This window comes from Pinus tabuliformis, chromosome 5_2 (assembly GCF_031772625.1).
Source record: "Pinus tabuliformis cultivar Carrire ecotype Pingquan chromosome 5_2, CPIR1, whole genome shotgun sequence".
Classification (NCBI taxonomy): Eukaryota; Viridiplantae; Streptophyta; class Pinopsida; order Pinales; family Pinaceae; genus Pinus; species Pinus tabuliformis.
This window is the reverse complement of record NC_142306.1, coordinates 705,028,298-705,172,476: the sequence shown is the minus strand read 5'-3', so window position 1 is coordinate 705,172,476 and position 144,179 is coordinate 705,028,298. Positions and strand designations below refer to the sequence as shown.

The 144,179-nt window shown below is 37.6% G+C and overlaps 1 protein-coding gene across 1 annotated transcript; it reads left to right on the top strand.

Annotated features, from left to right (window-relative positions):
* Positions 1–55,503: 55,503 nt before the first annotated feature.
* Positions 55,504–120,597, top strand: LOC149161104 (putative phytol kinase 3, chloroplastic). Its single transcript, XM_089436876.1, has 6 exons — positions 55,504–56,125; positions 119,113–119,180; positions 119,423–119,554; positions 119,767–119,882; positions 119,982–120,096; positions 120,191–120,597. The coding sequence occupies exons 1-6, from the start codon at positions 55,895–55,897 to the stop codon at positions 120,366–120,368; spliced, it is 840 nt and encodes a 279-aa protein (XP_089293002.1). The 5' UTR covers positions 55,504–55,894; the 3' UTR covers positions 120,369–120,597.
* The last annotated feature ends 23,582 nt before the right edge of the window (positions 120,598–144,179 follow it).

The window sequence follows — 144,179 nt, the reverse complement described above, 5'->3', positions numbered from 1 at the left end:
TCCGGGATTGACCATTCATGCGCAGAATACACAGAGACATAGAGAATTTTCAAATTTTACAATCAAATCCTCCTTAGCCAAATCTAGCCAAATCCCCTTACAATAATTCAAAACTTACATAAATACCAGTACATACAAACAATCAGATCCTCAATCAATGGATCGAATCTGTCTAATCCTAGATAATACCTACTCTGCATGATATTCTCCTCGAGAATCTCAACTAAGTCTAAACTACTTGAATTAATTACAAAATCATTCAAATCCCTGAATTCTAGCTCTAATCCTATCTAGAAAGCTTTGTAAATTGACAGCTAAAGGATCCCACTCCTTTGCTTGTAAACCTTTTTTTTGGATTTTTGGAATAAAATCGAAGCCTTTTGTCTTCAAGCCTCATGCTCCTGCAACACTTTGCTTAAATCATTTAACATATTTGAGAATAATGCATAATCAAGTTAAGTCACCATTCTGGAACAATGAAGTAGTGCATAAAATTGAAATTAAAATAGAACACAATGGAAGAAAATAAAAGAAGTGAATTATAATATCATTAATAAAATCTCCATGTCACAGTGAAGGAGACCATTTGCATCATGTACAATATGGTTGTAATAGTTAAAGGCTTCTTCCTCAAAGCTACCATCATCCAACCTACCAAAAAGTTTTGCCCAAAAAGTCATATTCCCCCAAAAATCCCCTCGAACAATCTTCTACATCTTCTTTTAAATGTCTGGAAGGTCGTTTCATTAAGTAAAATTACATTAATAAATATTATTGTAACTAAATGAAATACAAATTCCATCATCTATATAAATCCTTGTTCAAATCTTCTATGTTAAAAATCCTTTGAATAATATTCCTGCATTAAAAGAAAAGATATAAATTGATTCTCAAGTATAAAACATTATAATAAATGAAATTAAAATATAACTCACCCTTTCATAATGTTCTCATCATAATATTATCTCACGTATATTATTAATAAAATTTAATTTTTTTACCTTAGGTGAGATCCAATGAAAAAATTCTCACTATATAAAACATTAAGTTATAAATGATGTATTTAATATGAACGTATTTTCCAGAAACGAATCCAAAATATTAAATTTAATAAATTTAATGTGATTTTCTCTTTTAAATGCTTGCATTTCTACAAAATCTATCACGAAATTTCAATGCTCCTCCCATGCTAGATTGAAACCTGTGCAATTTCCTCACCAAACCATTAGAATAAAAAAATTGAGTTTAAATAAATGAATCTAAAATATATATATATATATATATATATATATATATATATATATATATATACAAATTTTAATTATAAGTTTCAGATTTTCAATTTGATATAGATTTCAAATAATTTTCTAAGCAACGTAGACCATATAATCTTATATAAAATCTCAATAATATATAAAATTGAGTTTTAATTAAAATTATACATATAATTATAATTTTTAATAAATAAATAAATACATATATATTTTAATTTTATATATATATATACATATATATAGATATTAATTATTCAAAATCTTTCTTAATCATATTTAATAAGACCTTAGCTGGGTCTGTGGGGGAGAGAGGAAGTTGAGAGCCATTCGGGCCTGATGCTATTAGCAGTTGGGAGAACATATATCATCATGGGTAAAAGTTTTCTGGAGGTTAAACGTTCTGTTTGACTCGATGGCACACATCAAATTATTACATAAGATATTCATTTAGGCTTCACGTGGGGGTGTTATACTTGATAGTTAAGAAATTGGATTGGCAGGCAAGTAATAACACTTTAAGCAAGCAGTGTATTAACTTCATGAAGGGACAATAATTTTGAAAGGGAATAAAAAATTAGCTTTGTAGTTGGGCTTTAGCATATGTATTAAACCTTGACCTTTAATTCATGAGCTAATGTATTACTTAGTTTCAAACTAAGTTAATGTGTTACATGAGGTGGATATGAGGTAAGGTAGTTTAGGTGAGTTATTTTATTTTATTTATAATTTTGTTATTTATTGTATAATGTATTTTGTATTTTAGTTTAATTATTTTATTTAATATATAACATTGCTTAGCATTTGTTTTATTATGTTTGGTTTATTCTTCAATTTGTTTAAAAAAAATTATTTAATTAAAATTTGTATTTTGATTATTAGATTTTGATTTTATTTAATTTTTCTAATAATTATTATTATTATAATGAAATTTATAATTTAGAATGAAAATTATAATTTAGAGTTGGAGTAATTTTTATGAAAAAAAAATTAAGATGAAAATTTTATCATGTAATAATTTCTATAAATTATAATGATTACTATAACAATCAATTTAACGCAGGGCAAACAAGACAATTCAAGGAAGTGATTTTTTATCATGAGAATATGAGAGGAAGCACAAGTAAAAACTGACAGAAGAAGCCAAGATTTAATTGGGTCAAATTAGTGACAACATTTGGCTCCAACTTGGGATGATGCTCCCCTGTGGAGGATCGACAATGTAGTCCAAATGCCTTCACATTGTGCATCTTAAAGGCCCATTCAATCGATAGCAAGAACGAAACAGGAATAAATGTGAGGTCCCAGCACATATAGGTTAACAAGTTCAATGATTATTTACATACATAAGATGTTTGTTTGTATACTAAGTGTATTGAGGTAGCTATGATAATGATTAAGGGTAGATGATCATAAATGATCAATGTCTCAGTTCATAAGAGCATTCAAAACCATAACAAGTCATACCTACTTACATTTAATGATTAAGAAACTACATAAATAATGAAGCTAATTAAGATACATAAGAGTGACTTCCATTTTTTAGTTTATTGAAACTAAGGAGGTTAGCCGTCAAGGATTTTGGTCCCCTTTTTGGTCCATAACGTGGGTTTCCATAATCAGATGTTGCTCTGCTGCCATCAAGCGTCCATAGCCCCGATGGATTCATCCACTATCTTGAGATGAGAAAATTTCTAGATTCTTGTTTTCTCTTCATGTTAAAGGCCCTTCTTTCAATTTATTTAGTAAATATAGCATTCACAGGATGAGAGGATTATGCATTGGACTTAGTCCAATACCACTGACCTTGCTCCACTACCAGTGAGTATTCATAGCCCCGGTGGAGATGTCAGCATACCCCATCAGAAGTTACCTCAATAAAAGGAGTGGGAGTATTACACATTAGATTTTAATCTAATACCATTAGACTTGCTCCGCTGCTAGCGAGCATCTATAGATTCAGCAAAGATACCAGTATGCCCCACCCAAGGAAACATCGGTTCCTATCACTAAGGTAGTATGTTTATTAGGAAGGTCTCGTGTATGATTGTGATATGACTACCTAGTTCCACCAAAGTTTCAACTAAATTTTATAAAAGCTCAATCTTATAGTTATAAGTCTAGCCCTTATGACCTAATGTGATCCCTTAGTATTTATGTGTAAGTAGAATGGAAGAGTAATGTGGTGAGGAATATTCAATATGAAGGTGACATTACTAAGAGATTAAGATTTGAGCCCTTTAAAGATTGTTAACATGATTTACAAACCAAGTCTTTAAATATGTGTTTAAAAATCTCGTTAATATGGTTCATACTACAGACTCATAAATATGTATTCCATTCTACTATGATTGCATTAAAACTCTTCAAGATGCAAAAAACCTTCATCTTTGTTCATTCTAAACCTAGGAAGCATAAAATGTTTATTTATGTACATGATTTATATATGATGTGTCTCAATAACAATTTTTATCAAAGAAGTCAAAAATCCAATGTAACCAGACACAAATATTATCAATGGCGAACTTCTTGACTTTAGGCCTCAATTCGATTAATAATAATAATATATTTGACTTTTGCAAGAAGCAGGGGAGAAATCGTTTTACCAGGACATCGAGAAATATATTCACGTTTGATTGAAAACAAGAGGAAACCTTTCTGAAGTATGTGCTCATCCATGTTTCAATGAAGTCCTATAGGCTTGTATGAACATCTAATGAAGAAAATATTGAAATATTAGTAACTTGTTCTACCATATGGTTATCATAAACAAGTTATTCATCATGTAGTGATGTTAAATCGATTAAATCGTTATGTTCAACGTATTCATTCCTATCAATAGAATTGAAATTACAACACGATTGTAAATTTATCCTTGTAAGTTGATTGTTATTTAATTCAAGATTATGAGAATAAATTGAAAGTTGTCTTCATATGTGTCGCATATGGGTGGTTTTGAAAAATCGACATAACTCTGACATACAATAGAATCAAAATTTCTAAAGATATCACTATTTGTCATTTCGTTAGATCAAGAAATATCTTCCATTACTAATGATTTAACTACATAATCATAAATGTATGGTGGTGATACGGTTATAGGTATAATTTCTTCTTTAACATCATTACCCTTAGAAGAATCAAAAGAAAAGAAATCAGATTTATCATTGGTGGTTAAACTATTAGATTCTTCAAGGTTTTCTTGACATTCAACACTAGATGTTACACTTAGTCCATCTAAACATTCATTTGGTAAACCAATAGAGGGTAAGAATTTTTCGTTAGAATCACCATCTTGCCAACTCACTATTTCATCATTAATATAAGATTCATCTTCCTGAAATGTTGAATGAGAATCATCACAATGTTCATCTAGTAAACAACAAAAAATTCCAACAAGTGAATTAGAGCGATACATAGTTAGATAACGTTCATAGAAAATTGTATGTAAATCCTTTAAAAATAAAATACCTATGGGAGGGAGTTTCCTATACCACTATCGAACTCTACCTTCCAATGACATCATGAATAACTTCATTTGTATGTCCTCATGTTCGACCCCCATCCTAGGAAGGGAATAATGAAATAGGAATAGATGTTCAATCAAATCGTCATCTTCATCTTCATGAAAATGGGGTAGGTATGTATCGCATATGTCTATATTTGGTAACTCACTTGGAAACCCTGCAATCTGAGAAAAATCCAAAGGAGAAAAACATGATGCAATCCAAGAAACCGCCATTGAAACAAAATCTACAATAAACTAAACTAAGGAGTCACCAAGTGAACAAATAAATAAGAAATATTTACCTTAAACACTATAAGGCGCATACAACTGTGACCCTGTCCACCAACGGATCATAGATTTAACCAATAACTCAATTACCAAAGGAAATGAAAATTATACCTTCATTCCCCGAAAACAGAGCCAAAAGATGTTGGTGCTCAAATTGTCCTAGTAACTGAGGACAGCCTGAGACCGCACCACTAAGGATCCTAGATCCTCCCGCTCTAGGTTACAAGTGTTAACCTCCCTTTCACCACAAGGGGTAATCCCTAGTGATAATCAAAGTTGAATAGTTGTTGTAAAATAGTGTAAATTAAATAGATTTTCTAATTAAACAAATAAATATGCCAAATTATTGAATAAAGAGTGTTTTAAACAAAATAATGATTTATGGGAAAAAGCAATGGTAGGCACATAACTTAAGAAAATTTATTAAATTAAAACTTCATTAATGAAAAATGAGGTAAATTAATATATATCATAATTCACAATGGTTAGTGAGAAATAAAATTAAAATTAAAGCAAAAAAAGGAAATTAAAGCACACTAGTGTTCAATATATCTAATTGAGCTGTGTGGTTTAAATAACATAACATCAAGTATTATTATTATTCAACCTACATAACGATCAGAATAATTTAATTATATAATTTCTAATAATAAATATTTGAGAAACATTAAATTAAATGTAATGTGTGAAAAAATAGATAATGTGAACAAGTTAAGTAATGGATAATAATTTCACGTTTTCTTGTGAGGGGAAATAGTGAAAACAAGAATAAAATTAAAAAGAAATAAAATTTAAAGAACTGTTTTTTATCGATTTTGAATTTACAGTGCGCATAACCCTAAATAACATGTATCCATGGGATTAAACCTACAACTAATCAATTCAAAATATGATTTCAGAACACTAGATATCAAGTATTCCAAGGTATTTAAAATTATTTAATATATTCGATAATAATGCATAATCAAGTTAAGCCACCATTCTGGAACAATGAAGCAATGCATAAAATTGAAATTAAAACAGAACACAATGGAACAAAATTAAAAGAAGTGAATTATAATATCATTAATAAAACCTCCATGTCACAGTGAAGGAGGTCATTTGCAGCATGTACAAGAAAGTTGTAATAGTTAAAGTCTTCTTCATCAAAGCTACCATCCTCCAACCAGCCAAAAAAAATTTCTTGGAAAGTCACCTGCCCCAAAAATCCCCTAGAACAATCTTCTACATCTTCTTTTAAACGTCTGGAAGTTCGTTTCATTTTTAGTTCTCAGAATTTCCAAGTAAAATTATATTAATAATTATTATTGTAACTAAATGAAATACAAATTCCATTATCTAAATAAATCCCCAATCAAATCCTCCATGTCAAAAATCTTTTGAATAATATGCTTGCATTAAAATAAAAGATATAAATTAATTCTCAAGTATAAAACATTATAATAAATGAAATTAAAAATACAACTCACCATTTCATAATGTTCTCCTCATAATATTATGTCACGTACTTTATTAATGAAATTTAATTTTTTACCTTAGGTGAGATCTAGTAAAAAATTGTCCCACTATATAAAACATTAAGTTATAAAGATGTATTTAATGTGAACATGTTTTCTAGAAACACAAGATAGAATCTAGACTATTAAATTTAATAAATTTAATGTGATCTTCCCATTTAAATGCTTGCATTTATGTTGACACCTAATCATGGGGATTGGGTGAACACTTGTAAATAATGTAAATAATAAATAATGGAAAAGGAGAGTCATCGGGAGGTGAAACCCAAGAGTCACTCCCTCATGTATATAACCATAAACAATCTTAATGAACAAATACAGTTGATTTGAGGAGTTACCTCCTGGCCTGACATGGTATCCGAGCTAGTTCTAATTTTAGCTTTCCTACCTTTGTAACTCCCTCATGTTCTAGCTATTTTTACAAAATTGTCACCTTCTTTGCATCCTGTACACCTACACTGGTGATTTCTCTGTATTATCCCTACAATATTTCGTGCATTATTGAATTCACTAGTCTAGATGCAGTGGGAGTGATGAAGGGTCGATTTATTGCATTAACACATTGCTTTTCCTCCTGTGAAGACTAGAGCGCGTTGCTACGTTGAATGGTCATGTGATGCCCGGGAGTGATGCAACTTTGTGCTGGAAGGGTGGCACAACTAGAAGCGTGGTGTCATGGTTGACACTGTGATTGCAACTGCATTTGAGGTTTTGTTATATGTCGATTTATTCTTATAAGTGTCATAATATACCACCTCACCTTTTATAACTGTGTGGTCGAAGCTCTGCATTAATGATATGTACACTCTTATGCTGGTTCAATTAGCATTGACAATTGAAAGGTCGTGAAGAATTTTACATTGAGTTTTTTTTTTAAAGACCATGCATGAGTATGTATGGTGTTGAAAGTTCTTATGGTATTAATACAATCCACTAATTAGACTCCCGGTTATAATACCATCGCCTCTCCTCCTTCGGTTGTTGTGTCCCGCATACCATAACATATAATTGAATGGTTTACATGGTATATACATCTCTGCCATATATAAATGTGTTTTTTTACCTCCGCCATATGCGCCCTCCCGACTCCTAGTCATATCATCACACAGTTACGTTGTTGAATGGTCATTCCCATTTCTCGTCGAACTGAACCATTTTTGCGAAAGGAGTTATCATCCTTTCCAAATTCTATCGCATATGTTATTGTTCCTCAGCTCGACTCCCATAGCTTTCATTGTCACAGCGTCGAAGACTGCTGGGGTATTTCCAAACTGGTTGCAAATTCACTGTTATAGTTCCGCAGACACAAGTTCGAAGTATGGTGAATGTATATGGTGTGAAGTGCATTCAACTCCTTTGAAAATGGTGGTAGTATTAAAGTTTGTTGATATTTTTTCGAATACATATTATATGGTTTATATGTTGAAACCATCATATAATATATTTTTGAGTGGAGGAATATATGCTACATTAAAAGTATTAATATAGTGAATTTTTTTCTACCTAAACAAAAGATATCAAAAAAGATTGTGTTTGTTTTGGAAATCAAAAGCAGATTTTTTTTTGGGAACGCATTCACTAATATCTATAGTTGGAGTAATTCTCTCTGGGAAAAAGAACTATCCAGAATGGTTAAGGAAAATCAAACACACTCTCATTTTCAATGAGTTGTGGAAAGGAGTTTGTTTAGGAGAAGGAGACAATGAACCAACAAAGCCTACCTTAGACAAGGAATTCGCCATTTCGGAAAACAAGAATAGAAAGGCCTATGCCTTTATTGCAACATCTGTAAATGAAGAGCTGAGTCACCATATTTCACCGTTTTCAAATGCTTTTGAAGCCTCAAAAAAATTGAAGGAACTCTATGACTCACACTCTGCGCTTGAAGTTGTCCAACTGATGATTAAATTATTCAGTCTTGAATTGCAAAATGATGATCCTCTTGCTCTTACATCAGAAGTAAAATCTATTATGCATGATATCAAAGTCATTAATGTTGAACTAGACATTCCTCTGATATCTTTTTTCAAGGAACATTACCTCACTTATTAAAATTACCTTCAGTCATTGCAAGCAAATGGAAACCTCAAAGAGATTACCTTTGACTCCCTTGTGAATAAATTTGCTGAAAGAGAGAAAGCTTTTGGGAAGAAGACAACTCCTCAGTCTTCTAAAGAAGTTGTATGTCTTGCACATAGAGAGAAGAATCATGCTCAAGATTCTTCCACAGGAATAGGTGGTCGAAGAGGAAGAGGAAGAAGAAATTTTAGAGGCAGGGGGGGCAGACACTCTCAAGGAGAAAAGTCTGATCTTCATTGCATACGTTGCAATAGAGATGGATCACATTATGCATCCACATGCAAGTTACGTTGGGACATAATTGAGCAGGAAAGAAATCAACCCAAAGGTAAAACCAATGATAAAGAGAAAGGTAAATCACCTTAATCCGCTCACTATGTTGTGGCACATTGTAATATTGGAGTAAATGAAGAATTGTTTAATGCTTCACTTGCCTCTTGGAAAAATGATTGGTTGCTTGATTCAGGAGAAACTTGCCACATGAATTTTAGAAAATACTTTTTTGAAGAATTTACTGACAGCGTTGATGGAGCAGTATACTTTGCATACAAATCAAAACTCAAGCCATCAGGGCTTGGCACAATCAGGCTCAAATTTCCTGGTCTTCCAGAATTTCTTCTGCATGATGTTTATATCTCCCACGACTGAGGAGAAACTTGTTGTCCTTAGTCCACATCTGCCAGCAAGGACACTCCATTCATATGTTTGATGGTAAGGTTAAGATGAGAAAAACATCAGATCACTCACTTGTCATGACGGGGATAGAAGAAGAAAGACTTCTCAAGCTGCAAGGTACCTCTGCTTGTGCACAAAATTTCTCATATAGTTCTCATTATGATGAAGGTACATTTCCATCAATTCTATTATGGCATGCTAGATTTGGACACTTGACTATGACAACCTTCGCTTGTTGAAGAAAAATGGTGTTACTGGTTTGCCTACAATTCCTAAGAAACTTAAGCAATGTGATGCTTGCATTCTAGGAAAGCATAGCAAACAGTCTTTTCATGATTCACATTCCAAAGCACATAGAAAACTTGAACTCATTCATTCAGATTTATGTCGTCCAATGCATGTTCCTTCTGCAAATGGAAATAAATATATGATGACATTTATTGATAACTACACTAGAATGTGTTGGGTTTATTTATTGAAGAATAAATCTGATGCTTTTCAAACATTCAAGAACTTTCATACATGGATAGAAAATGATGCACAATCTCATATTGGCTCTATTCACACTAATAATGGAAAAGAATACACTTCAAATGAATTTGAAAACTATATTCTCCAACATGGGATCAAACATCAAACAAATGTGTCTTATAATCCCCAACAGAACGGAGTAGCTGAAAGAATGAAGGACAATCTTAAATATGGTACGTTCCGTGATGTTTTTCAAGAATGTAAAATTGATGTTTTGGGATGATGCAATTCTATGTGTTGTATATGTAAAGAATATATGTCCATATAATGCTATTAGAAACAAGACTCCTTATGAAATGTTGTATGGACACATTCCTTCGGTAAAGCATCTCAGGGTCTTTGGTTCCATCTGCTATGCCTTGATACCAATAGTACATAGAAACAAACTTGGTGCAAGGATTCATAAGTGTATCTTCTTGGGGTATTCAAACACCTCCAAAGCATATCATCTCTATGATGAAGTTAATAAAAAATTTGTTGTATCTAGATATGTAATCTTTCTTGAATCTTCTAAAGCTGACAATGTTGTTGAGTAGCAACTTGATCGCTTGGATAGATTCGGAAATGAAAAATCATTTCAAGGATTTGATAATAAAATTCCACATCTTGAAGGGTGGATTCCTATACTAGATCAATTTGTGGAATCTTCTTCTGAAGCACTCTCTCCTCCACATGAAACTCCAACTACTGATGATACTTTGAGTGATGTGATTGACAGAATTGGGAGACTCAATCTTGATTCAGTACCAACTCAATCAACTAAGTAACCTGGACCAAAGTGGCTGACAAAGACACTTGAAAGAGTTCATCCTAATGAGTTTGAAAAGACAGGAACAAGAAATTCAACTAGGCAAAATGGAGGTGATGTAGATGATTCTGATTCACCTATTGATATGGATGTTTCTTATGATTATGAACTGAATTTGTCTACAGATTTTGAACCAACTTCCTTCAAAGAAGCCGCTTCTCATGATTAATGGAAAGAAGTGATGTGAAAGGAGTATGATGCCTTGATAAAGAATGGCACTTGGAAGTTGGTTGATCCTCCATTGGGAACCAAACCAATTGGTTGCAAGTGGGTCTATAAGAACAAGTATAAATCTGATGGCTCACTTGACAAGCACAAAGTCAAGCTTCTGTCAAAAGGTTTTGCATAGAAGGAAGGGTCGATTATGAGGAGACTTTTTCCCCCACAGCAAAATGGGCTACCATCCAGACACTCTTTGCCCTAGCAGCTCATAGCGGTTGGAAAGTCCATCAAATAGATGTAAAAACCGCTTTCTTGAATGGAGATCTGAAAGAGAATGTTTTTATGTCCCAGCCTGAAGGATTTGTTGTGAAGGGACATGAATATAAGGTATGCAAACTTGTGAAATCCATGTATGGCCTCAAGTAAGCCCCACGAGCTTCGTATGAAAAGTTAATTGAGCATCTTCTGAAACTCACCTTCAAACATTATGATCTTGATGATGCAACTTTCTTTGTCAAGAAAGTTGGCAACATAGTTGTATATCTTGTGGTATATGTAGATGATATTTTGATGACAGGGAACAATGAGAGCTACATTGCATCCATAAAGAAAGAATTGAGGAAAGGTTTTTAAATCACTGACTTGGGCTATGTTCACTACTATCTTGGTATTGAAGTAACTCAACATCCAAAGTCTATATTCCTCTCTCAAAAGAAGTACATTGGAGATTTGTTGAACATATTTGGCATGGTTGAGTGCAATCCTCTGACGACTCCAATGGAACAAAACTTAAAGCTCACATCCATTGAAGGAAAAGAATTTGAGGATGCAACAAAGTATAGACAGCTTGTAGGAAGTCTGAACTACCTGACTACTACCAGACCAGACATTTCATTTGTTGTTGGAATCGTCTCTAGGTTTATGCAAAAGCCTTGTGAGGGACATTGGTCTATTGCAAAAAGAGTTCTAAAGTACTTGAAGGGAACTCAAGACTTTGGACTCAAGTATATACAGGTGGGCGACTTTAGCTTGATTGGATACTTTGATTCAGACTTCGATGGAGACAAAGAAACTGGGGTATCTAATTCTGGTTATGCTATGAGTCTTAGATCAAGAGTTGTCTCCTGGAGATCACGCAAACAATCAGTTCCAGCAGATTTCACAACAGAGACAGAATATGTGGCAGCAGCTGAGGCAACAAAATAAATTGTGTGGCTTAGGAAAATTTTGGAAGATTTGCAGGTAAAAAAAGTACATTCAACTCCACTCATGATTGACAACACCTCTGCAATAAAGTTGGCCAAGAACCCAAAGTTTCATGATCGAATGAAGCACATCAATACAAAATACCATCTGATTCGACATCATGTTAAGGGCAAGGCAATCCATCTACATCATTGTTCCACTAATAAGCAGATTGCAAACATCTTCACCAAAGTGTTTGGAAGAGAAAAGCTTGAAATATTCAAAACGATGCTTGGACTCACCAACATCCCTTCAGATTAAGGGGGGAATGTTGACACCTAATCATAGGGATTGGGTGAACACTTGTAAATAATGTAAATAATAAATAATGGAAAAGGAAGAGTCACCAGGAGGTGAAATCCAAGAGTCACTCCCTCATGTCTATAACCATGAACAATCTTAATGAATAGACACAATTGATTTGAGGAGTTACCTCCTGGCCTGGCAATTTCTACAAAATCTGTCATGAAATTTCAATGCTCCTTCCATGGTAGATTGAAACCTACACAATTTCTTCATCCAACCATTAAAAATAAAAAATTTGAGTTTAAATAAATGAAATCTGAAATTTATATATATATATATATATAGATATATATTCAGTTTCAAATTTAAAATAAAATTTTAACTGTAAGTTCCAGATTTCCATTTTGATATAGATTTCAAATAATTTTCTAAATAACTTAGACGATATAATCATGTATAAAATTGTATAAATTTTCGTTTCAAATAACCGTTATGTTTGGATCAATGACCCACATCAAATTGTTACATAAGATATTCATTTAGGCTTCAGGTGAGGGTGTTATACTTTATAGTTAAGAAATTGGATTGGCAACAAGTAATAATACTTTATGCAAGCAGTGTATTAATTTCATGAGGCGACAATAATTTAGAAAGGGCATAAAAAATAGCTTTGGAGTTGGGCTTTAACATATGTGCATATGTATTAAGCCTTCACCTTTAATTCATGAGCTAATGTATTTGTTAGTTTCAAATTACTTTAATGTGTTGCATGAGGAAAAGTAGTTTTTTTTTTTTTTTTCCGAAGGTGGTAAAACCTATCAACTCAGGTGTCAAACCAACAGTGAGGACAGCCATCTCTGGCTGCTATCCGCGAATGCTGGGTTTGACTCATCACTGTTAAATAGGAAAACCACGCCACCTGGCATAACCCTGCTGGTGGTCCGTAATCGGGAGCAGGCTCTCACTCCTGCCAGATGCCTCTGGGTCTTGGGCCGTTAACCTGTTTCCTTACGTCCGAGGAAGACGAGCTCTTAGCCAAGCAGAAGCAGTTTTACGGCATACTCCAGGCCGTGAAGTAGTTTTGAGTTATATTATTGTATTTATAATTTTTTATTTATTATTTAATGTTTTTGTATTTTAATTAATTATTAATTTAATATATAGCATTGCTTAGCATTTGTTTTATCATATTTGGGTTATTCTTTAATTTGTTTAAAAAAATTATTTAATTAAAGTTTTGTATTTTGATTATTGGTTTATTTTATTTATTTATTTTAATTATAATTTAGGGTTATAGTCTTTTTTTTTTTAAATTAATTTAAGATTAGAATTTTATAATTTAATATAATAATTTATATTATTATAACAATCAATTTAATGTAAGGTAAACAAGATAATTTAAAGAAGCGATTTTTTTTCACGAGAATATGAGAGGAAGTATACGGAAAAATTAATAGAAGGAGTCAAAATTTAATTGGGGTCAAGTTGGCAGCAACATTTGGCTCCAACTTGGGGATGACGTTGCCCTGCAGAGGATCGAGAACGTAGACCAAATGTCTTCACATTGGGAATGGAGTTAAAAAATGAAACTGAAGAGACAAAAAGTAATAAAAGGAAAATATTTTGCATCTTAAAGGCTCAATCAATCGATAGCAAGAACGAAACAAGAATAAATGTGATGTCCTAGTACATCTAGATTAACAAGTTCAATGATTATTTACATATGTAAGATGTTTGTTTGTATACTATGTGTATTGGGATAGCTATGATAATGATTAAGGGCAAATGATCATAAATGATAAATGTCTCAATTCAAAAGAGTATTCAACACCATAACAAGTCATACCTACTTACAGTTAATGATTAAGAAATTACATAAACCATGGAGCTAATTAAGATACATAAGAGTGACTTCCATTTTTTAGTTTATTGAAACTAAGGAGGTTAGCCGTCAAGGATTTTGGTTCCCTTTTTGGTCCATAACATGAGTTTCTAGAATCGGATGTCGCTCTACTGCTAGCGAACGTCCATAGCCCTAACAGAGTCATCCACTATCCTGAGATGAGGAAATTTCTGGATTCTTGTTTTCTCTTCATGTTAGAGGCCATTCTTTCAATTTATTTAGAAAATATAACATTCACAAGATGGGAGGATTACGCATTGGACTTAGTCCAATACCACTGACCTTGCTCTACTGCCAATGAGCATTCATAGCCTCAGTGGAGATGTCAGCATGCCCCATCAGAAGTTACCTCAACAAAAGGAGTGGGAGGATTACACACTAGATTTTAACCTAATTCCACTGGTCTTGCTCCGCTACCAGCGAGCATCTATAGCCCTGGTGGAGATACCAACATGCCCCACCCAAGAAAACATTGGTTCCTATCCCTAGGATAGTATGTTGATTAGGAAGGTCTCATGTATGGTTGTGATGTGACTAACTAGTTCCACCAAAGTTTCAATTGAATTTTATGAAAGCTCAATCTTATAGTTATAGGTCTAGCCCTTATGACTTAATGTGATCCCTTAGTATTTATGTGTAAGTAGAATGGAAGAGGAATGTCATGAAGAATATTCAATATGAAGGTGACATTACTAAGAGATTAAGATCTGAGCCCTTTAAATATTGTTACCCCTTAAACATGATTTACAAACTAGCCTTTAAATCTGTGTTTAAAAATCTTGTTAATATGCTTCATACTAGGGACTCATATATATGTATTTCATTCTATTATGATCGCATAAAGACTCTTAAAAATGCAGAAAACCATCATCTTTCTTCATTCTAAACCTAGGAATAATAAATGGTTTATTTATGTACTATATTACAATGTGTCTCAGTAAAAAAATTTATCAAAGAAGTCGAAAATCCAATGTAACCAAACAAATATTTTCAATGGTGAACTTCTTGACTTTAAGCCTCAATTTGATCAATAATAATAATATATTTGACTGTTGCAAGAAGAAGGGGATAAATCATTTTACCAGGACATCGAGAAATATATTCACGTTGGATTGAAAACAAGAGGAAACCTTTTTGAAGTATGCGCTCATCCACGTTTCAACGAAGTCCTACAAGCCTATATGAACATCTAATGAAGAAAATATTGAAATTTTAGTAACATGTTGTACCATATGGTTATCATAAACAGGTTATTCATTATGTAGTGATGTTAAATCAGTTAAATCATTATGTTCAACATATTCATTCGTATCAACAGAATTGAAATAACAACATGAATGTAAATTTATCCTTGTAAGTTGATTGTTATTTAATTAAGATTATGAGAGTAAATTGGTAAGTTGTCTTCATATGTGTCGCATGTGGGTAGTTTTGAAAAATCGACATAACTCTCAAATACAATAGAATCAAAATCTCTAAAGATATCACTACCTGTCATTTCATTAGATAAAACAAGATATTCCATTACCAACAATTCATCTACATAATCATAAATGTGTGATGGTGATATGGTTATAAGTATAATTTCTTCTTTAACATAATTAACCTTAAAAGAATCAAAATAAAAGAAATCAGATTTATAATTGGTGGTTAAACTATTAGATTCTTCAAGGTTTTCTTGACATTCAACACTAGATATTACACCTAGTCCATCTAAACATTCATTTGGTAAACCAAGAGAGGGTAAGCATTTTTTTTAGAATCACCATCTTGCCAACTCACTATTTCATCATTAATATAAGATTCATCTTCCTGGAATGTTGAATGAAAATAATCACATGTTCATCTAGTAAATAACAAAAATTTCCAACAAGTGAATTAGAGAGATACATAGTTGCATAATGTTCATAGAAAATTATATGGAAATCCTTTAAAGATAAAATATTTGCGAGAGGGAGTTTCCTATACCACTATCGAGCTCTACCTTCCAACAACATCATGAATAATTTCATCTGTACATCCTCATGTTCCACCCCCATACTAGGAAGGGAATCATGAAATAGGAATAGATGTTCAATCAGATCGTCGTCTTCATCTTCATGAAAACGAGGTAGGTATGCATCCCATATGTCTATATATGGAAACCCATTTGGAAACCCTACAATCTGAGAAAAATCAAAACGTGATGCAATCTAAGAAACCACCATTGAAATAAAATCTACAATAAACTAAACTAAGGAGTCGTCAAGTGAACAAATAAATCAAAAATATTTACCTTAAACATTATAAGGCAAATACAACTGTGACCCTGTCCACCAACGGATCACATATTTAACCAATAACTCAGTTATCAAAGGAAACGAAAACTATACCTTCATTCCTTGACAACGGTGCCAAAAGATGTTGGTGCTCAAATTGTCCCGGTTACTGAAGACATCCTCAGACCACTCCACTGAGGATCCTAGATCCTCCCGCTCTATGTGATAAGGGTTGGCCTCCCTTCACCACAGGGGGTGATCCCTAGTGATAATCAAAGTTGAATAGTCATTGTAAAATAGTGTAAATTAAATAGATTTTCTAATTAAACAAATAATTAGGCCAAACTATTGAATAAAGAGTATTTTAAACAAAATAATGTCTTTTGGGAAAAAGAAATGGTAGGTGCATAAGTCAAGAAAACTTATTATATTAAAATGTCATTAATGAAAAATGAGGTAAAATTAATATATATCATAATTCACAACAGTTATTGAGAAATAAAATTAAAATTAAAGCAAAAAAAGGAAATTAAAGCACATTGGTGTTAAATACATCTAATTTAACTATGTGGTTTAAATAACATAATATCAAGTATTATTATTATTCAACCTGTCTAACAATTAGAATAATTTAATTTAATAATTTCCAATAATAAATATTAGAGAAACATTAAATTAAATATGATGTGTAAAACATTAGACAATCTAAACAAGTAAAATAATGGCTAATAATTTTACGTTTTCCAGTGAGGGAAAATAGTGAAAACAGGAATAAAATTAAAAATACATAAAACTTAAAGAATTGGTTTTTATGGCTTTTGAATTTACAGTGCACATAACCCTAAATATCATGTATTCATGGAATTAAACCTGCAACTAATAAATTCAAAATATGATTTCAAAACACTGGATATCAAATATTCCAAAGTATTTAAAATCATTTAATATATTCGAGAATAATGCATAATCAAGTTAAGCCACCATTATGGAACAATGAAGCAGTGCATAAAATTGAAATTAAAACATAACACAATGGAAGAAAATAAAAGAAGTGAATTATAATATCATTAATAAAACTTCCATGTCACAGTGAAGAAGACCATTTGCAGCATGTACAATATGGTTGTAATAGTTAAAGTCTTCTTCCTCAAAGCTACCATCCTCCAACCTGCCAAAAATCTCTGCCCAAAAAGTCATATGCCCCCAAAAAGCCCTTGGAACAATCTTCTACGTCTTCTTTTAAATGTGTGGAAGTTCATTTCATTTTTAGTTCTCGGAATTTCCGAGTAAAATTACATTAATAATTATTATTGTAACTAAACAAAATACAAATTCCATCATCTAAATAAATCCCCGCTCAAATCCTCCATGTTAAAAATCCTTTGAATAATATTCCTGCATTAAAAGAAAAGATATATATTAATTCTCAAGTATAAAACATTATAATAAATGAAATTAAAATATAACTGACCCTTTCATAATGTTATCTTCGTAATATTATCTCACGTACATTATTAATGAATTTTAATTGTTTACCTTAAGTAACATCCAGTAAAAATTTCCCATAATATAAAACATTAAGTTATAAATAATGTATTTAATGTAAACTTATTTTCTAGAAACACAATATAAAATCAAAAATATTAAATTTAATAAATACAATGTAATTTTTTTTTAATATTTACATTTCTACAAAATCTACCATAAAATTTCAATGCTCCTCCATACACATATTAAATTGTTACATAATATTTTCGTTTAGACTTCACGTGGGGGGTGTTTATACTTTATAGTTAAGAAGTTGGATTGGCATGAAAGTAATAACACTTTATGCAACTGGTCACCTAATTTCATGAGGGGACAATAATTTTAAAGGGGATATGAGGTAAAGTAGTTTAGGTTTAAAGGGGATATGAGGTAAAGTAGTTTAGGTGAGTTATTTTATTTTATTTATAATTGTGTTATTTAGTATTTAATGTTTGTATTATAATTTAATTATTTTATTTAATATATAACATTTCTTAGCATTTTTTTTTATTATTTTTGGTTTATTTTTTAATTTGTTTAAAAATATATATATTTAATTGAAATTTTGTATTTTGATTTTGATTTTATTTTATTTTTAATTATTTTAATAATGATGATTATTATAATGATAATTATAATTATAATTTAGAGTTAGAATATTTTTTTATCTTAAAGAAATAATTTAAGATTAGAATTTTGTCATTTCATTTAATGTAATAATTTCTATAAACTATAATGATTACTATAACAACTAACTTAATGCAGGGAAAACAAGTCAATTCAAAGAAGTAATTTTTTATCATAAAAATATGAGAAGAAGCACAAGGCAAAATTGACAGAAAGAGCCAAGATCTAATTGGGGTGAAATTGGGAACAACAACTAGCTACATACCCTTATCTCACACTAATACACTAGTATTCTAAAACTTAAAATTTAGATGATAAAATAAATTGTTAAAGTTGATTAATGGCTAATCTTGATTAATGTTTAATTAACTTGACAATATTGACTTATAATTATTAACTAATATCGATATATACTTTTTATTAGATATGTGTGAATATGTAATTTTATTTTAATGAAATGACTTAATATTATAGTGTATTATTTGTTATTATTTAATTATTATTCATTTCCCAAGGTTTGACAAATTGTCTCCTATTTATTTCTGAATTAAATATTAATATTTAATTTCCCACAGTTTTCCAAGTTGTCTTCTCAAATTTATTTCTGAATTAAATATTAATATTTCATTTCCAAGGTTTTCCAAGTTGTCTTCTCAAATTTATTTTTGGATAAGATATGGGAAGGAAAGTCAAGGTCATTAAATTAGAATGATGAGGGTTATTCATGGCATTAATGGTAGGTGGTTGAGGTGGTTGAGGTGGATGAGTGGGAGAGACATAAAGGGAAGGAGGATGAGAGGAGAAGGGGGATCATTGGTCTTTATTTTGGCATTGGAGGATTTTATTTTCAGGAGCAATTTGTAGAAGAAGGGTGGAGAGAATTGAGAGAAAAGTGAGAGCACTCAAACTTGGATCTATTGGAGAGTGTTGATTCTAACTTGGACACACTACTGTTGTTGTTGGACTTGGGCTTGGATCTAATGGAGAGTGTTGATTCTAACTTGGACACGCTATTGTTGTTGTTGAACTTGGGCTAGGAAACCTATGGAGGTTTCCTGGGCTAGGAATTCAAATAAGCATTCCTAGTTGGCAGGGTGGTAAATTCAGTCAGGCAATGCCAGCAAGAGCATCTTAACAAATTCATCGGATAAGGTATTATTTTGGTTGTTGTTTTATTTATGTAAATTGCTACAAATAAAATTCCTTACATGTTCAATATGTTTTAAATCAAATTTTACGTGTATGCTATTTTGGGGATATATTATTTTCCTTCTTATTGTTATTAAATTAAATGATAAATTTGGTTTTATTTAGAAGACCCAAGTTGGGTCCTCGCATGTGGTATTAGAGCCAGGTTCAAAATCTAGACTTAAAACTCACCATAATGACCATTAATTCTCACCTGCAAATAAAAAAAAGTAGTTAAAACATTTTAACTCTTGAAAATAGGGGTGAAGGTTTGAAGGTTAGATATGTATAAAACTCACAATCCACATTTTCTTGCTTTCTATTAAATATAGTTTCCTACTAATTTTATATGCCTAGTTTGGCCAAAAATATTTTTGAACATCTAACCATAACAATCTTCACTTTAGGAAGGTGGAAAGGGCAAATTTTTCATTCTTAAAACTTAGAAATAGCTCAAAATCATTGTCATTGTCTTTTGTCTCCATTCAATTATATTCCTTGTCTTAGCTAATTTATTTTGTTAAATGTTAAAAAAAAAAAAATGAAATTGAATCACCAAGGGCATATAATTAGTTTATGTTTATTTTTCATTTAAAAATGAAAACATATACGGCAAATGGAAGTACCCCTAGGAATGAGAACAATCCATAGGGTGCACTTAGTGGAACACATTTTAGCTCAATTACGTAAAATATTGAAACAACATCAATTATCAAAACACCAACGAGTTAGGTCGATATAAGCAGTTTTCTAGTGTCATTTTGTACAGTTTTTGCTAGCCTTGAAAATAGCCCAGTGGACCAACTTAATATTTAGCCCAGTCGACCAACTTAATATTTAGATTGGAGCTAGTTCAAATTAAACAATATATATTTTAAAATATATGCTAAAAATTACAATATGTACAATCTTCAAAACATCAAAAAAAAACAAAATAAAAGACATAATACATTAAAAGAAATTACAAAAAATACTTGAATTGAATCAACATTCAGAGCCTTGTAGAACTTATCAGTTTAATGTTGAATTCCTCGTTGGTCCAGTCATTGGTACCCATATAGATCTCGCTGAAGATGCCACTGCCACAAGATTGAATCGCTGCATCTAATCAAACTTCTAAAAGCAAATGTTAAAAAAAAAAAACAAAACAAAACAAAAACAAAAAAAACTCATGGTGGTTGAATTGACCCAAACTTTCATCATCTGCTCTCACACACAAAAAAGTTATTCCCAAAACAATATAAAGAGCCTTGGATGCGTGCTAGAGAGAGAATAATAAAAGAGAAGTGTTGTAGGGGTTCAAAATATGGAAAAGATCCATGGAATGAGAATGGGGGACTGAAATGACCCAGAAATTGCAAAGAAATTTGGGGCATAACTAACTTTGAATTAGTATGTGGGAAGCCAATGCATCTATTGTTGAACTACAAGTGCAAATGAGACATGGGAATTGTATCAGGGGTAGGCCATGGGTTCGAGTCCCTCTCTCCATAACCTCGTATTTGTTTACTTGTAAAGGGAAGGAATTATGAGCATTAAAAAGGAACAAATGGGCGAAGCAACCAAGGCTCCACGAAATTAATTGTTGCCTCATAGGGGATGGACAGTAGATCTGCAAAAATCCCGAGGCCAAAGCCACATGTGTGACGAATTTCTAGTCCAACAATATCCGAGCAAGAAAAAATTTACCAAAATAGGTGAAGATGTCCTCCACAAATCATATATAGCTCCTTGTGTATCGGGCTTCGGGTTAGCAACAATTGATAAATAATATAGTTTTACGTTTTATCGCATACCTTGTTGTACATTGTGACAGATGCAGTATAGATAAGCATATAGATGACATAACTTCCTTTTCGCTAGTTCAGATAAAGTTATCTAATAAGGAACCAATCATTTTCGAAGGAGCTAAACCAGAGTGTTTCCTTTCTATCTGGTTGTAAATCTTCATGTTAAGACCTAAAATGGCTATTGTGAACCACTTTAAATCTTGGTTATCTGTCAGTTTCGAAACCTTGGTCTTACTAGAGAGTTATTTTCTAATGTATCCCTCTCAGGCATTATTGCTTCTAGCAACAACACTTGCAGAAGAGTCTATTATGCATCTCACCTTACAGTTTGGCGAAAAAAAAGTAGTATCTCGGCTTTAACTTTGGTGATTATACCCCTCCTCACTTTAGCTTGCCCTAATGTCTCTTATAATCAACTGACCTAACTCTACCTAATTCACCATCTGAGCTCATTTTCCATCTCTAAATACATCTAGAAAACTATCTAGGTAAATCAAACGAGGGTTAGAAATCCCTAACGCTGATAGGAAAGGATCGTGTCACCTATTAGGGAGGTTTTTAGTCACGACATGGTGTGAGATGGGGAAGGCATGTGGTCTGCATGCAGGCCACACACTACCTAATCCCTCATGAAGGTAGGTCGACACATTTTTTAAATATTTATTTATTAAATTTTATCCCTTTGTTTGTGTTTGTTTATTATTATACTTGTATATTTAAAAGATAAAATCCACAACCCGCCTCCTATATATACTTCTATGTGGTTGGGAGGTATATTTGTATGATCAAGAAGGCATATTTGTTCGAGATGGTAGACATTCTCGATTCAAGAGCTGATAGACCTCGCAAGCTAGTAGAAATTATCGAAATCCAGCTTGATAGACATTCGAGCAACAATGCAACTTACCCAAATTGATTTATTTATTTCAGAATGTTTCAATTCGGTGAAGAATTAGTCACATCTTTCATAGGGCAGATGGCGAGTCACCTTATAATAAAAAAATAAAACAAATAGTACTATGGAGATTTGGTATCTCCATTGACGCATGACCTGACTTTTTATTGCAGCAACAGATTATGAAACCTTGCACCCATACCTAATTCTCTTTTAACCTTTATAAACATCGTAAGTCACTTTATGCCCTTGACACCTTGACCTAGATAAATCAAACACAAAAAACAAGGCACTCGTGCCCTCCAAGTGATAAGCTTTGATAACCTCAACCAATTATTTTCTTATATTTAGTATATGTTATTATGTTAATTTAATATAAAAAAATATTAACAAAATTTCCATTTTATTTTGACTTTATTTTCATTGCAATGTTTTTAGAATGCAAAAATACATTTTGATCTTGTTTAATTTATTATTTACATACTTTCTTTAAATTTTGTTTCCTTGTAATAATTCAACTCAATTTTAATTGAATATATTAATTTTACAATAGGAAAATCCTATCTCTCCCACCATCGAAATTAGAAGGTGAATCATCAAAATCAATGTTGTTGCAAATATGAAAAAAATAAAAATTACATATCTCATGCTATCTTGATGATACTACACATTATTGATTTAAATTTAATTCTTATTTATGTTATGCTTCATTTATAGAGTTAGTGGAATCCGTATCCAATAGTAAAAGATTGGTTTTCTTATAGTTATAAGAAAAAGGTTGGTAAGATAATTTATAGAATAAATCATTGAACTCCAATCCAACATATAAAAGCCATATTCAATTTTATTGTGGAGTGTGGTTGAGAACTTAGGTCGTTGTAGGGAGGGAATTTAACTTACTTCACGCATCTTCTTTTAATGCGTCTTCTTTTACTCCTTACAAGTATTGTATTTAATAGGTATAAATATAACATGGTTATTAATTTACTTATGCACCATTTTTCTTATCTTATTTGAAAAGTTTAATTAGGTTATTATAGTAATAGGTGTGTTCATATTATCTAAAAACTACACTTACAACTATATCACTGTGTATAAGTAAACTTCAACCAAGAAAAGGATTCAATTAAAGATCATACCTAAGGTCAAAAAGTGCTTTAATCTAAATAATATCAGCATAGATATTTTCACAATATAAATACTTGTAATAAGGCCACAAACTTTTAAATAATGTTGGAGCCTTAATTAGATGTATAAAATGAAAGATTCTCTTAAATAGTTGGATTTGGGTTGTATCTATATATATAGAGAGTTTAATATCAATGAAATTGGACTAATTAAGGTTAAATGGTTATAATAAAGATATAAATAATTAATGTTAATTAAATAAATATTTAATTAATGTTAATTAAATAAATATTTAATTAATATTATAAGATTAATATTAATACATTTTAATATTAATTAAAGTTAGAAAAAGGGGAATTTAATTTTAGGAAGACGTTTGAGGGGTGACTAGTAGCGTGTGGCAGTGTTTGTTTAGCTAGTCATGGAAGAGGGTTTAGTATATCCTTGAAGATCTGCTCAGTGTCTGTAATGCTCGTTTACGAGCATATAAAAAAGACAACTTACACCTATTATTTTGTTAAACATGTGTGGGCCGAGTAAGAAGTGACAAGTTCCTAAGTTGTGCTAATAAGTCTTGTTTGTCAGGCATATCTTTGAGAAATTCAGAATGGTGAGGAGACAAGGAAATCAAGGATGAGGAGGGTTGACACAAGGACCACCTCCTCTAAATAACCCACTACCATCACCAGAGTTGGATCTTATATTGTGCTCCCTAGAGGCAATTAATGAGACATTAAGAGGGTACCAAACAGTTGAGGTGGAAGTAGAGCACCCTCAATCAGGGTAGGCAACCCCGAATGATCAACAGACTCTGATAGAGGACCTCCAACCAAGGACATTACTAGGGAGCTCTAAAATATTAAGCTTCCAGAGTTTGTTGGAGGTCATGCTAGCGAACAAGTAGAAGCTTGGTTGGAAGGAATGTGAAGGTGTTTCAAACTAAGATAATACACTTCCAATTCAAAAGCTAAGATAATGATATCCCAACTTAGAGATAGTGCCTTGAGCGGGTGGGGTATTTATTGGAGTGACAACTACTCCTCACTCCTAATAGAGTTACCTAGGAGTTATTTGAGGAAATATTTAAGAATAAGTACCTACCAACATATTATGAAGAACAACAGGTAGGAGCCTTTCATGCTTTGGTACAAGGAAACCACATAGTAGAGGAATGTGAGATTAGATTTATGGAATTGGTTAAGTATCTCTCCTACATCGATACTAATCAGCGCTAAGTAGATCTTTCATTTATGGATTAAACCCTAAGATTAGGGAAATGGCCCGAATGTGGAAACCATCCTCAGTTGTAGAAGTAGTTGAACATGCTCGCTGTGTAGAAGAGAACCTAGAATTAAAAGGTGGAAGTGAAACCATTTTTCCACAACAACTAAGGTTTATGCGGAAGGCCCCTCGTACTGTCTCCATGGGAGGAAGTTTTAGGCCACCGTCATATGGAAACAGGGTTGTACCCAGAGCACCGACAGTAGATATTTCAATGGCTACCAACATGGCTTCAGTTTCAACTTCGAGGACCTGTGAAAATCATGGTCAGACGCAAGAAGCCACAAGCAGAGGCAGAGGTCTCATGGGAAGGAGCTCTTTCCAAAGAACTCCACAACATTTTGTTCAAATTCTACCATGCATCATTTGTTGGGGATGCAGACGACCTAATTACCAATGTGATTGTCCTAAGTTATAAATTGGTCACAACAGTAAAGAAGGAAAATCACCAATGGGAGGAGCATGCAACCACCATCAAATATATGCAACAATTGATAACCAACAATTTGAACACCAATCCATTGTGGTAGAAACCTCGAGTATAATAAACCATGTAAAAGTTAAAAAAAAAATTGATTCAGGTGCTATAGATAGTTTCATTTCACCAATTGCATTAGAAAAATGTGGGTTGGAAACCTATGAGCACAATGACTTTAAACAATTAAGAAAAGTCTTTCAGTAGAAATCACATAAGAGAAATTTTTGGCCAAACAATTATCTTATGTGATTTCTACCGAAAGACTTTTCTTAATTCATTATGGATCACAGAAGCATGAATTCAGACTTTAAATAAGTCGAAATGGCTTCTCAGATAAAACAAGTAGTAGGAACTAGTGTTGACAAATGTTAGGTAAACCTCGAGGCGTTTACAACTAAGTTGAAGGCATATGTCACAACACTGGTGACATATGATGTAATTATTGGAATGCACTGGCTATAAGCTCATCGAGCTTTGGTAGACTATTTCAAAAAGAAGGTGATTTTTTTAGATGATGAAGGTAGGTCAATTGATATTTGTGGTATCAAGAGATGAGTGTCCATACTATTCATCTTAATGATGAAGGTAAAACATTTTCTATGGAAAGTATGTAAATTATATGTGGTCGAGGTTGTAAGTGACCAAAAAGGAACCTCCCTAGGTCAACACCTGATTTTGTCCAAATTCAAGAATGTTTTCCCTAAGGAATTGCCTAGATTACCGCATGTGAGGGAGATCGATTTCGTAACCAACCTAAAACCTAGTGTAGAACCAATATCCAAGACACCCTATATGATGACATCTATAAAACTTTGTGAGTTGCACATGCAGTTAAAAGATCTTTTAGACTTGGGATTTATTAGACCAAGTATTTCAACTTCGGGTGCACCAGTGATTTTTGTCAAGAAGAAGGATGGTTCCTTAAGGCTCTGTGTAGATTATAGGGAATTGAATATATCCACAATAAATAATAGGTACCAAATACCCAAAATAGATGACATCATTGACCAAATGAAGGGAGTAGCATTTTTCTTGAAGATTGATCTACGATCTGGATACCACCAATTAAGGATTAAGGAAGGTGACATCCCAAAAACTACCTTTTGGACTTGGTCTGGGCACTACGAGTTTGTAGTTGTACCATTTGGTTTAACCAATGCACCAACATTGTTCATGAGTCTCATGAATGGTGTGTTCCGAAAGTATTTGGACCAATTTGTGCAAGTATTTCTGGACAATATTCTTGTGTGTTCCAATAATGAAAAGGAGCATGAAGAGCACCTAAGGGTTTCATTAACCTTCTTAGAATAAAATTATTTGTATGGAAAATTGTCGAAATGTTCCTTCTTCTGGAAGAAAATTCATTATCTCGGGCACATCATTTTAGGAGAAGGGATTTCAATTGACCCAAAAAAAAAGTAAAGGTCATAATGGATTGGCCAATACCGAAAAATGCTCATGAGGTGTGTAGCTTCATATGTCTAGCAGGTTATTATCATGTATTTGTGGAAAGGTTTTCAAAGATTGCAAAACACATCACCTCATTGTAGCGAAAGGGGGATGGGCATGAAAGGGAATATGAATGTGACACTGCATTCATTGAACTAAAGAGGTTACTAATTAGTGCATCGATCCTTTGAGTGTCTAACATGGAAAAGGATTTCATTTTCTACACAGATGCTTCAAACCAAGAATTGGGAACAATGTTGATGCAAGAAGGCAGAGTAATAGCTTACGCATCTAAAAAGTTGAAGAAACATGAAGAGTTATATGCTACCCATGACTTAGAGTTAGCAACAATGATGCGAGCTTTGAAATTGTGGAGACACTACCTTGTTGGAAGAAGCTTTGAGTTAATAACTAATCATTAGATCTTGAAGCACATCTTCACTCAGAGAGATTTGAATGTTAGGCAGAGGCGATGGAGCAAATTTGTGAGAGAGTATGATTTTGGGATCTCATACATTAAGGGAAAAGAGAATGTGGTGGTCGATGCACTAACCAGGAGGCCACAAACCTTCGCCCTTGTACCCTTGAGGGTCAATTTGAGGGAATGTGTTTTGGAGAAACTCTTTGAAGATAATTGATACCTAAAGGCTATATCAGCACTCCAAAGTGGGAAGTAGATATAACCAATTTTTTAGGGCTAGGTCCTTGAACCAAATGGAATATTGAGATTTCAAGTGAAAATGTACATCACTTAGGAAGGGGGTATACGAAAAACCATCCTTGATGAGTCACATAAAGGAATTTATTGTGCACATCCTGGAGTGAAGAACATGTATGTAGACATGAAGAAGATCTTCTTTTGGGTAGGCATGAAGCATAACATAGTCTAATGTGTCGCCAAATGTATTGAATGTCAATGAGGGAAGGTCGATCATCCCCACCCAATAGGACTCCTACAACGGCATGACATCCCTATGTCCAAATGGGAGGTCATTTCTATGGATTGTGTTGTGGGTTTTCCACTCACTTCACAAAGGCACAATGTTATATTGGTTGTAGTTGATAAATTTACCAAAAGTTCCCATTTCATCCCAGTGAGAGACACTTATGATGTTACTAATATGGCACAAGTTTTTATAAGTTAGTTATTAGGATACCTGGGTTACCCACAAAGATAATTTCCAATAGAGACTCTTGATTTACAAATAGGTTCTAGACAATTTTGCAGCCAACTTTGGGGAGTTAGTTGAACCTAAGAATTGCATGTCATCTAGAAACAGATTGATAGACAGAAAGAGTAATTCAGGTTATGGAATACATGCCTAGAAAATATGTCATGGATAATTAGACTCAGTGGGAAAGATACTTACCATTGGTAGAGTTGTCCTATAATAACAGCTACCAAAATTCAATTGGGATACCTCCTTAGCAAGCTCTATATGGTAGGCCATGCGAGACACCATTGAGTTGGGAAAATCCGTAGGATCGAGTAATAGTTGGGCCAAAATTGGTTCAAGAAATGGAGGAACATGTACGACAGATTCAACAAAGGTTAAAGGAAGCATAAGATAGACATAAGATTTATGTTGATGCACATATGACTAATCGAAGTTATGAAGTAGGAGACCAAGTTTTTATTCATATCCGACACAACAAAAGCACCAATCGGTTTGAGAAAGGGACAAAGTTGTCACTTTGGTTTATAGGACCTTTTAGAATCAATGAAAAGATTGGACTAGCTTCCTATCATCATGTACTTCCATCCCATTTTCATAAAACTCAAGATTTTTTCCATGTATCTATTCTATGACATTATGTTTCTAATGAATCTCACAAACTCGATTAGAAGGAATTGTAGGTCTCAGACGTGGGAACCGTAATGGTCGAACCATTACACATATTTGACCATAGGGTTCGACAACTCAGACATTGCATGGTGGACTAGGTTAAGGTCCAATGGGACAAGTATAGCCCATGATATACTAACTGGATGCAGAGACTATATGTCATGACTACCACTCACTTTTTAAGCATTTGTGATGTCCATTTTGACTTATATAGCTACCTATGCTAAGGCTATAATTGTAGTTTCATGTTGTTTTATTTATGAACAATATGTAATATTGATGCATTTCAGTTAGATAGATGAAACTAATTATATAAACCATTTGATGGATTAGGTATTATTGATTAAAATATTTGATGTATGACTTATTTGATGTGTGATTTACCTTATGTATGGTTTACTTGGTTATGATTTATCTAGTGTCTTACTTATCAGAATTATTGTTGTTTGATGTATGGCTTAATGGGATATGATTTATCTAGTGAATGAGATATTAAAGTTATGATTTATCTGATGTAAGATTTACTTCCAGTATACTGATATTAATTACAAAATGGCTACATGGCTACCAGACTTAATAACTTTATGATTATGAAAACTTGTCTATATATATTTTGTTGCATGGATGAGAACTAACCAATAGATTGGAAAGAACTATATGATAACCAATATCTACGCTTATGATTGGGGAATGTTGAAACATCCAATGAGGAATTTTATGTTGTACATTGTCCTATTACATTTTGTATCTACTTGATATGAACTATTATGACATGGGTAAAGTGTAAATGGTGGGTGACATGACTGCCAAACTGGATTATTCGACGACAAGTATCCAACCAGCATCATAGTGTGGTCCATATTAGGGTGTTGACCCTAGTTTTGAGGAGGAGTGGAGGAATTTCTCGACGTGTAACCTCCAAGCCTGGAATCGTCGGAGGGCATTAATGAACAGGCTCCCCTAGACGTGTGATGATGATTGCAAGTTCCCTGATGAGGAAGTTAGGTCAATATAGTCAATTCTTCTGCCATATTGGTTCTATCAGTGGTTAGATCGATATAGTCGATACCATAGTATATTGCAGGAGAGGATGCAGAGGATGGGAGTGGAAGTAGGTTAGGGAGGATAGGAGGTTAAGATTAGTTGGAGACTCTTGATGGGAAGTAATATCCTTGCTTGACTTGCTTAATTTGACTACTATATCGCTCTCTCTATTTGTTATGCCTTATTGTCATACTACTTCTGAACTGCTTGTATCATTTTGACCCTAACTTTGGGACAAAGTTTTCCGAAGGAGGGGTGTATGTAATGCCCTACTTGATCCCATTATCTTACATTATCTTATTAGCCTACCTATTGAATGATTATTTTTGTTTGTTTTTTTTACTTGATTCCAATAAGTATTATTAATATATGTACGAGATATGTGTATGCTAGATACATACCCACACCTCGCATGAATACACTAGTATTCTAAAGCTTAAAATGTAGATGACAAAATAAATGGTTAAGCTTGAGTAATGGCTAATCTTGATTAGTGTTTAATTAACTTGAAAATGTTGACTTATAATTATTAACTAATATTGATATATGCCTATTATTAGATTCTTGTGAATCTGTAATTCTATTTTACTGAAATGACTTAATATTAATATTTTATTATTTGGTATTATTTAGTTATTATCCATTTCCCAAGGTTTTCTAAGTTGTCTTTTCAAAATTAATTTTGGATAAGATATGGGAAGGAAAGTCAAAGTCATTAAATTAAAAGAATTGGGGGGTATTCATGGCACTAATGGTAGGTGGTTGAGGTGGATGAGTGGGAGAGACATAAACAGAAGGAGGATGAAAGGAGAAGGGGGGAATCCTTGGTATTTATTTTGGCATTCGAGGATTTTATTTTGGGGAGGAATTTTGAGAAGGAGAGGGGAGAGAATTGAGAGAAAAGTGAGAGAACTCACTTGGACACACTACGGTTGTTGTTGGAGTTATGCTCGGAGGGCTAGGGAACCTGTGGAGGTTTCCTAGGTTAGGAAGTCAGATAAACATTCCTATGTGGCAAGGTGGTAAATTAGGTCGGGAAGCGCCAGCAAGAGAATCTCAACAAATCCATCGGATCAAGTATTCTTTTGTTTGTTGTTTTATTTATGTAAATTGCTACAAATAAAATTCCTTACATGTTCAATATGTTGTAAATAAAAATTTACTTACATGTTATTTTTGGGATATGATATTTTCCTTCTTATTGTTATTAAATTAAATGATAAATTTAAGTTAGAAGACCCAAGTTGGTTCCTCACACATAGAAATCCTTATTGTAGGTAGGGTAGTTGAGGACTATCGTATGAAATACTTTAGAATGGTAGTATAAAGACCTTCCTCCCTACATCAAGACCACTCTCATGGCATACCCAGTAGCATTTGTCTCCACTTTGAAGGGATGCTACAATTTTGGCAATGTGAGAACTAGTGCTTGACTTATTTTCTTTCTTCAACTCTTCAAATGCATTTTGTTGACTCTTCCCCTTCTGGAAGCTCTTGCCACTTGTTGTTATAGTGTGGAGTGGTGCACATACTACTAAAAATGAAGCTATGAATTTCCTCAAGTGGTGTGTTGCTCCAATGGAACTTCAAACTTCAAAGACAATTGTAGGCACCAACCAAATTATGATGGTCTTCAACTTTGCATGATATATCATATGCTCCCATCCAACAACCACATAGCCTAAGTAATCCACCAACCAAATATCCTAATTACACCAATGGATGTTGTACAAACTCACATTTCTTGAGATTTTCTAGTAGTTAATGCTTCTTCAAAGTCTTTAAAATTTGCATCAAGTATGAGATGTGCTCCTCCCAAGTAGCACTATAAACCAATCTATCATCCAAATAAATAATGAATCTAGATAAGGATGAAGTACATCAGTCATTAATCTCATGAATGTAGTTGGTGCATTTCATACACTAACTGGCATGATTAACTACTCATACAAATTGTGTTTGGTTTCAAAGGTAGTCTTCTAGACGTCTTTTTATTTGACTCAAACTTGGTGATACCTTGATTTTAAATGTGGTTTAGTAAATTATTTCGCTTGATGCAATTGATCTAACATATCATCAATCATGGAAAATGGGTACCTATTCTTAAACGTAATCTTGTTTAACACTCTATAATTGATGCACATTCACCGATTCCCATCCTTCTTTGGAAAAATTATGATGGGTGACCCATAAGGTGAGATACATGGTCAATTGTACCCTACTCCAACATCTGTTGTAACTGCTTCTTCACTTAACTTGCTTCTAGAATGGATTGTCTATACAACCTAATATTTAGCAATTAAGATTATGGCAATAATTGGATGGATTTTGTGCTCCACTTCCCTCTAGGGTGGTATCACTTTAGGCTCCTGGGACACTTCCCTAGATGCATGTAGCAACACTTTCAATTGTTGTTTCTATTATTTATTACACCCATCAAAGGATTCCTTTTCCCTTTTTGACTCCTCAGAAAACTGATTTTCTCTTAAGAACAATAAAATATATATTTTTTGCTAGAGCTAATCATTTCTTTGCTTAGATGGGACTTACCTGTGAAATCTTGGACTTGCATTTATGCACGTTAATGATTAATGAATTATGTTCCTTTATGAGGTAGTACTAGTTGGCTCTCTATATTAATATTACATCTTACATATTTATGTAGTGAATCCATATGAATCAAGTGGTACTATATCCATATGAATTAATAGCAAATTTTATCCTGCACAATTTTCTTACCTTGATTTATGCATCCTTATTTTCCCATCACAATCAATATGGGATAGGATGGTCATGAAACTCTAATCCAAGTTTTTCGACCAAATCCACTACTATGATATTATCCTGTGAACCTAAGTCGAATAGGGCATTGATCTTGGTCTTCTCTAATCATATCCTTATTTTCCTGGTGATGAAGGTTATTCAAATTCACCACATTATGAAATGAGGTGCAGAGAATATTCTCATACACATCAAAGAGTCTTTCCACTTGATTGCTCAAATATGTGGCAAGAAGATTATTTTTCTTCCCGTCCTTCTTATGGTTCTTTTGGTTTATATTTGGATGCAATTTCCAACACTTCTCCTTAGTGTGACCATCAATGTTGTAGTCATTGTAACGTTTGTTGGGATTCTTACATTGATGTGTAGTGGATGTTGTCTTCTTTCCTTTTCTCCTTGCCCCTTCTTCTTCCCTTCCTTGGAAGCTTCTTGATGCTCTTTCTATTTTGAACTACTTAAATGCCCTTTCTTTTAGCATATGATTTTGAGGTAATATGCTTGTACACAAGCCTCATCCACTATTTTGACTTGAAAATCATCACATGCTTTTGTAGATGGTTTTGTAGACCCCATAAATACTTGAAGATTGCTTATGCGTTCATGGGAGAAATACCCAACATGATGGCTATATTCTTGAATTTATTTATATACTCTTGTACACTCTACCACTGCCTTTGCCTAAAGTAGTGACATGTAATCCATTGATCCTCTACATACCCAATAACAGAGAATTAAGACATTATGAGGGTTTTGAAGTTCTTCCACTTAGTTACTAGGGGATCACTCTCTAGCTTAAGTGACTTTGTATAGCTTTCCTAGCAAGTTTGGGCATGGCCCTCTAACTTCAATCTAGAAAATGAAATTTTTTGCTCCTCATATATGTGGTGAGCGCTAAAATATGCATCTAATTTCTACAACCATTAATTCAATTTTAAGGCATCGATCTCACCTTGGTATGGGTTTATGTCGATCTTCACTTCCATATTGAAAAGGAACTAAGCATAGGTAATGACACTTAAATTTGGCTACTCTTTCTCAGGTTCTTTCCTTGACCCATTTTCTAGGTTTTCATGATCCCCCTTATTTCCCCTATGATCTTACCTCTGAGTTGGAACCTTTGTCTTCTTCGATTTGAAGCATGTTTTCTAGAGCCGCCCTGAGAAGGTTCATATTGTGGCTAATGTTAACGACCTCCTCCATCCTCATGAATTTCTCTTATGTTGGATCAAGGTTATTGTGAATAGACTACTCGAACATGGTTAGGGTTTTGTGACTTTATGCTTACACTACTTCCTAGATCCCTTACAACTTCTCACGAGACTCCCCAAAGAAGCTTGATCTAACACCAACATGACGTATAAACTATTGTGGATATTCTAGTGGAAAATTCATCACAACATATTTGATCAAACAAATTGAAATATGTACTATGAAGATTAAATTCCTTAAGATTCTAGGTTTGCTAATTATTGATTTTTTGCTTATGCGTGAAATAGATAAAATGTAGAAAATGGAGAACCACAAATACAATCACACACCATCCTTAATGAACACAATTGTTTTCTTTAGGAAACACTTACAAGAGAAAACCCATTAGAAGGTAAGGCTAATGTACCCTCTTTTCTCTTTAGAATAGAAAAATACAAGTGTTAACACCTAAATTTGCCTTAGGTTGAAGGAAAGCAAAATTCAGGGTAACCACAAACCACGCTCAGTCTGGTAGCTAGCCCTACCAGAACAGGAGAGGGCTCTCTCCGGGTCACACTCAGGAAAATAAACAATAGGGTCTGAGATGACTCAAAAATGAATACTGATTTTAGGCTAGGTAAATAAATATGAAAGAGGTATTTTGAAAAATGACTGAGTTTTCTGGGATGTGTGGGGCCAAGGAACAGCATGAGCAGAGAATTTAACTCAAAGACGCAGGTTATTTCGTGAGGCAAGACAGGCGGAAAGTCTAGCAATTAGAGTTGAAAAAATGTGAGGTGGAGAGATTGTTTGAGAGTGTGAAAAGGGCATAAATACATGAATCCTTTTCAACAGAAGAAAACATAGAACGTGAAAACTATCCCAAGGCAGAGCAGTGCACTGAATTCTACCTTTTTTACTTAGAAAGCTTTCACTAGAAACGAATGTGAATGAAAATATGAAACATAACGAAATACATATGAAACATAAAGAAAATACATTTGCTAAACTCACGCCACAGGAATCTCATGAACCAGAGCTGCAATCTTTCATTAATTCTCTGTCAAAATGTACAGTAACTGACTGGGTGTCTCTCCCACAGTTTCCTAGAAATTCCAACCCTTTGGAAATGGTTTGCATACAATAAATAGATTATGCCATTGGGAAATAGAACGACCTGGAGTTGGGGAGTTTTCCAAATGATTACAAACTGGAAATGGAAAGCCAACCATTAGTTACAGGTGCAGCTTTACAAAAATGACAAATGTCTTGGGTGCCTACTCGCCTTCCTTTGCCACTTGGATATAAGCCAACCTTTAGTGAAAATATTCTTTAAGATTTGTCTTATGTGCCAGAAAAAGTGTAGTGTAAATGAGCGGGCCCACTTGGAGAAAGTCGTGAATCGAAATGTCGTGGAGCGGAAGTGATTTTGGCCTTTGGGTCTATATGCGCGCGCCCAAATCTATATGCATCGCACCACTTTGGAGGCGATTTTGAGGTACCTGCAGGAGTCCAAATTGTGCCCAAGTGTGCTTGTTAGAAAGCCTGGCCTGTCTACTTTCCAACCCAAGTGGAATTTCTGAATTTGGTGCTCATTTTCCCCTCCAAAACTTCATTCTCCCAAGACTGCTTCCTGTGTGTCAAAATAGGGGCAAAGAGGTCATTTTTTGAGTGTTTTTGACCTCCTGGGGACTCAAATCATGCCCAAATTTCTTTTCCATGCACCAGCAGGCATGATTTTTCATGCTGAATCCAAAAATGCAGCCATTTGTGATTTGGAGCTCCCAATCCTAAGCGTCGCGCCACGGGGAGAAAAAACCTGTGTTGTGACCAAAAATTTGCCATGTGACCAAAATTGCCCCAAATTTCTTGAAATTTGGGCTGGAGATCCTCTATGAGGTGCTATGTTGGGCCACAGAAGCCTCAGCCAAGATTCAAAGCCAATCTTGCTCTTTTTTCCTCTTTGTCACTTTGCTCAATTTTGCCTTCAAACTCCTTATCCAAGTCTTGGAATTCATATTGCGTGCCCTGTAATGATAAACCATATGCCTCAATAATGCTTTGTCCTTGTCGCTTTCGCCAACAGCTTCTCTAAGTGGATGTTGATCATCTTGAGCCAAATCTCTCGATCAGCCTCTATGTCCTGCTAAATGGGTGTCCTCTCATTTAGGTTTCGTTGGGCAGCCTAATGGTCTTCACGGATGTTTTGCCACCTCTATGAGGTCTCCTGGTTGCATGTACCTCTGTTGGCGAATCACTGTGTGTCTCTTCTTCATGATCATATGACGGATCAGATGTCATGTCTACTGGTGGACAAACTGTCTTGGACAAATAGGTGTTGATATGTCACACTGTCTTGTAATGCCTTTGATGGTGTGCTTGACCTTTGTCAGCAAGAGAAAATAATGACATGAGGGACAGTAAGGGGAGGGAAGAATAGTGAGGGATTAGGGACTATTGGGGAAAGATTTGTTTGGGAAATATAGGAGGGTTTGAGGGGTCTTATGTGTGGGATAGGGTTTAGGGTTTCGCCTTTGAAAGTTTTGGGAAAGGGAATTTAGGATAGGGTTTAGTAACTTTAGGGGATGGGGAACAAAAGGAATTAAGGACAAGAGAAATAATGGAAAAGAGTAACTTTGGTGGCGAACAAGTTTTGAAACCCTAGGCAGCAGTTTACATGTGAGGAATTCAAAATGAGAGGGGTTGAATTTTTGTTTCAATCATTAGCATCCATAAACCACCATACCCTAGCACAAACTTGGATGAAACACCAAAATGGAGGCTTTACCTACTTGTGGAATGAAGCAATTGCAATTTGGAGGAATATTTCAATGAATTTCATGCCCTTTAGCCCTGTGCGCCGCGCCTCCCATGTGCGCCGCGCCAGTGTAAATTTACACTGGAAATTTTCTCCCAGTGCGCCGTGCCTTTTTGCAGGAGCCTTTTGGATGCCTTCCCGGTGGCCAAATTGGGTGCAGGATAGCTCCTTGGAAAGGTATTTGAATCTTCTTTCCAACCTAATAAGAAGTTTTCAATTTTGAGTTCATTTTCCCTTTCAAAAATCAAATCTCCCAAGACTGGTAAAAATGTGCCAAATGAGGCTGCCTCAAGGCAGAGTGCTGTTACAATAAACTTTTGAATGCCTTTCTCAACTCCAAATTGAGCTCATGATAGCTCATTGGAAAGCTATTTTTGTCTAGTTATCATTTGACTCATCAAGAAAGTCATTTGGCCAACTGAGCTAGGAGAAAACTTGATTTTCCCAAGGTCACTTCAGAGGTGCATCAATTCTCCCGAGGCAATTGTATTTTTGACATTTCTCCAAAACCATGACACTTGTGTAAAAAGTGAAGGAGGTTTTTCTTTCTTGGATTATTTTGGACAAAAACCTCTCTCAGTTTTCCCAAATTCATCTTTTATTGCTCAGAAACATCATTGGAGTAAAACCTATCCCGATGTGTGGAACAAGAGATTTGTCGAAATGAAGCGAAATGAAGGGGATAAGCGGCTTATAAATTCTTGGGAAAATTCTTGGAAGTAGGGAGGGATGTTAAGAAGTAGGGGAAAGTGGAATTTCAAAGATTGAGTGAGGGGAAGGGGTCCAAAAAGGCAAAACACAGGTCCAACCTAGAAAATTGCCAGGTTGTAGCAAGAAACTAGGGTTTGTTCAAAAATGAGGAATTTTGGAGATATCAGTGATGGGAAGTGTTTGATAAGGTACTTTAAGGATAGGGGAAGGTGTATGAACATCAGGATACAAGTTTTGCCGATGATTTGACCGTCCAAGAGAAATTTCCTTCAAAACCCTAGGAGAGGGAAATGACCGTAGCTAGGCGCAACTGAAGCACGAACAAGGTGTAAAATGACCCATTGGAACCTGACATGATGATGGCAACCCTCTGAATGATGGTAGACTCAGCTGAATAGTGACATAGACCAACATTTGGACAACTTTGAAAGGAGTGAAAGCAAACCCTAGACCTAATGCCTAGTGACCAAATTTTACTTGAAGACTCACTGAAATGATAAAATTTGACCTTGACACCTAAAAATCACTTTTTAAGAGCATGTTTGATCACTGGAGGAAGGCTGGAAAGACTGACACTAACATTGGCTCCAATGGGGATGGTAGCTCTTTGGAGGTGCTGAGAACCGCAGATCTTTGGGTGAGCACACATTGCCTTCGTCCATTGGGCTATGGAGTCCATTATTCCGACAAACCAACATGACTCAATTTATTGACTGAAACTTGACTCAAACTGACTCAATGCGAACTGAAATGACTGAAAAACTTGACTCTAACAAACTAACTCAAAATACCAAGACCTGAACTTAAAACTTAAAGCTTGGTGGCAGTACATGGCCACCTGTGTTTCTTACAAGGCAATATACGATCAAACTATATCAAAATGCCAATGTAACCAATCAAGCAGATGCCTTCTTGATTGATTCTCCTGATCAGATCTCCAGGTCAACAGTAGATACTTGTAACTGGGCATCCAAAAAGCTAATTGACCCTGATCTCCTTCATCACCGAATACTGCAATAATCACCTTCACTGCTGGCTGCAACAGATTTGCCATTGGATCATGAAAAACATGAAGATTTCCCTCCTGCTGAGGAAACAAGATGTCTTCCTCCTTTGATTCTGGTCTTTCTTCACACTGTACTTCCATAAGAGAATGTTCCTGGTCCTCAAAAAATTCTGAACAAGTGGATGAGCAGATTTCCTCTTCAAAGAACATTTCGAAACATGAAACATAGGAAGAAGAGTCTGAAATGGAGTCCTGAATGATCTGATCTTCGGTAGTCTGAATATATTGTAGGTCATCTTCATATGATATGACAACCAGATTGTCTTTGCATTCATCAATCATGAGAAAAGAAACTTCAAATGATTCTCGAAACTCAAGCATGACATTTCTATCATCTACCAATGATTCATCCAGAGAAACTTTTTCAATTACTTGAACAAAGCTCTCACCTTGTTGTTCATGAGCGGACTGGATTACCTCTTTATGAAGACTGTGTTCTGATGACATGAGAACATTTGGATTCATAACTCTGTTTTCTTCATTCCAGGTGATTTTAACAGCAGAATTCTCTTTCATGGGAATTAGTACAAGGTTTTCTTGGTCATCACAATCTGAATTTGAAACTTGACTTCCCTGCATGCTATCTTCTTCTATGGACAGATTTGAAACGACACTTTTTCTTTCATCATTTTCAGCCATATAGACCTCTTCAACCTGCTGATCTATAAAGTTGCTTACAAGATTGTCATCCTTTTCAGAAGAGGAAGAAGTTCCGCCCTCACCTTCTTGACCATGTGCACACTGCAGATCTGTGTTAACTTGAGCTGTAACATGACCGTGCAAGAGTTGATCTCTCTCGTCTTCTGATAGAGGAGATAATACTTTTGTTTTATCTTGCTCAAGTGGCAATTGTCTTCATTAATTTCCAGTGAAGGAGTGTACAAAGTTTCCTCATACTGCTGATCCATTTCATGCAATCCTTGTTGACTGTCAAGATGCAAAATTCCTTCATCTTCCACCGTACTAAAATCTTGATTCTGCTGCAAATTTTCATGATCGTCTTTATGCTGCTGAAGTGGTTTTTCATACAATGCTTCCATGATTTCTCGGTCCATTAAGTCATCACGCCCATAAAAATTCTCAAGATCTTCAATAAAACTATGAACGTGGCTACAAAAGTCCTGAACTAAAGCCAAGGATGGATATGATTCTTCATACCTTTCAAAGAATATTGTATGAAAATCTTTTAAACAATGAATAGAAGCAGGTGGCAAACTTTCATACCAAGATCGGGCTTCGTCTTCCAGAGTAGCCATAAATATTTTCATCAAACAGTCTTCAGGAAAATTGATCTTTAATTTATGCACATGAATGTGAAATTTCACCAGATGAAGAGCAGCGTCATTACCTTCCACATTTCTGAACATAGGCAAATTCTGAAGCCAATCCACCTTGGGAATTTTATTCGGGAAACCTGGGATGTGATATCGGCTCATGGGAGTGTATCTTCTTGCAATCTGTTCCATCTTGAAAATCTCAAAGCTACTGATCTCTCTGTAGTGGAGTCACCATGAAGGATTGATTGCTGGATTCTTCAGTGAATGGAGTCGCCAGGTGAATGATTTCAGCCTTCTTATGTCTGATCGTTGTTCACCATCAACCATCAGATCTGAACTTGATAGATGTACTGGGGCAAGACAATCTTCAAGCAAACCATTTTCTTCCCCAGTGGAGTCGCCACTATGTTAGCACCTAAATTTGCCTTAGGCTGAAGGAAGGCAAAATTCAGGGTAACCACAAACCACGCTCAGTCTGGTAGCTAGCCCTACCAGAACAGGAGAGGGCTCTCTCTGGGTCACACTTAGGAAAATAAACAATAGGGTCTGAGATGACTCAAAAATGAATACTGATTTTAGGCTAGGTAAAAAAATATGAAAGAGGTATTTTGAAAAATGACTGAGTTTTCTGGGATGTGTGGGGCCAAGGAACAGCATGAGCAGAGAATTTAACTCAAAGACGCAGGTTATTTCGTGAGGCAAGACAGGCGGAAAGTCTAGCAATTAGAGTTGAAAAAATGTGAGGTGGAGAGATTGTTTGAGAGTGTGAAAAGGTCATAAATACATGAATCCTTTTCAATGGAAGAAAACATAGAACGTGAAAACTATCCCAAGGCAGAGCAGTGCACTGAATTCTACATTTTTTACTTAGAAGGCTTTCACTGGAAACAAATGTGAATGAAAATATGAAACATAAAGAAAATACATTTGCTAAACTCACACCACAGGAATCTCATGAACCAGAGCTGCAATCTTTCATTAATTCTCTGTCAAAATGTACAGTAAGTGACTGGGTGTCTCTCCCACAGTTTCCCATAAATTCCAACCCTTTGCAAATGGTTTGCATACAATAAATAGACTATGCCATTGGGAAATAGAATGACCTAGAGTTGGGGAGTTTTCCAAATGATTACAAACTGGAAATGGAAAGCCAACCATTAGTTACAGGTGCAGCGTTACAAAAATGACAAATGTCTTGGGTGACTGCTCGCCTTCCTTTGCCACTTGGATAGAAGCCAAACTTTAGTGAAAATATTCTTTAAACTTTGCCTTAGGTGCCGAAAAAAGTGTAGTGTAAATGAGCGGGCCCACTTGGAGAAAGTCGCGAATCGAAATGTCGCGAAGCGGAAGTGATTTTGGCCTTTGGGTCTATATGCGCCGCGCCCAAATCTATATGCGTCGTGCCACTTTGGAGGTGATTTTGAGGTACCTGTAGGAGTCCAAATTGTTCCCAAGTGTGCTTGTTGGAAAGCCTAGCCTGTCTACTTTCCAACCCAAGTGGAATTTCTGAATTTGGTGCTCATTTGCCCCTCCAAAACTTCATTCTCCCAAGACTTCTTCCTGTGTGTCAAAATAGGGGCAGAGAGGTCATTTTTTGAGTGTTTTTGACCTCCTGGGGACTCAAATCATGCCCAAATTTCTTGTCCATGCATCAGCAGGCATTATTTTTCATGCTGAATCCAAAAATGAAAGCCATTTTTGATTTGGAGCTCCCAATCCTACAAGGAGAAAAAACATGTGTTGTGACCAAAAATTTGCCATGTGACCAAAATTGCCCCAAATTTCTTGAATTTTGGACTGGAGATCCTCTATGAGGTGCTATGCTGGGCCACAGAGGCCTCAGCGAAGATTCGAAGCCGATCTTGCTCTTTTTTCCTCTTTGTCGCTTTGCTCAATTTTGCCTTCAAACTCCTTATCTGAGCCTTGGAACTCATATTGCGTGCCCTGTAATGATAAACCATATGCCTCAATAATGCTTTGTCCTTGTCGCTTTCGTCAACAACTTCTCTAAATGGATGTTGATCCTCTTGAGCCAAATCTCTCGATTAGCCTCTATCTCCTGCTGAATGGGTGTCCTCTCATTTAGGTTTCGTTGGGCAGCCTGCTGGTCTTCACAAATGTTTTGCCACCTCTATGAGGTCTCCTGGTTGCATGTACCTCTGTTGGCGAATCACTGTGTGTCTCTTCTTTATGATCATATGACGGATCAAATGTCATGTTTGCTAGTGGACAAACTGTCTTGGACAAATAGGTGTTGATATGTCACACTGTCTTGTAATGCCTTTGATGGTGTGCTTGACCTTTGTCAGCAAGAGAAAATAATGACATGAGGGACAATAAGGGGAGGGAAGAATAGTGAGGGATTAGGGACTATTGGGGAAATATTTGTTTGGGAAATATAGGAGGGTTTGAGGGGTCTTATGTGTGGGATAGGGTTTAGGGTTTCGCCTTTGAAAGTTTTGGGAAAGGGAATTTAGGATAGGGTTTAATAACTTTAGGGGATGGGGAACAAAAGAAATTAAGGACAAGAGAAATAATGGAAAAGAGTAACTTTGGTGGCAAAAACGTTTTGAAACCCTAGGTAGCAGTTTACATGTGAAGAATTCAAAATGAGAGGGGTTGAATTTTTGTTTCAATCATTAGCATCCATAAACCACCATACCCTAGCACAAACTTGGATGAAACACCAAAATGGAGGCTTTACCTACTTGTGGAATGAAGCAATTGCAATTTGGAGGAAGATTTCAATGAATTTCAGGCCCTTTAGCCATGTGCGCCACGCCTCCCACGTGCGATGCGCCAGTGTAAATTTACACTGGAAAATTTCTCTCAGTGCGTCGTGCTCCCTCTGTGCGCCGCGCCCTTTTACAGGAGCCTTTTGGAGGCCTTCCTGGTGTCCAAATTGGGTGTAGGATAGCTCTTTGGAAAGGTCTTTGAGTGTTCTTTCCAACCCAACCAGAATTTTTAAATTTGGAGTTCATTTTCCCTATCAAAAATCAAATATCCCAAGACTGGTAAAAATGTGCCAAATGAGGCTGCCTCAAGGCAGAGTGCTGTTATAGTCAACTTTTGAATGCCTTTCGCAACTCCAAATTGAGCTCATGATAGCTCATTGGAAATCTCTTTGTGTCTAGTTATCATTTTACTCATCAAGCAAGTAATTTGGCCAACCGAGCTAGGAGAAATCTTGATTTTCCCAAGGTCACTTCAGAGGTGCATCAATTCTCCCGAGGCAATTGTATTTTTTACATTTCTCCAAAACCATGACACCTGTGTAAAAAGTGAAGGAGGTTTTTCTTTCTTGGCTTATTTTTGACAAAAACCTCTCTCAGTTTTCCTAAATTCATCTTTTATTGCTCAGAAACATCATTGGAGTAAAACCTATCCCGATGTGTGGAACAAGAGATTTGTCGAAATGAAGTGAAATGAAGGGGATAAGCGGCTTCTAAATTCTTGTGAAAATTCTTGGAAGTAGGGAGGGATGTTAAGAAGTAGGGGAAAGTGGAATTTCAAAGATTGAGTGAGGGGAAGGGGTCCAAAAAGGCAAAACACGGGTCCAACCTAGAAAATTGCCAGGTTGTAGCAAGAAACTAGGGTTTGTGCGAAAATGAGGAATTTGGGGGATCTCAGTGATGGGAAGTGTTTGATAAGGTACTTTAAGGATAGGGGAAGGTGTATGAATAACAGGATACAAGTTTTACCGATGATTTGACCGTCCAAGAGAAATTTCCTTCAAAACCCTAGGAGAGGGAAATGACCGTAGCTAGGCGCAACTGAAGCACGAACAAGGTGTAAAATGACCCATTGGAACCTGACATGATGATGACAACCCTCTGAATGATGGTAGACTCAGCTGAAACATAGACCAACATTTGGACAACTTTGAAAGGAGTGAAAGCAAACCCTAAACCTAATGCCTAGTGACCAAATTTTACTTGAAGACTCACTAAAATGATAAAATTTGACCTTGACACCTCAAAATCACTTTGTAAGAGCATGTTTGATCACTGGAGGAAGGTTGGAAAGACTGACACTAACAACAAGTACAAAGGAGAAGGTACTCTCTATGGAGTTACATGAGACCCATGGCTTGTCAGGTTACTGTTGAACACTAACTCCCTCTATTTTAACTCACTCCCACTCCTAATTGCTTCACTCTATTATGGAACAAGATACGATTGAATATCATTGAACCCTTTCTCCTGCTAGTGACCTAGTTTTAACATAGTCCTATAGCTAACTAGGAGTTAGGTTTGACTCCTTCAACTCTCAACTAGAGTTATGACTTTCTCCCTTCTAGAGTCTTCTTCAAATTCCCCACATGGCTATTTTCATTTTCTACTATATGATCATCATGAGTTAGATATGTCATGGAGTTGTAAACATTGTAAATATTTTACTTTTCTAGCTAATAAAATTGATGATGACCAAAACCAATAGACCATAAACACCTATAGGAGTTATGATACCACAAGTGGGGAAAGATAAGGGGGTCTAAGGGATTTTTTTTATTATTCCTCTATTTATCTTGCCTTATCATCCTCACCTTATTTAAGTTACGAATAGTGGAAAAACTAATTCTTACAGTTAACAATCACTCCTATACATTAGAAAGGCACCTCCCTATATTCTTGGAACAAGAAGAAGTAGTGGGGTGAACTTGTTAAGGGAGATGCGTGGGAAAATTAAAATAGGACGAAATAAGCTACAAAAAAGGGAAGAAAAAGAGAAGTTTTAGAGAGGATAAGAGTATAAAACAAAGTTTCGGGATATATAGATTAGACCAATGGTGTAGACACATTGAAAGAGCTAGAAAACTAGTAAAATATCCAAGATTTTTTGTGGCATAAATTGAACTTTTCCATGTCTTCTCTAAAAAGCACAAGACAAAGACACTTTTGAGGAACTGAGAAGCAGATAAGGAAGTCCTCTTGTGTTGTGAGAGGCAGGTGATATGGGTGTTTGTAGTTGTTATGCCTTTGCAAAACTTTGTAGTGGAAGTTATCTTGGTTGAATTCTTGTATATTGAACTCACAAGCAATGTTCTTACTTCACCCTAGTGGTATCATAGTTTAGCTAGGGGGGAGAGTTTTACAACAAAGCTACCTATGGTTGGGAGGAAATCACTCCACTATTGGGTTTTTCTAATCATCCTTGTTGTATTTAGATAAGTTTCTTATTCTACCACCTATGTTAATTTCTTATATTATCCTAGTTATAAATTATGAGTATGTTATGGGTAAATAAATAGAGAATTTCTAGGTTATACTTTTGAATTATTAAGTCTGTCAAATTTGTTACATGTTTATAGAAAAAATGTTTACTTTATAAGAAAAAATAAAATAATCATCATATGAGTGTAGGATTATAGGTTTCTTCTCTTTCTTATATGACAATGCATGTATGAACTGGGAATTTTCATTCTTGGTAGTTGCTAATGATTTATGTCTTCCTTCGTTTTGATTTAATAAATATCATTTGTGAAGTAGTTTGGTTGTGGGTGATGTTTTGGATTCCTTTAGAGGGTGTTCAAGATTTATGAACCTTTAGGAGTCTTCTAAGCAATTTTTTGCCATGTGCAATCGGTTTCAATCCTTTGAAATAGGCCTAAATGCATAGCAGAAGTTCCTTGTTTTGGAAATTTGGGGATTGGAAGTTTTATCCTTAGCCCTTAGTCACATGGACCAATGAGGGAAATGACCATAGGCCTAGTCAAAAGGGGCTAAAGGGGGAGGAAAATTCAGAAATGTGAGATGATCTGAACTCTGTCAAATGTGAAAGTTTGGCACCTAAGACCTATCAAGTGCCAAAATTTGGATACCAAAATATGTCAAGTGAGGAAGTTTAGAGGAATTTGAATCTATTAAGTATTGAAGATCAAGTTATATCAAGTGCCAAAGTCTGGATATTGAAATTTTTTAAGTGAGGAAGTTCAAAGGCATCTAGATTACGTTAAGTATCAAATGCCAAGTTCTATCAATTGTTGAAGTCCATGCATCTAAATTATGTTAATTTATGAAGTTTGTGCATCTAGAATTTCTAATAAGTGAACTTTATGGAAAAACAAGTATATGGATGCTAAGTAAGCAATATATGATGTGGATTCCACATGGAAGATTCACAAACCTCTTGGTGATGTGACATGTTGATGTAAAGGAGTGAAGTGGCAGGTTGACATGTCATGAAAATGTGGCATGGAGGTTAAGATTGGATGACATGGCATGTTGATGTGGTGTGCCAACATGGCATGCTTGTATGGCATTGTAGTGTGGAAGAATTGTCCTAGCAATTAACGAGGCACCTTCCAGAACTAGTGAAATGGAATCTAGAAGATTTTGGATTTCTAGAAATATTGTTTTTTGGAAAAATATATTTTTAGGATTTTCTCGAATCCAAATATTTGGAAATTTGAATCGTTGACCATAACGGATATCCATAAATACAAATTTTTGGTAAATGGTCTTTTAGGATTTTCCCAAATCTGGATATCCAAATATTTGAATCATTGACTATAAAAAAAATCAAGAAGAATGGAGAATAAGGCAGTGGGAGAAAAAAAATCCTAGAATCTCTAGATGTGACTAGGTAAATAACATGCATAACATGCAAATGTCACACAATCTAGTGGCAATAGGTGGGCACATGACCACCATGTGTTAGCCACATATCAAATGACACGGCATAATGCAATGATGACGTGTGGGCACGAGTTTGCCACTTGTCAACCATGTGTCAGTTGTATGGTCATTGATGTGGCATAAGACAATGAAAATTCTTAGGGGCATAATTTTGTGTTTATAGGTCATATTTCGATAAAATTTATATCAATAGAAAGCTCTCCACAAGTAGAAAATGATGGTGATCTAAAAAGAGTTTGAGGTGATTGAAAGAAGAGGAATTTCGATAACCCCATCTCCTTAGGGTGGATTAACAATATGGACTTAAACATAACAATGAGATCATAGCAAAGGAATCACATATCAAGTTTTATATATTATCATTCCTTATCTTAAATTTGGTTATATTTATAAAATTTGATTTTTATCATTTGGAGTGTGTTACAAATTAGTATCAGCGATGTGTTTCAAACACTAGGCATGAAGGACCAAACATACACCATAGATATGATTTTGGAGCAAGAAGATAACTTTTTGGTTATGTTTGGCATTAGTAGTACTAAATAGATTTAACCTTGGATAGAGGGATATGTTTCTTGCAATGGAACAATTTTGTGTGGAACATGTTTTGGAAGTTGTGTCTTGAGAAAGCTAGTGTAAAAGGATGTCTCCTATGATTACTACTATCAATGAAATCAACAAGGAAGAATAAAAGGATGAAAATTCTTAGTGAGTGCAGTGGCATACATGATAAACGCATATGAATATGGGCATATGCAAGAATTAAGATGTCATTAAAAGCAATACTAGAAGTACATTGCTATAAGGTATATTGCCATGATTTTAAGCAATGACAAAATTTCATTGTTGATATATAGAGGTTCATGAGTGGAACCCATTTAGGATGTTTTAGTTGAAGGATTAAGAGTTATGACTTGCAAGAATCTTGGGCACTGTAGATATTTCCTAGAATGGTTTTGTGATATCCTTCTATGAGACGGTGGTGTGGCATTGGCCATACCTAAATATCCTTGAAAGATTTCATCCTTAGATGGATAATTGGGTTATACTTAACATATTCCCTTGAGGATGGGAATTTTGGTAAATGGTAAAAAGGCCTAAATTGTTGAGCTTGGTTATGCTAGGGATAAGAAATAGTCCTTGCATTGGAAGTGCAAAATGGAAAGATATAAGTTAGAAGGCCTAAGTTTTAGTTCTAGGATAGATGCCCTAGATGGCTAAGCAATGGTGTCTTTTAGAGAAAGGAAAAAGTATTGTAGAGCATGGAATATGAAGTGATTTGATGAATAAGGAATGTGCTTTTTTATGACCACTTAGTTGCATGGGAATGTATGGTGTCAATATAATTTATGTTGAGGTAGTTGATATGCGTAGAAGTCAAGGGGTAGGGTCACTTGGCTATTAAATCATAAGAAATTATAATAAATTATTACATACAATTGATATGCTAAAGTTTATATTCAACTTGTAAAATGCCCTTGCTGAGCTAAAGCAAAGGGAAATTTTAGATAAATAATCATTCAAGGAGGGCTTGACTAGGTCAATGTGGATAGTTGGATAGTGAATTCATAGTTAAGAGAAATCTTAAGGGAGTCTCCCCTTGAATGATATTTATGTATTGGTTAATATGCTTTCATAAATGGAAAAACCTAATTTGTGAAATGAATTAAACTTGATAAAGCTTGATTAATGTTAATATAAAATGCCTTATACACTGAATTGGGTTGTGGTTTTGGAGTACTGTAGCATATATTTTAATTTATTGACTAACAGTTGATGTGTGGATGATGTTGTGCATTAAGAAAAAATGTAGTTTGTTCCCAAGAATTTGATATTAAAGGCCACTTTCTTGAAGTGGAATTTGAGGTAGTAGAAGTGCCTTAGCCATTAAATGTCTTGAGGATGATGACAAGAGAATGTTTATCAAGAATCATTTGAGTATACATGATGATGGTAACGATGCAAGTATGGAAACTATCCATGTAACAACAAAGGGTAAGTTGAAGGAATTGGGTAAGGATTCCTTCAAGCTAAATTTATATTTAGATGAAATAATTTCCCTTTGGATGCATGAATTGCATGATACCCCACTTGAGGTATGATCAAAACAGGAAGTTTCTAGCACAAAATATTTGATAAAAATCTAAGTAATATGTGCATGTGTGAATTGTCACAATCGAAAATAGTTAAATAAGTTAGTGATACATTCATAGGTAAAAATTATATGTTTGGTAATGCATTGGAAAATGCATGGTTGTGTATAATGTATGAAGTGAATGTAATGACTACAATGTATGCATGACACTATGGGTTATGGTACAAGAGCTTCCAAATATGAAGCAACTAATGTCATCACATAGTGATGAGTGTATAAAATGGTACCATATACATGAATGCTTGAAGGTTATAGGTTGATGTGAGTGACCATGGAAATTGCTAATGCTATGAGTATTGGTCTATCACATGAACATGATTTTTTAAAATTTTCCTTAATTGATAAGAATGTGTATGGGATTATTGATATGTGAATAATTGTATGGAATTAATACTCATTATAGTATAATAAAGACATGAATATCTCAATCTAGAAAAAATGTTGAAAAATTTAACAATGCACTGGCTTGACGCATTGAATGGATGCATGCTTGCATTGGCTAAGAAATTGCCTGATTGAATGTCATGAAAAGAAACGATTTTAATGTATTGAAAAATTGTTGAGTGTTGAAGTGGTGTAAACTCCCCACCTCACAAAAAGTAAAGTGGAAAAACTATTTGCTAAGAAAATTCTAAGATATGCATCTTAGATGGGAGAGTAATTATGACACTCTCAACCTTGCATAATTATTTTAATTGTTGAAATAAATGTTTGAATGCATTGTGAAGTGTTGGAATGGTTGAAAAGCAAATACATGATGTAATAATGATGATATGTATTTATATAATCAATGAATGTTTCCTTTAAATTTGAAATGGTATGTAATTGAACATGATTGGATTGTTGAGTATATGACAATTTGGAGGTCCTTTTAGTGGCTATAGTGAATATTATATTGAAATGATTTTATATATGAAGACTAATAATTGTTTTGTTGAGTGAAAATGCAAATTGCAAGTAAAATAGCCATAGGTATAACAATGAATGTAAGCCCACAAGAAGGCTAGGTCTTATCCCATGTAAAAGAACCAAACAATTTTTCCCCAAATAAAAGAACCAAACATTATGAGAAAGAGTCTCATATTTGTGAAACTTTGTTTCGATATGAAATTGGTTGAAATCAAAGATTTTTTATTATAATTATAATTATTAATATCATGGGAAATGTATGCATCTAATGAAGGTGAATTGATGTATAAATCTAGTGAAGGTAAATGATGGTTGTGAATCTAAAATCCCAAGAACAAAGCCATTATGGTGACACTAGAACCCTATGAAATGCCTTCATAGCCACTAAAATGTGTTATGCCATGTTAGGGAAATCTAAAAGGATGCCTTGGTGATAAGTATACCCTTCATGTGTAAGGAGGCCTTGGCAAATGATAGATCATTGAGGGACTGTATAACAATGAAGGGGATGCCTAATCCTAGAGGGTGAGTGACTACAAATAAAAGGATACTTGAATGAAAATGTTGTGGAAGATTCATGCTATGCTAGCTAGGATCATGGGTGCATTTGGTTATGTCTAAGCAAGCAATGAGCTAAACTTGTCGCTTGTGGAAGCCTTGTGAAGAAAAGGACAACCATATAGCTATAGTTGAAAAATGAAGACATAAACATTGTTGTACTAAAAGAACATTGAGGATATTGTTATTCCAAGGGGGAGGGAATTTAACATCCCAGTTTATCTCCTTGGACAAAGAAAAAAGAAAAAAAAAACATAATTTAATTTGTTTAAAATTATGCATAGATTTTTTTACTTTATGTTATATTGATCATCTTGAGTTAGATATACCATGGCATTGCAAACATTGTATGTATCTTACTTTTGCAGTTAATAAAATGATGATGACCAAGACTAGTAGACCATAAGTGTATGCAAGCGCTATGATACTACAAGTGGGGAAGCCAAGTGGGTCTATTGAATTTGTTTATTATTTTTATTATTCTTCTATTTATCCTACCTTATCATTTTCACCTTATTTAAGTTATGAACAATGAAGACAACCAATTTCAAGAGTTAAGCCATTACTTGTGTACTTTAGCAAGGTATCTCCCCTCCATTGTTGGAATAATAAGAAGTAATAGGAGGAAATTCTTGTTAGGGAGAATGCATGAGAAACTTCAAATAGGAGGAAATAGTTTAGGGAAAAGGGAAGAAAAAGAGAAGTTTTAGAGAGGAGAAGAGAAAAAAAAAAACAAAGTGCAGGAGTATATAGATCAAACGAGCTATGAAATCAAGAAAATATGCACCAAGTTTTGTGACATTAACTAAACCTTTCTATGTTTTCTGTGAAAAGCACAAGATGAAGAGACTTCTTAGGGATGAAGAAGAAGAGAAGGAAGTGCTCTTGTGTTGTAGGATACATGTAATGTTGGTGCTTGTAACTTCTCTGTCATTTGCAAAACTAGGTAGTGGAAGTTATATTGTTTAAATTTCTTGTAGAATGAACTTAGAACCATTGTTCCTACTTATCCCTAGTGGTATCATAGTTTGTCTAAGGATGGAGTTCTATAGCAAAACCACCTATAGTTGGGTGGAAATCACATCCTACTACGTTTTTCTAACCATCCTTGTCATATTTAGGTAAGTTTCTATTTATACCTCTATTAATTCGTTATATTATTATAGTTATAAATTTTGAGTATGATGTGGGTAAATAAATAGAAAATAGTTGGGCTATAATTTGAATTATAAAGCCTATCAAATTTGTTGCATGTCGATAGAAAAAAATCTTACCATATAAATTTGTATTTTCTCCTTTGTATTCCCATGTAATTAAAAGAATAAGAATCAATATATTAGTATAACATTACAAGCTTCCTCTCTTCGGGTATGATAATTCATGTATGCATTAAGCATTTTCATTCTTGGTAGTTGCTAATGATTTCTATCTTCCTTCCCTATGATTTAAGAAATAGTTTCATTGTGGATGGTTTTTTGGATGATTTTAGAGGCTATTAAATATTTTTGGACTTTCAAGAATCTTTTGGGCAAGTCTTTGCCTCACTGGAATCAAATTTAGTGCTTTGAAATAGGCCCGAATGCTCGGTGGAAGTTTCTTATTTTTGAAATCTGGTTATTGGAAGTTATGTCCTTATCTCCTGGTCATATGGACTAACATGGGCTATGACCATGGGCCTATCCAAAAGGGGTGAAAATTTTAGAAAACTTAGATGATTTAGATTTTGTCAAATGTGGAAGTTTGGCAACCGAGATTTGTTAAATGACAAAATTTGGATAGTGGAATCTTTAAGTGTGGAAGTTCGAAGGCACCTAGAATTTGTTATGTACTAAAGACTAGGTTCTGCTAAGTGTTGAAGTTTTGGTACCATAATTTATCAAGTGAGGAAGTTTAAAGACATCCATAATTTGTTAAGCTCTGAAGGCTAGGTTTTGTTAAGTGCCAAATTTTGGGCATTTAGATTTTGTTCATGGTAGAAGTTTGGACATCTAGAATTTCTAATAAGTGGACTTTATGGAAAAACCTGGATCTAGATGTCACATAAGCAGTACATAATGTGGAGTCCATGTGCAAGATTCTCAAAACTTTTGGTGATGTGACATGTTGATGTAAAGGAGTGGCATGGGAGGTTGATGTGTCACATATGTGGCTTGAAGTTTAGGATTGGATGATGTGGCATGCTAAGATGATGTGCGTATGTGGAATTTTAGTGCAGAAGAGTTGTTGTGGCAATTAACATGGCACTTGCTCTGGATGGTGACATGGAGTCTGGAATATTTTTGGATTTTCTGATCTAGATATAAGGAATATAACTTTTAAAAAAAATGGTCTTTTAGGATTTTCCTAGATTTGAATCGTTGACAGTAGAAAATATCTAGAAATCTAGCTTTTTCCAAAAATGGCCTTATAGGATTTTCCCAGATTTACATATGTGGGGATTTGAATCATTGACCATGGTAGAATTTGGAAGAATGGAGAATAGTGTTTTGGGAGAAAAATAAAACCTAGATCCAGATGTGGCAAGGTAACTAACGTACCTGGCTTGTAGAGATGACACAATGCAGTGAAGACACATGGGCATAGGACTACCACATGCCAACCACGTATTAGATTACATAGCATAATGTAGTGGTGACATGTGAGCACAAGATTGCCATGTGTTAGCCACATCTTAGTTGTACAATTGCTAATGTGGCATAAGATAATGAAACTTCTAAGGGCCATAACTTTATGTCCAAAGCTTAGATTTGGATAAAATTTATATCATTGGAAAACTCTTATAAAGCATAAGACAATGCAAATCTAAAAAAATAAGTTTAACGTGATTGGAGACCATAAAAAAACAAAAAAAAATAAAAAAAAATAAAAAAAAATAAAAAAAAAAATCAATATTAAGTTTTGTATATTGTCATTCCTTGTCTTAAATTTGGTAATATTTATAAACTTTAATTTTTAATAATTGGGCCATATTACAACTATCCCTACATGCATGCCTAACAGGTGCTGACATGGCATCCACTTGTACCATGATTGTCAAATACAATATGTCAACTTGTAGTAGGCATAACTTGTGCATATTAATTTTGACTGATATGATTCTTGCATTGCTAGAAAGATATATGAGTGTTGTTGGATGCATTTAAGAAAAATAGTTTTGACTCCAAAAAACATAATTTAATGCCTCAAAATGGCTCCAAATGTTTCACATCCCAATTCTCCAAACAAGCACCCACTAGTAAAAGTGACCACCCAAGCTACTTTCTCTAATTTTTCCACTCTAAAAGCATCGATATATATTTCAAATATTTAAATGAGGATAATTAAACCTCAAACAAACTAATTAATTTACATCTTATAACTAATTAATTTGCACCTTATAGATTGTTCATATTTTTATTTTCATATGAAAAACAATCTAACATGAAAAACAATCTAATCTAACTTGCATAAAAAAACTCCTTTATTAATTATCAATATAATATTGAGAATAGATTAAATAGATCAATAATTTTTTATATTGTTAATAAATTATATATAAAATTTATAATGTTAATAAATTAAATATATACATCTAAAACTAAAATTACAACAAAATTAAAAACTTGTTTACATAATATATTAACATGTTTTAATATTTGATAATAAAACAAATTATTTTATAAGTATTTTTAAATGTATGTATAAATTTTATAACCTATGATGTTAATATATCACTAATTTATATTTGAAAATAATTTAACAAATTATTTTATATGTATTTTTAAATATATGTATAAGTTTATAATATATGATATTAATATATTAATAATTTATAATGTTTTTATATGAAAATTATTATTTTTTTAGTAGAGATATGTAAGGTTAGTCAATTTTATTCTATTAATTTAAAATTTAAATTGATAAATTTGATAATTTTACATGAAAAATATTTTACTTTTTATTTTTAAAATAATATAATATGTAAATAGTTTTTATATTGATAATTTTTAAATGTATAAATAAAAATAAAAATAATATACAAGTTTTATTGAAATATTTATTTATTTATTCTTATATTTTTAATTATTGTCTTGAGAGATGTTGTCCCACAACATTACACTACAAGAAAAAAATAATACTTATTTTAAGAGAATATTATTAAATTTTGAATCATGGTTTACATAACACTTCATAACATGAAGATCATCAATTGAGTTGCCTTATATATATAAAACTAAAAAATTCATTCAATGTCATTAATATTGCTAATTTCTTCACTACTCAATATGAAGTTTACAAATTACATTTAAAATGATATTGATATTACAAGGCACTATGAAATAGATATGAATTTCCTCCATGCTCAACATAGAGTTGATATGTGGTATTTAGAAAATAAATATTAATAACAAAAAATACATTTAAGTGTCATGGGAAATAAAATATTTCAATTTCCATATTAAGTAACATAATTTTAATCAACTTTATATATCAATTGAATTATTTGTTTAAATACCACATGTCAACTCTATGTTGAGTTGTAATATCATTTTAAATGTCCTATATAAAAGTGAAAGAATTACACATCTCCCTCATATTAAAAAATAGAAAGCATTATGGATGAGATTAATTTTCTTTTACTATAAATTATTTTATCTATATATTAAGCTGATTTTATTTATGGAAACATTGAATGATTTTTTTTGGTTACATGGATTTATGTGAACATAGATTTCTTTTTGGTTCTTAAAATGTAGATTTTTACAATTCGAATTCAGGTTGGAAACAACATTTATGGGAAAATTGTATGTACATTATAGTTTGTCCACGAACAGCTTTTCCAGAAATTTTGTCTCTATTTTTTCGTTATTAATATTATGTTTGATATTGAAAAATATTTTGGTTATTAATAAGTTTTAATTTTTTTTAATGTTCCCTATTATTTTTATTCCAAACCCCTCCCCTAACTTGTAGAACCTCTTTGCCCACTTATATAAAATAATTAAAAATAAAAATTTCTTTTCGTTAAAAACTTTGATCTATTAAGTCTATTAAAATGTTGATCTAAAAAAATTAATAGAGATTCTATTAAGGTGTTGATCTAAAAAATGAGAAACTTAAAAAAACATTTGCAATTCAATACATAATATATTTTTACATGTACAATTTTTTTTAAATTTAGAAATTTGCACCTCATGAGATTTTTTTTTTTTTTTTTAAATTTAGAAGTTTGCACCTCATGGAAAAAGTTGATTCAAGATTTGATTCCTGTTAAGAAAAAGATTTGATTCCTCTGAATAGTTATGTGAATTCTTAATTGAATTCTTCGGATAATTTTTTCCCTATTTTATTTCAAACTTTTAATTTTTCATATAAATTAATATAATTTGTAATATTTAATTAAAATTTAAAAGGAAAGCAGCTCACGGCCTATTACACTCGTCTTAAATTTTGAGATGAGGTCGGGCGCAGACAAATTTCTGTTATGTCGGAACATGTTGTCATTGATTGTCGAGTCCTAAGTCTGACAATGTAGCCGCAACAATATGGGGCCGTTCGTGGCAATTTAACTGGACTATTGCACAGGAGAGAGCCTTTGGGTTTGTAATTTCTTGGACCAATTAGGAACAGTAAATTTTTGTCCTTTTTAAATCGGAATCAGAACTAAATTTTTGGCCAGATCGCGAGACAGTGACACGACGAAACAAAGCATAAATGAACGACACATACGGACTCTCAAGTCGTAGTCGTGAACTTATCTCTGTCAGTCCTTGCCCCAGCTTTGCTATAATTATCATTGCTACTTAAGTCGCCCCTTTGCTATAATTATCATTGCTACTTAAGTCGCCCCTTTGCTATAAACTGTCGTCAGTTATCACTGCGATTCGATGCTCCAACTTCTTCCTCCAGAGCTGCAGGCCTCTTGTACATGAAATCCCCACCAAACTCCCTCATCTGAATTTGTGCAACAAGCATTCAGGCCCCTCTACAACCGGTCATTTTAGTAGTGCATCAGCAAGATATTTTAGTGGGATTTTACTCATTAGGGGCAGTCCATTCAAAGCTGTTATGGATGATTTTCAAGGTGTGTGTTCTCAGACTGGCGAATATGGGACCTGTTCTGCTAAAATTGAGAGTTTACTGGATTTCGCATGGTTTAATCATGGGTTGATTATTCCCCATTTATCTACACACAACCAGATTGTACATGACATAATAGCAGCAGCTCTCACAGCTTTAGTAGGTCTTGCTTGCCTCCGATTCTGGGACGAGATGGCCAAGCGAGATGTATTTGATCAGGTATTTTGCTGGGATCGTTGCTCTTTTTAACCAAATCAGTGTCTCGTTGTTTTCATTTTTTTGTTTTGTTTATTGCAACTTGACAAACAGCAGCTGATAAGCACCAAAGTATTGAAATTTGTATGGCTGAGAACAGCACCACCAGCTATAATAATGGCCACTGGACTTCTCAATAAAATGTAACAATAGTCACTTTGCAAGTCTCGAAAATATAAAGTAAATCTCAATAAAAAGTAGTAAAGTCCCTGAAAATATAAAGTAAATGTCAATAAAAAGTAGTAATAGTCATTTTGTAAGTAAGTGAAAATATAGTCATTTTGTAAGTAAGTGAAAATATAATGTAAATGTCAATAAAAAGCAGTAATAGTCATTTTGCAAGTCAGTGAAAATATAATTTAAATGTCAATAAAAAATAGTAATAGTCTTTTTGCAAGTCAGTGAAAATATAAAGTAAATGTCAATAAAAATTAGTCATAGTCACTTTGCAAGTCAATGAAAATATAAAGCAAATATCAATAATTACAAGTACTTGAAAATATAAAGTAAATGTTAATGGGTTTCATATTAGAATTCCCATGATTAATAACATTAATATAATAGAGTTGAGGCTTCTGTGATCCATGACAAGTTTGTGATAGATTCTTCGGCGAAAATCACATGAGAAACCATTTGTCGACGCGTTTCGAATCAACCAGTGTGGTCCAACTTGTCCTGACGATGAACCACACTGGTTGGTTCGAAACGCGCGACAAATGGTTTCTCATGTGATTTTCGCCGAAGAATCTATCATAAACATTAATATAGTAAATGTGAATGGGTTTTATGTTCGAATTCCCATAATTAACTAACACTACCATATGTCGCTAGTTCATTTGGAGTTATAGTGGTAGCAATCTAAATCTACTTATATCATGTAAGTACCTGACTTGGAGTTATAGTGGTAGCAATCTAAATCTACTTATATCATGTAAGTACCAGTACCTGACTGTTACTAAATCCTCTGGAATAGAAAAAAAAAAGAGAAAGAAAGAAACTAAATCCTCTGGAATAGAAAAAGGAAAGAGAGAAAGAAAGAAACAGCAATAGTGAAATGAGTGGTTAAAGGATAACAGTACGTAAAATCTAGTTGGTGAAGCAGTGTTTGAAATGATGGGTTACGCTCTAAAATTGGAGAGATAAAATATGAGCGGTGTTTGTTAGCTATGGTAATTCTGTGTTTAAGTCAATAATGTTTTTAAAGTATTTGGCTATTTTATTTTTATTTTATTTTTAATTTATTTGGAATGAAAGTATGGGCAACTCAAAGTATTTCAAAGTACTTTTTCACCTTTAGTAGATAGTAAACTGGGTAAATCATTGGTCTTTGTTACTGGCCTCGTCCCATTACAACAATATCAAAAAACTTCCTATTTAAGTCTAACTCGTCCCATTACAACAATATCAAAAAACTTCCTATCTAACTCTAACTCTAAATTGAACTAGATTGAACTGGAGTTTATTCTACTTCATCTATAACTCATACAATGCATTATTCATCACCTCGACTGTGGAAGGTGGAGGCAGAGGATACATCTCATTTTCCTTGTGTATTTGCTCTGCCTTCCCCAACCATGGAGCGAGGGTTCCATCTTCCTGTCTATATGGCAGAGGTGGAAACTACGTCGCCCTCCCATAATGCAATGTTGCTCTTCCTTCTCATGTCTCCGTTGAGTTCGTCTTTGCCGTGTATTTCCGTGAGATTCGCCCTTTTCCCTTTGTCTCAACCTTAAAAATGCTCCGCCAACATTAGCTTAGTTCATCTAAGTCTCCATCCTATAGGTAATAAAAGGATTAAACAAAGATTTAAACTAAATTTGGTGTCTGTTTATAAATGGTATGGATTGCATTATATACCGACGCACATGACACACAATGTTAGAAAAATCATAACCATCCTGCACATGTGGTTGAACCCATGAATTCGTCTGACTAAGATGGATATCCAAGTCGACCAAGTTCAACCTCCAGACTTTTTATTTTTTTGCTATTTAACCAAGAAGAAATTCCTCATACTCCTTTCCTCTTGCCTTCCTTGAAACCCTTCTGTCAATACTTTTCAATCTCCTTGGTCTTTTCAACTGGATTTGTTCTGCCCAATCTATCACAACCTAGCGATTGCAGATTCTGGAATATTTTGGAAACAGTTGACTTTGCTCAAGTCCATCAGATTTCTGGAATCTTTTGGACTCTGCAATCCACATAAAAATGGCCATCTACCACCTGCTCAATTTCAACTACCTCTGTTTCTCCAATACTCTCATGATAAACATAAAAATCCACAACATTGAAATTTGGTGAAATGTCCTAATGATTAGGTAAATCCAACTTGTATGCATTATCAAAAAAAAAAATCTTAAAATTTTACAAGACTCTATCTTCTTAAAATTCAGTTTATTATAAGCGTCCTTTGGAAATCTTTCTTTTTTTAAATGAGCTAACACGAAGTCTCATTCAGCAAAAGTTTTCACTCTTCTCTTATTATCTATTCTTTCTTTGTTTTTGTACTTGCTTTGGTGCAATTAGCTCTTTACCTGCTCATGGACATCTTTCATTTATTCAACATGAACGAATATCTATGCTTTTGCACTTTTCTTGTGTTCCACAGTAGGCAAGCTTACCAAATCAATCACTCCCTTCTGTGCTCTGCCATACGCAATTGGAAATGGTGTTATTCCTATAGATCTGTTTAAGAGAACTATCATAAAATAAATTTAACCTGTGCTAAAATCAAATCCCACTGCCCTAGTTTATCTCCTACCAAACATCTTAGCTTATTCACAACCTATATTTGCTCATCTGTTCAAGGGTAATATGCAGAACTCAACTGCAACCTAGATCTGACCTAATACCTTTGGGTAATCCACGCAATGTAAGTACCTCCTTGAAAAATAAAACAACAGCTTTCGTAGAATCATTTGTCTTCCTGCAAGGAATAAAATATGGCATCTTTGAAAATCTATTAATAACTACCAGAATTGAATCATGACCTCTTTGAGTTCTCGATAATCCTAAAGAAAAATCCATACTTATTCCCAGGGCTTCTCTGGTGTAGGTAAGAGTGTATACAAACCTGTATTTTGACTTCTTCTGTTAGTTAGCTACCAAATTCTATAACAGCCTACAAAGTTCTTTCTCATCTTTGCCGGTACCCGGCCAAAAGTATATCCACTCAACCAAATGTATTGTTTTGTCAATGCCAAAATGGCCACCCAATCCTCCATTGTGAAACTCCCTAATGAGATTCCCTCTCATGGGACATTTAGGTACGCATAACTTCTGTTTTTTATATAAGAATCCTTCCTAAATAAGAAAATCCAAACAGGGAGTCATGTCCATGCTCCATGGTTCTTTACAAAACTTCCAAGACTTTGCAAAAGCTGCATCATTTTCAAATAAAAAGTTCGTACTATCAAAACCAACAACTTCAACAAACATGGTATTTAACAACAATAGTCTTGTACTTAATGCATCGACAACCTCATTAGATTTTATTGGTTTGTGTTTCAAAACAAATGAGTAACTCTATAGAAACTCCACCCCTTTCATATGTCTTTAATTCAACTTACCCTAATTATAAATATACTGAAGTGCTTGGTGATCAATATAGAACACAAATACTTTAGGCAAAATATAATGCCTCCACTTCTTCAGTGCTTGAATTATTACATAGTGTTCTTGATTATAGACAAAGTGTTTTATTTTTGCTTCATTTTTCTTACTAGAGAAAGCAGTAGGTTTAACTTATTTACTTAACACTACTCCAATTGTTGATCCATTAGCATCACAATCAATTCAAAAAACTTTGTTGAAATCTAGTAAGGCTAACACTAGCTGTTCTGTAACCTTTTCTTCAAAAACTCAAAACTCTGCTCTGCAGCTGCATTCCACTTAAAACTTCCCTTATTCACGTGTTCAGTTAATGGTGAACATATACCACTGAAATATTTGATAAACCTCCTATAAAATCTAGCCAAGTCATGAAATCTTCTGACATTAAAAGTAATTTTAGGACTACACCACTCAACTATTGATGTCATCTTATAGGTTCCATTTTCATACCTTTCTAGGAAACCACAAACCCCAAATATATTTACTCTTCTTGAGTAAATGTACACTTCTTCAAGTTTATCAGTGCCTTCTCCTTCTTCAGCTGCTCACTGACTTCTTGTAAAAGCATCAAAAGCTCAAAACTCTGCTCTGCAGCTGCATTCCACTTAAACTTCCCTTATTCACGTGTTCAGTTAATGGTGAACATATACCACTGAAATATTTGATAAACCTCCTATAAAATCTAGCCAAGTCATGAAATCTTCTGACATTAAAAGTAATTTTAGGACTACACCACTCAACTATTGATGTCATCTTATAGGTTCCATTTTCAAATCTTTCTAGGAAACCACAAACCCCAAATACATTTACTCTTCTTGAGTAAATGTACACTTCTCCAAGTTTATCAGTGCCTTCTCCTTCTTCAGCTGCTCACTGACTTCTTGTAAAAGCATCAAAAGCTCCTCCTTTGCTTGACTAACAAATTACAATCAAAATGCCATCAAAGGTAAACAACAAATTTTCTGGGAAGGGTTTGAGTACTTCATCCATTAACCTCATGCATGTACTCGGTGCATTTGCCAAATTAAATGGCATAACCAGAAATTCATGCAAGCCCTCGTTAGCCTCAAATATTATCTTCCATTCATTTCCTTCTCTAATTCTCATATAGTGATAACTATTAACTTTACTTGTCATTGTTTCTCCGAGGTTGCTCTCCTTCATCTAGGCCACAACAATGATGAGCGGATCCATTTTCTGGTGCCTTGAATCTTTGTAGTAGTGATTGCAGTAATGAGGAGGGTGCATTAGAGAAGCCTCTAGTTGAGGTGCAATAGTGAAAGTAGACAACCTATGGTTAAGTCACATGGGTGCATGCTTCATACCCACATGCTTTCTACTTTCATTGCTGCACCTATAGTTATATTCAAAAAGTGCTTTTTCATCTTTAGTCTAGGCACAACTCTTAAATTAGATTTAGCGTTGTGCATGAGAAAGTTTTCAAGAATTGTTAGGATGCAGATTCCTAGGAGATAATGAGAAAGTTTTCAAGAATAGTTAGGATGCAGATTCCTAGGAGATAGATGCATGCATGCATGCATGCTTGTCCTCTCTTTTAATTGGCTTTGTTATCACCTTGTTGAAACCTACATCACCTTTTGAAACCAAATGCACTTGCCTAGTCCACTACATTCAAAACCAAGCATTGCTCCCACAACTTTCACATTTTCAAGGAGCCATCACACTTTGCCAAATTTCTCTCAATCCTTTATTAGTTGGCATATTTCATAAATGACCAAAAGTTTGTTTTTTCATCCTTCTTTAGGATTTGTTCAAGCCCATTTTCAAATTGGGTTCGATTTCACAATTGGGACCCCTTTGCACTTGTTTGAACTTTTGCCTTGGTTGATTTTTCAATCTGAGCCTCTTTGCACTTGTTCAAGTTTTTGCCTTGATCAATTTTCAAAACAAGGTCGATCTCCCAATCAAGCCCCCTTTGCATTGTTCGAGTGTCTTCCTTATTCAATTCTCTAATTGGGGCCAATTTCCCAATCAATGCCCCTTGGCACTATTCAAGCATTCGTCTTGGTTGATTTTCTAATCAAGGTTGATCTCCCAATTGCGCCCCCTTTGCACTAATTCAAATGTTTTCTCCGTCGATTCACACATTGGGGCCAATGCCCCCATCGCAACCCCTGCTTACTGAATCAATGTTCACTAGGCCCTCTTTCATATTTCAAACAAAGGGAAAAAACTTCAAAGGCAAAGAAATTTTTTGTACCATGGCATGGAAAGTGACATCACTGGGAGAAGACACGTGGATTGAGAACTTGGTGTGGACATCATCATCACCTGCTACGTGGAGCCCAAGAGCAACAAGTGGCCCTATGGGAAGGTGCCACGTGGATAAAATCTCCATATAATCAAAGGAACCTCCACATAATCTTTGCAAATTGTTTGAGGAGTTTGAGGTGTTCACAAGGTTCAGTTAAAAGATCGGGCCTGATGCCTCAATTTTTCCCTTTATGCACCAACACAGTAGCAATAAATTGACCTAATCATAGTATGCACAAAAAGTACTTTCTCCATCAAAGGCAAGGCAAACTTTTGTATCATGGTAGGACTGGTGACATCACCAGGAAAAGACACATGGATCAATAACACCACATGTACAACATCATCACTTGCCACATAGATCTCGAGAGAAATACATGGCCCTATGGGAAGTGTTGTCGCCTGACGTGTACACCCAAGGCGCAATGCTCAAAGTAGGGGTTGTCACTCTGATCCATACTCACTCTATTTAAGCTATCTCCTAAAAGAAGACTAAGAGGGGCAGTCCCTAAAGGTGAAAGGATGAGGAACCTGTTGAAAATCAAAAAGTTTAGGAGATAAAAATGAATATCCTAGCAACTTGGATTTGTCTGGGGTGCTCACGGTTAGAGTACTCGCTCTACAGGGATTTTTCTTTCCATAGTTTGCGGCTTGAGTGACATTGGTTACACTTGAAGGGGGTAGTTTACAAACCACTGTTTTTTGGTTTACCTCCTGTCTTCATACTCTAACTACAGTTTCCACATTGCAACCAAGGGTGGACTTCTGAGGTCACGCGTTTTCTGCTGAAAGCTTACGGGACTATGGGTCAGTCTGGCAGGAGCATTAAAATAAACCCTTGTCTTTTTTGTGTCAAAACAAAATCCGTTTTTTGCAAGAGGGTTTGAAGCAGAGCACAAGGGCGTTTTGCCAAGAACAGCGGTCTCGGGCAAGTGTAACCCCAACAGGAAGACGTGGCGGAATGGCGCACTGTTTTCTTGGGCAGCTGGCTCCCAGATGGATGAACAGCTACTTGACTACACTTCTAACTCCCTTGTTGCTGAGGATATTTGGGTCAATTTCTCCCGACCGGCTCCAGCATTGACTACACCGGTGATAGCCAGTTTACCGGTCACAGGGGTTGAGGCAGTTATAACTCAAATGAAAGATATGGCGGTCTCTCCGCAGACCCTAGAATCGACTCCGCCCCCGACAGTTACAGAAGGAATATTCATCCCAGAAGAAGGCCCGGAGTTAACCTTCCTACCCATTCCTTCCCCGTTGAACCTGAACATATGGTTGCAGGCCTTCTCGACAACAACAATTACCCAAGGTGGTGCGAGTGTTTCAGGAGAAGGACCGAGTAACTTGGGTCAAACAGCACAAGGATTGCTGCCTGAACAAGTAGGAATCCTCGAGATTGCCCCCTTCTATATAGCATTCCAACCAGTCGGCTCAGCCCCTCCTTCAGGCTGCTTCATTGGCATTCCTGGACTGGACCACGCTTCGGAAGGAAATCATTCTGATTCATAAGACATTGGCCTTGAGGAAGGAGAGCAAGCAGCTAAAGTGCGGCCAAAACATCCAAAAAAATCAAGGAATTCAAAAATCAGAGAAAGGGACAGGTGGTTAATCTTCGGAGAAGGAATCTCTATGGCTCAAGCGGCCCTCACAGAGAGCACGGTGTTAGTTGGAAGGGTGAGAGGCCGAAATTACTCCCCGATACGCCTTCGAAAGTGGACAGCAAAAATTTGGGGGAATCTCCTCATACAGCTCCCAAGTATGCTCTCGCTTTCCAAGGGTTGGTTTGCTTTGATTTTCGCTCATTCGGACCAGGTAGACTGGGTCCTCACGCGGTACTGGCACATCGAGATGACACTAGTGCTATTGAAGCAATGGTCGCTAATGTTTGACCTAGAAAAGGAAAATCATGGAGCAGGGCCAATCTGGGTCCGATTGCCTGCTCTCCCGTTACAATTTTGGGGGGAAGAAATCTTCAAGGTAATAGGAGATGATTTGGGTGTCTATCTAGATCATGATAGAACCTACCAAGACACAGGATGCCTAGCATTGGCACGTATTCTAGTGCATCTAGATACCAGAGAAGGTCTGGGAGAGCACTACCTACTTCAAATGGGCAACATCACTTGGAGGCAAATTCTAGATTACGAAGGCATTCCCTTCCATTGCCGCAAATGTCACAAAGTGGGGCATTTATACAAAGATTGTCCAAGAATTTCAGGGCAGAATCAGATCCCGGCCAAAGTGTTGGTCTCAGCCTCCACTCAAACTCTGGATTCAGATTTCAATTCTCAATTGGACCTCCAAGAAAGTACTCTGCCCTCTAGTCTGACTCTGCAGCAGGTCGTAGCTCACCATTTTGCAAGGGCATCGGATCGACCCCCTGAAAAATCCAGATCCCGGGACACGGCTTTCGCGGGTACTCCCTTCTCCACTCTTCCTCTTTTTTCTCATTCTATTGAAGGTTCAGTAAATTTATCATCTTCTTTGAACTGTGTCATCTCTCAAGCTGAAGTTAATAAGTTATGTTCATCGGTTTGTCCTATTCCCACTGTGCCTCCCTCACTGTCCTCCCCCATTCCCCAACCCTTTGTGGATAGGACCACCTGCCTGCTCGATGATCGCCCACTATCAAGTGGGCCTCACCGATATTTCCTCAGATCCCTTCCTGCTGCTCCCTCTTCGGTCTTAGGCCTGGACCTTGACCCCCCTCCTTCAATTACTCTCAAGCCTCCGAGAGGCCGTCAATCAAAAATTTCTAAGGCTATTAAAGGGCTAGTGCTGAAGTAGCCTCCAGGGTCCAATCCCCAATCGACTGGGTTCTTAAAGCAAAGAGCAACCCTTACTCCTCTCCCCCATGATTTGTCTTTCCTTTAATTGTAGGGGTCTAGCCAACCCTGACAAAAAGCTGGCTCTCAAGAGGCTTTGTCTGTCTAAAAAGCTGGATGTTATTTTCCTTCAAAAAACTCTGGGGAAGGTCACTAGATAAATAAGCTCCTCTTAAGTTTTCTCCCAACCTTGGATTTTCATTTTTTGGATGTGAAGGGTCGCTCTGGTGGCTGCGCCTTGGGGTTTAACACTCATTCTACAAAAATCCTCAACTTTTGGGGAGGAGAAGGTTTTCTTGGTGCAGATATCTGGTCTATGGAGCTCGACAGACCATTTAGGATCATCAACATCTATGGCCCTTGCCAGAGCAGAGAATTCTTCTGGAATAGAATCATGGAGGCTAATTTTATGAATCAAGATAATATCATTATTGATGGAGATTTAAATTTCTCCCTTGGATCAGCAAAATCCTGGGGTTTCAGGGGTCAAAGTGATCATCTCACAGCATTTTTTGAAAACTTGTTGGATGCTTACGAATTTCTAAATATTGACCCTGTTAAACTCAAGCCAACTTGGAGGAATCGCACATTGGGGGTATGCCCTTGCTAGAAGATTGGACCGATTCTTGATCAAAGCCCCTCTTGTGGCAAGTTTAATTCTCTTTCGTCAATGGGTGGGGAGTGGTGGGATCTATGATCACTCTCCTATGTTTTTAGAGCTCAAGAGTAATCTTTCTAAACCCTCTTCACCTTTTAAATTTAACTCCTCCTGGTTGCTGGAGCCGAGTTTCAGGAACTTGGTCTCAGCCACTTGGATCCATTGCTCCCAAAATGAAACCTCCTCCCCAGGGGAGCTCTTTGCAAAAAATCTAGCAGTTCTAAAAGGCAAAACAATAACCTGGGCCAGATTAAAACAAAGAAAAGAAGATGAAGATCTTCAAAGAATTGAAAAGGCTCTACTAGCCTTCGAAGAATCAACTCCCACAGGATCAAACTCGGCAGAACAAAAGTTGCAACTGATTCAGCTGGAAACTGACAGAATAAAGCTTCTTCGCTTAAAAGAAGAAACCTGGAGGCTCAAGAGCAGAGCAATCTGGCTCAAAGCAGGTGATGAAAATTCAAAGTTCTTTCAACAATATGCAAGGGGTCGGAAAGCCATTAACTCAATCTGGGAATTACAAGACTCGGAAGGAAGGAAAGCAGGCAATTTTGAACAACTGGCTGACATGGGGATTAGACATTACTTTAATATCTACAAAACCCCCATTGGAATAACCCTTCCAAGCATCATTCGCACTGATGAAGCTCTGCCCAAATTCATCGAGCCAGAGGAAATTGAAGAACTAAACTCTCAAGTTACTAGAGAAGAGCTTGAAGCTGTGTTGAAGTGATTTCATAAGGATAAGAGTCTGAGTTCTGATGGGTGGCCGGTTGAATTCCTCGGTTCCTTTTTAGATTTAATTGGAGATGATCTCATCCAGACCATTGAAGAAAGCCAAAAGTCAGACAGAATTTTGGAGGCCTTCAACTTGACTTTCCTGACCCTTATACCCAAATATGATAACCCTTCCTCTTTTGAAGATCACAGACCCATATCCCTCTGCAATAGCATTTACAAAATCATATCCAAAACAATAGCCCTCCTTATTAAACCCTTTCTCTCTCGAATGATATCCAAGGAACAATTTGCCTTTCTCAGCCATCGCCAAATCCATGAAGCAATTGGCACTGCTCAGGAAGCTCTTCACTCGATTAAGAAGCTCCATAAAAAGTCTGTCATCCTAAAAATTGATCTTTCCAAAGCCTTTGATTGTACCTATTGGTCCTACCTCAGGATAACTCTCACTCACATTGGCTTCCCCTTTGCTTTCATCAATTGGATCATGAGTTGTCTTACTTCAGTCTCCTTTAGGGTTCTCATCAATGGAGCAGCTTCGGGTTTCTTTCATGCGGAACGAGGCCTTAAGCAGGGATGTCCTCTCTCCCCGCTGCTCTTTCTCCTCATCATGGAAGGCTTTAGCAGACTGATAACAAAAGGCAGAGAGAAAGGCTCTTTGGCTAGAGTCAAGCTCTCGGAGATGTCCTCTATAACCCATCTTTTATTTTTTGATGATGTTCTGATTTTTTTAAATGGATCTTTTCAAGACTCATATGCTTTCAAGGCTATTCTAGATCTTTTTTGTATAGCTACAGGCACGCAGCCAAATATTGCAAAATCAACTATTATCATAGTTTCATGTGAGCTGAATGAAGCAAGATTAGTGATGAGCCCCAAAAATGGATAATTATTTGGGCTCATTCAACCTCCTAATTTGACTTAATCCAACATTCTCATTAGTTTATTGCATGTTTTTTATTATATTTATGCTAACAGAGTGAATTTGGTTAGTCATTATGCCAACAAGTCTAATGGGTGCTTTGTGTAGCCTTTTTGGTCAATTTGGAGACAAAATTGAAGGTCTTAATGAGCACTTGGCAGCCAAATTCGTGGGAGAACAAGCGAGAGGATTTGTAGGAAGGTGTCCCCTTCATTTATGGGCCCTTACCTCGAATTCTCCACCATCAGCTCGGAGTTCAAAGGCCACCAAATCAATAAGGGCAACCAAGCAAGTCAAGTAGGACTGCTGTTAACTACAAGTTTTGGGCAGCCGAGTCCCTAAATTTTAGGAGGACTGTTGGGGTCCTCAATTTGTATAAATAAGAAGGCTTAGGGCCTCATTTTGGTTAGCTAGTGGTTAGTCATTTTGTAGCTGGTAGTTAGTCATTTCATAGTCTTGTTGTAGTCATTTTGTAGTTCGATTTTTAGGCAATAGATTTGCTTTGCTTTCAGTTCATTCTCAAGCTCTCCTTGTGGACAGTTTTGATGTAATTCTTCATTTCTTGATCAATAAAGATGAATCCAGCTTTGCACCAGCTCTAAATCTCTCTTAGGAGGCTGTAGCTCTTGGGGTTGGGCCCATCTCAAGCGCCCAGTACCTCCTTTGTTTACTATCATGTGTCTTTACTGCGTTCTTAAAATAAAATCTGCTCTTTAGATTTAAATCTTGCTTTGTCATTTAGGTTTCTTTTGATGGTTAAAGTAGCTTTTTATGTTTAGAATAGATTGGTAGGAGTTAGTCATGCATTCAGATCTTTTGGAATGTTCTTGCTCACGTGTTGTACGTGGTTCTTGTTATAAATAAAGTTGTTGTCCATTCTTGTTACTGTTAGCTAGATCATATTAAGGTAGCATAACTAGATCTTTGTTTTCTTGCATGTCTTTGTTTGGTCAGTTTGAAAAACCACTTGCAGAGTACCTGTTATCCTTCCTTACATGCCCATACTCCATCCAACCTACTTGCTTCACCCTTCACTTAGAACCCTTACCTTACATTTTCCTCATTCACTTACTTTGCCATGATTCTCATTCTTGTGCATCATCGCTTCCTCCATCCTTGAACAAATCCAATCGCTCCTTTGCCTCATCCACCAAGCCCTAGACCTCTTCACACCCCTATTTCACCTCCATACTCATTCCTCCATCTTTTTCCCTCCATCCATGCTCCAAAATCCCATTTCGAAACATCCTGTAGAAGAATTACAAAACATCCTGTAGAAATCCTGAACATCCTGTAGAACCCCTGCAGACTTCCTGTAGAAGCTCATAACATGGTTTCTTGGCAGCCAAACTTTGTGAGACTCTTTGGAAGGGTGTTAGGGACCCCTTAGACCCTCTCTGAACCTTCCCAACCTTTTCCAAACGTTTCTCCTCCTTGACCCATCTCTGCACAGTGAAAAGCTAGTTAAAAGCACATGCATGATAATTCTAATAACTTAGTCAAATATACAAAAAGATGTTTTCTTCAGTTAGAGGCAGTGTAGACACATGTATTTTACCTTCATAGAAGTAATGGCATCTCTTTTCGTAGTTTGCATTCTCTCCTTTGCATCAGTAGGACTAGTTGGTAGAATTAGGGTTTGCTAGGGTTTGCGTTTCTTTTTGGCTTTCAGTTTCTTTCCGCAAGTAGATTAGCTTCCTTTGATTTAACTTTCGTCCATCAGTTAAAAAGCTTCTTCTAAGAGCTCATAGAAGTTGGCTTAAGCCCCTAGCGGACTTGTGCCAGCTGACCAAGTGACAGCTGCGGCAAGAGCTAGTACTTGTGCATACAGCACCGTCGCTTCCAAGTTTGTTACGAACTACCGGGTTGATAAAATTAAAGAAGGGAGTTCCAGGAGTTGTAGCATTATTGCTACAATACTGGAGCCCACCATCTTTTTGGCGCCGTTGCCGGGGAAGCGTCAGAGTATTGGTGATTGCCGCTTTTCTTCTATTTTCCACTACAATCTTCTGCTAAGTAGTTTATTTCATTTCCATTATGCAATTTCGTTTATGCAAAAGTATATTAGCATTTCCCGCTTTCATAGATTAGCATTTCAATTCCGCAATTTCATTTCTGCAAGCGTAGATTAGCATTTCAATTCCGCAAGCGTAGACTAGCATTTCATTCCTGCAATTTCATTTGAGCAAAATAGATTAGTCCTTTCCCGCTTTCATTTCAATTCCACATTTTCATTTTAGCAAGATAGTTAATTGCAGTTTAATTTATTTCAGTTTTGCAGATAGAAGTAGAAAAAGCAAAAATCAACCAAAAAGATTTCATTCCATGCCTTGTAGGAGTAGAGATAAGTTAGAAAAATGATTGCACAACACCCCCACTGCTTTACACAGCCAACATTCTCTCTTCTTCAATGGCTGTGATTAAAGAACCCTTAGGTGGACAGCAAGACATATTTGAAGAACCTCAAGGGAAGAAGAAGAAGAAACCATCCTCTGGAGCAAATGGCTACAAGCAGAAATGTTGGGAGCAACACCTTGTCCAAAGACGAATTTGAAAATCAGATCGAAGATTTCAAGAGTGATATGAGGCAGTTTCTTGCCATGCAACTAGATACCTTGCGGATCCAAAAGAAGCAAGAAGAAGCCAAGAGGGCTTTGGCCATTTTTGGTCCTAGGTGCACTAGAAAGCATCCTAGGAACGAATGTCCAATGCACTCTGTAGAAGTGTGTTTCGTCTGTGAAGAATACCATCCTACGAATCAGTGCCCTTCCTTGCCCGAAATTAAAGCTGCATATCAGAGAACCAAAGGAGCCACTGAATCACTCCGTTATATGAACCAAAGGAGGCCACATGGACCTAGATCTTATCAGCAGGAACTGCAAGGGACATCCGAGACCTATTATGACCCCTATCAAGCCACTTTCATGCCCTCTTGGGGTCCCCCTGCTCATCCTTCCTGGTTCACTCCTCCTCCTTGTTCCTTCATAGATCCATATTATGCCCAACCAACTGCTCACTCGTTTCACTCTTATGCTCAGCCACAGCCTCAGTGGAATGCACCTCATCAGGGGTGGAGGCCCCAATACAACACTCCCGCTTCTTTTCCTCCACCACCTGCTCATCCACAACCATCGCCTCCTGCTCCACCAAGGCAACCCCAAATGCCTGCCCAACCACAACCCCATCCACATCCATCTCAAATCTACGCCCCCACTCAGCTACCCATACCACCATTTCCAAACCTGTCCATTGGAGTAGCTCAACAAAATTGCAATGCTGAGACACAACATGTCCAAATGACTCCTCTTGAGCTCGATGATCTTCACCATAGCTCAGGAAGAGTGTTGCAAAGCAGAGATTATCTTGAAAGCATTGAAGGACCACATCCGGCAAAAGAAGATTCAAAAGAGGAGATCAAAGAACCATGGGCTGCACTTGATGAAGAGAAGAGATCAGAATCAGAGATCGAGAGAGTTCCCTCATGGTTACCATCAAATCCTCCATGTACTCAAGAGAAAGATCAGCAAAAAGAGGAAGATGAGAAGGTCATGATAGAAGGTGACATGAAGAATGATCCAGATCAGCAAAAGGACTATGGATATCAAAGCTATATTGAGATATGGTTTCAGACGGTCACTAAGTTGCAGCGGTACTCTCTTCCTCAGCTATGTTTGATCCCTTCAAAGTCAGATCATGTGGTCTCTAAAGTCCGGATAGTTGTCCAAGCATACATTTCGAGCCTTCACATCATTTTTTCTCTAATCTCGATGTGCACATGGCTCCATTGGAAGTATTCTTATACTTGAAAATGATTTTGTTCTTCAAGTAGGGTAGGGTAGAAAAAAAAGAAAAAAGAGAAAAAAAGAAAAAGAAAAAAAATGAAAAAAGAGGAAAATAAAAATCTAAGGTGAAAACCTCCTCAGAGGCGCCTTAGATTGGCTCATTGATTGAAAACCTCCATGAGGCGGTCAATGGGTTGGGAAAAAAGAGAAAAGAGAATAAGATCTCTGGGTGAAAACCTCCCTTGGAGGCGCCCAGGGCAAGCAATTAGGGTGAAAACCTCCATGAGGCGCCCTAGTTGTTTTTCAAAAAAAAAAAAAAAGAGAGAAAAAGAAAAAGAAAAATAAAGCTAATCTCCATTGAATAATTTCATGTTGCAGCAATGACATTGCAGGTCAGGAGGATCACTCAAAACAAAGACAAAGGAGTTTTTGTGCCTTCTAGAGGAAGTTCTGTATTTCTACAGGAAACATCCTGTAGAACCTTCAAACGAGCCAGATTCGATTTTGGAAGGGAATCTAAAGCTTGGAATCTATTGGTTATGCCTACAAGCATCCATGTTTCCATCCCTCACCCATTTTCCATCATTTTTTTCATGTCATTGTGCTTCTTTCCTTAAAACTGTGTTTTCTACAGGAAGTTCCTGTAGGAACTATAAGAAGTTAAAAATGGATTGAAAAAAGTGGTTTGGTGAACATGGTAGCTTCCTCAAGGGTTCAGAAGTCCTCATGCAATCTTCCAACTCCTCCTCCATCATCTCCATACCTGCATCACAGCCCAAATTCATTTTTCATACCATGCAACAAAAATGCAAAATGCCTTGAAGCAAAAATACCTAGAACAAAATTTGTTTTTGCCATAACTTGAAAACCATGCATCCATTTGAAAAACCGTTTTATGGGGAATTGTACAAGGGTGATGGCAACATGCCTGAGCAGTTTCAGCCAATTCCGGTGCACGGTTTCCAAGAAATTAGCCTCCATCGCCATCAGCCATTTTTGCATTTTCTCCATATCCGTGCATCCGTTTCAAAACCTGTTTCATGGGGATATGAATATGAGAGATGGTAACCTACCCAAGCAGTTTCAGCCGATTCCGATGCACGATTTCCGAGAAATCGATCTCTGAAATCTTCAGCCATTTTCCATTTTTCTCGAAATCCGTGCATCCATTGATCACGATTTTGCTATGGGAGGTGCATAATGATGATAGGAACATGCTCAGCAAGTTTCAGATCGATCCGGTTTACCGTTTGGGAGCAATGACGAAAATTCAGCAGCAGCAGCTTCAAGGTGCAGATCTGAGTGTGGAAATGGACTCCTGCAGCATGCATCTGGCTAGAGGACACCTGCACAAGGAAAACAACCAAAAATTAGCAGCCAAGCCACATGCAATCAGAAAAACCAATGCATGCAGCAAATGACAGGCCATAGCAGCCATTTGACTTCAGGTACGTGACTAAAACTTGTTCCTCTGTTGCATGAATCTAATTGAAGAAATGCTTAAACAAATGGAATGGTGGAATTAAGGCATGAATATGGCAACATTGAGCCGATAGTTCCTTTTCCGATTCTCTAGCAATCAGCCAGGAATCATGCAGCGTACGTGTTAGTCAACTTACGTGAAAATTAAAAATAAAAATAAAAACAGACAGTGGTAGAGGCTTTAACTCCAGTGCAATTGATTAACAAGAAGAGGACATGCAGCTCATCACAGCACTGCGTCTGCATGTGTCCACGTACACTTGGCCACTTCACTCTCTCACGCAAATCACGCATCAATTAAAGGCGGCTCAGCTAAAACTTATGAATTGTTGTTCATCTGCACTTTCCACATCCTCAACTGGAGTGTGCACAATCGATTAATTGGTTCTCTATCATCAACTCATTGATGGTTGTTTTATTTCTCTCTGAAATGGTTGCAATGATCATGATGCGAACATTGAACCGTGGAAGTTTAATGACAGCTATGCTGCTATTATGGGTGTTTATGGGTTTCTTTGCAGGGTATGCATTGTCACGTCTATATCAGATGTTCAAGGGCACAGAACAGAGGAGGAACACGCTGAAGACAACATTTTTGTTTCCAGGCATTTCCTTTTGCATTTTCTTTATTCTCAATGCACTGCTATGGGGAAAAAAATCAGCTGGTGTAGTTCCTTTCGAGACTATGTTTGCCTCGGTCCTTTTATGGTTTGGAATTTCTGTGCCATTGGTCTTTGTGGGCAGTTACGTTGGCTACAAGGAACCTACAATTGAAGATCCAGCGAAGACCAATCAAATCCCCCAACAAATTCCAGAGCAAGCTTGGTATATGCAGCCCATTTTCTCAAAATACCAATTGGAGGCATTTTGCCTTTTGGAGCTATATCCATTGGACTGTTCTTCAGATTAACTTCAATATGGCTGCATCAGTTCTACTGTATATTTGGGTTCCTATTCATTGTCTTTGTGATCCTCATTGTTACATGTGCAGAGATCACCATTATCTTGTGCCACTTTGAATTGTGCAGTAAAAATTACAACTGGTGGTGGAGATCTTAGTTGATTGTTTCTATGCATGCCTTTGGTTTGTGCGGACAATATACTTATCAGTGAAGATTGACTGAGGCTCTGCACTCTGTCTGTGGGAGCTTAATTCCCTTTTGACAGTCGAGTTTGGGCAGCAAAAGCATTATAACCAGGGAATTGGTATAGCAATATATATGTCTTTGATAGAAATCTGTCCTTTTTTTGATATGCCCACCTAATACATTTTATCCTCTGCATCGGTGATAAAAGCACCATTCTGATTTAAACTATGGATGTATTCCTACCATTCTGTTCCCCAACTACTTGTTAGCCCCAAATCCTTTGCAGTTTGCCATACTCATGTACCCAGATTGATGTTTAGACTGACACATTTGAGAAATCCTATCCTGAGGATCAAAAGAGGAAGACATAAAACAACAGCCCCTTTCTGCTCGAAGCATTGAAACAGGGCACTCTCACCAAACCAGACCAACCAGCTTACATCCTTTTTGGAGCAAGTTGAGTGTGGCAAAAAAATTGAAGAAAGGAAACACGCGGAGGCAAGAGAGAAAGGCAGTGGTAAGAAGACCCAGGATAGGCCATCACAGGAAAAGCCACAAGAACAACAAAAGGAAAAGCAAGAAAAAGGGCCAAATTGTTGAGGCCAAAACTGTGGGAGGAATGAAGGCACAAACACCAAGGGAGAAATGGTTTCAAACACGGGCAGAGAGGACTAAAAATGTCAAAACAAGTAGGGACACACCCAAGGCAACCACAGCACAGGTCAAGGAGAAGGCATCTTCAGTCAAGCAGGCAAAAACATTGAAGACTGTTTCTACAGGAAGCCAGAACTCAGCGACAGGACTTTCTACAGGAAGTTTGGAAAAAGGGCAGCAAAAGGAGAAATCGGCCGAGATTTTAGCTAAGGAGGCAGCACCTGTGTTGGCCACCCTAAGCACATCCATCCCCTCCATGAACACTCATTCTTTTCAGGGTTCGGACACAATTTAGTCATGGTTCAACTTTCTATAGGAAGTTCTGTATTTTTACCAGAAACATCCTGTAGAAGCCTTTGGGTAGGCTAGAATCAATTATGGAGAGGGATTTGAAGCTTGAAGACTGTTGAGGAGACATGCAACCACTCTTTTCTTCCATCCTCCACTGGTTTCATCTCCTTTCGCCACCATTGCTGCCATCAGATTGAATATACTTGCACACTCATACCAAGGCTGAGAATTCACTAGGAAAAGGAACAGGCAGTGGGAAGAAGCAAAGAAGCATGGTTTCATGACAGAAAAGAGGACATCACTTCAGAAGCTTGGCATGACAAGGAGGCCACCAGGGCCATCAAAGATGAGGAGAGAGATTGGTTGCTCAAAGGATGAGCAACACTTTCAGTAGGGGGGTGATGATGAGCCCCAAAAATGGATAATTATTTGGGCTCATTCAACCTCCTAATTTGACTTAATCCACCATTCTCATTATTTTATTGCATGTTTTTTATTATATTTATGCTAATAGAGTGAATTTGGTTAGTCATTATGCCAACAAGTCTAATGGGTGCGTTGTGTAGCCTTTTTGGTCAATTTGGAGACAAAATTGAAGGTCTTAATGAGCACTTGGCAGCCAAATTCGTGGGAGAACAAGGGAGAGGATTTGTAGGAAGGTGTCCCCTTCATTTATGGGCCCTTACCTCGAATTCTCCACCATCAGCACGAAGCTCAAAGGCCACCAAATCAATTAGCACAAGGGCAGCCAAGCAAGTCAAGTAGGACTGCTGTTAACTACAAGTTTTGGGCAGCCGAGTCCCTAAATTTTAGGAGGACTGATGTTAATTTTTATAAATAAGAAGGCTTAGGACCTCATTTTGGTTAGCTAGTGGTTAGTCATTTTGTAGCTGGTAGTTAGTCATTTCATAGTCTTGTTGTAGTCATTTTGTAGTTCGATTTTTAGGCAATAGATTAGCTTTGCTTTCAGCTCATTCTCAAGCTCTCCTTGTGGACAGTTTTGATGTAACTCTTCATTTCTTGATCAATAAAGATGAATCCAGCTTTGCACCAGCTCTAAATCTCTCTTAGGAGGCTGTAGCTCTTGGGGTTGGGCCCATCTCAAGCGCCCAGTACCTCCTTTGTTTACTATCATGTGTCTTTGCTGCGTTCTTAAAATAAAATCTGCTCTTTAGATTTAAATCTTGCTTTGTCATTTAGGTTTCTTTTGATGGTTAAAGTAGCTTTTTATGTTTAGAATAGATTGGTAGGAGTTAGTCATGCATTCAGATCTTTTGGAATGTTCTTGCTCACGTGTTGTATGTGGTTCTTGTTATAAATAAAGCTGTTGTCCACTCTTGTTACTGTTAGCTAGATCATATTAGGGTAGCATAACTAGATCTTTGTTTTCTTGCATGTCTTTGTTTGGTCAGTTTGAAAAACCACTTGCAGAGTACCTGATATCCTTCCTTACCTGCCCTTACTCCATCCAACCTACCTGCTTCACCCTTCACTTAGAACCCTTACCTTACATTTTCCTCATTCGCTTACTTTGCCATGATTCTCATTCTTGTGCATCATCGCTTCCTCCATCCTTGAACAAATCCAATCGCTCCTTCGCCTCATCCACCAAGCCCTAGACCTCTTCACACCCCTATTTCACCTCCATACTCATTCCTCCATCTTGTTCCCTCCATCCATGCTCCAAAATCCCATTTCGAAACATCCTGTAGAAGAATTACAGAACATCCTGTAGAAATCCTGAACATCCTGTAGAACCCCTGCATACTTCTTGTAGAAGCTCATAACACGGTTTCTTGGCAGCCAAACTTTGTGAGACTCTCTGGAAGGGTGTTAGGGACCCCTTAGACCCTCTCTGAACCTTCCCAACCTTTCCCAAGCGTTTCTCCTCCTTGACCCACCTCTGCACAGTGAAAAGCTAGTTAAAAGCACATGCATGATAATTCTAATAACTTAGTCAAAAATACAAAAAGATGTTTTCTTCAGTTAGAGGCAGTGTAGACACATGTATTTTACCTTCATAGAAGTAATGGCATCTCTTTTCGTAGTTTGCATTCTCTCCTTTGCATCAGTAGGACTAGTTGGTAGAATTAGGGTTTGCTAGGGTTTGCGTTTCTTTTTGGCTTTCAGTTTCTTTCCGCAAGTAGATTAGCTTCCTTTGATTTAGCTTTCGTCCATCAGTTAAAAAGCTTCTTCTAAGAGCTCATAGAAGTTGGCTTAAGCCCCTAGCGGACTTGTGCCAGCTGACCAAGTGACAGCTGCGGCAAGAGCTAGTACTTGTGCATACAGCACCGTCGCTTCCAAGTTTGTTACGAACTACCGGGTTGATAAAATTAAAGTAGGGAGTTTCAGGAGTTGTAGCATTATTGCTACAATACTGGAGCCCACCAATTAGCTATCCAATTTTTTGAATATGAGTGTCAAGATCTGGATGATGGTCTTAAATATTTGGGTTTCAAATTGAAACCAAATGGTTATCGCATAGTAGATTGGACTTGGCTTATAGCCAAGATTGAAAGCAGAATCAATATTTGGCAACAGAGATGGCTTTCTAGAGCAGGTAGGCTAACTCTCCTCAAGTCGGTCCTACAAGCTATTCCGGTTTACTGGATGTCGTTGGCCTAGATTCCCAAAGGCATTTTAAAAATAACTCAACAATTATGTTGTCACTTCCTTTGGCGCAGACAAATTCCAGGGAGTACTTTTGCTTGGGTCCGTTGGGACAGCATTGACAAACCCAAAAAACTGGGGGGTTGGGGCATAAAACATTTGCATTTATTCGCTGAGGCTTTGGCTGCAAAACTGGGTTGGCACCTTATTAATTCCAGAAGTCTTTGGCAGGAAATCACTTATCATAAGTACATATATCCGCTCTCAATTCTGGAATGGATTCATAGACCTTCAGTTCCTACGGTTGGATCCTCCATAATTTGGAAAGCATTATCTCGGTCTATCTCTCTGATCAAGCGTGGTCTAGGTTGGAAAGTTGGCAATGGAGTTCAAGTGAGAATTGGTTTGGACGCGTGGAGTGGATGTGGGAATGGCCATATTCTCCCCCGTCCTCTTTGCAATTTCCTTGAAGACTCAGGCATCACCCACTTATCACATATAGCAAATGATATTCAAGACAGGTGGCAAAACCAGACTTGGAAGGACCATAGAACGCTCAACATTCCGACAGTTTGGGTCGATGATTGGCAGAGATTCATAGGCTCATTAGAGGAGGCCAATGTGTGTATAAACGACAATCAAGATGTCCTTATCTGGGCATTGGATCCCCAAGGCAGATACTCCCCCAAATCAGGTTATGCTTATACAATGGCACCTGGACACACGGGTGATTTCTCTTGGTGGTGGAGTCATATCTGGAAATTAAAGGCCCCTCCCAAATCTAGGCTTTTCATGTGGTGCATTTTAACAGACAAGGTTCCCACTGAACTAATGCTGAGGCGTCGTGCAAACTGCGGGCCTTCTAGATGTTGTCTATGTAGGATGCAGGAGGAAGATACTTCTCATCTCTTCTTTACCTGTTCTGTCTCGAAAGCCTTCTGGCAAAGGATCCTCACTTCACTAAATCTACATATTGATTGGTCGGGACGAGATATTGAAGAGGCTTGGCAAAGATGGTGGATAAAAGCCAACTCTCAGAAAACTAGATGCCTTCCACTGCTAATTTGCTGAAGAATCTAGCTTAACAGGAACAAATCCATTTTCAAGAATGCCAAAATAGATTGGGACTCCTCCAGTATTTCGTTGTTGGCTTTATACAATTCGCTCTCGGAGGACCAGGACATCCGACCCCCTCAGATCATTACCCAGGAATCCATAGACATAAACTCCCCCTGGGGTTATTTTGACGGCTCAGCACAAGCTGAAGGCTGTGGTGGAGGGGCGGTGCTGCATATGGATAATACAGTGTCATATAGAATCAAGGTCAGCATTGGCAGAGGCACCAACAACTATGTTGAATTGAGCAGTCTAAAATACCTTCTCCTTTTTGCAAAAGAACAAAATTGCCAACAACTTCAGATATTCGGAGACTCACAACTCATAATTAACTGGACAAATGAAGTTAATCATTGTCACTTGCACACACTTAGAGATATTTTGACTGATATCCTTTCTCTAAAGTCCCAATTTGATTCATTTGCATGCTCACATATATACAGGGAAAGGAATGAGATCGTTGATCATTTATCCAAAGAGGCAACACAGTTGAACAGAGGCCAATGGCAGATACATGAATACAGGGGCGGTAATTTCTACAGTTACTATCATCGTCCTTTTATGGACATGATTGCTTCCTATTAGAATGATCGCTAGATCATTTAGCAGTTGTTCTTTACTTTCTCCTTCTATGTATATAACTTACCAGTTTTCAGTATATTTTTGGACAAAACTCATATTCTCATAAACTTATTGGACTTCTCAGAAGTTTATTATCAGTAAGCATCATAATAGTATTTGTAAAGTTTATAATAGCTCTAAGCAGTACTCCCTTTTTGCTGACAGCAGTTCATATCTGCAGTATCATACAACATGTAATTTTCTCATCTTTTTAATGAAAATTACACTTTTTCCGAGGAAAAAAAAGAATATCCTAGCAACTTGATTTAGATTATATGGAAAGTAAGATTAATAAACACTAACAATTAGATTATTAGAGATAAATCAGTGCCTTAGAATTGAGAAATACTTGCACAACAAATACCAATATGTCTAGTTACCGGATAGACAAATGCTGCAAATATGAGATGCAAAATCTATCCTAGATGAAATGCAAGATCTTGGTTACTTTTAGTTAGATACCTAATCCAAGTGAGAGTTGTGAAATTTTTATCTATTACAACTACTTGAGATTATTCTTCTAACTCAAAAATTAATTCTGCAGTTTATTTACTATGGAAAATAATGAATAAAACCACAGCTGCAATTTTCACCGTAAAAATACTGCGGAAAATAAAATGGAAATTGAGAAATTCAAGCACACACACAATAAAATTCACACAGTAATTTTTGAAAAATTGTCCCCAGAAAAACCCAACTTGGGAAAACCAGTGCAGTAGATGAGGGTTTTATTATTAATGTTCAACAACAATTATGAGTACAATAATTTAGATGCCCAGCTGACAATCTAATCTGAAAAAACACTAGCAAAAATATTGTGAGATTTTTCTTTCACCCCCAGCTATTTTCTTCCTCTGAAATAGCTTCCTCAACCTCTGCGCTGAGATGTCTGCCTCAACCTCTGTGTTCTCCCTATGTTGGACCTCTGAGGATTTCGGCCTTCCTTCCTTCAACTCTTTCGGGAACTAAAAACATTCTCCTGGAATGTCGTTGTTCTCCTCTTCCACTTGCTACTCACCCTTTGGCTCTATCTTCTCTACTGAGCTGTTGCCACTGAAAAAATCAAACTGCCTGGGCAACTGAGTATCGCCACTGAGTATCGCAACTGAGTATTGGATGATCTCCATCACCACTTCGACTTTCTTTTATAATCCACTGTTGGAGCAACAACGTCCAAGATTAAAACTTAATCAATGGCTAGGATCATTTCTGGGTCAATCCCGTGAGATTCTAGATGATTCACGCCTTATTTCAATTAATAATGATTAATTAACCATATTTCCTAAGTTTAGACTCAGGAAATATTTAAAAATCGGTTAATAATCTAATTGAGACACTTCTAGGCAGAATTTCGAGAAACGATTTCAGGGTTTTGGAGATCTCGTGTATTCTAGCCTCTCCACAAAATTTCGTGGCTAGAACACATCTGATGCTACAAAAACTAACACCCCCTCTTAGCGAGGAATGTGTTCTAACATTGTTGCTTCCTGTAGCAACACTCTGTCTTTGCATCATCTCTTGTTACGCTGCTAATGTCAGGCTACTGTTGTCCACCAACTACTGCACAACTCTGATATACGTTGCATCTGTGTTGTTGTTGACCCTGCCATATTGTTGTCAACATTGCAACTCCCTCTCATCTGGTCTTGTTGCAATTGCAACATCTGCAACATCCATAATAGCATGTCCCTGCTATTGAAACAAGTTCTCCACCAAACCCATTTGTTCTCTAAAATAGACGAACTTAGCTCTCCCTAAAGCTTTCATGAGTATATATGCAACCTGCTCTTTTGTGGGAATATGCTATAGGTTGATTGCTCCTTGCTGTACACAATCTTTGATGAAGCAACATTGAATATCGATGTGCTTCGACCTGTCATGAAACATTGGATTCTCAGAGAACTTTATGCAACTCTGATTATGACAATAGACACTGGTGGCCTCCATCCTCTGCCTAAACAAGCTTACTAGCAGCTTCCAAAGCCATATAGCTTCACGCGTAGCTATGTTCGCTGCCATATATTCTGTTTCTGCAGAGCTCAGTGCTACTGACTTCTGCTTCCTGCTACACCAAGAAACCATCCTTGATCCAACACTCAACCAATACCCGGAGGTACTTTTCCTGTCCACTGAACTGCCTACCCAATCTACATTTGTGTACCCACAAAGTCTGACGTCATCCTTTTTAGTATATTTCAACCCATACTCAATTGAATTACGAATGTACCTTAGAATATGCCTCGATGTTTCCTAATGAACCCTTTTCGGTTCCACCATGAACTAACTAAGAGTATTGACTACGAAGCAAATATCTAACCTAGTATTGACCAGATACATGAGAGACCCAATGAGCTATCTATACAAGGTGGGGTTGACATCCTTGTCATCTGATTTACCTATCCAGTTGGTAATCATGGGTGTAGACATGGGTCTGCATTCCTGCATTTTGAACCTCTTCAGAATATTTGTAGTGTATCTCCCTTGCCTAAGGAAAATCTCCCCATCCATCTGCCACACCTCCAATCCTAGGAAATAGTGCATCAACCCCAAATCCTTAATGTCAAATTCTATTGCCAAGTTCCTCTTGCAATCCTCTATAAGCCCTGATGATCTTGTCAAGAATAAATCATCTACATATAAAACTAGAATGAGGGGCTCATCCTCTACCATCAAATAGTAAAGGTTGGGATCTGCGTTACTCTTGACGAACCCATCTACTGCAAGTAGGTGTCAATTCTACCATACCATGCCCTAGGAGCCTACTTGAGCTCGTATAGAGCCTTTTTCAATTTGCACACATGTGTGCGCCTCTCCTAAGTCTCAAAGCCCTTTGGCTGTTCTATGTACACTTCCTCCTCTATCACTCCATTCAAGAAGGTTGTCTTAACGTCCATCTGGTGAATCTGTCATCCCATCTGAGCTGCTAGAGATATAACTGACCGGATAGAAGTGTATCTGGAAACTAGGGCGAACGTTTCCTCATAATCTAGCCCTTCCTTTTGTGCATACCCCTTTGCCACAAACCTAGCCTTGTGCTTTTCCACACTGTTTTATGTCGCATATTTGATCTTATAGATCCACCTCAAACCTACAATTGTTTTGTCTTTTGGCCTGGGCATTACCTCCTAAACATCATTCGTCATGATTGAGCTATACTCCTCTACCATGGCATCTATCCACAACTGATGTTGTGTAGCCTCCTGAAAGCTGGAAGGTTCTGCAACCTGAGCTACCAATGCTTGGTACCTGTCAGGCTGTCTGCGTTGTCTCTGGCTTGTCCTAGGAGTTCCAATAAACTCTTTTGCATTTCTTAATGTTTGACGAACCTCTCTGCTGGCTCGACCACTAGTCGTGGGAGGTTTTGCCAGCTCCTCCTCATCCTGTTTCTGCTGCTCCATCTACTGAGAACTCGCCAGATTCCCTACACCTGAGGAAATACTGGTACTGGTCACAGTACTTGACCCTTGTGACTGTCCCACTGCTTGTCCCACTAGCGGCCTCTGTGGTTGCCCTTGTTGTTGGACTAAAGGAGCTTCTGCTGATTGATTCTAATCACTTGCAAGCATCTCAAGAGACCTCCTAAAAGTTCGGTTCTCCATGAACTTCACGTCTCGCCTTACTACTATCTTCCTACTGCTAGGAATGTAGATTTTGAATGCCTTTGAGGTTTCGTTGTACCCAACAACAAAAAATCTTCTCTGCAATTTGATCCAATTTTGTCCTTTTATCATCTGGCACATGACAATAAACAATGCTGCCAAATTTTTTGAGGTGGATGTTGGGTCCCTATAATACTAGTGATTACCCCATTACTATTGTAGTTATACCCCTTATTTATATTGATGTACCCATGTAGTGCCCATATTGTTACTATTGTGCCACATAGAAGCCCACTATTGTTATTGTTGTGCCCTACAATATTATTGTTATGTAGGCTTTGATTGTATTGGGACCACTTAGACTCCTATATATAGAAAGGAGGTATTTTCATTTGTATCATCCAAGAATTGTTCATTTATGTAATGTAAAGGAGGTTGCCCCCTCGAAGAGGCTGAATTCTAAGGCGTGGATCTCTCTTTTCTATCTTTTTGTGAGCTGGTTTCATAACATTTGGTATCAGAGCTTTGGATTCTAGGGTTTCGGTGCTCCAAACAGGTCATCGTGGCATTTTCGCTATAACTTTTTTCTGTGACGTTTCAGAAGTCGCAAAAAAACCCATTTGAGAAGAATTGGCGCTGAACCTTGGGTCCGAATTTCAGAGATTTTCGCGCGATATTTTTCGGAGATATGATCTAAGGAAGTTGGCCTTTTTGCAGACTCCTAAATTACATTCAAAACAGGTGACCTGGGGAAAATCGTCATAACTCTCTCTCTGAGGATCGGATTGAAATTTCGTAAAAAGGTGAAGAAAGAGGACGGACTGTAGTTTCTTGTATGTGTGTTTTAGATTCAAAGGTTGAAACAGTGGCTCGTGGCACGTCGTACAAGTTCGCTCTACTGAACCAGTCTAAAAGCAAGTCACTGTGGGAGATTTCACATAACTCTTCCTTGGAGAATCCAATTTGACTCAGACTTGTGGCATTGGAAAGAGGACGCAGAAGGCTACTGCAGGTAGCAATTTCAGAACTGGATGATTCGAAATTACAGAGACACATCAGATTCAATATCAGGCTTCTATAAAGTGAAAAAAAGGTGTAGTTTTTTTTTAAATTTTTGTGTAAGCTTGGTTTAAAGGAATTCAAAGGGCATAGTAAAGAATTATTATCGGTAACTGATGCCCCGAGGAAAGAAAATGCAAACACCTAGTAAGGAACCTGAAAGCTCTAGCATGACTCATGAAGAAGAAGAAGAAATGCTACATGATATATCAAAATTACAAGAACAAGTGCAACAAATGTCACGATCACAAAAGCTAACAGAAGCTAAGATAAGTGGCGTGGAATCTAAGATAAAGGGCATGGAAGCTAAGATGGATGATTCAAAGACAGATTTGAAGAGAGACATGGCAGATTTGAAGATAGATTTGAAGACAGATTTGAAGAGAGACATGGCAGATTTGAAGATAGATTTGAAGACAGATATGGAAGAATTGAAGAAGTTGCTACAAGAAAGTGTCACTAATGGTGAAAAGGTAGTAAAGGAAACTCATGATGAGAACAAAAGAAATGTTATCATGATGATCCATAGACGCTAATGTTGGATCGAAGACTCATCATGTTCCAAAAATCGATATGAGGAAGTTTGATGGCAAGAATCCCGCTACATGGATATTACAGATGGAGCAATTCTTCGATCTCAATAATGTGCAAAACACACAAAAGGTACGTATGGCAACTTTATATTTGGAACCAAATCAGTTTGTATGGTATCAATGGCTTTGTTCTCGTAAACAATTTATCACTTGGGCAATTTTTACGGAAGAATTGATAGCACATTATGAGGATACAAAAAGCAACACTTTTTTTAGCCAATTGATAATCTCAAACAAAAGGGTTCAATAATGGAGCACATTGAGGAGTTCCAAAAATTGAACATAAGGATAAAAGATATTCCAGAAGAGCATAGGATTGATGTGTTCATAGGGTCTTTAAAGGATAATATCCAACATGATGTGTGCCTTTGGGAACCTGATTCATTAGAGAAGGCATTCAGGTTAGCAAGAAAAATGGAAAGCAAAATTATGGCAACTAGGAAGCATACCATTCACAACTATAAAGATGGAAGTGTTGTTGCCCATAGTCTTCCACAACCTACAAGGTTGACACCACAACAATTGGAAGAAAAAAAAGCAAAAGGGCTTTGTTACAATTGTGATAGCAAATACACAAAAGGTCATAAGTGTGCTGAGAAGAAATTATTCTACATAGATTGTGAAGAGGAAGAAGAAAAGGAGCAAGAAAGGTCAAAAGAAGAGGATATATTCCAGGAACAAAGCCTATATGAAGAACAAATAAATCCGACCATATCTTGTAATGCATTGGCGGGAATTACCACTCCTCAAACCATCAAGATAGAAGGACAAATCAAGAAGAAAAAGGTAATAGTGTTGATTGATTCAGGAAGCACCCACAATTTTATTCATTGTAGGGTAGCAAAAGAATTGAATTGCTTCCTATATCCAGCACCAGAGTGTCAAGTGATGATTGCAAATGGAGGAACAATAAATTGCTCTGGAAAGTGCCATAATATCAAGCTATCCATGGGAGAATATGTATTGACTAGCCCAATGCTTTCCATTCCAATGGGAGGTGTTGATGTTGTACTAGGAGTCCAATGGCTACAATCCTTGGGTACAATAGCTTTTAATTTTCAAGAACTTTTCATGAAATTTTCTGTGGAAGGAAAGGAAGTTGAATTAAGGGGTATTGCAGGGAAACCATGAAAGATAATCAGCTCTAATGGTATGACAAAGCTTCTAAAAAAGGAGCAAAGGGGTGTAATTGCACAATTATGTTCGCTAGATGTTTCCACATTAGAATCATCTATTTCTCCAGATCTCCAAAAAGTCCTGGACAATCATTCCAAGGTATTTGAGACTCCCAAAGGTCTCCCACCTATGCGTGATCATGATCATGCTATTCATCTGATTCCAGGAAGTGTTCCTCCAAACATCAGGCCGTACAGATATCCCTATGTCCAAAAAAGTGAAATTGAACGTATGGTTGCAGAAATGCTAGAGGCTGGTATAATTCAACCGAGTCAAAGTTCTTTCTCTGCTCCAGTAGTATTGGTGCACAAGAAGGATGGATCATGGCGCATGTGTCCGGATTATAGGGAGCTCAACAAGCTCACTATTAAAGATAAGTTCCCCATTCCTGTCATTGATGAATTACTGGATGAATTGCATGGATCAATTTACTTCACCAAGTTGGATCTTCGTTCAGGATATCATCAAATCAGAATGAAGATTGAAGACATTCCGAAAACGGCATTTAGAACTCATGAGGGTCATTATGAATTTTTGGTCATGCCTTTTGGCCTTACCAATGCACCTTCAACATTTCAAGGTTTGATGAATTCAATTTTCAAACCATTCCTTAGAAAATTTGTGTTAGTATTTTTGATGATATACTTATCTACAGCAAGTCTTGGAAGGATCATGTTGAACATGTTGACAGGGTGCTACAACTATTGGAAGAGAAACAATTATATGCCAAAAGATCCAAATGTTTCTTTGGAGTCCAGGAGGTGGAATATTTGGGTCATATTGTATCTCATGAAGGAGTTAAGGTAGACCCTAGCAAAATTAAAGCCATTAAGGAATGGAAAATCCCCACATCCATAAAGCATTTGCGCGGATTTCTTGGGTTGACAGGGTATTATCGCAAGTTTGTTAAGAATTATGGGAGAATAGCAGCACCTCTAACAACATTATTGAAGAAAGATGCATTTTCATGGACTCCGGAAGCAACAAAGGCCTTTGAACATCTTAAAGAGGCAATGTGCCAAGCACCGGTCTTAGCTACACCGAACTTCACAAAAACCTTTATTGTGGAATGTGATGCTTCAGGAAATGGAATTGGTGCTGTTCTAATGCAAGATGAAAGACCCATTGCTTTTGAAAGTCGTCCAATCAAGGGAAAGTTTTTAAGAAAAGCTATTTATGAGAAGGAAATGTTGGCAATACTCCATGCACTTAAGAAATGGCGACCCTACCTAATGGGAAGACACTTCAAGGTAAAAACAGATCATGATAGCCTTAAATACTTTTTAGAACAAAGATTATCCTCTGAAGAGCAACAAAAGTGGGTCACAAAGATGTTGGGTTATGACTTTGAAATCATCTACAAAAAAGGGAAGCAAAATGTGGTGGCAGATGCACTCTCAAGGAAGGATGAGGATGTGGAAGCATTGTTGTGCGCTATTTCTATTATCCAACCAGATTGGATAAATGAAGCAAGGGAGGAATGGAAGAATGACGAAGAAGTGTGGGCACTTATTCGAAAGCTACAACAAGATTCCAGTACGTCTGATACATTTAGCTGGAAAAATGATTCGTTATGGTACAAAGATCGCTTATACCTCTGTAAGAATTCCCAACTAAAACAAAAGATTCTTATGGAATTGCACACTTCTCCCTTAGGAGGGCACTCAGGATTTTTAAAAACTTACCACAGGGTTAAGAAGGAATTTTTTTGGGATGGCCTTAAATCAGATATTCAAAAGTTTGTGGCAGAATGTTTGGTTTGCCAGCAAAATAAAGTTGAAACAATTAAGACACCGGGTCTATTACAACCTTTATCCATTCCAAGCCAATGTTGGGAGGAGGTATCAATGGATTTTATCACAGGTTTACCCAAGTCTGAGGGAAAGAGTGTCATCATGGTGGTAGTTGACAGACTTACCAAGTATGCACACTTTTGTGCATTATCACATCCATTTAAAGCCAGTACAGTTTCTACTGCATTTATGGAAACAATTCAAAAGCTACATGGAAACCCAAAGATTATTGTAAGTGACAGAGATCCCATTTTCACTGGAAATTTTTGGACAGAATTATTTTCTTGTCTTGGTACTCAGTTAGCTCATAGCTCATCTTATCATCCTCAATCTGATGGGCAAACTGAGATAGTAAACAAATGTTTGGAAGGATATCTTCGTTGCTTTGTATCTGATAAACAGACACAATGGGTCAAATGGTTGCCTCTGGCTGAATGGTGGTATAACACTTCCTTTCATACAGCAACAAAAATGACCCCATTTATGGCACTTTATGGGTATCAACCACCATCCATCACATCATATTTAAGAGAAAATTCTAAGGTTCAGGCAGTGGAACATCACATCGAACATCAACAACAAGTCCTCCAACTCTTAAAGGATAACCTTGTGTTGGCACAGAATAGAATGAAACAACAGGCAGATCAGCATCGCAGTGAAAGAAGTTTTGATGTAGGTGATTGGGTATTCCTACGGCTACAACCATATAAGCAAATGTCCCTCAAGCAAGCTAAGAAGGATAATAAATTATCACCAAAGTATTATGGTCCGTACAAGGTGTTGCAAAAGATTGGTACTATGGCATACAAATTGGAGCTTCCTGCAGCTTCTCGATTGCACCCAGTTTTCCATGTTTCATGCTTAAAGAAGGTTATAGGCGACAAGCTCCCAGTTCAAACAATATTGCCAGAACTTGACGAAGAAGGAAAAATTATATTGGAACCGGAAGCAGTTATAGAAACAAGAACTCGACAGCTACGAAATCGATCAATTTCAGAGTACCTTATCAAGTGGAAGAACTTATCCGCTGAAGATTCCACATGGGAGGACGAGAATTTTATGCAGAAGTATCCTGAACTACTCAAGCGTTGAGGACAACACTTTTTTGAAGGAGAGGGGCATGTTGGGTCCCTATAATACTAGTGATTACCCCATTACTATTGTAGTTATACCCCTTATTTATATTGATGTACCCATGTAGTGCCCATATTGTTACTATTGTGCCACATAGAAGCCCACTATTGTTATTGTTGTGCCCTACAATATTATTGTTATGTAGGCTTTGATTGTATTGGGACCACTTAGACTCCTATATATAGAAAGGAGGTATTTTCATTTGTATCATCCAAGAATTGTTCATTTATGTAATGTAAAGGAGGTTGCCCCCTCGAAGAGGCTGAATTCTAAGGCGTGGATCTCTCTTTTCTATCTTTTTGTGAGCTGGTTTCATAACATTTGGTATCAGAGCTTTGGATTCTAGGGTTTCGCTGCTCCAAACAGGTCATCGTGGCATTTTCGCTATAACTTTTTTTCTGTGACGTTTCAGAAGTCGCAAAAAAACCCATTTGAGAAGAATTGGGACCACTTAGACTCCTATATATAGAAAGGAGGTATTTTCATTTGTATCATCCAAGAATTGTTCATTTATGTAATGTAAAGGAGGTTGCCCCCTCGAAGAGGCTGAATTCTAAGGCGTGGATCTCTCTTTTCTATCTTTTTGTGAGCTGGTTTCATAACAGTGGATGACTTCTGGCTTCTTTACTGTGAAGACTCCTTCTGGCGTTTTCTTCCCCAATGCTCTATGAGGAGTTAGGTTCTTAATACACACTGTCGTGTTACATGCTTCTGCCCATAGAAATCTAGGTAGATCCTGGTCACATAACATGGCCTTTGGAGCTCCAACAATGGTTTTGTTCTTCCGCTCTGCTACACCATTCTATTGTGGATTATATGAAGTTGTCCATTCTCTCTTGATGCCTTCCTTCGCACAGAAATCTGTGAAATCTTTATCAATATATTCTCCATTATTTGAGCAAAGCACCTTGATCTTCTTTCCTATCGCATTCTCCACAAGAGATTTAAACTCTCTAAAACAATCGAAGACCTAATCCTTGGTCTTTAAGAAGTAGATCCAAGTTTTCCTGGAATGATCATCAATAAAGGTGATGAAATATTCGACACCGCTAAGAGCTCTAGTGGACATCAGGCCACAAATATATGAGTGTATAAGTCCTAACACGCCATCAACTCTGATGTCACTTCTTGGAAATGCCACCTTAGCATACTTCCCAAGTACGCACCCTCTACACACATCATCGTGTTTAGTTCCAAGTTCAAGAACCCCTGTTACGGTTTCTTTGAGCATCCTGAGTGCTCCATGGTGGAGATGTCCCATTCTCCTGTGCCATAATTCATTCAGCTCCTTCCCACTACTATTGTTACTACCTATCAATGTCATTGGAAAATTGATTTGCAACCTATTACTTCGAACTCCAATCTGTCTTACCTTCTTTTTGACATGCACTTTCTTCCCTACAAAGTGAACATCATACCCTTTATCCTGCAACTGGGATACTAAAATCAGGTTGATACCCAAATTATACATCTGAAGCAATGGTGCTTGCTCCTGATTCCCCCTGAAAATCTATGGTACCTCTTCTTGCTAGAGTACATTTCGTTTTGTTTCCCATATTAATTCGGAAATCCATCTTCTCTTCTTTGTAGCTAGAGAAATATTCTCTAACCCTTGTCATGTCTCCATTGTCTATGTACCAGACTCCCTGTGAAGTTAATCCTGCTAAGCAAGCAAATCCATTTTCCAATCTAGAAGACAAATCTGAAGTCTCTTGAATGTCACTTCTATCCATGGCTATACTGGAACAAATTTAGTGTGATATTTCTCTTTTCCACACGACGTGGATTCTGCTCTACAGCCTGCAGCAAAACTCTCTGCGTCCAACCAGCGTTTTTCTCAGCGAAAATTTGAGCTGCAACTACTCCCTCTAACTGCCGGAATCACTGATTTAGGTAATTTGATTTTCCTTCCAACTGAAAAATCGAACTGCTACCCTAGCAACTCGAACTATCTGTTTTGGGCTCTGCGCAGTCTCTCTAGGAATTTCAATCTGCTACTCCCTCTGAACAGCGAAATTCCTTTCTCTGCTTCTGAGCTTCCTCGCTGATCAATTATGCTCTGATACCATGTGAAATTTTTATCTATTACAGCTACTGGAGATTATGCTCAGAAATTAATTCTGCGGTTTATTTACTACAGGAAATAACGAATAAAATCATAGCTACAATTTTCACCATAAAAATACTGTGGAAAAAAATAAAATACTGGAAACTGAGAAATTCAAGCACACACACAATAAAATTGACACGGTTATTTTTGGACAATCGTCCCTGGAAAAACCCAACTTGGGAAAATTGGTGCAATAGATGAGGGTTTTATTATTAATGTTCAACAACAATTCTGAGTACAATAATTTAGATGCCCAACTGGCAATCTAATCTGAAAAAAATATTGTGATGTTTTTCTGTCACCCCATAGCTATTTTCTGCCTCCGAAATAGCTTCCTCAACCTATGTTCTGAGATACCTACATCAACCTCTACACAGTCCCTACACTGGCCCTTTGAAGATTTCGGCCTTCTTTCCTTCAACTCTTCCGGGAACTGAAAACTTTCTCCCGGAATGTTGATGCTCTACTCTTCCACCTACTACTCACCCTCTGGCTCTATTTTCTCGGTTGAGCTACTGCCACTGAGAAAATTGAATTGTCTGGGCAATTGAGTATTTGCATTGGATGATCTCCATCACCACATCGATTTTCTTTTATAATCCAATATTGGAGCACCAACGGCCAAGATTAAAACTTAATCAATGGCTAGGATCATTTCTGGGTCAATCTGTGTGAATTTCTAAATGATTCACACCTTATCTCAATTAATATTGATTAATTAACCATATTTCCTAAGTTTAGACTTAGGAAATATTTAAAAATCGGTTAATAATCTAATTGAGACACTTCCAGGTGGAATTTCTAGAAATGATTTCTGGGTTTTGGAGATCTCATGTATTGTGGCCTCTCCAGAAAATTTTGTGGCTAGAACACATCTGATGCAACAAAAACTAACGCCTTCACCTCAATTGTTTTGAAGCAAGTCTCGCGCAAGGTTGTCGAAAGAAGTCTAGTGGAAGGAGGCTAAGGTCTCATTAATGATACCTACGTTGGAGTTCTAACGACCCAGATGCCTCTATTCCTACAATGGATTGCCCACAAGAGAATTGCAAGGTCACCTGTTTTAACCTCAGTGCAATGGTCAAGCATCACAAATTGGAAGAGAAGGTGGCCCTAAGTTTCTATCAACCAAGCTTATGCTTGGAGGTGAATTTTAGTTATGCAGTTTTAAATCTTAATCCTAGGATGAGAATGTAAATGATGATCAAGTTAACATGCTTAAATGATATAACAATGAGAAAAATGCTCCAATGATAACAAGATAATGTCACTTATAGCTAATCACAAATATCACTTATCAACCAAGACTACAAGAACTAATTAGAGAAGCACTTTAATGTTATTCAGTGGAACATATGTAGCAATACCTCTTGATCACTTATATGTGCTTACTAGAATTTCTCTTTTTTATTAAATTACCAAATTAGAACAAGAGAAAATTACAAGGTTGTAAGAGCACAATTGCAATCAATAGGATGTGATTGCTAACAGCATGATTAGTAAATGAAATGCAACAAAAGGATTCAACTATGCAACGCAATTTGCAAGAGAGAAACACTTATGCAAATGAGATGCAATTAGAGTCTAACCATGCACAATGAGATGCACTGAGAGAGAAAAAAGGTTAGTGATCCAAACAAGGGTATCCTTGACTAGGCAAGAAAGAAAAGCCAATTGGCAATGAAAGATGAATCATTGTAGCGCCACTGTAGAGGTCAAACCTCTGCAAATTGTTTCAGACCTCTCCAAATAACAATGTTAGTCCTCTAACAGTGAGATCAAGTCACCCAAATATGCATGAAATAATATCCAAATGCTTATACTTAATGTGGGATTGAACTTGCAATTATTATGAGTTTAATTAGAGTGTTTTTAGGCTCGGATTAGGTGTCAAATTTAGTGATTAGGGTCTGCATTTAATTCAGCTTGAGATCTGATATGAGACAGTCAATATATGAGCCAAGGATGAGAGCAACAAAGCCCTCAACGGTTGCGGCTTGGTCTCAAGAGATGATGTGCTAGGAAGAGCACACAAAATGCAAAGTTTGAGCCACAAACAAGGTACCCAAACATCCACGTTCCACTTGCAACCACAAGTACATTAAACCTAGGCTACAAACACAATAACTCGCCTTTTAATTTGGCAGCGCCAATGGAGAAAAGGCGTCTAGCCTCGTGGCTAGGCCTAAATGGCTAATATTTATGGAAAACGATATCACCAAGCCCCAAAACGAAATATAAAACCATTCCCAAGTGATATATCAACCTGCAATGAAGGGTTAGTCCAAAAACTGTAATGGATCAGACCTTATACTTGCCAATTTCTCAATGAAAAACGAAGCCAAACCTTGAAAAGAGTGACAATTAGACCCGCAAACAAAGTATCAGTGCCAAAATACAATTGTAAATGAGTTGTCTAGGCCTCTAATGCCTTGCGTTAGGGCCTTGAGCCTCCTCCAAGTCTACATTAGGGTTCCTAGAGCATCAGAGGGCTACGGTTAGGTTTTTAAGACCCTTTAGGCCTGCAGCTAAGGCTAGAAGCCCTTATTTCCTTTGTGGCTAGCTTGAAATGGCCTCCAATCACACTCTTTGGCCCTCCAACGAATTTACAATGAATCTGCAAATGGGAAACAAGTGATTTGTGCCAAGAATCTCCAAAGTATAGCCACAAAACTTGCTAATAAAAATTTAAGTGCTAAACCCTTATGAAAAACACTTGATTTGTAAGAAATAGGCCCTAAAGGGCTAGCGGCTACCAAAATAGCTTGAGCGTTAACGAAGAAAGAGGCTAAAATGATGGATCTAGCCCTTCTAGGGCCAGATCAAGCCTTGAAATGCACTCGACCTTCCTTCTCTAGTTGGACGGCTTCCTTGAAGGGTGATTTAGTGCCCAAACCCTAGCCGTTAGGCTAGGTGAGGGCTTACTCCTTCCAAAAATTCGAATTCGCCCTTGATCTCATGATGGAACACCTCCAAAATCACAAAAGGCTAGGCTTCCTCCAATATTTATAGATTAAATTTAAATTTAAAAAATAAAACCCCTCTAATTATTTACACTATTAAAATAAAATACAAGGGTTAGTAAAATAATTTACAAAATTATCTACAAATATTCACAAGTAAAAATTACAAGCTCTAAATAAGCAGATCTAACTTTATTGCTCAATTTAATTTCGAAAATAATTTGAGGAAGATAAATTTTTAATGTAATGCCATGGCCAAGTTACTGCATACAACTCATTAGATAAGCCTTGGGGAATTCAACATGATGGGCTTTTAAATCTCATGTCCTGGGAGTTGTTTGGTCCAACCGAAGAGATCCCTTCATGCACAAGATATGAATATCAAATAATATCTACACACTTGAAATGAAGTTATTAGATCATAAGGGGCTAGATACACATTAAAACCCTCAAGAACTAGAGATACCTACTAGATAAGTGAGCTAGAATGCTTTTCTAAACCCAGTACTTAATGCAAAATACTTGTGCAAATAGATAATTCAATTCTTGGCAATTGAAATAATAACTTGACAATATTATTCAGTAGAGCATTAGAGCATGATTCAGAACAACATTACCACAAGAAGTAGAAAAGGAACACCATCACAAGATATACCCCCAAAGACTTCTGATATTATTATTGCAAAATAGAAATTACATCCAACAACTTGAATCACAACTTGCTCAAGTTTTTTCGTTACAAGACCAGAGAAGGATATCATCAGATGATCAAATGAGGAGCCTTAGGTTTCCTTATATAGAAAAATAAGAGTTATGGATCCCCTCCAAGTGGAAAAACAACTAGTTTGACTTGATCCAAGGCTTGATCCTTGTCAAATTATTTTCATCCCTTGATAATTGCTGCACAAATCTCCAAGAAATTTGATCTCCTTGAAAAATGAGTTGGATGGGTCAAAATCGAACTTCCTGGTGCTTTTGGTCCCTTGGAGAATCTTCAAAAAATAGAATTGTCGTAACTTGTGCAATTTAATCAACCACCTGGTCCAAGAAATTCAATTCGTTGGAAATAGTCTTTTTGGTCCAACGAATTTCTGAACTGGTACACTCTGCCTTGGAAATGAAGCTTTTTAATTTTGACTTGATTTTTCCTTTTGAAAAGGGTCCTCAATTATTTTTTGATGATATTTTCCACTTGGAGAGAAATTAATTTTTTCTCATTTTTTTTTTGACAATTTCTGGCTAATTTATTTTATTTTCATTTTTGCCAGAAAATAAATAAAGACTTAAGAGGGGATTAAACATATTTTCCACCCTCTAAGTGGGTCTAAAAAATATTTTGGCAATGGTGTCTAACTATGAGTAACCATTCACCAAAAATATTCCTAGACAACACTTTTACATCAAGATATTACAATAATCACCCATAGAAGGGGAAATTTACAATAGACATGACCTCTTTAGACTCAACCAAATTATGCGACACAAGACACATGATCTAGTATGATAAAAATACATTGACTTGATAACACGAGGGCTCACCTAAGACCTTACCAGAGGATCCCACTCTAGCTTTGGGGGATGCTCGGGAGAAAAGCTCTATTAATTATTCGTGTTTAGAAACACAAATAATTAGGGAGGTTAAAAAACTCCCTAGAGTGAAACCTTTTGTTAAGAATCAAAGGCTTACCTAGGTGTTTTTACATGGCTTCATAGTCATGCTAGAATCATTTTACAATAAAATTGCAGAATTTGGGATTACAATGACTTAATTTTTTTTATCCGTTGTTGTGTACCCTACTTCCTAGAACAATTGACATATACATGGTCAACATATGGCTCTACTTGGGGACATGTTACTTCAATGAAGGAATGTGAGAATCCCAAATCTGCATCCAAGAAAACAAAGTGACATCAAGTAGATATGGGCAACCAAGAAAGGCTCACCAATCAGAAACATCTAACTGATTGGAAAACAAGGAAAAAACACACTACTTTCTTGGCAACATCTAAAACTCAAAAAGAAGGAAACATCAAAAAACTAGTAAAGATGGAAACATCTCTATAGTTGTTTTATCTAATAATGTAATTGATTTTTATCTCATATATTTTGTAATTAAAAATGCATAAGGAGAATGTTTGCATTGTTTATAAAATGTTCATCTCTCCCTCATAATAAGATGGTGGTATTGTTTTCTAGAACATTTGTGCTATTCTCTCCTTTTCTGAATCTTTTTAGATCTACATGTAAATCAAATGGTATTAGAGCATAAGATCTTGGAAGCCATCCACTTGTTCAAAAAAAAAATTATGGGATTTGTGGCTTAACAATTCAACACCCTTCTTAGTGCACCCTCCTTGCTTCAGATTCCCATCATAGATTGTCGCTTGGGATCATACCTTTCAATTCCTTTAGTGGATGAAAATCATGCTGCCCCATCGAGAACCCTCAACCGAAGACTCACCAGTCCATGATTTATCCATGGCTATTCAAGAGCTAATTACGTTGCAACAACAAAGACACCCTCTTGGACAGATGCAGCCGAATACATGCTTTCAATTGCCCAAATTCTCGGACCAAATGAATGGAGAGGCTGTCGATTCTTGGCTCTGCAGTCTCTCTACCTATTTCAAAACATGTCCCACAATGGAAGAGGACATGAAGCTTCAAATCGCCAGTCTATAGTTGGAGGGCTTGGTGCAAACATGGTGGGATACTCAACTCGAGAATATATCCTTAGTTGTTGAGCTCAGGGACCAAGCCAAGACCAGATCCACACATATCACATCTTGGGATGACTTCTACCAAGCCTTAAGAGCACGTTTTTACCCCCCGGGATATCTCCAGAATCTCCTTGCCAAATGGTTGCAACTCCGACAACTACCCAATCAATCAGTGCAAGCATACATTGATGTCTTCTGCAAATTGTGCATTCAACTCCATATCTCTGATCCAGAAGAGGTATTAATTATTAAATTTAATTCTGGTCTACTAATGGTTTTTCGTCGAGAAGTTGAGTTGTTTGATAGTACTTCCTTGGACAAGGCCTTTATTCGGGCCTTGGCTGTAGAACATAAAGTGGCTCCTCAAACCAAAAATGGTCCATCTCCTACTAGTCCATCTAATGTGGCCCCTGCCTCATCCCCCTAGTGTACATTTCATAAGACCAACTCACATGCTTCAGCAGACTGTCGTGTACTTCAAAATATGCACCCCAACAAGACTCTTTTTACAGAGGTAGAGCAACCAAATTCCTCTACCTCACTTGCAGTTGTTTCTCTTGAAAATCCTACCGAAGTAGACCCCTCTCTCATCCTCATGACTGCTAATGAAGCTAGCACCTCTGTTGCACCTCTATTTACCCATAATTGTCAAATCAAACATGAGTTGGTGACTCTTATCCTCGACAATGGGAGTCAAAAGAATCTTGTGGCATAGGACTTGGTTCACTGCCTTAGCCTTCCCACCACTCCACACCCCAACCCATATCAGCTAGGTTGGGTTCAAAAGGAAGGCCCTCGTCTTACTATCTCCCAACGTTGTGTCGTCACCTTTGCTATTGGTCCTTTTCGAGATATTGTGGTATGTGATGTTTCTCCTCTTGATTGTGCTGATTTGTTACTAGGCATTCCATACCAACAAGCCCGACATGTTATTTATCATGTTAAAGATCACAAATACCACTTGCAACATGAGGGCCACACCTATGTGCTCACATCCTCGGCCCTCACATCAACCCAACCTCTTACTAGCAAAGCTCATGTTAAGAAATTCAATATAAACCAATACATTTATTTGTGTTTGGTTCGCTTTGTCAAGCTAGAAAACAACACCAACCCAATACCCCCTGCCATGGCTCCACTATAGCCAGAATTTGCAAATATCTTCACCAAACCCACGGTGTTGCATCCCCAATGCTCTATTGAACACCAAATCAATCTTATTCCAAGTGCTTCCTTATCCAATGCCCCATCCTTTTGCCTTGCTGGCAAATCGTCTATTGGACATGATTCATCAAAGAAACATGTTGTTTTCAAAGGTCAGACTAGACACAAAAATATGCGGGTTGTAAAGGGATATGCAACCTCCAATGGTGGTAATAATGGGGTTCAAAGAAATCCATCAATGGTAACAATGGATGAAAGCTCAAGTTCAAATTCTAGTAGCAAGAGTGCCATACAAGTTGGGGCAAAGCCATTGTCAACAACTTTTGGGCAAAGTGTGGATATTGTATTCAACAACAAGCAAACGATTGAAGAATGGCAGTCAATGAAAGGCCCTGTTGTCAAAGATTTGAAGGTCCCTGTTGTGGTAGATTTTGTGATAGACAAGCAACCTCTTGCTTGTTCTCAAATTCATGCTACTTTCTATGCAGGAATAATTTCAACTGCTCACCACTCACCACTTCTGATGGGCAAGCCTACAACAAGTTTTGTTATTTCGCAGGGTCAACTCTCACTGAACAAAATGGCACCGGTTAGGGGTGCCAATGTGGCTCCTGACTTATAATATCTTGTTGGTTGGAAGTGACACACACTAGTGCATGCCCAATGGCTGACAATAGAAACATTGAAGCACAGTTTCCCTCCTTTGGTGGAGGAAGTTGGGACGCTTCCCAATTTAAATAGGGAGGAGTTGGGCAACCAAGAAAGGCTCATCAATCAGAAACATCTAACTGGTTGGACAACAAGGAAAAAGCACACTACTTTCTTGGCAACATCTAAAACTCAAAAAGAAGGAAACACCAAAAAACTAGTAAAGATGGAAACAACTCTATAGTTGTTTTATCTAATAATGTAATTGATTTTTATCTCATATATTTTGTAATTAAAAATGCACAAGGAGAATGTTTGCATTGTTTATAAAATGCTCATCTCTCCCTCATAATAAGATGATGGTATTGTTTTCCAGAACTTCCATGCTATTCTCTCCTTTTCTAAATCTTTTTGGATCTGCATGTAGATAAAGATATCTATTCAAATACAAATCAAAATCATCATATATATCATCAAGTACTGGAATAGAATTTTCTATTCTAATTTCTAATAATGAAATCTAAAGACATAAAACATAAACGTTGAAAGAAAACCTATTTTAATGACAAAAACGAAACCTAATCTAGGAGAATAGGGTTAAAAATACAATACAAAGGATGTCTTATGGCATCAGATGTTGTCTTTGAAGTCTAATCTAGAGAATTTGTTTGCTCACAAGTGGATCCATTGGTTGCTTCTTTGATGTACCTTGTAGAATCTTGATCCTCTTAGGATGATGAAGTATTCCAACGGTGCATTGTGTAGATTTAACAAATTTCTTTCTTTTCTTCTTCATGACCAATGATGTGGAATCAGGCTCGTTCCATTACAAGCTCAAGAAAATCAGTGAATACTGTGTTATAGTCTTTGAGCAATCCACCGACATCTATATTATTAGATTTCCTTAGATATTCAATGTGTTACTTCCTCTCAACCTCCTTGTAGAGCCTGACCATACCGCCCTCAGCTGAAGGGATAGTAGCATAAGATAAGTCCAACTGAATGCATCCTCCAAGATCAACTGCAAATTTTCGAGATAAGAGCATTCCCCATATGTCAGGTACATCTATAATAGCAATGTCCATAGTAATCATCCTATATGGATATGCTGCTAAGCAGACTTGTAAATATTTGATCACGTTGAGGACTTCAATCTTCTTCAAATCCATGGAGCATATATTGTGGTAAGGCCTTGATATCCTTAAATTCAACTACTCCATGACTTTCTTAGTCATAACATTAGTTGAAGCCCCTGAGTCCAACATACAATTATGCAACAAATGATCATTAACCATCAAAGTCATGAAGAAAGGATGATGGTCCTCATTTGTCATGTAGCATTTTAGATCCTTCAACTTAATTTCTTCATCTTTGGTATGTACAACAACTTTTCCTTGTTGACTAACCCTAATGTCTGTTAAGAATTCTGCTCCTTGAGATGGAATCTTCAGATGTTCAAGGACGGGAACATAAATTTGTGCACTATTTATCCATGTGACCTGTTATCGCTTAATCTAGCAGGGGTCCTAGGAGGGGTTCCAAAGGGGAAACTACTAGACCAAGTGGCAACAATGGAACAAAGACTCTATCAAGAGGGCCAACATGATAGATAAATAGCTAGCAGGGCCATTGGAAGGCCTAGTGGAGTCCAATATGTGCCAAAATGAGTGGAAGGGCTCCAAATATAGTGATAAAGGGGGCGGCCCTTTGATCTCCAAGCAAACGACCTGTGGTGCTCCCAAGTGGTTGCAGGGGCACAAAACCATCCTCATGGGTCTCCAAGTAGATCGATCAAGCATATATCCCGTCTGTAAGGGTTGAAACAATGATGCAAGTCCTCCCTTTGTCTCCCATGGTGAGACACAACCCTATTTGGGCCTTGGATCAACTGCCAAGTGTGTGGTGCAAGTGTGTAGCCAGTCGAGCAAGGTGGTCCAGCCGCCAACGTACCTCTTGAGAGACTATAATAGCCATGGGGGTATCTTGATGATATGGATAGGTCACTTGGATGAATCTTTGAAGGATCAATGCTTGAGTGGATGATGGGGCAAGAACTTATGATGACTTGGGCTTGCAAAAAAGGACACAACATGAAGACTAATGATCTTAATTTAAGGGTTGATGCCATATACTTGGATGTCAATATGGTTGTTTGGGGGTTTTAAGGTCCCTTGACCCAAGATATGACCATGGGATTTCAATTAAGACATTATTTAGGAGGTTATGAAACATTATACCATATTTTTAAGGGTTGTTTTGGAGGAGCTTGTTGGAGTATTGTTCACCATTCCATGAGGTCGTTCCACCTTGGGAGACTCAACATTGGACGCTTGTTGACTTGAGAGGCTACTTCACCATGCCTTGAGGCTTGGACCACTTTTATTCAAGGAATGTTGACCATCTACATGATTTTAGAGCCTTGAGGGCATCTTCATCTTTCTTTGGAGGAGACGACCTCCAGTTTGGGTGACTATTTCATCTTGTGCATTGTACATGTGGCTTGACCATTTTTATTTTATTGTTGTGATAGACTGCTTAGTTGTAATTTTGTTTTTCTTAGTCTAAATATAAGGAAGCACATGCAATTTTATTATTTTATTCTAAAGTAAGCTTAGCATCATCTATATGAAGAGATGCACCTCCTCTTTTGTACTTATGGTTGGATTTTGGAGGACCCTCTCTCATTGAAGCGTAATCAATATATTTTTTTTGAATCATTTGATTTTAGAGCCTTTGGAGGCTAGACTTCACCTTTGGCATCTTCACCCTTCTTTGGAGGAGACAACCTCGATTTTGGGGGACTATTTTATCTTGTGCATTGTACATGTGGTTTGACCATTTTTATTTTATTGTTGTGATAGATTGCTTAGTTGTAATTTTGATTTTCTTAGCCTAAATCTAAGGAAGAACATGCAATTTTATTATTTTATTGTAAAGGAAGCTTAGCATCATCTATATAAAGAGATGCACTTCCTCTTTTTGTACTTATGGTTGGGTTTTGGAGAGCTCTCTCTCATTGTAGCTTAATCAATATATTTTTCTTGGAGCATTTATGGTGCAAGGGTTCTTTCTTTATGGATGAATGTTGTCAACTCTTTAAGCTTTTCCTACTTGGTTTTACTTTGGTGCATGGAGATTAATGGTGAGATGTTCAATTCTTTTACAAGCCTTTCAAGATCGATCTGTTGAATGATAATTTTATCACTTCGAAGGAAGAATTTTAGGGTTTGTACTCATTCTTCCTTTGTTGATTTCATGAATATTTGATACCATGATTCGTTTTTCCTTATGGTTCCTTAGTTGAAGTATTGAGTGATTTCATTAGGTCGTAGTTGATTTCAAATGGTGAAGGTTGTTTTCCATTGAATCCCCTTCTTGTAGATCTTGAGTTCATTGTGATTGTAATTGTGTGAGGGATTATTTGGCCTTGTGGTTCTAGTCTCAAACCCAAATTATTGAAGAAAATAAACCAAATCCTTGGAGGGTTTCTACTTGGCCTCATTGCCATTTGATTCACCTTGACTCCATCGTCCTATTTGGATTTGACATTGATCTCTATGTCCTTCCATCACTTATTTTGAAAAACCCTAAAATCTCCAAATCTCATTTTACTAAGGCTACTCTTGACGTCACCTTGTGCTTCATTGCTTGGTCTTAGTAATCCTAGTAGGGATATCCCCTTGAGTTAGAGGAGAGGTGGTTTAAAGTACAAACGATAGGTTTTTGAGGTGACAGTGATGACCTTCCTAGAGGTTGCCACTTGGATTGTACCTTATGGATTAAGGCTTTCATCATTTCATACAATTGGGTAGTAATAGAGCCCAATGTCCCCATTAGACCCTTTGTGCACTAACTTAGTGAGAACCTAACCTAATCCTTACTTTGAACAAAGGTCCTTTTTCCATGAACGGCAAGAAGAACTTCCATATTGAAATATGACAAGTGGCATCACCATGAGAAGGCATGTGGATTGAGAACTCCATGTGGATAACAACATCATTGCCACATGGAGTCCAACTGTCCACGTGTAACAGATGGCCTTATGGAAAAGTGCCACATGGAGATAATATCCACATCATTAAGGGAATCTCCACAAAAATTTTGTATGAAGTTTGAAGAGTTCTAGAGATTCATGGAGGTTGACTCAAAGATTGGGGCAAATGTTCCCCTCTAGCACCTAGTTAGTGTTCAAGACCATCAATTAACTAATTGGGTACTGTTACCCCCTCACATCTAGAGGCAACTAGAGGATATTACTTCTTGAATGATCTACATCATAGATAGTGGTCCTGTTGCACATGTTTTGTCATAGCTCCAAGGACCCTAAACCTTTGACATTTAGGACAACCTTTCTCACCTAGCTTGAGGAGCATGGCACCTCTTTAGTGGTTAACACGGTGATCTTGCAATCATCAAAGCCACAGTCTGTGCAGCGCTGGAGGCATCAGGTGGTTAGAACACAGGGGGAGGTATCGTTAATCAAGCCTCTGCTTGCTTCCTATTGGCTTCTATCCCACAACCTACTCTAGAGACTAGTTCCAAAATAGTTAAGAGGAAGGAACCATCTAGAACAGACATATAATTAAAAGTAACCAAGATTCTTGCATTTCACCTAAGTCTTAGGATTTGCATAGCATATAGGTTAGTTAAGCATTCAAGCAGCGGTTGTTCATCCAGTCATTTGGTCCTTAATTGATATAAAGCAAGTAAGTTGACTCCATAAGGCACTGGTCTCATTGATAATTAAATCTAATCTCTAAAAGCTTGCTAAATCAACCAAGTGGCTAGGCCATTCAATCGTGTCTCCCAGACTCATTGGTTGCCAACTTGTCTTTCATTTCTATCTTCCATAGGGACTACCCCCCATAGCCTGTTGTTGGGAGATAGCTAGAACAGAATGGGTGGGGATCAAAGTGACAACCCTCGCCCTAAGTCGTTGTCGCACTGTGCCTGTACAATCTAAGCGACAACAAGTCCGAAAGATCACATTTAGGATTCTACACAGAAATCTTCCCATAGATGTCTCTCATATCATTTCCAAGTCACTCATTTGATATGGTGTTCAACACACATGAGGTACATTTATCCATTGCTTAATACATTTAACATGAAAGTAGTGATCACAGGTTGAATTAGATGATGAATCACGACGCTTAGAAGTTATACCTCTTGCCTTGTTTCACCTTGGTCGTCATCATCAATCTCCTAGTCAAGTGTTGCCACTCTTGGGTAGAAGGGGTACTACTGGGGACTTTCATAGGTGTAACATGCCTATGTCCTTTCCATATATAACATGCTCCATTTGTCCCTTCTTCATTGTCCTTTCTTTTGGGTTGGTTGTTACATATCTCCCAAAAAGGTTCAGGCTTCAAAATCCCATGGGAAGAATGGGTTTGAATGCCTAAGGTTGATGCTGCTTTATAGAAAAAGAAAAGAAAGATAAAGGTAAAAAATTCCAAAATGCAAAAAAAAAATAAAGGGATACGAATAAGTCAATAGCCAAAGTAAACTTGAGCTCTACCCCCTTCATGCGAGGCCATTGCTCTAAGTCCTATGCAATGAACACATAACTAAAAAGGACTAAATTAAATTATACCAAACCCCTATGCAATAAAATGCATACACCATAAAATGGGGCTTTGTGAAATGAAGTAAAAGAAAATACACTACAAGTAAAAGGCAAGAAAGGGTTAGTAGGACACAATGTTGAGGAAAGGGTAACTACATGTTAAGTGCTCCCTCTACAAAGATGCTCATGTGGATGAATATCTTATGTAACCTTGCATGTTAATGACACCACCCTTGAAGTAAACCTCAAACCATGTCATATACCTATGGGGTAGATATTTGAGTAAAGTGGCCTATCTTAGTCCACTCCTGATAGATTTGTCAAAAGGAGTTGTCTATTTTGATGAATCTATGAACTAAATACCTTGTTATCCTATAAGGTTCAAATCGATAAGTGGCATAATCCAAGACAATCCTGGTCATTTGTTGACCCTACATCACCTCCACAATTTTGGGCCATCCCCTCACTCTAAATCCTTACACACTTTGGATCTTCATCATCAACTAGGACTCCCTATTCTCAAATCCAAAAGTCAAACCATCGTATGGTTGGTTAGATCCCTCCTTGTCCTTCACTAGTAGCTAGGCTTAAGCCCTTGATACTACCTCTTCCATATTGCCTTGGGGATCTGCCTAATGGATATTTCAAAGTTTTACCAAGATTTATTATGGAAAATGTTATCACCTTAGGAGATCATCTTACTGCCTTCCAGAACTACACAAACAACTTCAATATCAAAGATAATGATGTGTTCTCTAGAATGTTTTCCCATTCTCTAGAGGGAGAAGCTAGGAAATGGTTGAGGAACCTGCCGAATGGATCTCAAAGGCACTAGGCCCAATTTGATGATATATTCGTTAAGAAATGGGGTGGATCAAGATATATTACAGATATTACCTCACTAAGTTCAATACCTTGAGAAGAAATAATGGTGAAATGGTTATTGAATTCACCAACATATCTTGTATGCTATATCACAATATACTAGAGATTATTAAATCCTCTAGAACTACAACAATGGTAGCATATGTTGCTGCCTTTGAAGCTGATTTTGCTTTGTGTCTAAGTGAAAGAAAATGTGTAGACCTAGATGTCCAATTCAATAATGCCAACGATTTGGAGAACAATATGAAGACTTCGGGTATACAACTCAAAACCAACAAGACCCACCCTAAAAGAGGATATTTCAATAACAAAGAAAGGGAAAAGAGGCAAAGATGTCTTTAGCCACTAGAGATACCTTATCAATGGAAGAGGTGACTACGTTGTTAAGATCTTTAGCCAATAATCTCTCAAAGTCAAAAAGGTCAAGTTCCACATACATTTATAGAACTTACACCAAGGTCACAGAACCAACCACTCAAGAACTAGCCATAGTTTAGAACCCCCCTCCTCCCCAACTGCCCAAACGTGTTGCAAAGATAGAACAGGCCAAAAGAGTCTGATCCACCGCAGGCTTCATGCGCTTAGGCTAACATGACGGTTCCTTCACCCCTCTATTACAAGGAAGACTATGAACAAAGGTAGGGGGAATTTAAATATCCATATCATCATGGGGATCTTAACATATTGTTCCATCCTAATGACTGTTTGAGTGTAATAAGTGACTTACTTCCCCTTTTGGGATCTGAAGGACTCTTCATGATGAAGGGGAGTAAGAACCTCAAGAGGAGAACATCTACTTGCAGGAAGAAGAACCTCTATATTTGTTCCCCATCCAGCCAAGGATGGCTTTTCATAGCATCATAGCTCAGGTAAGAAAGAAAATAATAGTTGAGACCCAGGCTAAATGCTCGAACTTTTATAAGAGAAGAGATGCCTAGGAATCATGAGAATGCATGGAAGAAACCACGTTCCTAAAAATTCGAGGAAAAACACAATGCCCTAAGTGTCATTAGAAATCAATGATTCATATTAGAGAATAACTCCTCCTGCTTCTTTTCCTTTTGACATCATGCACAAGCTTAATAAATTAAAAATTTGTATGCCTCTCTATGAAATAATCAAGTATCATGTTCATAGGAAGGAAGTATCTACCCTTTGGGGGTTAAATGGGCAACCCCAAGGTTCATCTGCCAATCCCTAGTGAACCCAAAATATAAATAATACTTTAGGGCTGATGTGATGGTTCTTTGTATTGAGGCTTTCGTATGACACCAAGGAGAGCATGTATGGGATTAAATATATATGATATGACCACATATATGCCCCCCTTGGGGTCATAGCAAGAAGCCTTGCAAGCAGATCAAATCCATCTGTAGGATGATGCCCCTAAGATATTGTCAGGAAATCTACTCAATGAAAATGATCAACTAACCCCTCCCTTCTACATCACCTAAAAAATGTATGGTTGTAATATTCCAAATGCAAAAATCTAGGGTTTTCTTGAAATTTTAACTAAAAAATACTTCAAATAAAATTTCCATACATAAACAGAAGATTGCCATGGAAAATATAACAGATAGAGTACATGCAATTCAATAACACAATGAGCAGAAATAATCTCATCTTTCATTATAATAAATAACTGAAAGAGTGTAGATGATGACATAACTGAAATCGCTGAGATAGATAATCTGATCTCCAAAACTAATCTGCGCCAATGCTAAAACCGGCCCTCCAACACTTGAATTGAAATGCAACTACTAAGCTCTCCTGTGAATTCTGGATGAATTCACCATGGGGAAATGGGTACTTGCCCAATCTTACTAAATCACCTGAGTGTTTCCGTCCTGGGACTACTGCTGAAGTAGAGAATCGTGTTCTCAAACCTTTCCACATGAAGAAAACACAAATCAAGATGTCCTTTAATGGCCTCCTCCTCCTCTTTTTATAAATTTGATGGACCTCTCTAGAACCTCCTATTTTACTATTATTTTAATCATGGAGCACTTTTCCCTCTTTTTATTTCAATTAAAATATTCTTTTTAATGTGGGAAAAGGTCAATTGGCCACCATGCCTCCTCAGGTCACTGAAAATCAATTCTAGCCATCCCATCGTGTATATCTTCTCGTTCTGGTTCCAACGAGCTACTACATTAAGGGGTTCTGTCAAGTATTCCTCTCGGAATGCCACCTTAAGCGTAATAAATTGAGTTAGGCCCAATAATAACCCTATTTTTCGAAATTTGTCGGAATGCAACAAAACGAAAGGCAAGTTGTGCAAATGATGGAACATGCCAAGTGAATGCCATCAGATCCCATAAGAACTCCTCAAAACCCCATGAAACATCTCCAAAAGCCTCTGGACCCGCTGATAACATAAACCTGCACCTGTGACCTGTCTACCTTCAACCCTGAAAGTCTATCCATAAGGAACACCAGAAAAAGGAGTATCACAAATCCTCAAGCCCCAAGATTACTTGCCCTCAAGCAATCCGAACCTATGGACCAGTCTGGTGGCCCAATGCAACGGAGACCCAATACCCGGATCCCATACAAACCACTGGGTGATGTTATGCCTTTGTGTCCACCCACCATGAACAAGCCCCTCAATATGCCCAGATCCCAAACCAATCTTTGGTTGAACCTGTCATCAAAAAATCCTCCTGGATCCCAATGCCACAAGAACAAGCATCAATGCTCCATGGCTCCTATTGTGTTATAGCTCCGACTGTGAATGTTGCCCCATCAACTGCGTATGAACTCATTACCTCTCTCCAATCCAACTCCTGACTCAATACAATGCCAATCCCACTCTCTTGATGCTAGGATGGAATGTTGAAGAGTTTTTGTCCTATATCCCACTGCCAACTGGGGCATGTAGTATCTGACATGTCTAAGGGTCCCTGCTCTACTACACCCCTGACTCAGAATATCGCACCATCAATAGGATACCAACTCATGATCCCAATCCAATGCATGGACACATGTTTAAGGAACAAGTCTACTAGGCTGATATGGGTCCTTGCTCAACTCAGGATGCTCTGCTTGGTCAATCAATAAGGTCTGTCTAAGGAAACCAGCCTCTCTCCCTACAATAGACACAAGTGGTCAAACTGTGCTACATGCCCTGTTTATATACTCCTGGAGAGGGTTGTTGCCCGAAAACGAAGGGTCCCTGCTCTACTACGCCCCTAACTAAGAATATCGCACCATCAATAGGATACCAACTCATGATCCCAATCCAATGCATGGAGTCATGGACACATGTTTAAGGAACAAGTCTACTAGGCTGATATGGGTCCTTGCTCAACTCAGGATGCTCTGCCTGGTCAATCAATAAGATCTGTCTAAGGAAACCTGCCTCTCTCCCTACAATAGACACAAGTGGTCAAACTGTGCTACATGCCCTGTTTATACACTCCTGGAGAGGGTTGCCTCTCGAAAACATCGTAGCTTTATTGGTTGCCACACATTTATCGACACCTAATCAGTGAGTAGGCCCAAAGATGGATGCACCACCATCTCCAGAAGATCCTCTCTCATTTGTCTCGAAACTCCATGCTCCTCCAGTTGACTTACCTCCTACAAAACTATCCTGTCATCCTCCAACACCTTCTGAGGACAAATGTATACAACTACTGCCACCCTGCTAGTTGTTTGTACATCTGTCTGCTCCTCATCAATCGCTGACCCCAAGAGTGGATGCTCATCCTCCCCCATCACGAGCTCAATATGAACCTCCAACTAAGGCTCTCAAAAGGCTCATCATGCACACTGTGCATATCATCCTCCTCAACTGACTCATGCTCCACCATATGTTGCTCATGCAGAATCATCACTGGTTAGTCGTCATCCTGAATGTCTCCAATAGGGTCCACTGACTGCTCACCATACACACCGAATATAAATAGCCTATTGTCAACAGCTCCACATGACTGTTCATGCTCCCCAGAGGAATCCTCGTATGACCCCATGGACTCATCCAAAGAAGAGCCCTCATCCTGAAAGACAGAAGGAATATCCTCTAGCTCTACCTTTGCCATCCCCTCTGCATCTCTCAAGCATGAGTGGTCAGGTCCCCAAGGTTCCTTGCAGATGAAGCAAATACCCTTCCTCCTCAATTAATTCTTGTTGCAGGGTTGGTCACCATAGATCCACTGCAACTGCTCCTGAGTCAACCATCTCCTGAATATTCCAATGTTCTGCTCAACTAACTTTTCAGCTACTTCATAAGTAGCAGGTGAAACCAACTGTTCCTCCCTCCAAATGGCCAACAACTTAGACTGCAACCTCCTACAAATGGCATCATGGCCCCCCATACATGAGGACAAAATTGATTGCATGTGTGTTATGGCTGTATCAAGATGATGTTTCCTAATGCTGAAGAAGCATTGGAACATCTGCAAGATCAAATCGTCACATAACAGGTCAAACATGAGTTCATAAGATCTAACCAAGGCCATGACTTCTAGAATCTCTAGCCTCTTCCCAAAGGTAAGGCCCTCACTGTTATCTAAATCCTAAAAGGTCTCCACTATCAGTCTGAGGACTCTCCTCATAATGTCATCACTGCAAGGAGGTATAGGTGTGGTTAGCATCATGATACTACTAAGACAAGAGGCCATTGGAAGTTTGACTCCTATACAAGGATGCTCCAAAAATTTGTGTTGTATGTGAGCAAGCATGGCTAGTTTTAGAGCCCAAATCAAGCTCTTCCCATCTGACTGATCCACTTTGGAAAGGAGTGAAGCAAGTTCTTCTAGTTTGAGAAGGGATTTTACTGAAAACCTCATGGATTTTAGATTTGTCCTAAGAGTGAAGAGTTTGTGTCTCATCCCATGTCCTTCCTGCAAATCATTTGGTTGTTCTTGCTGTAGCATAGAAAGTATCTACTTGGAAAAGGTTATGTTGATTGCTGCAACTAGTTTATTAAGGGAGTTGATGAAGGTCTTGTCCATGTTTTAGTTCAATGATGACAAGTGTGACAAGTTGTTTTATATGACTATGAATAACAAACTTCCCACAGCTTTTAGCAATATTTTGTTAAAATTGGCAACTAGGGCCAAACTCCATGTGGGTCATCTTATTCATGGCTGATAATATTTTTATTAGATTCCTCTTGTCGAGAGGTGTAGGATTGATCTAAAGATCATCCGATACCGATAAGTATTTATGGAGATATGAATTTATTTTGATTATGGAATAATTATCAAGCCAACCAACAACTCATGTAGGCTCAAAAGCTCAACAGTGGCATCTAATCAATCATCAACATTTGTATATAAATACATGAGGTCTTTTCCTCATTTGCACACACTCATCTCATCACATCTCTCTCTCTCCTGCAAAGAAAAGAGGCCCTTCTCCTACTGCGCAGAAAGGGACTCTTCTCTCGCACGTGTGGAAGGAAGGACACAAATTTAGGGCTGCAACTGCAGATCAGAAGTTTGACTAACGTTGACCATCTTTCTCTCTCAGAACTACGTTGTAGGTGGAACTGACTCTCCTTAGAAGGTCGCATTTTTTGGTGAACGAATCAAGCCGATCCGACGGTCGGTTTGCAAGATATTGTCTGCCCTAGTTGAGCGCTGATCTAGGGTTTGCTGTTGTTGATGTAAATCTGATTTATGTACTATTTCTCTCTATTAAATTATTGAAGATAAAAGAAGATTTGTTAAAGGGTTTCCCCATATTGGGGTTTGTCCCTGGCTAGCCGCCACATCTTGTGTCTCTTGTCTTGGCTTGTTTTCTATCGATCGTTTAATGTTCTATCTGCACTTTACTTAATGTACATGTGATTGCTAATCTGTGGATAATAATAAGAAAAAGAAGTAAACCACTCTAAGCATAGAACATACCATAATTTAACATGGTATCGGAGCTGAGGTGAAGGCAAAGCCCAAGCAAGAGCAAGAGCAATCACCGAAGATAAGATTGGCTAGGCTATCCTAAAAGAACTATGGGGTCCTCAACACTCTTTCCTGCTGAAGACAAGCTTTATGAGAAAGCTGACTATCATGGATGGAAGATGTCTCTCGATCTAACCTTAGAAGATCAAGGAGTGTTGGACCATGTGAGAGGCAATATTGTTGAGCCTCCATCAAATGCACCCGCTACTGCAAGGAACAATTGGAAAACCAACGAAGTCAAAACAAAGAAGATCATCCGGGTCTCTATCGACAAGCGCTTGGTGGCCTACATCTCCGACCTAAACACCTCCAAGGAAATCTACGATAGACTGGTGAGTTTATTTAAAGTTAATGGTGCAAATCAAGTCTTGTTTCTTAGAAATAAGCTGAAGAAAATTAAGAAGGGCAAAGATGAGAGTATGCAAGCATACTTCTTAAGAATCACCGAGATCAGGAACAATCTACTATCTATTGGGGAGATTATTACTAATAGGGAAATGGCACTCACGACTCTTGGAGGATTACCATCGGAATGGTACGTGTTCAGGACTACTCTTCTCAACAATAATGTAATTCCTGGTTTCGAGGAATTAATGGCAAGATGCATTCAAGAAGAAACAAGGATAGAAGAGCAAGAAATGCCCATGCCTAAAGGTCCTCCTGCTGTCTTTTTTCTCATGCTAAGAAAAGAAATAATTCCGACACTAAATCAAAAAGAAAGGTTGGACCTCAGTGTGGAAGAAAAGGACGATGTTACATTTGCGATAAAGCAGGTCACTATGCAAGGGAGTGCCCTGATAGAAGGGACTCACACCGGGACGATGATCAAAGTCCCTTTCATGGCAATCAAAGGAATGGCAAATCTAATAGCAGAGCTAAAAGGAGTGCTGGAAATCAAGGAAGAGGACAATCATTCAAGAAGGCTAGAAATTCCAGGTATGAATCTAACACTGTTGACAATAGGCAGGATGAATATTATCTACCAGTTGCTCTATCTACCTCTGCTCCTTTGGACTCGCTGGGAATTTGGCTTATTGATAGTGGTGTCTCAAGGCACTTCACTAGTTACAAAGAAGTTCTCCATAATCTGATAGAGAAAGAAACTAACCTGGAAATTGTCCTTGGAGATAATACGAAATATCCCATGAAAGGTGTAGGCAATGTCTCTCTTAAATTGAATCAAGGTAATACGATCCACTTATAAGATGTATTATATGTACCTAACCTCAAAAAGAACCCGGTGTCAATCTTGGCAATGGAAGACAAAGGCTACAAAGTGGCTTTCATCGATGGCAAGGTACGTGCATGGAAAAATAAAATTAAAGATGCCTTTACAGGTCGCTGACATTTTGACAAAGCCCCTAAGAAAGGTCAAATTTTTGACTTTCCGAAAACGAATTGGTGTCGTTCAGAAACCCTCTGATGAGGGTCCTGTATGATGTATGGAGCTCCTGGAGCTCCGGGGGGGCACGGGGTACTTCTTGGAGCGACATATGGCCACAGTGTGACTCACCATCCCCTGATGGTGTACATGTATAGGGTAAAAGAATCAAAACGTTCCCTGTGACACCCTGTGGCGACTATGTAGCAGGATGATTAGTTCTCCTGTGAGGTCTGGATGATGTGTTCTCTATGATGATTATGTAGCAGGATGATTAGTTTTCCTGTGAGGTCTGGATGATGTGTTCTCCATGACGATTGTGTAGCAGGATGATTAGTTCTCCTGTGAGGTCTAGATGATGTGTTCTCCATGATGATTGTGTAGCAGGATGATTAGTTCTCCTGTGAGGCCTAGATGATGTGTTCTCCATGGCGAGTGTGGACAAGATGATTTGCTCTCCTATGGACAAGATGATTCGCTCTCTTGTGGAACAAGATGATTTGCTCTCCTGTCGACAGGATTGATTAGTTCTCCTGTCGAGGCATCCTACCCATGCAGTCTGGGACTCATGGGAAGTACCTCTCATCTAATCAATAAACAGGGAAATGAGGATAGGGACCATAGTAGTACCGATGGACGCATCGCTGTATCTACCGTATTCCCTATGCTAGGATGACCTTCATTGATCTGGGATCAATGATACTGGTCTGGGACCAGTGGTAGGAGTTGTACCCACTATGACATTGACTTCGGGTCGGTTGAGGACTAGTCTGGAACCAGTGGTACACACTCTGAGGCTGACTTTGAGTCAGTGAAGGATGATACTGGTCTGGGACCAGTGGTAGGAGTTGTATCTACTATCTACTATGACACTGACTTCGGGTCGGTTGAGGACTGGTCCGGGACCAGTGGTACACACTCTGAGACTGACTTTGATTCAGTGGAGGATGGTATGATACATCCTCGATCATTTCTTCTTCTTCATAATTCGAACAAAGCAGAGCAGAGTAGATCAGAACAGCGCAGAACAGAACAGAGCAGAGTAGGCAGAATAGAGCAGAGCAGAGCAGGGGTCAAGCTGTACAGAGCAGTGGATTTGATGGATGAATAGTAGTAACCGACAGACGAATTGCAGATGGAGTTTTCCCTAGTTGAGAGGGAGTGTTAAAATTGGCAACTAGGGCCAAACTCCATGTGGGTCATCTTATTCATGGCTGATAATATTTTTATTAGATTCCTCTCGTCGAGAGGTGTAGGATTGATTTAAAGATCGTTCGATTCCAATAAGTATTTGTGGAGATATGAATTTACTTTGATTATGAAATAATTATCAAGCCGAACAGCAACTCATGTAGGCTTAGAAGCCCAATAGTTGCATCTATTCAATCATCAACATTTGTAAGTAAATATAGAAGGTTTTTTCCTCATTTGCACACACTCATCTCATCACATCTCTTTCTCTCTCTTGCGAAGAAAAAAGGCTCTTCTCCTACTGCGCAATAAGGGACTCTTCTCTCACATGTGTGGAAGGAAGGACGGAAATTTAGGGCTGCAACTACAAATCGGAAGTTTGACCAACGTTGACCATCTTTCTCTCTCTCAGAATTGCGCTGTAGGTGGAACTGACTCTCCTCGGAAGGCCGCATTTTTGGTGAAGGAATCAAGCCGATCCAACGGTCGGTTTGCAAGATATTGTCTGCCCTAGTTGAGGGCTGATCTAAGGTTTGTTGCTGCTGATGTAAATCTGATTTATGTATTATTTCTCTCTACTGAATTATTGAAGATAAAAGAAGATTTGATCAAAGGGTTTCCCCATATTGGGGTTTGTCCCTAGCTAGCCGCCACATCTTGTGTCTCTTGTCTTGGCTTGTTTTCTGTCGATTGTTTAATGTTCTATCTGCATTTTACTTAATGTACATGTGATTGCTAATTTGTGAAATAATAATAAGAAAAAAGAAGTAAACTGCTCTAAGTATAGAACATACCATAACTTAACATATTTACAGGGCCATACCATGATGATGGATTGACCACCTCACTAGCTGCTACAATAATTTGACCAACAACATATTATGAAATTCAATAAGGACGCTGATTTCAAGGACTTGATCACAATAAACATGACAAAAATGGGTACCAACAGTATATAGCCTCTCACTCGTCCACATTTGATTGTATATACATCATCAAAATGCAAAAGTGACATCAAACTTCACAAATATTTGCAAGGCAAAGAAGTGTTGAATTGATAAAGGAACCTGGAACGATTGCGAGTTTGCACAGTAACAAGGATAAGTTTGTTCCCGGAAATTCGTCCTCAACACACAACAGGTAGGCAACTATGACTAATCTGCAAATGTCTCTGAAACCAACTCAGCTCCTTTAAGATAAGCTGCTACAGGTATCCATAGGCACGGTCCCAAGGAAGTGTCCAAATCGGAAGTATGCATATAACAATGGCCCTATTTTCTGAATTCCGTCTTCTCTTTGACACCTAGAACACCAACTGATAGAACTTGATTTGAAGATGCTTTGAAACCAACTTTTCCTCTTTGGATAAGCTACAACCAACTCAACCTCTTGAAATAGGCTCCTCTTTGTCCAGAGTTGGCACCACTAACAAGTGCTACTCGAACCCTTTGACATGGTAAGTCTACTATTAATTCTGGAACATATGATCAGTGGCTCCTTGGCCTACTGTGAAATTCCTCTGGGAAAAGTTCCAAAATAGCTCTGAGTTTTTCTGAGTTTGATGGGATTTTTCAGTGAAGAGTTTAGTTAAACACTTTGATGACAGACAGCTGTAAGTATATTTTAATGAGTTTTACTCCAAATTGAGATGCACAGTGAGAGTATAATGCCTCCAGAAACCTCTCAATTAGCAATATAATATATTCAATGATTTCACCATTAAATTAAATCACCACTGAGCACATTACATCAGTCACTGGGAGTAATTTACTCACTGGAAACAACTCAGAAGATACTAGCCATGCATTTCTACTGATTTCTGAACTTACAAATAAGAGTTTACAGTACAAAATAAGAACCTGGAACCTGCTGCAGCCCTCTAATCATATCATCACTGTCCCCAAAGAAATGTAGTGGATATCTAGTATGTAAGCAGCAAGATATTCTTCAGTAATTTTAGCAAGTTCCCCACGTGACTTTCAGCCATACAAGTTCCCAACTATAATATTTATTAACCAGTTACAACCTCTAAAGGAGCACTAAATACACGCATAACAGCTAGGAAAACTCATGAGATTCAGGGTAATATGCAGGGATTTGTCACAGTTATCTTCTGTGCTGACTCGTTCCACTGAAGCAGAAACTTTCCCACTGTACCCACGCTCAGCAGGACAAGAAATGTGGTCCATATATCACTGATATCGACTTCCTTGTAGACAAATATTATGCCCAACAAGCAGAAAATGACCCACAGCCTCTATACGGTCATGGTGGTTGAGCCTTGCAAGCCCAGAACTCGACCATTGCAAGTGTACATGCCCAACATCAAATCTGGAAATGACTGTGGCAGTTTAATGTCTTCAGCAGCAGAACCCGCCCAGAATGGACTGGCAACACACCCTCTAAGAACAAAAATTCCGTACTCCAAATGCTGATAATCCACAAGAAATTTTGTTTCCAATAGTCTCTGATTTGGCACTTGATTTTGCCCAGGAATGCTGAGGAATTCGGCCTCACAATGCTGCTCCGGAATAATGATAGGTGCGGCTGCTAAAGAACGCCTCCCTCACAATGCTGCTCCGGAATAATGATAGATGCGGCTGGTAAAGAACGCCTCCCTCACAGACTAACTTTTACCTTGACCAATCAACCGAAATCGTGTTGGAATTTTATTTTTTCAATGCGGCCATTCTTATGCTGCTCCGGAATAATGATAGATGCGGCTGCTAAAGAACGCCTCCCTCACAGACTAACTTTTACCTTGACCAATCAACCGAAATCGGCTTGGAATTTTATTTTTTCAATGCGGCCATTCTAAAGATTTGGACTTTGATAAACATTTGCTCACGGCCACTTGTTTAAATTATATGCCACAGCCTATAAAAATAAAATTGGGCCCTTTAAAGTTTACACAAAATTTAAATATTTTGTCTCCTTTAAAAATTAATAATAATTTGGCCAAACAATGAACTTTGGCTAAAATATTTGGCCAAAACAATAGTGGTCACACCCTTCTTCTTATTCTTCAATTTGTGCATCTTGAAAGATTACCAACAAAATAATACTCGATCTTCTCCCAAAGTAGATTGCAATAAACCTATAGGCTAGCAAGATGCACAGGTCTGATACCACTGTAATATTCCAAATGTAAAAATTTAGGGTTTTCTTGAAATTTTAACTCAGAAATACTTCAGATAAAATTGTCATATATAAACAGAGGATCGTCATGTAAAACATAACAGATAAAGTACATGCAATTCAATAACACAATGAACAAAAATAATCTTAGCTTTCATTATAATAAATCACTGAAATAGTGTACATGATGATATAACTGAAATAGTTGAAATAGATACTCTGGTCTCCAAAACTAATCTGCTCCAATGCTAAAACCTGCCCTCCAAAACCCTAATTGAAATGCAACTACCAATGCTAAAACCGGCCCTCCAAACCCTGAATTGAAATGCAACTACTAAGTTCTCCTGTGAATTCATCCAAGGGAAGATGGGTACTCGCCTAATCTCACTGAATCACCCAAGGGTTTCCATCCTGAGACTACTGCTGAAGTAGAGAACTAAGTTCTCAAACCTCTCCACATGAAGAAAACACAAATCCAAGATGACTTCTAATTGCCTCCTCCTCCTCTTTTTATAATTCTGATGGACCTCTCTAGAACCTCCTATATTATTATTATTTTAATCATGGAGCACTTTTCTCTCTTTTTATTTCAATTAAAATATTTATATTTAATGTGGGGAAATGGTAAATTGGCCACAATGTCTCCTTAGGTCACTAAAAATCAATTCTAATCCTCCCATCCTGTAGACCTTCTCGTTTTGGTTCCAACGAGCTACTACACTAAGGTGTTCCGTCAAGTATTCCTCTTGGAACTCCACCTTAAGCGTAATAAATTGAGTTAGGCCCAACAATAACCCTATTTTTCGAAATTTGTCGAAATGCAACGGAATGAAAGGCAAGTTGTGCAGGTGATGGAACACGCCAAGCAAATGCCATCAGATCCCATAGAAACTCCTCAAAACCCCATGAAACATCTCCAAAAGCCCCTGGGCCCGCTGATGACATAACCTGCACCTGTAACCTATTTGCCTCCAACCCTGAAAGTCCAGCTATAAAAAACACCAGAAAAAAGAATATCACAATACCCTGCATCTCCATAACCATCCAAATTCTGTAAGATTCTTGGTCCTCTCATTCCTTGATGTCCTTAATAATCAGGGAAAAATTAGGCTTGGACATCACTAGGCCTTACAAAGACCTATACTTCTTTGATTCTAAGAGGATCCAGTGCTTGGGGATAATCAAAGATTTGGTGGTAGGAATGGATCTGATCCCCACAAACTTTGTGATGATGGATGTGGTGATGATGGATGTGGTGATTGTAGATGTTCCCCATCTATGTTATGCTATTGTCTATACATTGGGATGCACAATGTATACTTTTGTGCAGTGTTCCAAACATCCCGATTTTATTGCAAAAAAATTGGGAAATCGAGATTTTTGTCGTAGCTGATGTTTGCCAATTTTTACAGATATTTTGATGCTATTTTAAATTTCCCCATTTTTACTGATATTTTCTCGATTTTTACAATTCTTTTTGCTGATTTTATCACAATGCTTCTGTGGGGGAATATCCAGTTTGACTTGTCTTATGCCACCATTCCTATTTTTGGAGGGAAACCTGCAAATTGCACAGGGAATGTAAAATGACTTATGTCATCAGTGATCCTGAAAAGCTTACCAATTTCCCTTCCTGCACCACAGATAATATCATAAATTTCATGCTCAGCCATGAACCCCAGTTGATAATTATTGTGTACCTTTGACGTGCGAAGAGAAAAGTTCCAGCTCTTTGGAATTGTGAACATTACAGTTCGATGGTGCAAGTAATAAAGAAGGCAATGGGGCAGGTTTCCTGTTGATCTCACCTGAAGGAAGGGAATTCCCGCATGGGGTCAAGTTGGAATTTGAACATACAAACAACACTTGTATTACCGAAGTTTAGTTGGTATGCTTAATGGCTCAACTGAGACATTCAAAATTTCCTTAACAGAAGGAGAATGATATAAGAACATGCACTACGAACCGCATGGCAGTCCCATAAAATGGAACTTATTTCTAATATTCTGGGGCACTTAACTTGCCTAGAATCTGAATTAATTATAGGTTCAGTTTATAGAAATAGAGGCTTGAATGTGAGTCATTTTAGGGACAGCTGTAGAGCTCATGTGTTTCTGTTTTTCTAAATAAAGTTCAGTAGTTGTTGGTAGCAGGAAATATTTTTTGTGGATGTATGGTAACCACTGGATGGAGAAGAGACTTTTTTTTAGAAGCACAGTTCAGAGGGATGCACTCTGTTTGCATATCCTTTTTTTAATGAATGGTGACATCTCATATTTCTCTTAACAGCCTGTATTTGTGTGTGTATTTTAAGATTTCATTGCAATAGGCTTCTACTTGAAAAACAGATTTTGCATTTGTAGGGTTTAGGTAGTCTCCAGCAGAGATTTGGAGCTATCAAATTCTGTTTTAATTTCCTGTCGAGTGACCTAAAAAATTACTGCATATGTGATCGAATTATACTCAAGCTGAAATTTTATTATTTCTGGCTTATGTTATCAGTTGTTCTCTAAAGTTATACAACTGAATTGGAGAGGAAACAATTGACAAAATTGAGGCAGAACTATTCTGCATAAATCTACTTTGTTTCCCAGTCAATATTGCAGAACAGAGTAAACCATTTAACATATTTTTATACCAACAATATCTCTCCATTTTGTTTTCTTCAGCCACAGCAATCTCTGCCCTTAACGATGCCTTAAGTATGTGCTATCCCAAATGACATAGGCAACTATTCCACAAATCAAATGGCTAAAACATGACAGACAATAATAAAAGGTAGAAAATGAGAAACGATTAACATTTCTATAAAAAAGATCTGTCCTTTCTCACCTACTTAGACCACAAATTTGACTGTCAGATATTTATTCTTTACAAGTATGATTTTCTGGTCAAGTCCATATCAAACTATTATTGTCTTAGCATTTGACTGTCAGATATTTATTCTTTACAAGTAGGATTTTCTGGTGAAGCCCATATCAAACTATTTTTTATCTCATCATTTGCAATGCTTACACTGCTCCTGTAGACCTTAAAATAGATTCAGTTCAATTCAGTTGTCTTTACCCACTCTCCTAACAACCTCTTTTTCCTTTCTCTTTCGAATTCTTGGGGATGCATACGAAGTCAGGAGTAGGGAACTGTTCAGACTCATAGAAAGCTCAGTTTTCTGAAAAATTGTTTGGATTTCCTTATTACATACATGTTAATTCAGCCACATTATACGTGGTTCCTGTTTGTAGAAATTGAATCGCAAGTTTGTGCATGTAAGCTTCGGCCTTGTTTACTTGCTCTGTTGGCCTCTTTTCAGGTATGCCAGTTTTCTTCTCTTAATATATATTATCAGCTTAATTGTCTATACAAAGTCTATTGTGGAGACATGTTTTTCTTTCAAGGCTTTCATTCACATTTAGTCTAATATTCGTCAAGTCCTGAAAGAGAGCCTTTATTTCTTTTAGTGGTGCTTCGCTATTTTTTCTCAATTAAGAAAACTGCACTTTCATGTATTACATACAATTTATTTAAATTTGAAAGCCGAATACTCTTTTTCAGCACCAGTCCTCAGGCACCATATTTGGCAGCATTAGCACCTGGAGTAAATATATTCCGAATGATTGGCTTGGGACTGGGAATATTGAAAAATGAGGCTATGGTCAAATCCATGAGTAGATATGGAGATGCCAGGTTAGCTTTATGATGCTATGAAATCTTTTCATTGTACTAAGTTTGTGATACCTGGTGTTGTTGTATGCTACATACCAAATGCAGCGGTTGATTTTCCTAGTCAAAATATAGTAAGAGTTGAATAGGGGAGCATAAAAGGCAACGCTTGCTCTGTACAGGTGGAAATGGATATGTTTACTAGTTTCTCAATGTTTTTGTGGTTCATGCCCCAGGGAACTTTTGAAGGGACCACTTTACTATGCGAGTACATTAACATTGGTTACTATCATATTTTGGACGACCTCTCCCATTGGCCCTGTCACAATCTCCACCTTATGTGCTGGAGATGGTAAAAGCGTCTTGTTTGTAATTTTTATTCTCCTTTTCACATGTTCAGGAATGGGGCTGAGGTAGTTATCTTCAAATGATTGAATCTTTCTTCTCGCAGGCTTCGCAGATATAGTAGGAAGAAGGCTGGGAACCATAAAACTTCCTTACAACAAGAATAAATCATTAGCTGGCAGCTCTGCAATGTTCCTCATGGGATTCATCTTTTCCGTAGTGTATGTATTGATAGTGGAAGCATTTGAAACTCTCGTGCAGTTGTTATTTTTTATTGATAACTTGCTCATATTAGTTTTGTGCTTTTGCAAGCAGGTATATGCTTTACTTTGCATCTTTTGGCTATTATGAAGTCAGCACAGGGATGCTTTTGTCATCCGTTCTTATCTCCATAGTTGCAACTATTGTGGAGTCTCTGCCAATCAGTACTCAGATCGATGATAATCTTACTGTTCCGTTGGTTTCTGTTTTAGCTGGTTTGCTGTTTTTCTAATCTTGTCAGATCAGTAGAAATTGGCATGCTTGCTTTTGTAATACAACATCATGCTCTAGTGTGGTGTGGACTTTGGAAATGCACAAATCAAACAAATTGATATGATAGTTGCTATCGAACAACATGAGCCTGGGCCATGTATGTGAATAGTTACGCTTAGCCTATGGTGTTTGCTTTTCTTAATATGCAATATTGCCATGCATTTAAGCGTCAAACTTTCGGCCGCTTCTCTATAGTTTTCATAAATGGTGATTGGTTTGCTCCAAGCTTAGCTATATCTTCATTGAGTGCCTGCTGTAAAAAATTGTTTGTAATTTGTATTAGTTTTTGTTGTGACAAATTAAATGAAGTAATTGACATGTTTTCAAAATCACAACATCCAACTTCTTATCCTTCTTTGTTTGCATTGTAGTCAGACCGCTCTCATCTTCCATAAAGTTAACTTGCCATCATATGATAGTTGTCTCATTATTGCATTGTTTTCTTAGATGTTGGAGGTAGAAAGTTCAGTTTTACTTGTGTCCCGATTGGATGTGGGAGAATTCAGTGCCATAAGGTATTGTTAAAGAATGACAACAATAAATGTTAACAATGTAATTATATGAGTAAATTTAGTTTTACCATTCAGGCAGTTGTGTAACTATAGGGAGTTATGTAATGAAATCTTTTTATTAAAATGGTGAGAGTTATGTAATGAAATCTTTTTATTAAAATGGTGATTGCCCGAGAGGCTTGATATAACTTGGAGAGTCATATTTTGACTTGAAGCAATAAAAATTCCAACCCCTTGTCCCGTGGAGGTTTCCTTGACACACTGTTAGGGTTTTAAAACATAAACCTTTTGTGTTTCTTGTTGTGTGATTCAGTTTACAATTCTTGTGTATTTCTTTCTATTTGAATTCTAACAGGCTCAAATACCAACAAGTGGTATCAGAGCGAATTTGTAAAGCTGATCAGAGCAGAGGGAATATGAAGCCACTGCCTGTATAGAAGTTTTTTTTACAAGTTGGGGCCATTAAGTCCTGTCATTGTTTCTCTTCGAACTGACACCAAAAGAAATCCGCTCAGCAGAAATCTGCCAAAGAAATTGGAGTCTCGAATTTTTTATATTAAAAAAAAGGAGTCATTCCAAAGCCGAGGAGGCAGAGTTGTTGAAGTTTTGACCTTTGCAACACTGAGTGGATAGCGCAGCAAAATGAGCCACGAAAGAGTTTGCTGAGTGAGAACTTTGCCCGATTGTCCATGCTCGGCACTAAGGAGAAGACCAAGTCGTCGCTGAGAAAGTAGCCTCCGAGAGTAGCAGAGCGGCCTACCGAGCCATCGGTTGAAGAAAGAGTCGTTGCTGAACGAGTTGACGTCAATTTTTTTTCAAGTTCGTGGTTCGACCTGCCGGATTGATTGAAACAAAGGATGTCGCCATCGAACGAGTCGTTGTCAGCCCCACAACATTTGACAAGTAGAGAAAAAGAACCAAGAGTCGTTCGCTTAGTTGAGCTGCCAATAAAGCTTGTAGCAGCTGAAACCAAGGGCATCCTGAATTGGTGAACCCGACATAAGCAATCGATTGCCCCGAGTATGTTTTTTTTCTTTCGCAGCAAAAACAAAATTGTCCATTGAATTTTTTTCATTTCTAAAAAGTTAAGATGGGTTTCTAAAAATAAAGTGGGGTTCTGAAAAATTATCTCAGAAAATTATTGAATTTTTTGGTTTCTTGAAAGAAAAATTTTGTAGGAGGTTTGAAGGTTTTTTTTAAAGTGGAATCACTATTAAAAAGAGAAACCTTAGTTAAAGAAACGAGAAGGAAGAAATTTAGATAAACCCAAATTGAAGGCAAAATTAAAAAGGGAAAACCCTAGTCGGAGGACTCAACAAAATTTAATCATTAATAAAAAAATTCAAAGAACCTAAGAAGAAATGGCCAAAATTACTAATGCTAAGTTCGAGGTGGAGAATGTCACCGATAAGAACAATTTTGCATTGTGGAAACTAAAAGTACGAGATTTTTTGGTGTAACAAGGGTTGCACAAAGCATTAGATGGGGTTAAAAAGAAACTTGTTGGCATGACAAATTTGGATTGGGAGGACTTGGATGTCCGAGCTCTCAGTACCATCAGGTTGTGCCTAACAAATGAAGTTCTCTTCAACATTGTTGAAGAAACCTCAGCAACAGGTTTGTGGGTAAAATTGGAAACATTGTATATGACCAAATCTTTAACAAACAAAATTTATCTAAAGATGCAACTATATAGCCTTCGGATGAAGGAGAGTACTAAAATTGCAGAATATTTAAATGTATTTAATACACTTATTTGCCAGTTGTCAGATATGAATGTTAGATTTGAAGAAGAAGATAAAGCTATTACCTTGTTATGTTCTTTGCCCGAGTCTTGGGATCACTTTGTGACTTCTATTAGTTTGAGCACAACGAAATCTTTGGAGTTTGATTATGTTGTGGGAGCTCTGTTATCTAAAGAAGTACGGAGGAAGTCTAGCATTAAAACTTTTGCACCAGCAGTCATGGTAGCCAAAGGCTAGTCTAAGGAAAGAGCGGAGAAAACAAGAAGTTCTTCAAGATCAAAATCAAAAGGCAAGAAGTGTAAAGCCAAATGTTGGTTTTGCAACATAATAGGGCATCTCAAGAAAGACCGTTGGAAAAGAAAGGAGTCCGTTGAAAACCCAAAGAAGGAAGCAATTCAAGTTAAGTGAGGTATGATTAATGAAGTTTTATTTGTTGAATTAGGTATGGTAGATGAAGCTTTAGTAGTTTGCAATGTCTCTCATAATTATGAAAATTGGTTGTTAGATTTTGGTGCTTCTCATCACATGAGTCTGCACAGAAATTGATTCACTTCATATCAAGCTGTGAATGGTGGTTTTGTGTTTATGGGTAATAATGTATCTTGTCAAATTGTTGGAATGGGAAATGTCAGAATTAAAATGTATGATGATACATTTAGAACATTCACTGATGTTAGACATGTACCTGAGTTAAGAAAAAAATTGATTTCTTTGAGCGTATTGGACTCAGAAGGCTACAAGTTTACAGGTCAAAATGGAGTGTTGAAAGTTTCAAAGGGTGCTCTAGTTGTTATGAATGCAGAGAAGATCAGAAACCTTTATAGACTTAAAGGAAGTACTCGGGTTAGTGAGGCAGCAACTGTATCTAAGAAGATAGAAGAAGATACTCACCTATGGCATCAACGACTGGGTCACATGAGCGAGAAGGGCCTTCAATTACTGATGAATCACAAATTTCTTCCTAATTTGAAATCTTTGAGTCTGGATTTTTGCAAACATAGTGTATATGGAAAACAATGTAAACGAAAATTTAAAACTGGAAGTCATAACAGTAAAGTAATTTTGGACTTTATTCATTATGATCTTTGGGGACCATCTCCTATTGTATCTTATGGAGGTGCATTATACTTCTTAACATTTATTGATGATTTCTCCAGGAAAGTCTGGGTCTATATGTTGAAAAGAAAAGTTGATGTATTTAATGCTTTTAAACAATTTAAAGCTATGGTGGAAAAGAAAACAAGCAAATCAATTAAATGTTTAAGAACCGACAATGGCAGTGGATTTACTTCCTTAGAATTTGAACAATATTGTAGGGATGAAGGGATTGTTAGACATAAAACTATTGTTTATTATACTCAGCAAAATGATGTTGTTGAACATATGAATCAGACTCTTATGGAAAGAGCCAGAAGCATGATCAACAAAGCTAACCTGCACAAGGAGTTAATGGCAGGAGCAATATCTTCTGCTTTTTATTTGGTAAACATATCACGTTCAGTTGCTATTAACTGTAAAATTCCTGAAGAAGTTTGGTCGGTTCAGTCTTGTGATTATTCACATTTAAGAATTTTTTGGTTGTGATGCCTATGTTCTTTATTCTGGATAATCAATGTTCTAAGTTAGACCTGTTAGCCTTGAGGTGCAGTGCTGCTATTTTGAAGACTAAATGAGGGAAATGGTCTATTTTGCTGTCGTGGAGAGGTTCCCATATGGTCCATCACCTCACTTTTCTCACTCATCCACTCCCATTCACATTCACTCATGCCCTAACCCAACCCTCACATCATAACAAAACCCACTTTCACCTTGGCCCTACGTGAATTAATCCATTTTTGCCCCCCTATGTACTATTATTTTTCAGAGCGTATGAAAACATGCAATAATGCTCAAGCCCCGAAAACCTTACCTTTCCGCCCATATGCGCCCCTTTGCACATTTCTCGAGATCATCCCATACCTTCGTGTCCACCCACCGTCAATCTTCCCATTGATATGACGGTCTGCACTCTATCTGACTGATGTTATATGCTTGACTAATCACCACCGTTAGATCATTTCCACGAGATCTAAAGGCTATCATGCATATCGCTTGGGCAACAAGCGAGAGGGATACCCGCCTGATAAGGCGGTTTCCTCTCTCTCCTCTGTTGCTACGTGGCGCCCGATGAATGGAATCGGGCGGGTCTGACCTTTACCGCTTACCGCTCGATGACCACCCGATATAAACCATTTCTACTCGAATAAGCTGCTCCCGGGTGTTATCCTTCGAGCACCTCCTCCACTCGATAGTCGTTCGATCTACCCATCCAAGATCTAACGACTCGGACTTATTTTGCTCCCGCCACGACTTCAAGCCTCTGGCGATTGATCTCCTTTGTCCATTCCTCCCTATCCAACGGCCCTCGTTCACGATCACCACAATTCATCCTCTGCTGCCCAACCAACATCCCGACCGTCGATCCACGCCATCCAACAGCCCATGTGCCCCTGTACCGCACTTCCCATCAGTCACCCAGGGAAGAAATTTGTTGGCTCTATCATTGTTTTTGACAGTCGGATAGTTGAACTGAAATAACGGAATGCATGGTCGAAAGGGAAAAAAACAACAACATGATGCAGCCGAACCAACAGAAATGATCATGGAACATCGCTGGCACGAGTGAGCCACCTGACAACGCGACGAAATTACTAGAATTGGGTTACCATGTTTGTTAGAAACAGAGCCCTCTCAGCGCATGTTTGTCTAGTTATGGCATAAAGTAGTTAGAAGACAGAGGGGATAGATTAGGACATCTAGAGCCTCAAAGAGTTCGAGAGTATTGTAAAAAGCCTATAAATGGCTGAAAGTTGGAAGGAATAGAGGTTCAATTGTTGGAGATTATGGATACTCTGTTCCTCCCAGCGTCTCATCTTCATTCCAGTAATACAAGCTTCTTTTGTTGTTACATGTTCAATTGCCATCTTCTTGTTGGCCGGATAAATCGTTCTTGCAGACAAGGCCGATATCCCTAGTATCAACAGATATCTAGCAACAAGCAGGACAAGCAAATCTACCTTTCTCTAAACATATTGCGATTCATTAATAAAAACTATAGAGGTGTTTAGACCCTACCTTAAGTCCAACGCTAGTTTGTAGCAGCCATCCTTCAACCGTCCGAAAGAGTTTCCTTTTGAGAACCTGCAATCACAAACAAGCACACATCAAATAACACCTGCATAGCTAATATAATAAATCATGTTCATTATGGTGATCAAGGAATCCATAAAATAAACCATAAAACACAACTTATTGAGAAAAATAAACTTGATTGTATTAACTTTGAAATAGAAGAACTTTACAACCATTGGTGCCTTGATGTTGTACATGCTCTTCCTAGGGTCCGAAACAGAAATCTCCTCTACTTTGACAAGCCTCACACTCTTCCAAATGAGATCAAGAGGTATGTAATCTTTCCTCACAAAAGCTCAATTAGGAAGACTAAGTTCCAGCAGCATTTCACCTCAAAAATATTCAGCTTTCAACCTCTTCAGTAACCAGCCCAATGCTTCATTTTGTAGTGCAAAGGAAGGAGGTTACAGGTCCACCTATGAAGGGATAGAGTTCTCCTTCAAAGGGATAAGCTCCTCACATCAAGGGGTTAGCTCCTTAAGGTATGGGATGCATCAACCTTAAAGGAGCGAACTTGCCACCTCAAGATTCCTTCTAGAAGCTTCCAGAAATGACTCAAAGTGAGTTTTTAGGAATATACTTGTGCCTTTTTAACTTTTACAGGGGTCCGCACCCATAACACATAAACAGAGCGGTCAGGTGCACAGGGGACATGACCATTAGGTGTGGGACCGTAGGTAATGCTAAGAGAAAGTGCGGAACCAGAGTTTTAGAGACTTTTAAGGGCTTTCTCTTATTTTCAAGGCTTGATATGAAGAACTGAGGTTTAAGACTTGCAAAGGAGGAAAGTATGAGTGGTGATAGACTCACACAGATTGCAGAATGTCAAGGTGACAATTTTTGTGCAACAGATTGCCCCCTAAAGTGCGAAGTCTGTAATAGATGAGGATAGCATTTGTCATCTAAGAAGAGTGAAGTACTTTATCATTTCAAGGATCATCCTGTGGACACCCCGGTCGGAACCTGTAAAAACATTCAATGCAAAATATATATATGTGAACATATCATCACTGAGGTAGGCATTCCCATACTCAAATCAAAACTGACTAGAAAACTAACTAAACTGCTCTGATACAGGAATGATTTTGTAATACATCACAAGTATAGACATATGTAGACACAGTATGGGCGCAGCCATCTGTTTATGAATAGTCCACTGTATAATGAATAACAAAATTCCTCACAGCCTGGATGGTAGAAACTAGATCCAGGGTCTTGATTTCTGCTTCCCGAACTAGTACGATTCTATCCATGTGAATGAATGTGTCGAAGTCGAACATGGTAGAAACCACTTGATTACTAGTCGATGATGTAAACTGTTAACAAGTGTGAGAGAAACCACCAGTAATGTTAATGGCTCTCAAAGTACTCAGTACAATCCATGAAATGTGAATAAATGAGTTGATGTCGAACATGTCACAGAATCCTTTGATCGAAGGTCAATGATGCAACCTGTCGTCGAAGGCGAGAAACCTGTCATTAAGACATGCAGATTCCAAGGTACTGATGATTTCTAGATCATCTTTCTAGATAATGAGTTGAAGTCGATAGAAAGCGATCCGTCGTAGGCAAGTCCACAACACGAAATCATAGATCAAGTTTGAAGAAATATATTTGGCAAGGACTAATTCAGGGATGGTCAAAACGGATGACAGATATTTTGCAAATGAATGGTTTATTTGAACTGACTTCTTGAACACATAACGACATTGCAGATGGTTTGGTGACAATTGACCCAAAGCTAATACCCAGAAATCGGCTGAAGACTTTCAATATGGTTTGATTAACTGTTAGGCAAAGGATTTCCCAACCCAGGTGAACAAAAAGTGTCGTGTTCAAGAATGGTTAACTGTTTTTCTAAAACACAAAGTATAACAAACAAGTTCATTTTTCTCTCTTTCCCCCCACCATTTCTGGCAAGTACCTCTTTATTTTTGACAAGCTTGAGGAGGATAACATTTGCTTGGTTATAAGCTCATCCTTCGGATGAGTCCAACTTAGTTTAAAATTCGAACCCTAAGAAGGAGTGGTTCGTTCCTGTTTAAAAATTGAACAGGTCCTTTACTGTTGAATTTTAACAAGTCCAGTATAGGAAAAACTCGGTGTTTTTCAATTTTAGGGAGTCAGAAGAATTTTTTTTTTTTTTTTTTAACTGAAACGGTTAATTTTTATTGATAGTAAGTTGATCGGGCATTGCCTAAACGACCATTACAATTTCCATAACTGATTACAACACTCTTTCACTTAGGGGATGTTTGCCTTAGTTGGATTTCCTGCATTTATGATGATCATTCCTTCCTGAAGAGAGCATCCTATATTTGCCAATCTGTCTGCGTCCTTGTTTAGTCCTCTAAGAATATGATATATTTGGACCGAGCAGAGATCTTTCAATATTCTGTTCACTCTTGATAGTTGCTTGTTTAGTGTCGGATCCTTGAGCTTTTCCTTTTTTGCCAATGTTTTTATCAACAGTTCTGAATCTCCTATTATTAAGATTTCCTTTGGGTTTTCTTTACTTGCAATTTGGCAAGCTTTCCAGAGGCTAAGTATTTCTGCTTGGTTGTTTGTTTTCACTCCCAGGCCCCAGCTGAATTCTTCTTTTTTCCCATTCCGATAGTAGATCACTCCTCCTGCTCCTGATCTCCCTGGATTGCCTTTTGAGGCTCCGTCAAAAAGGATGGTGCATATATCCTGGGATTTCCTCCACTTCTGAAAGTTGTCTTCAATTTCACGAATCTGCCACCTTTCTTTGTGGATTGGTCGTGATGGTGCTTGCTGTCTGCCTTTTCCTGTGTAGTCTTCCAACCACACGCTTTCTTCTTTTCTTAGTGAGTTATCTTCCTTTGTTGTATGATGATTTAGAGTTTCTAGGAGGAGCTTCTTTGCCTGTTCCGCCACTTTCATTGCTGGTTGCTCAGTGTTGTTGAAAATGGCCTCATTCCGGGCTAACCAGATTTTCCAACAAACGTATTTAGGCACAGCTGTCCATACCTTGTTCCAAATTGATTTGTTGACAATTCGGTGAGGGTAGTTTTCATTCCAGGATGTGAACATGGAGGTTATTGTGCTTTGGAGAGGGGCACTCATGTTTAGTCCGGACAAGAAAATAGACCATACCTCCTTCGCGAACTCACATGTTATGAACAGATGGCTTGCTGTTTCTAGCTCTCTTTTGCAAAGAATGCATCTGTGTGGCCCTGCTATACCCCTTTTGCTCAAGTTTTCTCCTGTGAGGATTTTGTTATGAAATAAGGTCCAAAAAAAGAAGTTGATTTTTGGGATGCTGAAGCTGTCCCAAATCTGCTTCCAGACTGATCCCTGATATGGTGTATCTTGCTGGCTTTGTAGTTGATAGTATCCCTGCTTTGCTGTATATACTCCCTTCTTGCCCCATCCCCAAGTGTCCTCCTCATCAATGTGGATTGGTGTAAAATCAACAATTTCTTCATTGAGTACAACGAACTGGTTTTTTAACTGTTCTGGAGTTCTGGGCCATTTCCATCTCAGCCAGTTGCCTTTGCTGTCCCATTCTGTTATATCCTCTATTTTTTTAATTCCTCTTGCTTGGAGCCAATCTCTGATCTCAGCGATCTCTGCTTTTTGGTTTAGTGGCTGATGTCCCATTATGCGGTCTTTCCAGAGGTTCGTATTCTTCCCGTTGCCTGGAATTCGGTATAATTCACTTCTGAAAAATTCGATACCTTTTACGCACAGCTTCCAGGCCTGCGTGCCTTTGGGATGCTTCTCCGGTTTATAGCTCATAATGGATCGATTTTTAAGGTATTTCTCGCTAAGGATCTTGCTTACCGGGTGGTTGGGCTCCACACATAATTGCCACAGCAGTTTGCATCCCAAGGCCACGTTTGCTAACCCAGGATCGCGCACCTGAAGGCCTCCTTCCACCATCGGCCTTTTAACTATTTCCCATTTGATTAAATGAAATCGATTGTTGTTCCCTCGCCCCCCGTTCCACAGAAAATTGCGAATATACCTTGAGATTTGGTCTGAGATGTGTTTGGGTGCCATCATCAGAGCCGCTTGGAATGTTGGCAGCGCTGAGAGGACGGATTTGATTAATATGAGTTTGCCTCCTGTAGATAACCAGAAGCCTCCCCACGCTGTTATCCTCTTCTTGTATTTAGCTATTACTTCGTCCCACAGGTGATTCCTGTTTGAGCCCAGAGTTATGGGAAGTCCCAGATATTTAATTCTTTCCCATTCTGCATACCCTTTGTATCCCAGATCTTCTGCTATTTTCCTTATTGATTGCTGGTCTGTGTTCCAGCCATAGACTGCACTCTTCTTTTCGCTTACTAGAGCGCCAGTTATGCTGCAAAACTTCTGAAGAATGGATTTGAAAGCTGATGCTATTCTTGAGGAAGCCCCCCCCAACAGGAGCGAGTCATCCGCGAATAATGCATGGTTCATTGGTTCTATGCCTTTCTCTATTCTAATCCCTGGAATACTGCCTTTTTGTTTTTCCATTGTTAACTTCCTGCTTAAGGAATCAGCCATCAGGATGTAGAGGAAGGGCGAGAGGGGGCAACCCTGTCTCAGGCCCCTTGTGGCTAGGAAGAAGTTTGCAGGTCTTCCATTTATCATTGGCGCTATCCATATCTTTTCCAGGCAGGCTTTAATTATATCAATGAAATTTTGGTTGAAGCCAAAAGCTGATAGAACCATGTATAAAAAGGATCTATTTACCCTATCAAAAGCATTGCACATATCCAGTTTGATTAACATACCTTGTTCTCTGCGCAGTTGACTTGAATGCAGTGCTTCCTGCACTTGGATGACGTTGTCCAGGATGTGTCGACCTTTCACAAAACCTCCTTGTGCTGGGGTAATTAATTTTTGAAGTAATGGCTTAATTCTATTTGCCATCAGCTTGGCCAAGATCTTATAGGATGAATTGCATAATGATATAGGTCTATATCTATCAAATGTGCCGATTGGCTTCCTTTGGGATTAAAGCGAGGAAAGTTGAGTTTATGCCGCCTCCAACTTTTGCCTTCCTCATGAAGTCCTGGACCATTCTCATCATATCAGTTTTAATTATCTCCCAGCATATTCTATAAAAGTGAATTGAAAATCCGTCGGGCCCTGGGGCTTTATCTGGCTCCATGGACCAGACTATATTTATTATTTCTTCTTCTGAGACTGGCCTTAAAAGAGATTCGTTATCATCTGAGCTTACTAGCTGGGGTATATTGGTAAGGAATTCTTCTATGTCCTCCTCGCTTCCATCTTTTCCAGCGCTGAGGAGATTCTCGAAATGGTTTACTGTTGCCTCCTTGATCTGTTCAAAACCTCTGCATACCTGACCATTGGTGGTAGTAATTTCTGCGATGTGATTTCGCGAGATCCTCGCCCTGTACTGTCTATGAAAATATGTTGTATTCCTGTCCCCTGCTTTGAGCCACAGGCTGCGAGATTTTAATCGCCAAAATTCCTCCTCATTTCTAAAGGAGCTGTATGCTTTCCTTTGGGCGTATTTTTCTTTGTCTAGATCTATGGCTGAGATGGTTTTCTCTTCCAGTCCCAATTGAAATTCTTCCAACTGTCTTGTTGCTTCTTTCCTCTGGCTGGTGGGGGAGTTGGCGTCTTTCTTTATCCATTCTTTAAGTGACTTTTTGGTATTCTTAATTTTTTGCTCCCATACATAGCTTGGGGAGCCTGAGATTTCTTTTTCCCAAGCTGTTTGTACAGTTTCAAGAAACCCCTCTCTTTTGGCCCAGAGAGGACTGAATCTGAAAGGAAGAGGGCCGAGGTCTTCTTCCTCCTTTATGCACAGAAGAATTGGTTTGTGGTCCGATGTTAATTTTGGCAGGATCTTGGAGAGGACTATTCTATTATCCATCATAATAGCGCTGCTGGCGAGGAATCTATCTAGCCTTGCTGAGATGTGTTGTTCCCCTGTTCTATTGTTTGTCCAGGTATATGCTCCTTTCACCGGTTTGAAGTCTACCAAGTCCCATGACTGGATAAGATTTTCCACAGTGAGGAGGAAGGGATCTCTTGTGTAGGATCCTCCTCGTTTTTCTTTTGGGTCTAGGATTATATTCAGATCTCCTCCTATGATTATATTCGTGGGGATACATTGCTCTATGTACTCTGTTAGAGTTTTCCAACACTCTTTTTTCTCCTCATAATGCACCGGAACATACATATTAAACAAATCTAGTTTAACTTTGCCTGCTGTGTGCCAAAGTTCTGTATATATCCAATGTTGAGTCTCATGTGTTCTGCCAAGGTTGAATAGGTTCTTTGACCAGAATGTGCCTATTCCTCCTGCTGATCCTCTTGCACTGATTACCTTCCCTGAGTCAAATTTCCATTTAGAGGTGCTGGTATTTAGAAGGGTCTCCCCTTCTATTTTGGTCTCTTGGAGCATGAGTACGTCTATGGGTTCCATTTTCATTAGATCTTTGATGGCCTCTGCCTTGTTGGGATTACCCAGACCCCTGCAGTTCCAAGATACCAAGTTCAGGTTCATCATTTACAACTTGTTGGTGTGGGGCCTCCTCCCTTGGATGCCCTTGGCCTGATATTTCTTCCCAGAGTCATTTCTATGGTAGCTTGACTTCCTAGGGTTTTTTGCTTTTCTGATTCTTCTTCCCTTACCTCTTTGTTTGATCTCCTTCCCGCTCGCTTGGATGGTCTTTCTTCATCATCCGATGAGCCAGCATTTTCTGTCTTTTTCTTCTTCTGCTTGATTATGTCTGCATATGAAGGGGAGGTGTTATTGCTTGGATTCGGGTTAGATGTGTTACCTGGATCTTGCATTTCGTTGTCTTTGTGCTGAGGTGGATCTTCTTGCTCCTTCTCCAGGGGCTCTGTGGGTGGTGTGAGAGATTCGAATGGGTTCTTGTCCTCCACTGCGCTGGTGCCTTCCTTGCTCCCGACATTTTGCTGGCTTTCCGTTTCTTGTCCTGTTTTTCTCCCTGTCTCCTTGCCTTTGTTTTTGTTGCTCTTCCTATTATTTGCTGCTTTTTTAACTTGCTTCCATTGCTCTCCTTTTTCTTTCTCAGTGGATTCCTCATTTTTCTTCTTACAATATCTTGCGAAGTGTCCGTATTCGTGGCAGAATCGACATTTGAATGGAAGCTACTCGTAATCTAGTTCTTGAATATGCGTCCAGTCTGCCACCGAGAGCTTGATGGCTTCGGGAAGCCCGATTTCTAGATCAACCTCCACGCAGATTCTCGCACAGGAGTATTGATCCTTCCTTGGAGCCTGATCTATGTATCTGCCAAGTGCATTTCCAATGGATTGCAGTGATTTCTGACTCCAGCAGTGGAGTGGAAGATGTGGTAGGCGCACCCAGACTGGCACTGCCTTAGGCACATCTTGGGATGGGTCGAAGTCGGGAGACCATTTATTCAGGTACAGTCCTTGAGGGCCCATGAAATATGGCCCATTTCTGAAGATCAGGCTCCTATCCTCTGCATTTTCGAACACGAATACAAAAAAACCCTTGCCCACGAAATGGCTTTTTATTCCTTCTTTGACCAGGGGGATCCAGTTTCGCTTTACCCATTCTTCAACTCCTTTTGGGGAGGGCCATAGCCCTGTGAACTGTCCGATTAGTCCTCTTTCGGCAAGGTTCAGAGCTGATCTGCATGTGTCCTCCACCGGCAAGGACACCGTTGGAATGCTTTCCAGCTTTTTAACAAACTTGAGCTGAGGTCCAGAAGGCTGGCGTTTTCCTGAGGCTGCCACCAAGGCACTAAATGCCTGCAGTTCTGATGGGGTTTCGGAGCCATCTCCCCGATCCATGACTGAGTTCCTCGAGGGAGAAACCGACCCTTGTTAAGTCGAGGACAGGGCCCCCATACGAGGGCGATGCCAACTCCAGCCGATCCGCGGTTCCCTGTCGACCTACGCCGCTCTGGTTCGATCTCTGATGCGCACCTAAGTTGTAGAGCTCCCGCATTCAAAGTCTGTGCAAGTGAAATAAATACTTAACCTAGAACCATTGTTGGAATTTCATACATTGTTTGTAATAGGTCATTATAACCTTTATGATGATCAGTGTAATAGTCGAGAAAAAATCTTATGACTCTGAGGAGTTGGGGTTAGCTCTAGGGCCGGGTCGGGCTACCTGCGGTGCCAGATTAGTGAGTCAGAAGAAAAACTTAAGAAAACTCCATGGTTGTCCTTTTTCGTAAATTTGTGTCTCCCAAGCCCGAAAAAGTATAAAATAATACTTGAGAGAACCGCTTAACCATTACAATCAAGGATTACTTTTCATAATTAATGACCCTGATCTGAAAAAGGAAAAAAACGATCAAAGACACGTCGTTTTATAACCAATATCGAATTTGAAACGACAAAAGTCCGGCGATCTTTTCATGTTTATACGGTCAGAAAAGAGCTGTAAGTGGACCGTCCTTTTAATTCCATTTTAACGAGTTAAAAAAGGAAAAAATCAGCAATCTTTTCATATTTTACGAGTCAGAAAAGAACTTAAAGAATACTCATCCTAGAGGAACGAGTGGTATAAAGGGTAGCAACTGGTTCCGGCAATGGTGGAATTGCTCAAAACATGTAATGGTTAAGAAGCTGGCTAACAAAACTACTCATAACTGCGGTCCCTCAGGAAAGGAAAACAAGCAAGTGAAAGCATATGATCAACCAAAGAGATGGGGGCAATTGGAATGAAACAACCAAGGCTCATCTAGCAGAATTTAGCAGATAAAGACGGCAATCACGAGATGTAAATCGAGTATGGGTTCATTTTTACTCAAGCTTGAACCATAGAGAACTCTGCTTGGATTCGGTTTCATGTTTACACAAGCTTGAAACGAAAAACTATGCTTGTTATAAATTCGCATGCCCCCAACATAACGATGCAAATCGAGGTACATGCCCCCCAAGCTTCATTGCATTCAACCAGTGGATGAAATGAAGGTTTACTTTCAAGATCTTGAAGAGACTCGACTCGAAAAGGGAGTTGTTTCATTTTTTAATGAGATTGACACAGGAAAAGAACTATCCTCAAAACCCTTGTTTCATTTTTCAAACGAGCTTGACACATGACAACGAACTATGCTCTAAAATCCTTGATTCATTTTTTCACGAGCTTGACACAAGACAAGGAACTATGCTCAAGACTCCTTGTTTCATTTTTAACGAGCTTGACACAAGACAAGGAACTATTCTCATGATTCCTAGTTTCATTTTTTAACGAGGTTGAGACAGGGAAAAGCTATCCTCGCCACATCCAGTCTCATTTTTTAACGAGGTTGAGACAGGAACAACCTATCCTCGCCTCCTAGTTTCATTTTTTAACAACGTTGAGATAGGAAAAAACTATCCTCGCGATAGGTCAGGAATCAGAAAACGACTGTACGGTCTAATATGCAACTTCAAAGGGACTCATAGGCATCGCACCATGAAATGAATCCACCTCAGAATCGGAAGGTACGATTTGAGGATCATCAAAAGTAACAGTTTTCGATAAAATCATATGAATATTTGCAATAGAAGGCGATACGTTAGGAGGAAGGAAGGAAAAAGTTCCTAGTAAATCAGAATCTTTAATCAAACCTATCCCAACATCTTGGTAAGGTATTGTCATTTTACTGACATGCTGAACACTATCAGTAGAGGCTGGGTCGGATGAGAAATAACTCAGCTGATCTATCGTAACGATATTTCTGTTATGAGGAAACTTAACAAGCCGAAAGACCGATGAAACAATAGCAGTCATAGCATAAGACCAACTGCGACCCAAGAGAAGGTTGTAATCTAGAGGGGCATCAACCATTTCTACATCTAGATTTACAGTTTTTCCTTCGACCCCTATAGGTAAATTTTCAAGAATATCAAAAGGATGGAACCCTCGGCCATCAAAAGCCTTTAGAATCGTCGGAGACTAATTGAGTGTAGGAGAACCAAGCGATTTCCAACACTGGATCGACATAATACACATAGAAGCTCGCTCATCAATCATAGTCCGAAAGCAAGGTCTGTTTTTTACTAACACTGGAATCTGGAAAGCCATTTGATGAGGGAGGCAGGTTGTACTATTCTCTAAATTGAAGATTATTAGGTTCGAATCTTGAATATCGCCAGCTCATATAGCAGACAATAGTAATTTACGTTGTGCTGGGCATGATTGCAGCACTTCCAAAGCTGACATTGCTGAAGGGGCAATGGCCAAGTCTTCAACAATGTTATAATTTTGAACAGCTCTCGCATATGGATTGAAAGCTGATTTCCGAAATATACCTTTAGCAGGCGGTTTGGTTACTAAGTCTAGGTTAGATTTCTCGATCTGTAGTGGATCAGAAACAGGAGGAGTTGAAGTTGATGGGTTTGAATTAGAAGATTTTGCTTCTTTACCATCAACAGGATTTTTAATACCATAATCTTGCGATCACGTCACAATCCTGACATGAGACATTATCATAATGGGTTCTTCCAAGGTATTTGAGGAAGAAGCATCTGCTTTACTATCTTGAGTAGGAGAAGGATAATTCAAGACAGTAGGCATTTGAGAGCCTTTAACGAATTTTGAAAACTCTGCTCGATATGGGCATTCTTTAGTAAAATGATCCTCATCGTAGATGAAACAAGGATAGTGAGGTTTTCGTTTTTCTTCATTAAATTCATTTTTATTTGTTTTGTCTTTTGAATTTTGATTGTTTTAATTTTTCCCCTTCTCTTTATTACCGGATTTGGTCGTAGATGAATCTACGACATGGACATCGGCATGAACTTCAGCGGAAGAATCTCCTTTTGGGGAATCATGTAAAGTTATTGTAGGAGAAGAATTCTTTGAAGATTTCTTCTTGCTCTTAATACTAATTGAACCAATAATACCATCAGCGGCATGAGACCCTGAAGGAGCTGTAGTTTTTGGAAGATTAGGGATTTTTTCGTGTAAAGTACCTGACTGCGTATAAACGAGGTCAAGGTACTGAGCTTGAGCAATGACTTGCTCTTTAGTGACAACTCCTTCCTTTGATACATCTTCAGTGATTTTAGGTAATAATGATTTAACGAACCATTCTGCTAAAATTTGATCCGGAATGAAAACTTTCAGTAAACGCCTTCTACGTCGCCATTCATGAATATGATCAGAAATATATGTGGACGTAGATTGTTTTAGTGAAGTTAACAATTTTGTGCCATTGTCGTATCTGACAGGCAACTGAAAATGAGTTAAGAAAGAAGTAGCTAACTGACTAAAATTATAAAATGAGCCTCGTGGTAACTCAATGTACCATTTGGCAGCAAGACCAATAAGAGTTCTTTGAAAAAGATGTAAGCGAATTGAATCATCAATAATAGAATTAGATGCACACCAGAGGTGATAAGTCATCACATGATTTGACGGATCCTCACCTGACTTACCCTCAAACTTCAGGATATCACTGGGCAACTTATTAGGCATTGGCGGCCAATACGGAAGATAGTAAATCGGATCATTCATAAGGTGCGACAAATCAGGTAAATCCAAAGTTGCAATGAATGGTAATTGACGGTTAGGTTCACGAAAACCTTGTGTAATGAGACCAGCTCCAGGAGGAGGATATCCACGATAATCTAGAATCAGATTTGCGTTAGGAATGTTATAACCTCCCGGGGAACCAAGATTAACCGGACCAAACTGGGGTCGTTGAGGCTGTTGATAAGTATAGCCAGGGTACGGTTGATACTTATAAAATGGATTTTGTACAGTAGGACCGGATTGATACTGTTCCTGGTACGGTTGACTCGTGGCAATTGTACTTGGACTAGCTTGTCCTGCAAGCATCTGGACCGAAGTCTGAACTGTAGGTCCTGACTGGGGCACAAAGACTTGAGGAGTTGACACTGATGCAGGGATAGTAAAAACTGGAGCTACAGATACTCCAGAAATAGGTGTGGTAGGTTGAACAGAAAATGCAGTAGTTGCAGCAGCAGTTCGAGGTGGAGTCTGAGGTGAGCTAGGCCCAGGCTGCTGAACTAAACTAGGTGCAAAGGTTTGAATCGTAGGTTGGACAGGTTGCTGAGTTGGACCAGAAACCAAAGGTTGTCCAGTTTTATTAAATAACTACACATTAGGTTGCAAAGTTTGTTGAGTTTGAGACGAATCCCACACCATATTCATTCCGGAACCCATAAAAGGTTGGACATAAGGAGGACCATAACCTAGTTGAACATAGGGTTAATAATTAGGAGGTACATTTCCAGTTCCAGATAAAAATGACTGACCAAAAGGCGGTTGGAAACCTTGATTTGGGTACTGACCTTGAGGTTGATAACCCTGAGGCACGTACTGATTCTGGGGTTAATAAGCATCCTGAGGAATATAGGGTTGACCTTGGGGGATGTACTGTCCTGAAGGTTGAAAACCTTGAGGTAGTCCTCCAAGTGGAAACTGACTACCTTGGGGTTGCCCCCCAGGTGATAACTGACTACCTTGAGGTTGCCCCCCAGGCGGTAATTGACTACCTTGAGGTTGAGGGTTTGAAAAACTACCAGACATCATAAAGATCTGTTCTACGTCCAACGTTTTAGTTCCATTATAACCAGGCGCTAACTGATGTTCAGTTGGTCGAGGAGTTGTTCCTGAAAAAGTACCAGAAAGTGACTGGTATCCCAAAGGAACAGTAGGACCGCCATATAAAAATGTTTCCGGTGATGGGGAAAACATAGATGACTATCTCGACATGATTAATCAAGGATAATAATCTCTGGGTGTAGGATGAAAATAATCACACGCAAACAAAGGAAATTTCAATAAAAGCACCTAAAGTCTCTAAAGAAACAAACAACTGAATCACATGCCTAAAAATCTAAGAGTTCAAACCACACACAAACAGTAACTTCCCGTACTAAAAACACTAGTTGGTGATGACATCCAAAGTCGTAGAATTTTAATACAGAAAGGGCGGTTGGAACAGTTACCCCAACAACCTGCTTAATGAAACAGACTGGCACAAGTTTCTTCACAAAACCATCTCGAGTGAAGAGAACCCCCTAGAGAGTCCAAGTGAGTCTAGTCGACGTCTGCTCCAGGTACAGTGAGACTCGTCCTTCACTGTCAGCTTAGGAAATAATCTTAAGTTTATGGATACTAAGGTTACCAACAACAACAAATACAACTGGGGGAATAGTCTACGATCCGATCTACGCCCAAGGGCAGAGTAACAAAGCTCAATCCCCTTGAAGGCTCCTCGACATGGTCAATATGAGGTTTACCAACAACTGACCCCAGGCTCCTCGAAAATGGTTAATCCGAGGTTTACCGTTTATAATACGCGCAAATCTTCTATCTTTCCCAATGAGACAGACTTGATTGTCTCAAAGGTTCGAACATGATCTCGTGATTGACTCCTTTAAGAGGAGCTTCCCAGATTATATCAATTACAATTGGATTTGTTTCCTACCGCAAGATATAGCTACTTGTTTGTTTTAACTATCTTGGAGAGTTAATTACTCCCTACTCCAAGATACTAGCCTAAGCTATATTGGTGACAAGAGCCCTAGAAATAAAAAGATTGCTAGATCAATTTTAATTAAGCATTATTTTTATGGGTTGTTTCTTAAGTCAATAGGTATGGAGATGAAACTTTGATGGTGTGAAGACTCGACTCCAAAAACATTAAAAAATGCACCTAAAATGATAAACAATTCTTTTTTCCTTCAATGAATTCCTAGCTAAAAGAAAGAGTTTGAGAATGCAATTCTTTGAAAAACAAATCTTTCTTTCAACATGTACATGAAAAGAAAATCTTTTTGCCTTTTTCAAAAAGAACTCAAAATGAGACTACTAATTAAAGCTCACAAAAAATCCCTTTCCTTTTCAAAACTCAAAACTACAAAAAACAATTTCTTTCAAAAGAGATTCTACAAGCTCTAGAAAACACTCAAAACTACAAAACTAATCTTGAGATCTAAAAACTTGAAAAAATCTAATTGTATAAAAGCTTCAATTCTTTTTGAGGACGTTTTACTTAGTTGTTCAGTAAACTAAGGATTAATTCGTTCAGAATAATAAATCAATCAAAAAACACCCAACTATGTTTTCTTTTATAAAAATGAAATTCAAAACTTATGACCAAGTTCATTCAAAGATTTGCAAAGAGAAAACGAAATCTATTTCTCACCAAGGGCATATTTCACAAACCAATCAGACTCATCAAAAAGACAAAAAGACACCAGGGTGATCTAAGGTTTCTTAGGCTTCTAATCTTTGAGTCACTACAGAGACCAAGTGGAAACCAATCCCGGCATGCAAAACTTCTAGAAAATCACCTAAAACAAAAATAACAATGGAACTTACTTGCAAGAGATTTTTGACAGAACACATGCAGCTCTGGGTTGACACTAAAAGCCGTAAATAAAACCTAAACTTAACTGGAAGAAACCATTTTAAGTTTTTCAAAAATTTGACAGGGTCCGCAGGCTTCCAGAAGAAACAGGCACGTTATCGCTCTGTGTACAAAAGGAAAAGTGCGGAGATGCCCGCACTATCTGTAAAAAGAAAGTGCGGTCCTCTGAAATCTTCGAAAAAACAAAAAATAATCCAGATCCTAAAAACTACACAATCCCACACACATCAAGCAAAAACCAGAAACTAGAACAAGCTTCTCAAGTCAAAGACAAAGGAAAACCAAAAACCAAATTCAAATCCCAAGTGGAGTCGCCAATTTGTTAGTCGGATAAATAGTTCTTGCGGACAAGGCCGATCTCCCTAGTATCAACAGATATCTAGCAACAAGCAGGACAAGCAAATCTACCTTTCTCTAAACATATTGCGATTCATTAATAAAAACTATAGAGGTGTTTAGACCCTACCTTAAGTCTAACACTATTTTGTAGTAGCCATCCTTCAACCGTCCGAAAGAGTTTCCTTTTGAGAACCTGCAATCACAAACAAGCACACATCAAATAACACCTGCATAGCTAATATAATAAATCATGTTCATTATGGTGATCAAGGAATCCATAAAATAAACCATAAAACACAGCTTATTGAGAAAAATAAACTTGATTGTATTAACTTTGAAATAGAAGAACTTTACAACCATTGGTGCCTTGATGCTGTACAAGCTCTTCCCAGGGTCCGAAACAAAAATCTCCTCTACTTTGACAAGCCTCACACTCTTCCAAATGAGATCAAGAGGTATGTAATCTTTCCTCACAAAAGCTCACTTAGGAAGACTAAGTTCCAGCAGCATTTCACCTCAAAAATATTCAGCTTTCAACCTCTTCAGTAACCAGCCCAATGCTTCATTTTATAGTGCAAAGGAAGGAGGTTACAGGTCCACCTATGAAGGGATAGAGTCCTCCTTCAAAGGGATAAGCTCCTCACATCAAGGGGTTAGCTCCTTAAGGTATGGGATGCATGAACCTTAAAGGAGCAAACTTGCCATCTCAAGATTCCTTCTAGAAGCTTCCAGAAACTCAAAGTGAGTTTTTAAGAATATACTTGTGCCTTTTTAACGTTTACAGGGGTCCGCACCCATAACACAGAAACAGAGCGGTTAGGTGCGCAGGGGACATGACCATTAGGTGCGGGACCGCAAGTAATGCTAAGAGAAAGTGTGGAACCAGAGTTCTAGAGACTTTTAAGGGCCTTCTCTTATTTTCAAGGCTTGATATGAAGAACTGAGGTTTAAGACTTGCAAAGGAGGAAAGTATGAGTGGTGATAGACTCACACAGATTGCAGAATGTCAAGATGACAATTTTTGTGCAACACTTCTCCTCTGTTCTAAGCTTGCACTTGAATAGGTTATTCATGTTTTCTATTGTGTCTAATGCCAGATAACTGCCATCTTATCTTTGCGTTGATAAATTAGAATTGCAAGCTTCATTTACTTTCTGTAGCGAGCCATTCATATGTGTTTATGTATGTATCTACTGGTACAGTCAGGATTCTTCACCTATTCATTGAATCTATAAATTATTGAACATTAGTGGTCTAAAGCCTTGTCAAGTTGAGGGTGTCCATGCATGTCTTGAGTGAAAACAGAGTTGAAACAATAATTTGATTTGATCCAAACCCCAATCCATTCCAATAGTTCAGAGAATGATATTGAAGATTTATATGTTACCAGGCATCTCCGAGCTACAACCTAGGAGATTTTCCTGGAGTGATAACATAATTGGCGCCGTTGCAGGGGAGAGAAGACTGAAGCTCAACTTCCTTGGGGGATGACACAGATCCAGCTTTGATGATAGACAAAGTCTAGACACTATTTGGGTTGTAATCATCTATCTGGCGACTCTACTGGATGACGAACCTCTTGGCGACTATTTTTGGCTCAGTTTGTGAGGCATACTCGGAGAAATCCTCAGAAGCCATGAGCTGACCCAGTACTTGACCTTGAAAAAATCATCAAAGAAAGAAAGGCATTGTAGAAAGGAGCATCAGGTTCAGGTAACTCTAAACAATATTCTATATCTCTTCAAGAAAATCCTGTAATAGAACAAATACATGTTGAGAGTATAGCATCTAATACTAGTAGTGAAGAAAAAATCTCAGAGATTCATAGAGCTCCTTATTATTTATGTTCTTCTTTCATTGTAAGCCTAAAGGAAGCCTCTCCTCCTATCCATCAGACTCCTCTAGTCCAATCAGTTGCTCCTCAACCCTTTGTCATTCAGACTTCCAGTACCCTTATAGCCACCACAACTATGACAGCACCTACCAAAATGGAAAGAATCATAGCTGCTAGGTATGGACCTCTTGTACTACCCACTCCTTTGAATGCCATGCCTACTGGAGAATATCAGAAGTATATGCCTAAGTTCATTGGGACTGAGGGTGTTACAGCTAAGGAACATCTTGAATCATTCTATAGCTATGCTGATAACCTGGACATTAGTGAAGCTGATGTATGGATGAGAGTCTTTGTCCAAAGTTTAGATGGAGAGGCTATAAAATGGTTCAGAGAACTGACCCCAAGGTCTATAGTAGATATTGAGGCTTTAGATGATGTATTCCTAAAGCATTGGGGGGATAAGAAGGATCTACTCTACTACCACACCGAATTTGGGAATTTAAAGAGGGAAAATGGTGAGTTGTTGTTTGAATTTAATAAGAGGTTTAACCGCATGTACAACAAGATACCAGCTGAAGTAAAACCCACCACTACCTCTGCTAAACTCACCTATGCCAGTGCCTTTGATTCTGACTTTTGTCTACTGTTGAGGGAGAGACGATGTGCTACCTTGGCTGATATGTAGGATGCAGCCTTGGAAGTAGAATCAAACATCATGGCTGCAGAGAAGCTCAAGGGGAATGTTGATAGAAGGAGACAAAGGGGCGAATCTTCATCATCTTCAGATACCAAGATAGATAAAATGACCAAGATGATAGAGTCATTAACCTCTGAAATCTCCAAATTACAGGTTGAGCAGCACCGTGGGAAAGGAAGAGTTCCTAATACCTTTGCTCCTAGAAATACAAATCCATATAGGAGAGCTAATGAGCAGTTGCAGGAACATCTTGAATCATTCTATAGCTATGCTGATAACCTGGACATTAGTGAAGCTGATGTATGGATGAGAGTCTTTGTCCAAAGTTTAGATGGAGAGGCTATAAAATGGTTCAGAGAACTGACCCCAAGGTCTATAGTAGATATTGAGGCTTTAGATGATGTATTCCTAAAGCATTGGGGGGATAAGAAGGATCTACTCTACTACCACACCGAGTTTGGGAACTTAAAGAGGGAAAATGGTGAGTTGTTGTTTGATTTTAATAAGAGGTTTAACCGCATGTACAACAAGATACCAGCTGAAGTAAAACCCACCACTACCTCTGCTAAACTCACCTATGCCAGTGCCTTTGATTCTGAATTTTGTCTACTGTTGAGGGAGAGATGATGTGCTACCTTGGCTGATATGTAGGATGCAGCCTTGGAAGTAGAATCAAACATCATGGCTGCAGAGAAGCTCAAGGGGAATGTTGATAGAAGGAGACAAAGGGGCGAATCTTCATCATCTTCAGATACCAAGATAGATAAAATGACCAAGATGATAGAGTCATTAACCTCTGAAATCTCCAAATTACAGGTTGAGCAGCACCGTGGGAAAGGAAGAGTTCCTAATACCTTTGCTCCTAGAAATACAAATCCATATAGGAGAGCTAATGAGCAGTTGCAGGAACATCTTGAATCATTCTATAGCTATGCTGATAACCTGGACATTAGTGAAGCTGATGTATGGATGAGAGTCTTTGTCCAAAGTTTAGATGGAGAGGCTATAAAATGGTTCAGAGAACTGACTTCAAGGTCTATAGTAGATATTGAGGCTTTAGATGATGTATTCCTAAAGCATTGGGGGGATAAGAAGGATCTACTCTACTACCACACCGAATTTGGGAATTTAAAGAGGGA

Coding starts and splice junctions, on each gene's coding strand:
- LOC149161104 (XM_089436876.1), top strand. CDS start 55,895: ATGGATGATTTTCAAGGTGTGTGTTCTCAGACTGGCGAATATGGGACC. Junction 56,126..119,112: donor AGCGAGATGTATTTGATCAG/GTATTTTGCTGG, acceptor TCCTGTTTGTAG/AAATTGAATCGCAAGTTTGT. Junction 119,555..119,766: donor AGTAGATATGGAGATGCCAG/GTTAGCTTTATG, acceptor TTCATGCCCCAG/GGAACTTTTGAAGGGACCAC.